A 144,179-nucleotide genomic window follows, 5' to 3' on the forward strand; every position below is an offset into this window, starting at 1 on the left:
TAGTGGATGCTGCCCTGAAAAATATTGCCACTCCTTTTCCAGGGATAGGGTAACATTGAGGGCGACCTATATGCTCAGCATCATATCCCCCTGATAGGATCTGATCAGTGCACTCTCAGGTGCAAGCTATCCGTGGTAGCCTCTGACCGGTGCCAACTGGTCATCCAGTCCCTCTGGGTGCAATGGCAACAAGGCCTCCAGGTGCAAGGGCACTGGATTAGAGGTCCTGAAAAATACTGATCCATGCTTGGGGGGACTGGCCGGCTTCCAAAGCTGCCAAAGCTCGAGCAATTGCAACCTTCTCCCGTTTCCTAACACGCAGCATCCTACAGAGCAGGAACAAGACAAGTATCAGACCTGCAAAAGTTATCATGCCGAACATGCCAACTCCAACCCACTTTTTAAAATAGGTGAACGTAGCCACTAACCAATCAGAAAACTGTCCCAATGTAACAACTTCTACTTCTGTCTGGTTAAGCATGTGTATCTTAAGCGTAAAATTAGCTTGAAGCTGTTCAAGTTCTCGGGACCAATTTCCACTTAATAAGGCTGATATAGCTTTGGAATCATTAAGGGTAGCAGGATAGGGGGTAATACACATATGAGTAGTTCTATCTACACCGCTCATAGTCATAACATCAAAAACTTTCACCTAGACACAGCATGCCAAGAATATCTCTGTTCCCACCCATTCCTAAGGAAGGAAAAGGCAAAACAGAGTAAGAGATAAGAGGTTGAAGGTCATCTCTGCTGCCTCCACATGAATCTTCCACACCAGGACACTCGGCATCCACTGGGTCATCTTTCTTCTTTATTTCTCTTGTCAGTCTTGCTGGCACCCAGATGTATGTCAGCATTCCTAGAAAAACATAAACAAAACTCTCCTCCCAAATTAATATTTAAGAGTATTAAAAACTCTCAGTGTAAAAATTCAGCACAATCAGTACTGGAAGTAGGCTGGTTTTGAACTTAGAGACCTGCATGTCTCTGTTCCAAAGAGCAAATCTTGTTTGCCTGTGCCATTAAAGCAGGCCTTAGAATTAGATGAAATTGCTTTCAAACAGAGCATGTCTGTCTGTTGCTGTTTTTCCAGCAATATTTTGTCCACATGTAAAGCAATTTCCTGCATTGTTTCCTTGCCTACGAGTGGCAGCCACTACTGCAGCAGCTAAGCCTGTATTAGTCAATGGTCCACCAATTTCTCTACAAGCTTTTAACCAAGCTTCTAAGCCTTTCCCTTTCCATGGAGTAATGGCTCTTCTGCATTCTTTGGTAGCTTGTTCATACACTAGCTGTTGAACTAGAGGCATGCCCTGCTCCACATCTCCAAAAATCTTTCCTGCAGCTTCAAGCATTCTCGCCACAAAGTCTGAGAATGGCTCATTAGGTCCTTGTATAATTTTTGTTAAATTTCCAGAGACCTCTCCTCTATTGGGCAAAGTCTTCCAAGCCTTTTGAAAGATCTCATTTATTTGTGCATACACTTGCAATGGGTAGGCCGTCTGATTAGCCGCCCATTGTCCCTGTCCTAATAACATATCGGCATTCCACGCAGGCTGCTGATTATTTATTTATTAAATAATTTATTTAATTTAAATTTATTTAATTTAAATTAAATTTATTTAATTAATTAATTTATTTATTTAATTTTAATTTAATTATAATTTAATTTAATTATAAAATTATAAAAATAATTTAATTTAATTATAATTTATAATTTATTTAATTATTTATTTTTTTATAAATAATTTTGGTTTAAATTTATTTAAATTTAATTTTTTTATTTATTTAAATTAAAGCGTTAACTCAAGCTTGCCCATGAGCCGCATCAGTAACTATTGATCTATAATCCAAATATTGTCCTGTGGAAAGGCAAGCTCTAGCGACTTCCCACCAATCTGAAGGAGTCATAGCCTGATTGGCTAACCTGCTTAAGAGTGTGAGTGTATAGCTGGCATTTGCTCCATATGTCTTTGATGCTTCTACCAAATCTTTGAGCTGCTTATAAGGAATATATCATAATATATCATAATATATCATAAGGGCTCATGATATCTGGTATTTGTTTGAGGATCTTGAAATACTGGAAAAGCAGCCGCAAGGCGGGACCAGGTTCTCCCACCAATAAAATGGCATTTATTCTGAGGAGGGCAATAAGGGGGTGGAGCCGGCTCAGAATACGGAGCCAAAGGCGCCATTAGCCCCGTTCCTAATTTGACTCGTTTGCCCCTTACTGGCGGATCATACCTCTCCTCTTCATAACTTGCAGCTGCCTCCTCCAAATCCTCCTCTTCTTGCTCAGTCCTCTGAGTCCGTTATCTCGAGGGAGGCAAATTCTTCCAGCACCGGATATAAGGGAGCTGGAGGCTTTCTCTTAATATTATCTTTTTTTGTTTCAAATTCTTCCAGCACCGGATATAAGGACGCTGGAGACTTTTTCTTAATATTATCTTTTTTTGTTTCTTTATGAGGGTTCTTTTCTTCCCTCTCCTTTTTTTCCTTTTGGCTAGCCTTTTTCCTTTCTCTTTTATTTTTGCGCATATTTTGATCCTCTCCTTTTGATTCTGCTTCTGATAAACTGTCCTGGTGCTCTGATAGTACCCTGCATCCTTGCTTAATTACTTCTATATTTTTCCCTTCCTTAAGGCACGAATGTACCAATCTCCACAAGGGGAGCGTTCCTCTGCCTAATTGATCATTTTCCTCAAGGTCTCTGCCTAGTTTCTCCCAACAGTTGAGGGTGAGATCGCCAGAGACGGCAAACCACGGTGCAGTCTTATCTATGTCCTTGACGATGGCCTGAATTGTACTCGTAGAAATCTTTAAACCCCTTTGTTTCAACAGACTCTGTATTGGACTGGTGAAATCACAGACTCCTGACTCAGTACTATGACTGTGGCCCATACTGCCCACTTATTTACGAGATTTTTGGCATCAGTCGAAAGCCGCTTTATCTACAGCGGACTTACTTTCGACTCCTTTATTTACGAGGCCTTGGCGTTAGTCGAAAGCCGCTTTATCTACAGCGGACTTACTCTCGATTTCTACACCCAACAAAGACACTCCTTTCCAGGTTCATCACACCGCAGCCAAAAACAACAAAAATAGACCACAAGGGTTAGCAGAATAACAAACAGAGCAAACCACAGCTACCTGAGAGGACTTACCGATGTCGTCCGCTTCGCGTGTAGAGTTCTGAATCCTCTTCGGCCCCTCACAGGTGTCTGCTAGATGCTCAGTCCCGCGTCCGGGTTTCTGGCACCAGCTATGGTCCCGGGTTTCGGCACCAGCTGTGGCGCGCCCCCTGACCAGCAGGGGAAGAAAGACCACCTACACGAGGATTCTTCTCTGATCACACTTTTAATGAAGCCTGCTTGGTTGAGGGAGAGCTGGAAGTGAGGGGCCCCGAGCTGGGAGGAGTGGCAGCTTATATGCAGGTTGAAAAGATGTTCCCCCCTAACAGGACACTAGTCAGGCTAGGATTGGTGCAAAGCTGTTGCTAGGCAAACTAAGGCAAGACTCGCGCCAAAAATAGAATTGTTTATCTTGTTTACCACGCTTCTCAGCGCCATCTTGTAATGGCGGATCTCAAACACGTGTGGATCCCCACATTGGGCCATCCATCTTCAGCCTACAGGCACATAGTATCCAACAGACTTTTCCATGAAGCAGGAATTTCAGACAGTTCTGCCTATGTTGGCAGTTTGTCAGTTACTTTATTCTGTATCCTGTAGAATGTCTAGCAGACTCTTTCATGAAGCAGGAACCCCGAAGTATCATCTCACCTTTGGGTAAGTTCAGCAGTCATTTCTCTGTGGGTCCTGCATATCCAGTTTATCAAGCAATCCAGGCAAGAGCAGTTTCTTGCACAAATGACCAGCAAACTTCATGAGGAGCCTCTTTGATGCCCAACATCCTCTTGAAGTAGATTGGTGCTGCCAGGAACAGATGTGTCTCACTGTCATGAAAAGTCTTAAGTTCTTAAAACATTTTAAATGCCATATTCTGAAGGTCTCTGAAATATTCAAAGAATACCTATCTAACTGAAATATATCTCTATCAAGTGCAGAAATATACATATAACAAAATTGGCCTTAAATTTGTATCAATAAACCAAAATCCATACCTAATGCAAAATCTCTATAGCTTATCCCCTTTAAATGTAAAGAAACATTTATAAACAATATTTGGGAATATGGGTATACTTCTCTAGGCTTCCTGCTGATTGGGGCACTGTTAATCAAGTCTTTCATGGTGTATCCTGTGTGCTAGGTTCATCTCAGACAGCAGTTGGGTGAAGTAATTTTTTGGAGGGTGTTCATAGTGACCTTTCAGGGGATCTTAGTGCATTAAATTATATTAGTCTGGAAACAATCCACAGGTTCTCATTTTCTGTGGAAACAAAGAAGAACCTCTTTTTAAAAACAACATATCCATAGACCCAAATTTGGAAGTCATGATACCTTTAGAACATAGATGCTGGTTTAGCTTAGCAGCCCATACAATGAAATGTCTCTCTGTACTTAGCTCCTTCACTGTCAAAAAATTCAAAGAAGACACAATAATATACATAATCCAGACTCTCTGTGTATCTTTACATGGCTTATTTATTTTTACTCTATTTTTAATATTTATAATCTATGATTGTCTGTACTCTGTCTCTTTAAAGACTTTATTTTTTATAAACCATTTACTTCTTTTTTTTAACTCTTTATACTCTTTTTCTTCTCTCTCCCAAGCCTTCATACATTTTTTTTTAAACACACTGTGTCTCATTTAGGGGTCTTTTTTATCTGAATTTGTCTTCATTGTGTATCTGTAATTATTTTCTCACCAGAAGTGCTTCTTAAAATGCTAAACCCTTCTTATGAACTTAAGCGGCACCATTGCTAGGGCAAATACGACACTGCTTGCTTGCTCTGCCCAGTCCAACATGGCAGAGCAAAGGTCTGTTTAGCATGAGCCATGCTCACAGCCCCATTTTCAGGCACACAGCAGGTCTATGCTGCCATTAAACAAATTGCAGCACTCTGTTCACAAACCCTATTTTATGCTCAGCCTCCTGAAAGAGCCTGAGGTCACACCGACAGCACAGCCCAGAAAGCTGGCATTTCAAAATGGCTCTCTCTTTTTAGGAAAACCTCTCTTAAAGGAGCCGCAGTATGCTGCCAGCAAGCAAAGTCCATTCAGGAAAATAATGTGGCCAAACTTTGTTTTTTTGGTGTCTAGAATTCCTTTGCAAGCTCTAGCGGTGTGGGACAGTTGTCTGTATTCTGTCAATTATGTTTTAAATAAATGCTGATTGACCAGTAGCCAGACAGGAAGTATAGGTGGGACAACCAGACAGGAAGTAGAGGCAGGTCAATGAGAACAGGAGAATTCTGGGAAGAGGGAAGCTCCCTCTGCGGTCCTGACCCAATCACAGAAAAAGCAGGATGTGACTGCCCCGCTGAAAAAGGTACTGAGCCATGTGGCTAACAAGGATAAGAATAATGGGCCAATATAAGTTATAAGAGTTAATAAGAAGCCTGAGTAATAGGCCAATCAGTTTATAACTAATGTAGGCCTCTGTATGATTTCTTTGGGACTTGATGACTGCGGGAACCGGGCAGGACAGAAAACCTGACAACAAGCTCTCTCAGGTTTTGAGTGGATTTTAGTTGGCCACTTTGGGTGCCAATTTGTTGCAGGAGGCTGCTTGTTGGTTCCCAGCTGCTCAGCTCTGAAATCATCACACAGAAACTGTATTATTTAAGTCAGTGCATGACCAATTAGCTCTAGCTTCTAATTGGCTAGCTCTTAAATCTTAATTTAATCCATTTCTATTAATCTCTGTATCGCCACGTGGCAGTGGCTTACCAGCAAAGTTTTCAGCATCTGTCTCTGGTGAGGCTACATGGCTTCTCTCTGATGCAGCCTTCTTCCTCCCAGCATTCAATTTAGTTTTCCCTGCCTACCTCTATTCCCCTGTGTAAGACCAAGACAGTTTCTTTATTAACCAATGGTATTCACAGCATACAGAGGGGACTCCCACATCTGATTTGACCCACCCCAGGTCAGAGGCAGCTTGCTGAGGATTTGAGGTGCACCTAAGCCGGAGAAGAGTAGGTAGGTGAGAACATGTGATTGATGTCTTATTCCGATGAAGACAAGGCATGAGGCGAGTGGAGCATGGGTCTGTGCTGAATGTATGCTAACTTGCCATATTCTTGCTTGGTTACACGTTTATGTTCTGTAAGAGAAGCCATGTTTGGACTGCCAGAAAGCAAGAGCTACAGAAAGCAAAGACAATGTCGGGACCACCTCCGGGGATCGGGAACACCTGGCACAGTAGTAGAGAAGCTGAGAGCAGTGGTGTGTGTTCCCCAGGAGGAATCAGGCCTGACCAGGATGGAATGCTTTACATAACAAAGACCAGGTTGCTAGGAACACCCAACTGCTAATATTATCCCTACTCTGTGAAGCTACCTGCGCAGACTCGGCCACCCCATAACCTTCCAACAGGTGAGCTTCAAACCTGGGACTTCTTGTAGGTCAGTCCTGTGGGCCTGGGAGGGTAGGGTGGAGCAGATGGCAGGACTCTGTGGCCTGTGCACGCAGAGCCTCACAAAGAATCCAGGAGTCAGAATGCTGCTGGTTGGCCTGGGTGACACATGGAGCAGAGCATGGTGAAGTTCCTAAAGACCATTCTGAAGAAAGCAAAACATTGCAAGCTCCCCTCGAAGAGTCTCCTCGCCTTTTACCTGCGCTGGGGCAGCATTTACATCCTTCCTGAGCTTCTTGTTGCTACTATAACAATTGCTGATTTATTTATTGTTACTACGGGTCTTGAACTCCTGATTCTCCTGCCTCCACCTGAACCTCCCTCACTTTATTGATAGCTGTCTCCTTCTCATGGTTTCTGTTTAGCCCCTTCCAGGTTCAAGTTAGCAACAGCCAGCCAAATCCTCTTGTTTATAGACTATTATGGGGAGCCCAGCAGAGAAGACCATTCAGTTAATAGCCAACTGAAGGTCTTGATTCCAGCTGGCTGGGACTATACTCAGGTATCTGGGACCCAAGTGTAGCTCTAGTGTTTAGAGAAAGGGGATTTTAAATATGAAAATCACATCCTGTTATTTTGCTTGGCAGCTGCAGGGGCAAGTTTTGCACAATCAAGCAGTTTAACAAAAAGCTAAGATAAGCAGTTTAGCTGAGGTCATTTCTGCACAGACAGGCAGTTTAGCAGAAGACAAGATAAATTAGATGGGACATCTTGACCTCAGGTTCCTAAAATAGAGTTGGGTAATTTTCCACAGGACTTTCCATCAAGAAGATAAAATTCTACCTAAAACCTAAACTGGCCTCAGCGGATGGAGGGCCCACTGCCTTGCCCTGTCCCCAGGCTTCCTCACACCTGCTTCTGCATCTCTGGATTGGAGCAAAACCACTCTTTTAGGACTCAAATATTGAGACTGAGTCACCTAGTTAATGCACGGAGATCAACACTTTGTAAGGTCCAAAATAAAATTATGCTTGGAAGGCCTTCTTCCATGTAAGGAACATAGGCACAAGTTCTAAGTGCACGGTCAATTTTGATGTACCACTTTGCTGATTATACATGATCATGTCTTAGAAAACTTAGCAAAATCAATTTGACTGGTGATGGTAGCTGGTGTCTTACTGGGGTAACCCTGAACTCACTATGTAGTTCAGGCTGGCCTCAACTCCAGCCTCAGCTCTTAGAATTCTTGGATTATAGGTGTCGAGCTACCCCATGCTACTCTGTCTTTGTTTTCTCTCCTTATTTTTCATGCCAAACTGTTTCAAGTTACAGCCATTAATCATTGTTGCTTTTCATACAAAATGAACTTAAGGAATGGTGACCAGCCTGTTCAAACAATACAATAGTATTGTGTAGAAAATATCAGAAATTTAATCACTTGCCTTCCACCGAGATTATTAGCATACTATATAGATATCTGAACTGGGTCAGGAAAACAGATAAAATATGCTTAGTTAGTGAAATTACCTGGTGCGAGTGAGAAGGAAACACAGAACACGCAACAAACCCACACAGGAGTTTATTAGAGAGGGCATGCACAGGCCTGGGGAGGTCAGTGTGCGGAGAAAGAGGAAGATGGCGCATCCATCTTTTAAAAGCTGCCTAGCGCATGCACACGGGGCTGACGCTGCTACGTCATATGCAGATGACAGGGCTCAGGCAGGCGCGCAAGGGCTTAGCTGAGTCATCCGTGGATGATGTAACCCACACCGCATGTGAGTGACTTGGGGCCCTTTAACACCCCCAGGGGCCATTAGGCACTTCTGCCTGAGGGCTTGTCTGCACCTGCAAGGCCCTAGAACCCAGACATATTAACCTTATTGTGACTGAAATAATCACAGTTAGTATCCAGTTGCCCATCGTTATTCTTGAGATTGGCACCAGGATGCCCAGCAGACACGCAGTCAGCAAGTGCTCAAATCGCTAATATAAAACGGGATAGTATTTATACATGCAATGTAGTCCCAACTTCTCCCACACTTAAAACCTTTCCTAAGCCATAATGTAACATAAGTGCCGTGGAGCAGTTGCTCTATTGAATTGCTCAGGGAGTAACAACAGGAAAAAGTCCGCGTTCAGTACATCCTTATGTCTTAGTTAGGTTTCTGTTGCTGTGTGATAAAGACGATGACCGAAAGCAGTTTGGGAAGGAAAGGATTGATTTCAGTTTGTAACGCTCGGGTCACACTCTATCGCTGTGGGAAGTGAGCGTGGGAACTCAAGGCAGAGACCTTGAAGTGGTGAAACGAAACAGAGGCCACGCAGGATCATTGCTCCCTGGCTTGCTCAGTTTTCTTTTACACCCCAGAATCCTTTTCCATCAATCATTAATCAAGAAAATGAATCTGGGCATGGCAGTACACATCCTTAATCCCAGCCCTTGGAAGAGACAGTCAGATCTGAGAGTTGGACAGTCTGGCATACACAGTGAGCTCCAGGACAGCCAAGGATATATAGTGAGGCCTGTCTTTAGGACAAAAAACAAAACACAAAAACTGGAAAAGACTATTTAAAAATTAAGAGCAGCTTTCACCTGCGCCTCCTGATCCCGCTTTCTCCGTTTTAGATATGTCTAGGAATCAGTTTGAACAGGAGAAGAAACCACTAGATTCTTTTTTCTGGGTAAATGAAATCACTGGAGAAGTCACGCTCCCTCCAGGGGAGGAGACCACACTTGCAGCCTCTGGAGAGAAGCACCGGGCGAAGTCGGGGTCTCCGCCTGGGGGCACGCCCCGCGCGCCAGTTGCTGCACACAGACCAGCCTCCCCAGCGACCCCCGAGGCTGACCCCAGGGCAGGAAACTTCTTTCTACCCGACTCTGCCGCGCCCTGCATCTTGTGCCCGCCAGGGGGCGCTCTGCCTGTGCAGCAGCACCTGGGAGCATCCCCTTCGCTGACTGTGATGCTTCCAGCCAGCCCTTCTCCGCCCTTGGCTCTACCCGGTAAGCTGAGGAATGCCCTGACTGGAAACAACCGGTTTTCCTTTTGAGCTAGCAGCGTCCCTCGGGCCTTTCCGTGGAGCAGCTGGCAGCAATCTGTGAAGATCCCATCAGACCCGCCCCAGAAGCACAGGTTTAACTGGAACCCGCAAAAACGCTTTCAGACCCAATACAAACTTTTCTGAGACTTTTACAGACTGCCTCCTATGACTCGCATTACTTCCTCTGCTGTCTTGACACTTTAAGCGTGAATACCGCAGTTTTGGTGTTGGAGTCATCTGTGGGGCTGAAGTAGGCCTTGAGTGGGACCCACTGACCGGTCACAACCAGGCCACACTCGCTTTTATGGGCAGCACTTGGAATGGAAAAGCCTGTTTTTGGGTTAGCACCTAACAAACTTCACGCCTGTGCCTATGGTGTCCCTACTGTCTTCCCGGCTCAAGCCTAGGGCAAGTACCCATGTCAGAGTTCCATGAAAAGCGGTCCAGAGTTTGTTCCAGGCTCCATGAGGGCCCAAGTGGGGCCAAAGGGTGTTGTTGTGTGGGTCCTGTACACTCAGGGGGGACAGCCTCAGTCAAGTGTGGTGTGACGTGGAAAGACCGTGAGTGGAGGACCCATGCAGAGCCGGACAGAGGTTAAGGCTGAATGCCCATCTGCTTCTGGAGAGCCACAGAGGGGCAGGACGGCAGGCATCCTTTCAGATCGAGGCAGTCACAGAGGGTTTTTGAGCGGGGAGAGTTCAGCGGTGGGGATGGGGTGCTGGTGGGTACTCAGGTTGGTATGGTTTGAATCTGGAACGCCCTCCACAGGCTTAGGTTTGAATGTTCTCTCATGGTGCTAAATAGGAGGGCACGGAATCTTTAGTAGGTGGGATCTAACTAGAGGCAGTAGCTCACTAGGGGCAGAACTCTGAAGGCAAAAGATCCATCCTGCTTCTGATTCTTTGCTTCCTGGTTTGTCCTGATGTCCCAGCCACCACGGACAGAAGCCCTGTGAAATCACAAGCCAATTATAAATCTGTCCCTCTTTATATTGTTTCTATCAGCTATCATGGTCACAGGCTGCAAAACTCGGGAATCTGAAGGGACAAGAAGTCTGAGCAGGCAGAGGGACCAGGGAGGGAAACGTGGAGATCCGGGGTCAGCAGCTAGCGTAGGGTGGCCAGCTGTCACCTCAGTCTCTTTCACCACACTCCCTGTGTAGACCAGACTGACTACCTGCTTCTGCCTCCCAAGTGCTGAGATTTCCAGCTTTTACAAATGTTCTAATTTAATGTGCATGGGTGTTGTGCGTGTGCACTCATGTAGCACACCTGCACTTCGTCTTACAAGGGCAAGAAGAGGGTGGTAGATCCTCCGGATCTCTGCAGCCTCAGCATGCTTCTCTTGAACAAGCCTTCCTGCACCTCTTGAGATGAAGATCCTGGACAAGGAAACGTGTTGTGAGTGAAAGACCCCAACCCTAGTCTCCAACTTAAGATGTTTTTATGATTAACTAGGCCAGGGCAAAACAGGATATCTGTGGGCAGCAGAAACAGTCATGAGACCGGTTGCACCTGCCAAAGAGGTAAAAACAGGCCATCTGTGGGCAGCAGAAGCAGGAAGAATACCCAGTCCCTTGTGTAATCTATTGAAACCCGAGGGGGCAGAAACTGGCTTAATCTAGACTTGTGGTTTTGTCCTGATGTTGACCCCATATGTTGATTTGAATTGACCAATGATGTTGCTGTTGCTATGCTTTCCCGTTATGTAACCCCGAGACCCTATAAATGCTTGCTGAGAGAATGCTCAGTGTGCTCAGTCTCTGGAGGTCTGAGTCACCCGTTGGCGCCTTCGTCAATAAAGAATCCTCTTGCTGATTGCATCCATTGGCGTGAGTTACTGAGTCTGGGGGAACCTACCACAAGAACCCTAGGAATTAGGGTCTTTCAGTGAGGACTGGAATCTGGCCTGGTTCTTGTTGCCTGCAGCTTACAGATAGATGCCTGCTGTCACTGTGTGCTGCTAGCAGCTGAGGGTTACAAAGCCTGCTGAGGTCCGGCCCTAGGAAAGCACAAGGATCCCAGCCAAATTACTGGCAGCAAGCCCAGCAACTCAACACAGTACCACTCATCCCCACTGGCCCAGGATGGCCTCCACTGACTGCAAATATAACCTTTATAAAGCCAGGAAAACATCTTCTGGGGAGGGTCAGATCTTCCTACTCTCTCTCCTGACTCATGAGGAGGTGGACAGGCAGCTGCAATAATGCCCAGCTAGGAAGAACGTTAGGTTCGCTAAGAGGGACCTGTTTTCTTGAGTCTTGATTGGATACAGCTGTGTTTTACAAGGTGCCAACACAAACGACAACGCTTCCCCAAAAGAAACAAGTAGTTTATGTAGAGACAAAAGGCCAAAAATATAAGAATTCCCACCCTTTAATAATTGAACTACAACCATTTGGAGCCCCTAGTGCCCATAATGGTTTACATAAAAGGCCAGACTCAAGAGAAACAACACTGTTACCGTGTTTGAGAGGTTCATTTGTCCCCACAATAGAAACACGTAACTCCCTCTTGATAGCTATGGACGATTCCTAGGGCTAGCAAGAGAGCTCTGCAGGGAAGGCACCTTGCCACCACGTCTGCACTTGAGTTGGATTCCTAGGGTACACATGGTAGGAGAACATCAGCTCTTAAAAGGTGTCCTCTGACTTGGACATACACACGGTGGTGTGCACACACGCGCACTTTCACACACACAAAGTAAAAGGGTGTTTTGCCTGGAGGTGTAGCTCAGTAGAACACTTACCCTAACAGGCACAAGGTCCCAAGCTCAATCTCCAGCACAACACCAAAAAGGGGTGGTGTTTGTACCACCAAACAAAGCTGGATGTCAGGTGGTACAGATGAGACCAGACCCTGCCAGGCTGTGGGCAAGCAGAGTCCTGCGAACATGGGTGTTGATTGTCAGTGTGGAGGGGAACCTAAGGAAGCTGATGGCCAGGCACGCCAGGGCTGCGTACTCCACACTGACCCAAACAGCATGGTGCTAGGAAGCACAGGCCATCCTCCCTCCTGCAGCGTGCCTCCAGGTCCCACTACAGACGACGCCCACCACCACCAGGCCTATACTACAAGAACCTCTGGCTCCAGTAGTGACCTGGCCCTGGCCCTTCATTTCATGTGCCCACTTCTCAAAGCTTTCCTCTCTCACTAACTCAGAGGCTTCTTAGGGTTTCCTTTCTGGAACAAAGGGAGAAAGAGGGACTTTGGCAGCCTTGGGGTTGAGGGCTTGCCACGGCTCTCCTTGTGGGGGCAAGTTCGGTTGTGATCAGAGCTCAGATCTCGTGGGGGGACCTGTTCTCTCTCTAGTGGGGGAGATGAAGTCCACAGGGTCACTCTTCCAACAGCTCCTTGTTATGAAAACAAGGGGAACAGCTATGTGGTTGACAAGGTATTGTTTATTATGTAACAATTAGTTCAAAAACAAATCCAATTCACACACACTACAGAAGATTCTGTGTTGGCTGATGTTAGAAGTGGCGCAGTTTTCCAATAAACTAGCGTATCTCTGAGGACTCCCCACCCGAGACAGGGCTTCTCTGTGTAGCTCTGGTTGCCCTGGAACTTACTTTGTAGACCAGGCTGGCCTTGAACTCACAGAGATCCACCTGCCTTGCCTTTGCTGGGATCAAAGGTGTGTGCCACCAAACCCAACCTGAGGATTCTTTCTTACGAGAGCATTTACAGCAGCATTTGTCAAACTGGCATGGGTCAAAAGCAATAATGGCACAGTCGATCCCTTACAAGCCAGTTCTTATCTTGAACATACATTTGAACTGTTTATAAAAATTCAAAACACGAAAAACTGATTTTAGTGTCTCCTTTGTTCTAACGCACCAGGGGAAGTTCCCTAGGACTTCCTCAGGGAAAAGTGTGGTGTGGAATGCAGGGTAGTCTTCTCTGAGTAGAGAATGGGCCTCCACAGCATGGGGGACACCAGAGACCACAGCAGGCAGCAGGCTTTACCTGGACCAGAGCTGAAGAGATGAAGACAGCTTTTTCTGGTACTTGGGATGGAACCCAGGGCCTGTGCCTACTAAGAACATGCTCTATCAATATTTTAATTGGTAGAAGGTGTCATGTATTTAAATTCTCTGTCACTGATGTTTTAATAAGCTAGTATCAGGCAATGTTAATGACATATATTCAATAGTTTTAAAAGAATCTTTCTCAAACAAAATGTGGTTATTTAATTTTTGCTACTTATCAATAATCTGTCTGAACATAACTGTCCATTACCGGCTACCAAGTGTTTGTGTCTATGGGATGTAACTATGAAGACACTTGTTGAACTGTGCTGCATGTAAAAATGAGTTCTAGTACCAAAGAGCTACACTGAACAAGACCAATTTGTGTGCGCGCACACACTCACTCCTATAAAAATATATGACTCTTACAGAACTCTCTGTTACATCTTTAAAATAAGTTTTTTCTTCTCAGCATCTCTTTGCCTAGCCATCAGCATCGCAAGACTAGGGGACAAACTGTTTGGAAACAGGTGTCTTAGCATAAAGTCACTACAAAGAAAACTCCTGCTTTAACGCAGCACTTGGAAACTCCGTCCTGATGTGAATACTAACATCAAACTGAATTTAAATAAACCCAACAGTTTCTCGTTTTTCCAGAAAATAAGACAGGTGTCTGTGTCACTTCATGGCTTCTCCTTTCTTCCAGTTCCACGGGATGCACAGGTCTCCATCCTGCATGACGGAGTAAAAATGTGACACGCAGAGGTGCATCCCGTGCAGATAAGGCAGCGACAGCTGCAGGAGTCTCCGACAGCAGTCCACCATCTGCCTGCTGGAAATGCTGGGCTCTTTGTAAAACTTCTCCAGAGAAAATTTCTTTGTTGAAGCCTGTATCAATTCATTTTCAATAACTTTTAACCTATTAAATGAAAAATTGTCATGAGCTATTACTAAAGATAAAATATAAATATGGATAACATACAAAGATGTTCTTAAATGTGGAGTGACTAACCAGTGCCACACACGGCAGTCATGTGAAAAGACATGCCAAGAGTACCATGTGCCCAGTACTGGCTGATTTATTTCTGCATAAAGCTCTACAAGTATTTCATCACTCTTTTTAGCATTAGTGAGGTAAAAACAATATACAATCTATTCCTATTTTTCAAGAATTTATTATTTTTACTGTATATGGTGTTTTGTCTGCACAATGTCTGTGTACCACCGGTATGCTTGGTGCCCTTGGAAACCAGAATAGGGTGTTGGTTCCTGGAACTGGAGTTACAAATGGTTGTAAGGCACCATGTGGGTGCTGGGAACTGAGCCTGGGTCCTCAGCTGAGTCATCTCTCCAGCCCCATGGAGCGTGGCTTAAAAGCGTTTGTACACCTCCCTAGCCTCTGCTGGTGGCGAAATGAAGAGAAAGCTGGGAGAATAAACCCTGACTTGGGTGCTGCCATCAGGCCGTGCCCTGTCCTGAGCTGCTTCTCCCTTCCTGCTCACTATCTGAACCTGTGGTCAATCTGTCTGTCCATTCCTTTGTATGAACCCACTCCTACAACGGACTCAATTCTATAGCTTCAAACCTGCGACGAGGAAACCACAGGCTGTCAAGTGATTCCAAGTTATAACAACACAGAAACAGGACTACTTATGAACGAGATACGCTTTAAAATTTAAATATAGTGGGCTGGAGAGATGATTCAGCAGTTACGGATGCTTGTGATTCTCAGAGAGATGCAGGATGTGGTGGCTCACAACTGCCCTTAACTTCATCTTCAGGGGGCCCAATGTCATTGTTGCTCCCTGCTGATGCCAACAGACACAACAGCTACACATGAATAAAATAACTAAGATTCAGACGATGCTTCCTGCCGTCTGTTTAGAAGTCAGTCCTCACACCTCCCGAGGTAAGGACAGGACTTACTCCTCTCTTCTTGTTATGTTCTCTCTTGCCTGCTGGGCTCGGCTTCTCATGAATGACTGGAGGCTTGCCGGATCTGAGAGGGCTGGGATGTTAAAATGCCCGAGTTCATGCAAGCTTGGCTCGTACCTGTCACTGGAACGAAGTGTGTATTAAGGGACACGTCACCACGTCCACACCAATGCTTTTCTTATCACGTGACTGAGAACAGTCATGAGGACGTCCACATTAAATCACAGCAACACTGACATGGCATGACCCTCCTCAAGGACAGTCTCTGAGCACTTGAGATTGCATTTAAGCACAAAGCGAACTGCAGGTAATGCACACACGCATACACACACACACACACACACACATTAGCTACTGACTTTACATCATGATCAAGTGGTTTACTTTGCTGATCAGTGGCAATGTTTTCAGAATCCACTCTTCGTCCCTCGGTTTGGTCTCCGACACATGCACAGCAGGGCTATGAATACAATTCTTTTCACAAACAGTGACTTTTTTGTTTTGTTTTTGAGGCAGGGTTGCATTGTTTAGCTAAGGCTGACCTTGAATTTACAGTGATCCTCCTGCTTCTGCTTTAAGTACTGGGATTAAAGGTGTGTACCACCTGCCTGGCCTCCATTTTGGAAATTATGTGTGTGAATGTGTATATATGTATACACCTCCCCGACACACATACATGTCTCTGTGTCTGTCTGTCTCTGCATGTGAATGCAGTGCCTGAGGAGGCCAAAGGCATTGGATCCGCTGGCTGTATGCTACCTCACATGGGCCCTGGGAACTGAACTTGAACCTTCTACCAAAGGAGTATCTGCTCTTAACTACTAAACCATTTCTCCAGCCACTCATTTCCACTATTATTATTATTTTATTAAATTTACAAGAACCATACAATGAAACAGAAAACAGCCCAATGGACTGTCGGGGAGTATTATTTTCAGGTGTGTGACTTTTGTTTATGCTGCATTTGTTTAACTCTGTGAAGCTGTGGTTCTTTGCCTGTCTGTGACACCTGATAGTCTAATAAAGAGCTGAACAGCCAATAGTGAGGCAGGAGAGAGGTTAGGTGGGGCTGGCAGGAGGAGAAATGGGGAAGAGAAGGAGGAACAAGAGGAGGCAAGGAGCCAGTCAGTCACAGAGTAAGAAGGAAAATAAGATATATAGAAGTAAGAGAAGGAAAAAGCACAGAGGAAGAAGGTAGATGGGATAATTTAAGAAAAGCTGGCTAGAAACAAGCCAAGCTAAGGCCGGGCGTTAATAAGTAAAATAAGCGTCTATGTGTGAGCCCCCAAAGCCAAAAGAGTAAAGCATCGCACGCAGAGCGTGTTCTGACTCGCGGGCGCGCTCCCTGCCCAGTTCCGGATGTTTACCTGCTGAGGATCATCTCCAAGCCGCTCAGGCTCTGCGGGTGGGCGGGTGCCCCACTTCTCAGTAGCCCACTGTGGAAGACGTCAAGGAGGCGGTGGTACTCCTCAAGGGTCAGTGCTGGCTGTAACTCTTCGATGTAAACTACCTGTATGCCTCCTAGAAGATTGCTTATCTGGTCTTCTAGGGCTGACATTTTCCTCTGAAGGTCAAAATAACTTGGCAAGCTTTCAAAAAGCTATAGTATTGGGAAAAAAAAGACATTTAATTTTATGGTGCTATTATTTTAGGAGTCCAATAAATGAGGAAGTTATAAAAATTATTTTTGTAGATGTAATAGTCAAGTAGAATACAATAAAAAGGATACTGTAATCCTGGAAATACTAATATTCAAAACAAACTATCAGTCTAGTGGTTTTAGATTGAACCGAGAAGAGATTTCAGAAGAAGAAAAAGCCCAAGTAAAAGTCAACCCTAGGTACTAACATTTAAAGACTCACATGGGACTCTTAAGCTAGGTTACAATGATCCAATGTACATTTGGGCATACCAACCCTTAAGTATTCCCTAAAAACTTTAAAAAATCTATTTATTTCACATACCAACCACAGTTTCTTCGCCCTCTTCTCCTCCCATCCCCTACCCCCTACTCTGTTCTACTCTGCCCCCCCCCCCCCTGCCTCCATCCATCTTCATTCAGAAGGGGTAAAGACCTCCCTTGGAAGTCAACAAAGTATGGCATACCAAGTTGAGGCAGGATCAAGCTCCCGGTGCCCCTTGCATCAAGCCTGGGCAAGGTATCCCGCCACAGGGAATAGCAGCTTCTAAAGAGCCAGTTCATGTGTCAGGGCCAGGGCCTGGTTCCACTGCTAGGGGCCCCGTAAGAAACCAAGATACTCAATTGTCACCCGGATGCAGAGGGCTGAGGTCGGTCTAGAGGCCATGAGCTCCCACTGCTTGGGTGCTGTCTCTGTGGGTTTCCCCTTCATAATCTTGACTCCCACTCCTTGCTCAAAACAAAACAAAACAAAACAAAACAAAAAAACAACCAAAAAACCCTCCTCCCTTTCCTCAGTTGGACTCTGGGAGCTTGGCCCAGTGCTCGGCTGTGGGTCTCTGCATCTGCTTCTATCGGTCACTGGATGAAGGCTCTATGATGACAACTAGGCCGTCACCAATCTGATTTCAGGTATTCCCTAAAAATTTACTTTCAGTCCCCGAATTTCAAGTTCAGTTGACAGACACAGAACACATTAGTGAGCACTCACTGTGTGTGTAAGTAGTGAGTGCACATGCAGGGTCTAAGGGTTTGTCTGTTTGCTAGAGCTCACCGTCGAGGGGCACAAAAATAAAGCAAGAGTCACCTCAAGTGTCACATGGGGTTGGCAGGTCAAAGCGAGGTTCAAACAATGGCTGCCAAGACTTCTGATTTGACAGAAAGTATAAAAAGGATTTAGAAACAGTAGATGAATGGAATGCTTTGGAGGGGGAAAAGGCCATGTCCAAAACCAACAGGAAGCTGTGTGTGGCTGGATCATGGCATATGTGTTGGTGAGTAGAAAGGGCTGGCACATGGCGTGGCGTGTGCTGGTGAGTGGGAGGGGCTGGTGCATGGCGTGTGCTGGTGAGTGGGAAGGACTGGCACATGGTACATGTGCTGGTGAGTGAGAGGGGCTGGGTTCAGAGAGGACTTTAAGGACTTTGGTTTTCTATAGAAATCTGGGATCTGCACAGTGTTAATATGACTAGAAGGCCTTAGTCAGGCTATGATGGCACATACCTTTAACCCTACCAGTTAGGAGTCAGAGGCAGGGGGTTCTCTGTGAGTTCAAGGCCAGTCTGGAATATAGAGCAAGTTCCAGGACAGGCAGGGCTACACAGAAAAAAAAAGAAAGAAAGAAAGAAAGAAAGAAAGAAAGAAAGAAAGAAAGAAAGAAAGAAGAAAGGGACTAGAAGGCAGCAGGTAGCCTATGATGAAGATAATAGCTAGTTTCTATAAACCATCCATCATCTACTCACTACATTTTGTAAAAAATAATTCTACTCCCTGACTCTCCTTGGGTTGTGTATGAAGTGTAAGCACATTCAGGAGCTTTGGGAACTGTGGGTTCATACAGTGTGTGCTGGGTTCTGTAAGTGTGAGACTATGACAATGCAGACACCATGCAGTGGGTTCATACGGTGAGACTATGACAGTGCAGGACATGCTACAGTGGGTTCATACGGTGTGCGCTGGGTTCTGTACATGTGACACTATGACAGCGCAGACACCATGCAGTGGGTTCATACGGTGTGAGCTGGGTTCTGTACATGTGAGACTATGACAGCTCAGGACACGCTACAGTGGGTTCATACGGTGTGCGCTGGGTTCTGTACATGTGACACTATGACAGAGCAGACACCATGCAGTGGGTTCATACGGTGTGAGCTGGGTTCTGTACATGTGAGACTATGACAGCTCAGGACACGCTACAGTGGGTTCATACGGTGTGCGCTGGGTTCTGTACATGTGACACTATGACAGCGCAGACACCATGCAGTGGGTTCATACGGTGTGAGCTGGGTTCTGTACATGTGAGACTATGACAGCTCAGGACACGCTACAGTGGGTTCATACGGCGTAAGCTGGGTTCTGTACATGTGAGACTATGACAGCTCAGGACACGCTACAGTGGGTTCATACGGTGTGTGCTGGGATCTGTACATGTGAGACTATGACAGCTCAGGACACGCTACAGTGGGTTCATACGGTGTGCGCTGGATTCTGTACATGTGAGACTATGACAGCACAGACACGCTACAGTGGGTTCATACGGTGAGACTATGACAGCGCAGACACGCTACAGTGGGTTCATACGGTGTGTGCTGGGTTCTGTACATGTGAGACTATGACAGTGCAGGACACGCTACAGTGGGTTCATACGGTGTGCGCTGGGTTCTGTACATGTGAGACTATGACAGTGCAGGACACGCTACAGTGGGTTCATACGGTGTGCGCTGGGTTCTGTACATGTGAGACTATGACAGCACAGACACGCTACAGTGGTTCATACGGTGAGACTATGACAGCGCAGACACGCTACAGTGGGTTCATACGGTGTGAGCTGGGTTCTGTACATGTGAGACTATGACAGCGCAGACACGCTACAGTTACACAGCAGCTGTTGATTCTCTATGGATTCTGGCATTCTTGTGTGTTTTGTTGTATATTGTTTTTTCATATGTGCAGACCATGTGAAATCACTACTCTGCACAAAACAGAGCTCTCCCCAGGATCTGCCACCTGCCCTTTTAGTGGTCAGATTGCTGATCCCCATATCTAGGCAGCCACAGCCCTGCTCTGCCTCCTTCCTGTTACCTTGTGTCTTCAAGAATGGTACAGACATGGGAGCTGTACAGACTAAAACCTTCAGATACTGACTTTCCTACCTAGGCTGCTGCACACATCAGAGGTTCCTGCCCATTTCTGAACAGGACTTGAACTGACATACATTAGGACTTCCTCCACTCCTGGCTATTATGAGTATTTGTGTATAGATTTCTACATGATGATAAGTTCTCACTTTCCACTATAAATGCCCAGGAAGGACTTGCTTCCTAGGAGCCTGCCAGAACGTTCAGCTCTCTAAGACGCTGTGTGCTCCTAGTGTGGATCCTTGTCAGGAGCGAGCCAGTTCTCCTCGTCCTCCTCCTCACGTGGCCATGCACTCTGTCCACTCAGCAGCTCTGCCCAGCGTGGGGCTGGAACCCAGCATCTTACGCAAGCACCCCAGTTTTATGCCCCGTCCCGGCTCAGAACTCTGTCATCTGGAGACTCTCTTCATGTCTGTGGCATGTTTTCTACTTGCTTTGGTATTTCTTTTTTAACTGCCGAGTGTTAAGAGTTCTTATATACTTTAGATACAAAATACCTATAAATATGTGGCTTCAAATAATAATAACAACAATAATTAGGGTTTTTTCACTGTGTAACCCTGGTTGTCCTGGAACTTACTCTAAAGACCAGGCTAGTTAGTGCTAGGATCAAAGGTATGCCAATGAGCCGGGCTAAAAATCTATTACATGTGTTTGCGTGTTTTGTCTACATGTGTATCTCTTTACCACGTTAGTGTCTGGTACCACAGGATCCCCTGGGACAGCAGCTACAGATGGCTGTGAATTGCCATTTGGGGGCTGGGACTCAAACTTGGATCCTCAAGAAGAGCAGTCAGTGCTCTTAAGCATCGAGCAATCTCTCCAGTCCCTCTACCAAGTAAGTATTCTGCTTGAATAAATCCTTCACTAAAGATGACATGAAGATGGAGAAGGCAAATAAAAGCATGAAAAGGTGATCACCATCATTTATTATTTACTGCAGACTAAACTTAAGGTGAGACATCACCACAGACCTACTAGAGTAACATAATCACAACTGAAAATATGATTATCTTTTGGCATGATCAAAGGATGTGATCCAGAAATTCTATCTGGGAATTTACCCATGAGGTGAAAAATGCACTTCCCATGTTTGTATCAACCAGGCACAGTGGTGCACACCTGTAATCCTAAGACACTGGTGGCTGAGGCAGGAGGATTACTACAAGTTTCAGTCTAGTTTGATTTATATCGTGAGTTCTAGTTCAGCCAGGGCTACATAATAAGACTCTTTCAAACAAACAAACAAACAAACAAACACCCCCAAATCCCCCAAAACCAAAAACCCAGACCAAACCAAATAGAAATGTTCACATCAGGAGCTGGAGGGACAGCTTAGTGGTTAAGAGCGCTTGCTCTTGTAAAAGAGCTGGGTTTGACTCCCAGCACTCACATGGTGGCTCACAACTAGCTGTAACCCCAGCTTCAGGGAGTCCTATGCCCTATTCTGACCTCCTCGGGAACTGGGCACACACATGGTTCATAGACATACATATATGCAGACAAAACACATATAAAATAAATAAATCTAAAGATAAAATTTAGCAATAAAACATGTTCACATCAGCTTTATTTGAGTTTAAAACTAACACGTGAGCCTGTGAGACAGATGGCCGAGCAAAGGCTCTGCTCAAGTGTGATGGTCTGAACTCAATCCCTGGACCCAGGTAGAAAAACAACTACCGTTCATCCTCGGGCTTCTGTGCACACACACGCAGACATACCCACAAGAAAAATAGGTGTAAAATAAAACTATCTTCACGCTGAGGTGCTATCTTCAGTTATGTGGTATTATGGTACTAGTTATGTGGTGTTATGGTGCTAGTTATGTGGTGTTATGGTGCTAGTTATGTGGTATTATGGTGCTAGTTATGTGGTATTATGGTACTAGTTATGTGGTATTATGGTACTAGTTATGTGGTGTTATGGTGCTAGTTATGTGGTATTATGGTACTAGTTATGTGGTACTATGGCACTAGTTATGTGGTACTATGGCACTAGTTATGTGGTTTTATGGTGCTAGTTATGTGGTATTATGGTACTAGTTATGTGGTGTTATTGGACTGAAATCTAGAGCTATGCTTTCCAGTGCTGCAGTTTGCTGACATAATACTGTTGACTGAAATGAAAGCGTGTGGCAAGTCAGAGAGGTCTGCTTGCTTTGGCTCATCCTTACTCTCGTCCAGTGATGGTGGACATCCATGGTTCCCAGCATCACGTGGCCCAGTGCGCTCATGCCCGAGCGGTCTGTGAACACGATGGTGCATCCTGACGAGAAAACAAACTGTGGTCATGACCCAGAGAACTTGTCCTCGTAACATGGTGCAAACAATCCTTGAAGCCCAACATATACACTCAGGATTAAATCTAGTATATCCTAGAAGCCTGTTTTATGTTTCTCCTTTATTCAAAGGAACAGATTTAGACATTTATTTTATTTTACTCTTTTTTTTGATAGGGTTTCTCTGTGTAACCCTGGCTGTCCTCAAACTTACAGAGATCTTCCTGCCCCCGCCTCCTGAGTGCTGGAATTAAAGGCACGTGCTACCACCATCCACAGATTTAAACATCTAACTCTGATAAAGTCCCTTAGTTTTGTGCTACAATTTATATATGTGTACTACAGATTTTCTGAAAGAGAGTGGACAGTCAGGCAGTGGTAGCACACCTTTATTCCCAGCACTTGGGAGATAGGGGCAGGAAGATCTCTCTGAGTTCGAGGCCAGCCTGGTCTTCAGAGTGAGTTCCAGAACAGCCAGGACTATGCAGAGAAACCCTGTTTTATAAAAACAACAAACAAACAGAGAGTAGACAATAGTTACCTTTTGCATTCTGAAGTGGTTCCAAATTCTGCTGCGCGAGGCGGCTGAGACTGTGCAGCTGGCTGCAGCGATGGGCAACACCCCAGCCCCTTTGCCACCTAGGCCAACAGACACAACCACATTAACAGCAGCACAGAGGGGATGGCAGGCTCTCACCCCAGCTGGCTCTCGACAAGGTCAACAGTCTCTTCTTGGAGCAGAGAGAATCATTTCAAATGATCTTATGTTTCTACGATGTTTATTGTCTCTCTCTCCCTCTCTCTTTCTCTTTGGTTTCTCAAGACAGGGTTTTGCTGTAGCTTTGAACCTGTCCAAGTACTAGCTTTTGTAGACCAGGCTGGCCTCAAACTCACAGAGATCTGCCTGTCTCTGTCTCCCAAATGCTGGGATTAAAGGTGTACACCACCACCACCCGGTTGTCTCTCTTAAATTAAAAAAAAATCATTTCTATTATTCTTATTGCTGTGTGTGCGCACATGTGTGTGTAGGGGGCTCATACCACAGCACTCGGGAGGCAGAGGCAGGCAGTTCTCTAAATTTGAAGCCAGAGCAAATTCTAGGATGGCTAGGGCTACATAGAGAAACCTTGTCTTGAAAGAAAAGAAAGAGTTGCATTGGTCATGGCATCTCTTCACAGCAATAAAACAGTGATGAAGTCACAGGGGTAAAAGAATTGTTACCATGTCAATGTATGCAAATATTTAAAAAAGCAAATATATTGTTTCTATTTTAAAATATGAGGATGGGACTTGAGGCTGGAACATATACGTTGAGCAAGCACCTGGGCTCATTCCTCAGCATCATACAGGTACACACACACACACACACACACACACACACGGTGAAAGAAGGGAACTGACTTTGCAGGTGTCCCCTGTTCTCCATACATGTGCCGTGGCCTCCAACTCACAGAAATCCGCCTGCTTCTGCCTCCCGAGTGCTGAGATTAAAGATGTGCACTACCACTGCCCGGCAAATATATATATATATATATATATATATTTGAGACAAGGTCTCATTAGTTTCAGGTTAGTCTGAAACTTGTTTTATAGACTGTCATCATCTGGTCATTCTGCCTCTACCTCCATAACGGTGTGATCGCAGGTGTGCACCACCATACCCAGCTTTTGTGGTGTCAGGGATGAAACCCAGGGCCCAGTGTGTACCAAGCAAGCACTTTATTAACTGAGCTAATTCATTCCTGCATATTTGATTGTGTGTACTAGTGTGGAGGTCTGAATGAGAATGCCCTTCATAGGCTCATATGTCTGAATTGTTGCTCACCACTTGGTGTAATTACTTGAGAAAGATTAAGAGGCATATCCTTGTTGGAGGAGGTGTGCCACTGGGGACAGGCTTAGAGGTTTAAAAAGCCCGGGCCATTCCTAGTGAGCCCCCTCTCTCTGCCTCATGGCTGTCTCAACACCTAAGCTCCCAGCCACTGCTCCGGCACCATGCCTGCCTTCTGCCATGCTCCCACGACGGTCATGTACTCACCCTCTGAAACTATAAGCAACTCCCAGTTAGATGTTTTCTTTTGTGAATTGCTTGGTCATGATGTCTTTTTACAGGACCAGGACAGTAAGACAGCCAGAATACTTTATTACCTGATATCTGAAAGTTGCAGAAGGTCAGACAGCTCCGTCTTCAGACGATCCAGCTCCTTCCTAAGAGGCAAACTGTTCTTCAGCTTTTTCACAGCACTCCGCCCATTGCTCCCTAACCAGGACCTAGACCAAAACCAGAGACAACTCTTTACCTTCCCCAAAGGACAGCACACAGGGGGTGGGGATGGGGGCCAGCGGCAGAGCACATGCTTAGAGCAAGCGAGGCTCTAGTTCCATTCCTAGGACTGCAAACAAAAATAAAACAAACTAACCAGAAGTCCTAAACACACATGTTAAAGCACTCTACTGTTAACCTGAATTTTCAGTCTGACCTTTACTTCTTTTTTTTAAAAAATAATTTGTTTAGCTTTATTTTATGTGCACTGGTATGAAGGTGTCAGATCCCCTGGAACTGGAGTTACAGACAGTTGTGAACTGCCATGTGGGTGTTGGGAATCAAACCTGGGTCCCCTGGAAGAGCAGCCATGCTCTTAACTGTCGAGCCTTCTCTCCAGCCTCCCAGATGTTTACTTCTAACGAGCCAACTTCAAGAGGCTGTCCACCCTTGCTGAGCCATGCTGAGATATGGCAGCTTCTTTTCAGTATTACAAAAATTAAATCAGACCAGAGCTGTCCCTAGGCTCAGAGATGAAACAATTAGGAAGAGTGTGAAGAGTCTTCTAAGCGTCTGCTTACTGGAGAACATTAATTAATTAATAATAATACTAGTGCTGGCTGCAGGAGCTTTTCACTCTGCACATAGCAGCTGAGGGCGGAACTGAGAACCATGCAGCTCACAGTGAGCACACGTGGGGCACGCACGGCTGTGAGAGACATACTGCGTGGATGTGTCCTGAGGAAGGAGATTAAAAACTGCCTTGTGGATTCCAGAATGGCAGAACCTTTCATTTTAATTAATCTTTAATTTTAATACTAGGTCGCAGTACCCTGTGTTCTCAAAGCCAACTCCTCTCTGCCTAATCCGTCTGCGGGCTAGACCTCACCACTCTAGTTCTTTAGTGACAGTGTTCCCAGAACATATCCAGGTGGGCCTCCATTCCCTTCCACCCAGCCCAGTGCCCAGCTAAAGACTTGTCTCAGTTTCATTGACTACATAATTAAATAGGCTCAGTATAAAATATGTTCTTATCGCTTAGAATATTTCCCTCAATAAGCTTATAAGGAAAAATAAATGTTAAAAAGCTGTGAAGACCAGAGCAGGGTGAGTCTCGGAAGGAGCATCCCAAGGGCACGGCCCTCCCGGACGATGTCTCCTGCCGTGCTGAGCAGTCAGACGAGGTATGCTTGGTACTGCTTGCATCTCCGGCTCTCCAAAGGAAGTCTAGAGAAATCAGAAATTTATGTAGAGTCTGTGGGTGGTGATGGGGTGGTGAAAAAGTAATTTATGTAGTGTGTGTGTGTGTGTGTGTGTGTGTGTGTGTGTGTGTATGTTTTCACAGAATGAGCCAAGGGAAACAATTCAGATGTGGGAGTGGGTAGGCCTCCGGCACACCTGTACAAAAGAAAGCTCCAGGAGGAGAGGAACAATTTAAAGAGTAAACAGGGCACTCATCCAGCTCCTCACGGGGATGCCCGAAAAACTGTGGGGTATGTCCACGATAAGACGGAATAAAAGCCATCCTAAAGAGAGCTCAAATGTGCCCGACAAAGCCTTTAGACAGAGATGCTTCAACCAACCATTTTAGAGTGAGCTAAAGCACTAAGATATATCAAGTTTAAAACCTGCAAAACAATGATCATTACGAATTTATCAAACAAATATTTATCCCATAACACAGCATGGTGTTGTAAAGATTTACCTAAAAGGAGAACAGAGTATCAGAAAGAAAAAGGTGACTCAGAAATCAACTTCAGCTGGAAGGTTCTAGGTACCGAGCAGCGTGGAGCTGAGCCTGAGACACGCCAAGGAAGAGTCTATTAAAGCAATGGCAGGTTCACCATCATCCAGGCAAACAGCTACTGACACCTGGACAGACTAATAGTGACTGATTTTCCCTGACTTTGATCCCTGAAACAGCAGTTTACAAAGCTGCTCTCCTCCTCAAGGTACAGAGTAAGCCAGAGTCTGGATGGAAAACAAAGCGCGTCCTGAGGAAGTAGAGAATCCACGGCAGTACGGGCCATACACGGGCATATTCTAAGGAAGGTATGCTTGCAAAGCCCAGCAGATGATTTTAGTCAGACTGCACTGCTTTACATGTCCATGTGACTCTCTGAATCTGCTAAGCTGACAGTTCAGCCCATCACACTGTATTTATTCCAACCAAGATTTACTTTGTTTTCCTAGTGCTCTTCCACTGAGCTGCACCTCCCACCTAAATATTTCATAGACACGCACATACATTTTATATTATATATACATATATGTATAATATGTATATGTATACACACAGACACACACACAGACACACACAGACACACAGACACACACACAGACACACACACACAGACACACACACACACACACATATATATATATATATATATATATATATATGGAGAGAGAGAGAGAGAGAGAGAGAGAGAGAGAGAGAGAGAGACTCATTATGTAGCCCTGGCTGGCCTCAGAACTCAAGTATGTAAACCCAGTTGGTCTTGAACTCACAGAGATCCTCCTGTCCCTTCCCTACTTCCCAAATGCTGAAATAAAAAGGAAAGCACTGCACACCCTACTCATATCTAATTATAATTTAAAAACATTCTTTTACAATCATCCATTTAAGATGATATTCTTTATAAAGCTATCTCCCATCTACTTATATCTATTATCTATCTATCTATCTATCTATCTATCTATCTATCTATCTATCTATCTATCTATCTATCTATCTAATCTATCCATCTGTGTGTCTGTCTGTCTGTCTGTTTATTCTGAGACAGAGATTCATTGCCTTCATCTCTTCACCTTCCCAACTGCCTTCCAAAGGCTGGGATTAGCTACATGTTACCACAACTGGTGTGCTTTTCTGTAAGTAATGCTTATTAAAGTCAATTACCTTTGAACCCTCCATATAGACTGGCAATGCCTAACATGCAAATAATTGATTTAAAAAACTTAAATCTTGGGGCTGGTGAGATGACTCAGAGGTTAAGAACTCTGAATGCTCTTCCAGGGGATAAGATTTAATTCCCAGCACTCACAGGGCAGCTCACAACTGTCTGTAACTCCAGTTCCAGGGGATCTAACACCTTTACACAAATGCACATAAAATAGTTAAGTAACTTATTAAAAAATAAAACAAAACAAAAAACTTAAATCTTTTGCGTGTAGCTGGTATTAAACAATAACAAAATGGAAGTATCTTTGCAACTTTAAGCAAGACACATAAAATATCTTTTCTCATGGTTTCTGTATTAAATATATTACTAAAATTTCTTTTCCTATAAAACCAGAACACATTTAAACATAAACTACATGAGGCTGTTGAAATAAAACCCTTGACTTACATTAGGGTTGTTTCCACTCTTGAGACGTGTTCGAGGTCTTCGTCAGGGTCCTTGAACCCAGTGAAGGAATAGTAGGACTTATGCCATTTGATGGGTCTGCCAGGCATTCCTGTAGCTTCCTGGAGAGGCTGGGAATGCACGTTAGTGTTCAAGCTTTGGACGTGTTCAACAGACAAACTGCAGGAGTTGAGAATATACAATACTGTGCTTAGCAGATCGCTGGTGTGCAAAGTAAATCTGACTGCTCGAAATCCTAGAGAATATAATTCCCCAAACAATTAATACAGATGATTACTTGTTTTACCTTAGAATCATTTTTCATGAAACAATTATAGAGTTAAAATCTTTAAAAACATTTTATTACCCATTAAAATGGGTATCACCCCCAGCAAATGGAAACCACTCCCTCTTCCAAGCTCCATAGCAGTATTCCTGTCTTCGTGATTCCTTTCTGGTTTGTCACCAGTGAGTACACTCACCCTAGCTGAGAAGGGATGGAGACAGTTTTCAGTGCTGCCCATGAACCTTGCTACTAAAGAGGGAAGTGCTTCCATGTCCATCACATAGTTTCCAGCAGAAAGAAGGGCACACGGGGGTCGCCGGCATTGGCAGTGCCCGCTAAGGGACGGCCCAAGCAACATCTACCTAGTGGTGGTCACAGAAGCTCATCTTTATAAAAATTTTTATTGATTTTGTGAGTGTGTGTGTGTGTGTGTATACTATATGTATTCCTGGAGCACAGTGAGGCCAGAAGAAGGTGTACGATCCCCTTGGAACTGGAGTTACAGACTGCTGTAATTTCCATGTGGATTCTTGGAATTGAACAGAGGTCCTCTGGAAGAGCAGCCAGTGCTCTTAATCACCAAACCATCTCTCCAGGCCCAACCCCCAATTTTTAAAAGTAGTTTGAAAATTACACAGGATGTTGGAAATATAGTTAAGTCAGTGGCAGAGTTCTTGCCTAGAACACACAAGTCCCTAGATTTGGTTCATAGCCCTGACAAAAAAATAAAATTCTATTAAGTATCATTATTATTTTAGGCAAGGTCTCACTTTGTAGCCCTGACTGGCCTCAAACTCATAGATATATGCTTGCCTCTGCCTCCTGAGTACTAGGACTAAAGGTGTGTGCTATCACTTTGGCTACAAATACTTTATAAGCACATGCTCATTGTAAAGTTTCATACACACACACATGACTAAAAGTCTATTAAAAGGAGGCATATAGTCTCATGCCTTTACTAGATATAATCACTGTCAACACACACACACACAACTAAAAGTCTATTAGGTGGCATATAGTCTCATGCGTTTACTAGATATAACCACTGTCAACAGCTGGCACGTATTAACAATGTAGCTAATGACACACACATGGATATTCACAATTGAAATAATTAAAGCTAAGCTGGGCATGGGGTACAGGAGAGGTAGAGGCAGATGGATTGGGGCCTTAAGGTTATTTACCCCATTGCTATTAATCTGTATATCACCACGAGGTCGTGGCCTACCAGCAAAGTCTCAGCACTTCTATCTCTGGCAGAGGGTCCATGGCGTCCCTCTGACTCTGCCTCCTTTCTCCCAGCATTCCATTTAGTTTTCCCCACCTACCTGAGTTCTGCCCTGTTACTCACAATGAAAGCTCTCTGCAGCGTATGATCAGCTTGCTTTTTTACTGTTATCTGAGTCATAGACTATTTTGTAAGGGAGATATTCTGATTTCTTTGGTGTATAAAATGCTTTACATATTACTACAATCTGTAATCCAGGCTGGTTTGGAACCCATAATTCTCCTCTCTCAGGTTCCCCATGCTGGGTTCCTGGCTATTTTGAATAAAACCCTGAGTCAGATAGAAAAACTGCCAAGAAAAAGAATCTGTGACTTCTGACCTCCACAATCAATCATGGGAGAATGAAAGACCCTATTAAATGCTAGTCCTTAGGCTGGCCTGGAAGTCATCTTTAACATGAAGAGAGGTTTCATTCATTCCTTTCTTTCTTTTATTTTATTCATTAAGGAGAGAGTTCAAATGCAGTCCCCACCACAAACCACGCAGTTGATTTCCCTGAATTTGAGCACACTCAGAATGCAATGGATGAACCTCACCCTGAGAAAACCATTTTCCTGATCATGGAATCTCCCGATTTTGAGATGGAGCCCTTCTTTCCATCTGTGGTTCTGAGGGACTATGAGGGTTTTCTACGCAATACTGCAACTCTCATTTTAATAATAAGAGACTCAGGAATCACAGGCAGAGTTTAAGTATTTTCTATGTCTCAGAGACCTTTTAAATCAGTGAATTTTAAACTATTTAAAAGTCTTTTAAAAATAAAGCTATTTCCTCAAGAATAACCAAAAGGACAGATATTTCAAGAAGGGACAGGGCAGGCTTTTAAATTTTTTTAAAAGGCAGAATCTTGTCATGTAGCCCAGGCAAACCTCCATCTGGTAGTAATTCTCCTGCCTGAGCTTCTTGAGAGCTAGGAATACTGACATGCCAACATATCCAGCTCTTCACAATTTTTTTAGTCTATTTTTGAGACAGGATCTTCTTCTGACCAGGATGGCTTCAAACGCAGTCTTCCTGCATTAGCATCCCAAGGACTGGGGTGTAACACAATTTCTAATTAGTCTTAGTAATAAAAACCTGGAGTCAGATATTAGGAGGTGAAAGCTGAAAGATCTGAGAAGCAGAGCAGCAGCCACCAGTTCTCTGCGAAATCCTCAGACTGAATGGGGTGTCATGTCTCTACAGTCCTCAGACTGGATGCCTTGCGCTCCTATCTCTTCCTAGCCACATCTCTTCCCGTCTCCACCTCCCTAGGATTAAACGCTTGTGACTCCTAATTACTGGGGTCAAAGGTGTGAGCCACCACCTCCTGGCTCTGTTTCTCTTGAGACTGGATCAATCTAGTGTAGCCCAGGGTGGCCTTGAACTCACAGAGATCTGCCTGCCTCTGCCTCCCGAGTGCTGGGAGTAAAGGTGTGCACCACCTCTGCCTGACCTCTAGGGCTAACTAGTGGTTTAGCGCTACACTCTGACCCTCAGGTAAGTGTTACTGTTACAGTACACACACAGTATCACCACACTGGGGTAACAGGTGTGCACCACCTCTGCCTGGCCTCTAGGGCTAACTAGTGGTTTAGCGCCACACTCTGACCCTCAGGTAAGTGTTACTGTTACAGTACACACACAGTATCACCACACTGGGGTAACAGGTGTGCACCACCTCTGCCTGGCCTCTAGGGCTAACTAGTGGTTTAGCGCCACACTCTGACCCTCAAGTAAGTGTTACTGTTACAGTACACACAGTATCACCACACTGGGGTAACAGGTGTGCACCACCTCTGCCTGGCCTCTAGGGCTAACTAGTGGTTTAGCGCTACACTCTGACCCTCAGGTAAGTGTTACTGTTACAGTACACACACAGTATCACCACACTGGGGTAACAGGTGTGCACCACCTCTGCCTGGCCTCTAGGGCTAACTAGTTACTTCACTCTGATGGGAAAGTAGGTGCTCAGAGAGAAGGCTGTGTAGAAACAGTATCAGGTGGAAGTTTACTCTGTCTCTGTGGTCTTTGAGAGTAGGGCAGATGTCACTAGGTCACAAACAGTTAAACATTCTACTACCTTCACAGGGACAGTAAGAGAAGAAACACTGTAGGTTTCAAAGTGTGAATGTAACAGACATGCCTCACACTCAGACCAACATGAGATTTGGGAAACCATAAATAGGAATACTTCGGGGCTTTTGTTGGTTGGTACAGGGCCTCACTCTAGAGTCTGGTTATACACCATCATGGCTGGTCTAGAGCTTACAACGTAAACCAGGCTGGCCTCAAACTCACAGAGATCTGCCTGCTTCTGCCTCCCAAGTACTGGGATTACAGGCATGAACCCTAACACTTGGCTGGAACACTTCAGGAAAATAAAATGTTTAAACATAAGTGGTTAGGAACAGAATCTAATTCTAGGAAACCAATTATATGATACTTTTCAACACTCAAGGCTTGAATCCAAAAGTATTCTGGCAATGTCAGACATAATGAACAGGTTTCACTTGAAACTGGCAAGGGACACACTAGAAATAAAATAACGTACCGGAAGTACTGACAGGCTCCTGGCCTTCCGAGGAGTTCTGGGCTGTTTTTTCTCTTATATAAAATGTAAGCTGAGTTGGTTTCAGAGACTTGAAGCCCGGTTTCTGCAGATTTTCTAAGTAGACACTTAATCTCTTAAGAGAATTTTCATTGATTTCCTAGAAAAAAAAACCATAAGGGCATTTACATGTGAGTAAAGAAAGAAGAAATTATTTGTGGTCTTTAAATGTATTGAAGATAGTAAGTAATGTACTGTTAAAAATGTGGAGGGAACCAGACATTATGGCACATGGCTTATGGCTTTAATTCCAGCACTTGGAGGCAGAAGCAGTCAGAGCTCTGTGAGTTCAAGGCTAGCCTACATAGTGGTCTACATAGTGAGTTTCAAGTTCCAGGCCAGCCTGAGCTACACAGTGAGACCTTGTCTTAAAACAAACAAACAAAAACCTGAGACATGGAGGCTAAGAGGTTTAGAGCATGGGTTGCTCTCACAGAGGACCTGTGTTCAGTTCCCAGCACCCAGCTGATAGCTCACAACTGCCTGTAATTACAGCTCCAGGGGATCCAATGCCTCCATGGGCACCTGCACTCACTCGCCCCAACATTGACACAGATGTACACACACACACACACACACCTTAAGGAAATGTTTGGTAAAAAAGCTCGCTCCACATTACACGGTGAGTGATTGATAACAGCTGAAGGTGAGACACAACACAGAACCATGGAAGAAGAATCAGGGTAAAAGGTGACTGGATTCCTTCTTCATTTAGAAGTAAAAGCAGCTTAGTTATGACTACTCTCCCAAAGCAATAAATTAATGATCATCTAATTGGATCTATTATCTCCAACAGTATCTCTATAGTAGACCACTGAGATACATTTTTTATAAAAAAAAAGTTAGAAAAACTAAGAAAAAAACCCATATCCACGTAGTAAGCAATGTCATAAAGGAAAATAACCAAATAGGAGAAAAATATAGGTTATTTTATAGTAAAAGCTTCAATGGGCTCTTCGACGTGTATGACGATGGCAACGTCTTAGCTACTGGAGGACTACCCAGTCTGCAGAAGGGAAGCAGGACAGAGAGGGACTTCAAGGACAATTGCTATATAAGAAAGAGGTACTGTTGGTAACAGAATGACGTGAACAATAACTGCCCCTTTTGTTATATTTACTCTCTGTGTGTGTGTGTGTGTGTGTGTGTGTGTGTGTGCAAAGTGTGCGTGTTACAGCACATGTATGAAGTCAGAGAACAACTTCCAGGAATCCATTCTTTTCTCCCACCACATGGACATAGGAATTGAACTCAAGTTGACTACCTTGGCAGTAAAGGCCTTTCCTGGCTGAGACATCTGGCTAGCCTTATTACTGTTATCTTTTTAAGTCTCTCAATTAAGCCTAGGATGACCTTGAAGTTGAATTTGAGGCCTCTCTGTCCAAGTCTCCAGAAGGCTGTGAAGCTGCACATTTCCAGGCCTGGATTTATAACTGGATTTATAACACCAATTTATAATTGGTGGTTTTTTTTTGTTTGTTTTCTGTTGTTGTTTTTGAGACAAGGTCTCGCCATGAAACCCTGGCTGGCTTCTAAATTTATTTGATCAGGCTGGCCTTGTCTGCCTGGCCCTGCAGGAATTAAAGGTGTGCATGCCTGGCAATAACTGCTTTTGACTATTTAAATCTCTTTCCCTGAACACAATACTTGAGAGTAGAAATCACTTTGCACATTTGTTTCTAGAACTTACTATATGACATGCTTGTTCAGGATAATCCGTAAGCAAGTTTGGGTACCTTCCTATGACTGAGCTAAATCTTGCTGCATGCAGGGTGCACTCCTAAAATACCAGCAGCTGGGTGAGTCTGGAGGCTCTGGTAGTGCAGCAGCTACTGGGATACACTTGACCCGGATCGGAGAAAGCCAGCCTTTTAAACCAAGCACCAAACTTTTGGAGGGAGGATACCTGCCTAACCAGCCAGGTCATCTACAGAGTGACAGATGTCACATCGAGATTACCCTCACATCTAATTCCAAATGTTGGGAGTTTGAGGCAATTGTTGGTTTTAGTCCAGTCTGGGATTCATAGCAAGTCTGAGGTCAACTTGAGTTACATCGTGAGGCATTCTCAAAAAAAACAAAAAAACCAAAGCAAAGCAAATGGACTAGAGCTTGGTGGTACAAGCCAAAACCCTCTTATTTGGGAAGTTAAGGCAGGTGAAGGAATGTCTTGAGTTTGAGCCTAGCCTGAGCCACATAGCGACACCCTGTCTCAAAACCAAACCCAAACTCTATCCAAAATAAAACTTCAATCTTCAAAGTTACTTTTGATGTTTTCATTTTTGTCAAAAGAAACAATGGAAGGGTAACCCAGGAGTGAACAAAAGCAAAGATCAATAGGAAGTGAACAGGAATGGGATAAAGGAAATAGGGACCAGACTGAGATTTTTAGTGAACTTTGCACTAGCTGTGATTTTTTTAGTATTTATTTATTATGTATACAATATTCTGTCTGTGTGTATGCTTGCAGGCTAGAAGAGAGCACCAGACCCCATTACAGATGGTTGTGAGCCACCATGTGGTGGCTGGGAATTGAACTCAGGACCTTTGGAAGAGCAGGCAATGCTCTTAACCTCTGAGCCATCTCTACAGCCCCCTAGCTATGATTTTTTAAAATCTATTAGTATCACATATTTTAAAATTGGAGTATTAAAAGGAAAAGAACCACACCAGTGGGTGCCAGTGTGAAATCCAGCATTTGGAGAAGGAAGTGACAAGCACTTGGAGCTGGCGTCTGTTCTCTGCAGAGGAAAAGCTCTTGGTGAGCCAGGGAAGAGTCTACGCTGAGTGAGTAATGGTCAGTTGGGTTAGAAGCCTTCATGGACCCTGCATTTCACTGATGACAGGAGACAAACAATAAACCTAATAAGTAAGATAGGGCACATGAGAAGGAACACAGAAATAGAGAAAATACTAATAGGTAAGGAGAGGGAACACTGGAAAGGAAGGCAGCCTGGGAGAGCTCACTGAAAGGCGAGGTGAGGCATCTCTGGGATATCTGCAAGGGCCGTCCAAGCTGAGAGAGCAGTGAGCACAAAGCCTTGGCAAAGAGTAGGTGCTCAGAGCACTGGAGGAGTGAGCGTCCCCAATAGACGGCTACGATTCACTAGCTCAGAAGGGCCTGTATACCAGCAAGGTTTACTAGAGGTTTGCTGGCAGTGGACAGGTCACATAGCTGAAGGGCAAGCGCTTGGCTGCTCCACAGTGCAGACTCACAGCCAGGTCTTCATTCCCAGGAGTGATGTGCAGCCACGTTCAAGGTGTGCCACCGAGCAGGGACATTCCCTTGAGCCTGGTGCCCAGGGTTATTATTTCAGGTTCAATCAGGGATCAATGTTAATGAAAACAAAGGGACCAATGAGAACGCTAATGCTCTTAGCTCTGTGATATTATCTAATGTTAAAAAATCTTGACAGTTCTGAGCTTTCCCCAGGGCTTTTGTCAGTTTGTACCTCCTGAGCACAAAGCAGGCAGCACCAGCTCGGCAGCACACAGCATGCTGGGAAATCCCCAGGCACTGACAATCTGCCTAGCGCATCCTCAGAGATGATCCTCAGGTAAGAAAGGCTTTTAACTCAAGCCTTCCGTTTTACTCCAGAAACTAGTACAGGAAACATGATTAGTAGACTCTTGAATTTATGAGGCAACTTTATTGTTTACAGAAATAATGACAGCTTTGAATAAACAATGGCTTCAGTTTCTAACATTATAAATATTTGTTAAATTTATTAATTTGAAACTTTATTATTTTTCAAGTAAGTACTGCTTCTGTGTCAAACATTACCATGACAGAATAATCCAAAACTTACAGAACTTTCTTTATTATACTGGCTCAAAGGTAAAGCAACTACACATATAGACAACGAGTTAAAAAAAAGTACTTAAGTGTTTACCCTTTCCCTGGGGTGTTGTCCAAAGAAATCGGGATGAACTGCAAAGTAGAAAGGCCTTAAGGCATTGACGGCTTCTGCTCCTGACAGAGCCCGAGAGGAGGGAAGCCAATGAGGGAGGATCTTCTTCAGGCAGAACCTGTCAGACACAGGTATTACTCTCTGGGACAAGCACACATCTACCACACACGTGACAGCCAACCTAAAAGCACTGAGTGGAGAAAAATCACAGCAACAACACAGGAACGGATTTGCTGTAGTTTGTCTGGTTTCTAAATGGAGGCTCTAGAGTGGAAACACATTCCAGTCAGACAACGTGACATTCTCTTTCTTAAATTGTGTCCAAAATTGTCTGGATTGTTCTTAAAGTACCTTTAATTTTCCTCAATGAATACTACAATAATACTACATTTCTGAGCTCAAAGGAGATGACTTATGACTCTCGGGAAGCAATTCCACAGTGTCTATTTGTTAATATTACAATTTATATTTTCCATCCTAATTATGCTAAAAAGAAGTTTCTAAGTATTGGGCACACTTTGCAACCTATCAGGTATGCTGAGTCCTTGGAAATGGTTTTGTACTGTTACAATGATAGAGATTCCAGAATCAATTGATTCTAGAGTCAGTACTTTCTCTGCTACCAGACTGAGGCTGACTTTTCTCAAACTACGATGCATGTCACTGTATTCCTTACACAAACACCTTTTGATGGCTTCCACAGTTCCTACAGGGTAAGAACCATTTCTGAGTCTTATATTTAAAAGCTTCAATAATTATTTCTTAATCAATCTTTCCAAGTTACTCTCAAATATTCCTTACAGAAACCACGTTGAGTGTGGTGGCAGAAGTCTAATTCCAGTGTGGCAGAAAGGGAGGATCAGGAATTCAAGACCAAGCCACGACTACATAATGAGTTTGAGTCAGCCAGGGCTACACGAGACTTTGTCTCACCACCCCTTCCATAGAACCCTCAGCTAAGCCCCATGTTCCTCCTTATTCTCCTTTTACCTGATTTCTAAGCCCCATACTTCTACTGTGCCACAAACTTCCCCATCCGAGTGTACTTATTTATATAGCTGCTGTATATCTACTATGCACCAGGAGGAGGAATTTGTGTTCTTATTATAGTCATTGTCTTTTAAACCCTAAAACACCAGGCTACATGCTCTGCAGTTGGGGAACACAAGGCTGTGCTGGGCGGTTTAATCTGCTCTTTCCTTTAGTCTTTCAGAAAGAACGACTGAGGATCTGCTGTCTCCTGCTCTGAATGGAGCCTTAGACAATTTGGCTGCACAGATGAATTTTATCTCTTTGTTGTTGTTGTTGTTCCTGCCTAAAACCATAAAATGAGACAGTTTCGGGATCTGAAAAACAAGCTGAAATGAGCTCAATACATAACAGAGCTTCCCCTAAACACAGAGTGGACCACAGGGCTTACCTCCTCAAAGGCTTCAGGTGGCAAAACATTTCTGAATATGCACGCCAACCTCCAAGCATCCATTAATTGCCTGACGGATGAACAAGCAAACAGAAGAGCTAAACAAGTGAAATTTGATATTCAATTTGAGATATTACCATTATGTTACTATCCTCAAAGTGAAATGCTTAAGTATTAACCTAATAAAAAATAAATAAACTCTATGTGAAGTGTCTTGTTATTTTTCTGTTGCTGTGATATAAAAATATCTTGATAAGAGCAACAGAAGGAGAAAGAGGGTTTTTTTTTTTTTGTTTTGCTCAGTTCCAGAAGGGGATGCGGTCCATTAGCAGGTAAGACACAGCACTGGGCAGGGAAGGCACGGTGGTGGCAGGAGGGATGAGAAAGAACAGGAAGTGAGGTGCGGTGGCTGGTGACGCCTCCTACCCAGAGAGCCCGCAACCTCCTCAGACAGTGCCACCAGGTACTGATGACTCTTTCATCCTCTGACTGAAAGCTCACACAACTGCTTCTACACTGGAATATATTATTCAGGGAAACCTGGACCCATCTTCCCAGGCCAGGGTCATTCATCTTTGACATATGATATGAACTTCCTATCATTACCTTTGCGAGGAGAAATAAGCTTCTTGTTATATATACCCTTAAATCTATATGAAAATCGTTTCTTAATAAACTCTAACCTGAGCCAGGCGGTGGTGGCGCACGCCTTTAATCCCAGCACTCGGGAGGCAGAGGCAGGTGGATCTCTGTGAGTTTGAGGCCAGCCTGGTCTACAAGAGCTAGTTCCAGGACAGGCTCCAAAGCTACAGAGAAACCTGTCTCAAAAAACAAAAACAAAAAATAAATAAAAATCAAAATATAAACTCTAGCCTGTCTTCATATTGTCTTACCCTGAAATTCTTTTTCTGCGGTGTAAATCAAGACCCCAGCTTCAGCTGAGTAAAATCTCTGGATGAACTCAGTCTGCACAGCCAGCAGTAAGGGACTGTCTCTTCCACTGCTGCAGGCTGTGCCATACTGGTGACACCAGCTTCAAAAGCCTAGCCCAGCTACGGCAGCCACAGGAGTTCTGTCTTCAGGCAGATTTCCACATTCCTGTCAATATCCCCCTTCCACTTGGAGAAAAACCTCGGGCATGAGACCCGGTGACTAAAGACACTCTCTGTCTACCAGCATGCAACCCAGCGAGTACAGATGCTCTCTGCCTACCAGCATTCTGATCCCTTAACTCACCAGTTCACCGATAAGCATTCACTCAGTGCTGTGTTAGGTCCCAGGAAAAACACTGAACAAGCATTAAGACAATTGCCGTTTTCACTAAACTTACAGTGCAGGAAGAGGGGGTGGAGAAGAGGGACACAGACACAAGAAGACAACCAGAGAACAAAGCAGCAAATGCAATGATTGAGACTCGCACAGAGTGATGGGAGATCTCCTGCAGTAGAGGGAGGACACCCTGGAATGCCTTGTCCCAAGGAAATGGTCTACTATGTGGATAGAAGGTAGCCAATTACACACCAGTATAAATGGGTTCTTGAATCTACTTGATAGTGATAATGCCTTCTGTTCATTCCTTCCTCTTCTTCCCTGAGGTCTGAAACACTCTCCGTAGCTCAGGCTGGCCTGGAACTGCTGTGCACACCCAGCTGCTTCTGGCCAGTATTTTTGACAAGTACTGAAGTTCTCAAATAAGAGATCTTCAAGATTGAGCTTCAGCCTCTTGACACTCTTTGTATTTGAAAGTAATTTAATTAAGTCTCACACCACTCTCACTTTAGTAAAGTATAGCTATTCTTTGTAACTACAGTGAGGTTTTAGAAGAAATCTGTTCTCTCAAGTAATGTTAAAACCATGCATTTCTTTCTTATCTTTTTTGTTTTTGTAGGCAAGATCTCACTATGTAGACTTGGCTGGCCTGGAGCTCACTATGTAGACCAGGCTACCATCCAGTTCATAGAGATCCATTTGCCTCTGCCTCTGGAGCGCTGGGATTAAAAGCATGCATCCTCTCACCCAGAGACCAGACATTATTTTTTCTGTCGCTTTTAGGCTCCCAACTTAGAGTAGGGTAAAAAGTAAACAAGAACAGCAAAATCGGGGAACAGTATTAGATAAATCATTGGATAACAAGATCTTTAGCTTCCTTTTTTATATCTCGTGCTGGAGATCTACACCATAATTGCATCTCGAAGGTCAAAGGCACAGGAGAAAACAAGACAGTTGCAAACCCTTCATTTCAAGAAGGATATAGGCACTGCTGGCCCAGCCTCACCTATATACAGGCGTTGGTGCTGTATATCCAGGGTCCAATTAAACCCCACTGAATGGAAGTCATCCAGCTGAGCGTCAGTCTCCAACCCTAAGATCTGGCACGAGAAAAGGAGTTACCGCGAGGCTCTTCCGACCTGCTGTTGCCCCTGAACCCATCTGCATCCTATAGGATTAGTGTAGGGCATGTCTTTTGGGCCTTCCCATAATGGAGGACTAATTTTTCACAGCGTACCCACGCTTGTGTTCCACTTTCCCTGAGCTTAAAATCCCTTCATCAACACTAAGCAAGGGGTATCAGGCATCTCCAGTTCCTTTTCCATCATCTGGGGATGAGAAATGCTTCAGTCAACCAACCAACCAACCAACCTTGAAACCTTAAAAACAGCAACTCTATGAGCTCTATATTAAGCTCTATATTAAGCCTCCAGTGGTCCCACACTGATCGATTCTGCCTGATCCCGTTCCCTTTGGCCATTTTCCTACACCCTTAACGTCCATTCCCACACATATTCTCGAATTAATTAGCAAAGTCACTAAGTTCTTTGGTGTAGTACACCCTTTCAGGGACTACACTTCCCACCACCCCTCTAGGAGTCTCCTCAGTTTGATAGCAGGTCTAGAGGTGAATTGGAGGGCCTGCCTCAAACTTGGCCTCCCACTGCCCCACCAGCCTCCAGGCTCTCCCAGCAGCCTAAACCCAGCTCCCACCTGGAGGCCTCGCCCACACCTCAGGCACTCACAGGTCGAGTTCTGGGTAAGGGTGGAGTTCCTGCTCAATTTGTGCTAAGCAAAGAGGTCTTGACAGGCCTCGCCCACTGCCTCAGGCCCGCACAGGCCTGGGTCACCCTGACCGGCGAGCAGGCCGCAGGACCCAAGCTCATTGGCTACGGCGGAGCGGCCTTCCCCCTAGAACGCCTGCGCAAGGCCGGGAAGCCGCTGTCCGGCCGGGGCTGCGGCCGTCTGTCGCTGGCCTTCCTCCCTCCCCGCTGCAAAGCCGCAGGAGTTTGTGTCCTTACCCCGCTACTTGCGGGCTTCGGGAGACACAGCCTGCGCTCAGGCGCCGACTGAGTCTGAGGGAGAAAGATGATTAGCGGGTAGGTAGGGACGAAGAGCAAAGGTGAAGGAGGAGCCAGGGCCAGGGGGCGGGGCGAATGCGCGCATGCGCAGCGCCCTGGCTGGCGCGGGGTGGGGGCGGCGCGGGGCGCTCTGCTCATGCTGATTCTCACTGAGCAGTCGTTGGAAGTATTGATTTGCTTCCCAGATGCAGCTGAGTCTGAAGTCTCCTGTTCCTCTCTGGCCTACATTTCCTACTTGACTTTGCCTCTAGCATTATCTGGATTTACTCAGTATCATTTGAGACACTGTCTCCCACTGTATCCCATACTGGTCTTGAACTTGCAGCTACCACTCCACGCTACTAGGCTATTTTTAAATGTAGTGTTCTCAGTTAGCATGGGCTTTCTACTTTATATCACGCCCTAACTTTGATATCCAGAACTGCAGAAGATGTAACAGTAACTGCTCCTTTCGCTAATGCTACCTCTTGGCTTGGTCAATAGGCAAGAAGCCTACGTTTTTCCAGTGCCAATCCCAGTCCCATCCCTTCTCTTGGATGAATCTTCGCTCTCCCGGCGGCAGCTTTGCACCCGCATTGCTGCAGCCCCAGTCTCTAGGAGCGTGGTTTGTAATTGCCTATGAGAACTCCCTCGCGACATTTACCTCGTGGCTTTGGCAATGTGCCTGCCACACTTCAATCAGGCTTAAGAGTGCTGGGACTTAATTTTCCTACACTAATGAGACCACAGACTTAAGGATACTGACTTTATCTATTTTGAGAACTCCTTTAATACCTTGTGCCCCCTGCTCACCACTTGTCCATTTATTACCCTACTTAGAGCTTTTTTTAATTCATAAAGACTTGAATTTGTGTTTACAGTATTAAGAATGAGAATTTCAAGCTGGGCAGTGGTGGCACATGCTTTTAATCCCAGCACTCGGAAGGCAGAGGCAGGCAGATCTCTGTGAGTTCAAGGCCAGCCTGGTCTACAGAACTAGTTCCAGTACAGGCTCCAAAGCTACAGAGAAACCCTGTCTCAAAAAACCAAAACAAACAAACAAAAACCAAAACAAACAAACAAAAAGAGTGAGGATTTCATTAAAGAGAACAGGTTACAGATACTGAAGATGACTTCCTAGTGCTTTGGAACAATCCTTGTTAGATATCTAACTTTTGGCATATTTAATATTTTCTTTAGCAATATCTAACTTAACACACGAGTCACACATTGTCAAAAATCCTACAGTTCTGCGTTGGTCAGGTTGCTCAGCAGATAAAGGTATTTGCTGTCAGACCCACAAGCCTGACCACCTCGGTTTGATCACCAGATAAAGGTGGAAGGAAAGAACAAATTTCCAAAAGCTGTCTTACAACTTCCACGTGGCTGTGGCAGGAGTGTGCCTCCCACTTTACACATGTGATAAAAAAGAAATATGGATACTAAAAGAAAATTGTTGAGGGTAATTTAAACATTTGATATAATGTTCTCTGAATTTTAATGTTTTAAGTCTGTGCTGGCTAATTTTATGTCAACTTGACACATGCTAGAATCATGAGAGGAAGGAGCCTCAGCTGAGGAAATACCTCCATGATATCCAGCTGTAAGGCATTAGTAAGTGATCAGTAGGGGAGGGCCCAGCCCATTGTGGGCTGCTGGTCCTAGGTCCTCTAAGAAAGCAGGCTGAGCAAGCCATGGGGAACAAGCCAGTAGCAGCACCCCTTCATAGCCTATGCATCAGCCCCTGCCTTCAGGTTCCGGCCATGTTTAGGTTCTGGCCCTGACTTCCATCAGGTATGAACTATGATGTGGAAGTGTAAGTCAAATAAACCTTTTATCTCCAAGTTGCTTTTGACCATGGTCTGTACCCTGTCACTTGTATTTTAAATAAACACTGATTGGCCAGTAGCCAGGCAATAAGTAGAGGCAGAGCAACAAGAATTCTGGAAAGAGGAAAGTTTAAGTCCACAGTCTGTGACCCAGCCTCAGAGGAAGCAAGATGTGACTGCCTCACTGAAAAAGGTACCAAGCCACATGGCTGAGACAAGAATTATGGGCTAATGTAAGTTATAAGAATTAGTAAATAAGAAGAGCTTGAGATACTGGGCCAATCAGTTTATAATAGATGTAGACCTCTGTGTGATTCTTTGGGACTGAATGACTGCAGGACCAGGCAGGACCGAAAACTCAGACAACAATGGGTGTTTTATTCTGGCAGTGGTAACCCCGACTATGGCAAAGTCATTTGTAGTATCTGGTGGCTCTTAGTACCCCCCCACCCCCAGTACCCTGCGGGTGGTCTTGTTAAGGGTTACACAGCATTCAGTGAAGGCTTCTCAACTCTTTGAATTACATTATTAAAAAGGAATTTACCATACTTAGGTCATTCTAAATTTAAGTAAAAAAGCAATTTTAAAAGTCACTTTTTATTGTTAATAAAACTATTGAAGCAAATAAAATTTTTTATTACTTGAAAACTATTTGATAACTTCTAGTGTCGATAAGATACAAATGCTGAATACAATGAGAGCTATTTTTATTGTCTTTTATTTTCAACAATGATTACTTGAACTTAAAAAAAACCCAACAACAACACGTTTGTTAACTAATGGTTAGTGAAAAGCCAAATGTTTCCAGCCCACTTCAAATTCTCTTTCAACCACTTCAGGGCAGAACGTTGCTCCAGACTGTAAACCTGCTCCTTGTAAATATTGACAGTCATGTGCTTAATGAAAAGCTTGGGATCTGATATGCGAGCAGCCATGATCAATCTTTCTACTGCAGCTTGGTAGTCGTCCTTGTTTTGAGGTTTGCTCTCTTCACTTCTGTAAAGTGAACACAAAAGCAGAAATTCTCAACAGAAGTAGTGTGGTTTCTGTAGGACAGTCATTTGTAGTTATTGGTTCCAAACTATCATGCTCTCTTTTAGCAGTGATGCTAAGCTTTTTGGACCATGGTTTACAGTAGGAGAGGTATTTTATATTAGGATCCAGTAGCACTGGGTACTTTGAGAAACACTGATCTAGAACACAGCTAGTTACCTCTCTATTTGTATTTACAAAGAACTGTAAATACTAAGCTGAATAAGTTAGTATTAAGTGCAATACATCTTAAATTATTAATAATCACAGTGGTTTTCTCTTGGCATTAGTTATTTCTAGTTTCAAACAAGTACTTAGCATGCAGTTAACATTTATTAAGCACGTGTGGTTTTCTTTGGCCCTGATCTGGGTACTTCATTAGATGTTAAAATTTTTTTCAAGCTCTGTCTGCCATCAATTATGATTATGTTTGCAGGCATGAAATTCTTAATTTATGCTAGCTTTTCTTCTGGATAAAGGAAATAGTTAACGTATTTAAAATATGTGATATTATGGTTTTCTTGTTTTTTTCTCTTTCCAAGAAAGGGTTTCTTTGTAGCTTTGGAGCCTGTCCTGGAACTAGCTCTTGTTGACCAGGTTGGCCTCGAACTCACAAAGATCTGCCTGCCTCTACCTCCTGAGTGCTGGGGTTCAATAACAGTGTGTGCCACCACCACCCAGCCTTTTTTTTGGGGGGGGGAGGTGTCTTGCTTTTTTGCTCTTGGTACCTTGGGAGTCAGTGAGCATCGAGTTCTAAGAATGGTTCTACCTAAATTAACACTGGCAAGAACAACTGGGTAACATAAATAAGGCTTGCCCTTCAAAAGTGCTCTCTGGGGACTCCTAAACTAAATGAGGTACTTTAGAGTTTGATAGATTGAAAAACTGAATAGGTGGCATATTCTCAATGTTTAAAAATGAGTAAGATTCAATAGAGGTTAGCACCCTAAGGCAGGGATCAGCACACCAGCAAGACAAAGTATATTGACCTTCATAAAAATCAAAGCTCTAGGTATGTCATTGGTCAGGAACTAGGACTACAACTACCCTCATATTCAACAATGAATACAGAGGCTGCATGTGTGGGAAATGGATGCAAGAAGAAATCAAATTCTTTTAAGAATCAAACTCAGACACCTCATGCCACATAGTGTGCATTGTCAAATAAAGGCAGCCCACAACCTGCTAAAAACAGAGCTATAAGAACAAAGGCTAGTTTCAATGGGGTTTTTAAAAAAGTGCAAGTAAAATGATTTCCTCTTGTTAAACAGGGGCTACACAACTGGGTGGTGGTGACTCACACCTTCAATCCCAACGCTTGGGAGGCAGAGGCAGGCAGATCTCTGAGAAGCCTGGTCTATAGAGTGAGGTCCAGAACATCCAGGGCTGTTATATAGAGAAATCCTGTCTACAAACAAACAAACAAACAAACAAACAAACAAATGGGGCCAAATGACTCCTATAACAAACGGAGAAAGCAGATTCATCGGTTGAGTATGAGATGTCAGGGAGCATCTGCCATGAGCCAACTGGATTGAGGGTTTGTTAGAGACGCTGACTATTTCCTGCTCTGAATCTCAAGCATTTTTTAGATAGTGAAGACAAAGACAGTTTCTCCTTCTTGAATAAATAAGAGATTCATAAAGTTTTTATATAAAAACCCTTTTTAACACAAGGAAGGTTGGTACTTAAAGAAGATCCATATCTTATGACATGTATTAAGGTCTGTTTACTGAGGTTAACTTGTTTGGCCTTTATTTCTTTATTATTTCTCATGCATCTACACTCTTATCACTGAAGTTCATCAACAACCTTTTAACTTGTGTGGTTTTTAGTTTCAAGTAGGTCTTGTTCTTTCTCAGTTTAAATGTTATCCACGTTCATAATATATGTGTATATACATGTAAACACACACAGAGTATAAACAAACACAAGGCACAGACACCGCATTAGAGAGCAGTGTGGAGCCACTATGGAGCACATCCATGTTCAGAGGCTGGAGCTCTAGTAACCCACCTTTTCAAAACGATCTGCAGCACCTGAGTGGAAGGTCCTGGGCTCTGAATACTGCTAGCATTAGACACCAGAAATATTTCAATAGCTAAAAGCATTTCAATCTCAGATAAATAAGAAGGAATCAGTAGAATTTTCCGGTTTAAGTTCCCTTCTAATGGTGGGTAGCAGCCCAGTGAAAGAGCACCTAAAAATTAAACAACAGGTCACACTTCACCAAACCTCAATGGGTAAGACTTAAAACTGTTTAAGCGTTCAGCTGGGAGCTACGTATAGGGCAGGGTAACTTTTGCATTTGCATGTTTATTACACCTTTTATGATAGTGAGCATCTTGGTACATTAGATACTACTCTTTATGAGAACTCTGAAATATGTCCTTTGTGTTTTACTGTGGCAAATGCCCATTTTTTCAAGTCATAATAATATATATGACATAATTTCAGAATAATCAATAAGTAGCAAGGTGTGGTGGTACATGCCTCTAATCTCAGCACTTAGGACGCTGAGGCTGTTACTGTTCCTACTCTGCCTGGCAAGTGTTGAGCACAGACACAAAGTACAGCTCCACCCTGTATATGGCCATCACAACCACCAACTCCACAGATCAGGAGAACAGATTTGACTTAACTTTAAACTGTTTGGCTGCTTATTAGAAATGATATTTAATACTCTGAGGACACTCAATTTGACACAGATAACATCATATACAGTTTATCAAAATCAAATTAAATCTGTATGTTGATTTTGTTTAAAATGTTTTTTATATTCAAGATAATGCTAATCTCTGAGAACTATATCTAAACACATATCTAAACTATATCATTCATGATGATGTTAATCTCTGAGAACTATATCTAAACACAATCTAAAGATGTTCCAGTAACATTTAAATATTTAAGTTTTATTTAATTACTGTTATGTTTATGTGTGTGTGCACACATGCATAAAACATGAGACCCCGTTAAAAATCAAAACCTAACCCCCCAAACAAAAAGTGCATTAAACACTTAAACTTATTACTTATAATTAAACCTAATTATTTTCCCATTTTGTTGGGAAGAAAAGTTACCACTTGTTAAGGTGATCATAGCTGGGAGTTTAAAAACACTTCTAGTTCAGGTTGGGTGGCTGGGATGTCTGACACCCAAACATTTCCATTTCAATTCACCTAAGATCTGTCAAACGGGGTCAAATTTTCTTTGTTTGCCCTCTACTGGAATGGACGACATGCTAGGAGAAAAGCATGGCACTTGTAAACAAAGGACAGAAAGTTTTCAAAACTCAGCACAGATCTATCAGACCACTACCTGTGAATATGTACCAACTATTATTTCTGCATTCTGAAAATATTATAGATGAGTTCTAGATTAAAAAATAGTCAAAATCAACATATTAATTCAAACATTTCAATGGAGCTTACTTTTGTAGTGGGTTCTGGCTTTGAGCCACAAACAACTTCTTCCCAAGGAAGTGATTAGTCTCCTGAGAAAGGAAAAGTCAATAGGGATGCTTTTGGAAACCATGAACTCTGCTACACAAGATGATATGCCAAGACTGTTACTTTCTATACAGGCATCTAGAAGTTTATTAAAAAGAAGGCTATACTGGGAAACCTCCACGGTATCTGAAATGGAAAAAAATGATACAATAAAATGAAAAAGGCTCAATGATATATAAAGACTGATATTAATATTCAACTTTCTTTCCCCCAACCCAAGCTTTCTTCCCATTACAGAAGTCAAACCCACTGCAGTAAATCATCTTTCATACTCTCCAAGTAAGAAACAAAAACCTTTTGACAAAAGTGAAGCTGTTACTTCCTCTCTAATGGAGAATGCAATAAGAAGCTTGACTAAGACGTCAGAAGTTACACCCGTTTCCCTGCATTTGATTCCCACATGAGGTTGAGTCTGCAATCTTGAAAAATTTCATGGTTCTGTTTGCACAGCTCAGACCTCAGGCTTTCATGACTCAAATACATTTTCTCCTAATGTTCACTCAGAAACCCTAAACCAAACACACACACACACACCAAAACCCTTCCATGGTGTCCCACTAGTGACTGCAGGGCACAGAAGTTGCCTTGGAGACGTCCAGCTCCATCACGCTTCTACTCTGTTGAGTCCACATCATTGTAGAATCTTTAAGTGGCCCAGGCCTTATCAGGAAATGAATTGCTTTCCCTTTAGTATCTCCCTACTAAACTTACATCACCCCTCACCCTGATCTATACATAAGAAGGAAACTCCTTTAGTTAGTCTCGTATGAATTTCAGGAATCTAGCTCACTGTTCACTGCTAAACCCATTCTGCTCATCATCAACACAACTGTATGTTAAGGGCATGCGGGGTGGCAAAGAACATGTCACTATCAGGAAGGCACATTCTAGCAATGCTAGCTACAAACAACATCTCTGAGTCAATGGAAAATGAGGTTGAGGGATATGGGGAGACCAGGGGAAGGTCCTAAATCATCTTCTGTTATAGTGGTATATTATTTGTGCTTTAATAAATAAAGCTTGCCTGAAGATCAGTGCAAAGCAGCCACACGAGTCAGCCATACAGACCAGGGAGTGGTGGAACACATCTTTAATCCCAGCAGCCACACTAGTTAGCCATAGAGGCCAGGCAGTGGTGGTGCACGCCTTCAATCCCAGCACTAGAGAGGAATATAATACTGGAGGAGAGAGGTCTCGGTCTCTATCTGAGGATTCACAGAGCTGGGATCTCCCCTTTGTTTGTCTGAACCGTGTAGAGGTAAGACCTCTCTAGTGGCTGGCTGCTTTGCTTTTCTGATCTTCATCCTGAGCCCCAATATCTGTCTCTGGGTTTTTATTATTTGTGCAACACTCTGCATCCTTTGTATCGTCCTCTGAACTTGTCAGTTTTACTGACTAAAGCTTCTGCTCATAGACTCCCTCTTCTTATCTTAAAGCTTGAATTTTAACCTTTAAGAGAACTCATTTATTCCAAGATTACTAAGATGTGTCCTTATCAGTCCTCTTCACTGTGAACAGAATTAGTCAGGATATGAGCATATTCAGGATATGTGGACCAGAGCTGCTGACAAACAACCCAGAGAAGCATCTTTAAAACCTACACTTAACTTACACAGAACATACTTTATAGAAAACGACTTCATTAAGAAATATTAGACTAGGCTCTCTGCGAGTTCCATGCTGGACATAAGCGGTGAGTCAATAGTGGCACTGTGGCCTCAGACCCTCCACTACTACTACCTAAAACCTCCATGTGGGAGAAAAGTCAGGGCCCCCCTTCTTTTTGGCATTCCTAGCCACCAGCAGAGAGCTGGCCTGTTAGCCCTCAATCCACCCTGCCCCAACCCACCTTTCTCTGTGAGCTCCCTGGAACCCTGCGAGACCAATACTTGGTGGTCATAAGAGAGACAGCCACAGCAAGGATTGGACCAAGAGGCCAAGACACTACTGGCCTCATTTGAAGGAAGAGATGGGAAGGCGCCAATGTAAGAATTCCTCCAACATCCTAACACCAGAACCCAGTGGATACAAAAAAGGAAGACTTGATCATTCTAACCCATAAGAAATAGAAGAAAACGACTTTAAATGTAACTTTATGAAAATGATGGAGACCTTTAAAGATGAAGTGAAAAACTCCCTCAAAGAAATGGAGGAGAAGACAAACAGAAAGCTGGAAGAAATTAACAAATCCCTCAAAGAAAACCAAGAAAACCAAGAAAAAGCAAGCAAACAGGTAAAGGAAACAGTTCAAAACTTGAAGATTAAAATAGAGGTAATAAAGAAAACACAAACTGAGGGAACTCTAGAAATGGAAAATCTGGATAAACGAACAGTAACTACAGAGACAAGTATAACCAACAGAATATAAGACATAGAAGAAAGAATCTCAGGTGCTGAAGAAACTATTGAGGAAATAGACTCATTGGTCAAAGAAAACACTAGCCAACAAATTCTTAACACGAAACATCCAGGAAATCTGGGACACCATGAAAAGACCAAACCTGAGACTAATAGAGGTAGAAGGAGGAGAAGAACTCCAGCTCAAAGGCACAGAAAATATATTTAACAAAATTATAGAAGAAAACTTTCCCAACCTAAAGAAGGATATCCTTATGAAGGTACAAGAAGCTTATAGAACACCAAATAGACTGGATAAAAAAAATCCCCTCGCCATATAATAATCAAAACACAAAACATACAGAATAAAAAATATTAAGAGCTGCAAAGGAAAAAGGTCAAGTAACATATAAAGGTAAACCGATCAGAATCACACCTGACTTCTCAAATGGAAACCATGAAAGCAGAAGGTCCTGGATAGATGTGCTGCAGACACTAAGAGACCATGGATGCAAGCCCAGACTACTATACCCAGCAAAGCTGTCATTTATCATTGAAGGAGAAAACAAGATATTCCATGACAAAAACAGATTTAAACACACGCACCCACAAACCCAGCCTTACAGAAAGTACTAGACAGAAAACCTCAACCCAAGGAAGCTAACTATACCCACAATAACAGACTTCTGATTAACACCCCCCCCCACTAACATAACCCAAAGAAAGGAAACACACAAACACTACTACCGAAAGATAACCAGAGCTAACAACCACGGGTCATTAATATCGCTTAATATCAATGGTCTCAATTTACCTATAAAAAGGCACAGGTTAAGAGAATGGATATGAAAACAGGATCCAGGATTCTGCTGTTTACAAAAAACACACCTCAACCTCAAAGACAGACACTACCTCAGAGTAAAAGGTTTTCTAATCAAATGGACCTAAGAAACAAGCAGGTGTGGCTATCCTAATGTCTAACAGAACTGACTTCAAACTAAAATCAACCAGAAGAGATGGTGAAAAACATTTTATACTCATAACAGGAACAATTCATCAAGATGAAGTCTCAATCCTGAATATCTATGCTACTAATACAAGAGCACCCACATATGTAAAAGAAACATTACTAAAACTTAAATCTCAATCAAACCCCCTACACTAATAGTAGGAGATTTCAACACTCCTCTTTTGACAATGGAAAACAGATAGAAATTTAACAGAAAAATAAGAGAACTAACAGATATCACTAATCAAATGGACTTAACAGAACATTTCACCCAAACATAAAAGAATATACCTACTTCCCAGCACCTCATGGAACCTTCTCAAAAATTGATTGCATTCTTGTTAACAAAGCAAACCCCACAGATACGAAAAAAATTGGAGTAATCCATTGTGTCTTCTCAGGCAAAATCCAATCCATGTCAATGGGTTATGAAACCAAACAAAAGGTTACTGAGAGATTATCTGAAAGGATTCATACTGTTGAAATTGACCATCGAAATCTGTTAAAAAGTTATGATAAGCTAGCGCATAGAACATCCCTCCAGGGAGGCCATCTACATGCCGTCCAAATAATATCTAAGGATGAGAAGATGTCATTAATCACATGTACAGAATGAGAACCATAAATTAATTGATTTGATGAAATCATTAGAAATATTTCCAGGTCAAGAGATTCAGGCTTTACAAAAGGCAGTGATAAAAGATTTGAATTGACTGAGGAACTGGTCAGAACTGATAAGCAAGGAGAGGAGTCACAGGCAAAAGACAATAGTAAGATTTAGCATCACCAGCACTTCTCAGAGTCAGAGATGACTGACCAAGAATGTTAGCTACTTATCCTGTCACTACTTCTGAAAAGTCAGCAAATACTTAATACCCAAATGTATACACAGACTGTAAATGGGAACCCATAGGTGTAAAAGGTCTACGAGAGACTAAACACGCAGTAGTGTCTTATGGCATGCAGTCACCATTTGTTAGGGAGATGGTAACAACATGGACTTCAGGCAATAAGTCTACTCCACATGATTGCCTTCCATTAGTCTCAGTGGTGCTAGAAGATGGGCCATAGTTACACTGGAAGTGTTATTGGAGAGAGGAGCCACAAATGCAAGCATAATCAGCAGAATGCAAGAGATAGAAGAGAGAATCTCAAGCGCTGAAGATACAATAGAAGAAATGAACTCATCAGTCAAAGAAAACATTAAATCTAACACAAGACATCCAGGAAATATGAGATACCATGAAAAAACCAAAATTAAGAATAATAGGTATAGAAGAAGAAGTTTAACTCAAAAGCACAGAAGCTTACAAAACACCAAACAGACTGGATCAAAAAAATGTCCCCTCGCCACATAATAATAAAAACACTAAATATACAGAGTAAAGAAAGAATATTAAGAGCTGCAAAGAAAAAGACCAAGTAACATATAAAGGTAGACCTATGAGAATTACACTCATTGGACTGTTCATTGGAGACAATGAAAGCCAGAAGGTTGTGGTCAGGTGTTATGCAGACAATAAGAGACCATGGATGTCAGCCCAGACTTCTATACCCAGCAAAGCTTTCAATCACCATAGAAAGACAAAACAAGATATTCCACGACAAAACCAGATTGAACCAATACCTAGCCACAAACCCAGACCTACACAAAATACTAAAAGGACAACTCCAACCCAAGGAAGTTGGCTACAACAACAAAACACAGACAATTGATGGTCTTATAGCAGCAAATCCCAAAGAAGGGGAAAACACACAAATTAACCTCACCAACAAAGAAAATTAAATTAACAGGAGATAGCAATCACTGGTCATTAATATCCCTTAATATAAATGGGCACAACTCACCTATAAAAAGGTACAGACTAACAGATTGGATACGAAAACAGAATCCATCTTCTTCTGCATACAAGAAACACATCTCAATCTCAAAGACAGACAGAGTCTCAGAGTAAAGGGTTGGGGAAAAATATACCAATCAAATGGACTTGAGAAACAAGCTGGTGTAGCTATCCTAATATCTAACAAAATAGACTTCAAACTAAAATCAATCAAAAGAGACAAAGAAGGACATTTTATATTAGTCACAGGAAAAATCCATCAAGAGGAAATCTCAATACTGAACATCTATGCCACAAATACAAGAGTACTATATGTGAAAGAAACACTTCTAATGCTTAAATCATACATTAAACCACACACACTTATAGTGGGAGACTTCAACACTCCACTCTCACCACTGGACAGGTCAGTCAGAAAAAAATGAACAGAGAAATAAGGGAACTAACAAATGTTATGAATCAAATTGACCTAACAGACATCTATAGAATATTCCATCCAAACAGAAAAGAATATGCCTTCTTCTCAGCACCTCATAGAACCTTCACAAAAATTGACCACATACTCAGTAACAAAACAAACCTCAACAAATACAAAAAGCTGGAATAACCCCATGTCCCTTATTAGATTACCATGGCTCAAAACTAGACTTCAACAGCAAAACTAATTCCAGAAAACCCACAAACACATCGAAATTAAACAATGCTCACCTAAATCATCAATGGATCAAGGAAGAAATAAAGGGAGAAACTAAAGACTTTCTAAAATTTAATTAAAATGACCACATAACATACTCAAATTTATGGGACACAACGAAAACAGTGTTAAGAGGAAAGTTCATAGCACTAAATGCCTACATAAAGAAGCCGGAAAAATCCACACTAATGAATTAACAGAACATTTGAAAACTTTGGAACAAAAAAAAGCAAACTCACCCAAGAGAACTAAATGGCAGGAAATAATCAAATTGAGAGCTGAAATTAACAGAATAGAAACAAAGAAACAATACAAAGAATCAATGAGACAAAGAGTTGATTCTTCGAGAAAATCAACAAAATAGACAAACCTTTATTAAAACTAAACAAAATGCAGAGATAAACTATCAAAATTAACAAAATCAGAAATGAAAAGGGGGACATAACAACAGACACAGAGAAAATACAGAGAAACATCAGGTCATATTTCAAAAACCTGTACTCCACAAAATTGGAAAACTTAAAGGAAATGAGCAACTTTCAGGATAAATAATACTTACAAAAATTAAATCAAGGCCAGATAAGCAAATTAAACAGACCTATAACTGCTGAAGAAATAGAAACAGTCATCAAAAGTTTCCCAACCAAAAAAAGCCCAGGACCAGAGTACTACACAGTAGAAACAAAAAACCAACATCTTGAATTTTGCAGGCAATTGGATGGAGCTAGAAAACATTATTTTAAGTGAGGTAACCCAGACTCAGAAAGATAACTATCACATGTACTCACTCATAAGTGGTTTTTAAACATAAAGGAAAGAAAATCAGCCCACAAATCACAATCCCAGAGAACCTAAACCACAATAAGGACCCTAAGAGAGACATACATAGGTCTAATCTACATGAGAAGTAGAAAAAGACAAGATCTCCTGAGTAAATTTGGAACATGGACCTTGGGAAGAGGGTTGAAGGGGAGGGGAGACACAGGGAGCAGAGCAGAAAAAAAATGTAGAGCTCAATAAAAATCAATTTAAAAAATTAACAACTATCCCCAAAGCGACAGAACTAACCTTATAAAGAGAGCTAACTGGATCCTTCCTCGCACTGTACGTGCCACACCAATAACTGGAGCCCATACATCTGTACTGATGCAAATATGTCAGGAAAGGCAGGTTACAGATCAGAAGATTAAAGTAAGGGGGAACAAAGCCTTTATGATTCTGTCCAAAAGTCAGAATTATCTGCTATTCTCATGGTACTAAGCGATTTTAAAGAACCTCTCAGCATAGTCACTGATTCACAATATGCAGAAAGAGTTGTTTTGCACATTGAAACCACTGAATTTATATCAGATGATACAGAATTGACTTCATTATTTATTCAGGTTCAAGATAAAATCAAGAATAGGTCCTGTTCCATATACACAACACAATCTGATCCCATATGTGCTTACCAGGTCCTCTAGCACAAGGTAATGCAGAAATTGATATTGACTGGAAATCTGCTGAAGGCCTCAGAATTTCACAAAAAACACTATGTCAATAGTAAAGGTTTAAAAAGGCCTTTTCTATTACATGGCAACAAATTAAGGAGATTATAAGGACATGTTCTACTTGTTCTTCATATAACCAAACAACACTGCCTGCAAGAAGTAACCCAAAGGGTACTCAAAGGAATGAAACCTGGTACATGGATGTGTTCCACTTTGTAGAAATTGGAAAATTAAAATATGTACACCAACCACACCACTGACACCTATTTAAGTTTTCAATGTGCAACTGCTTTGAGTTCAGAAAAGGAGATTCGGTAATCACACATTTTATAGAAGTTATGGCCAGTTGTGTAGAGTATACCTGTACAAATAAAACTAGACAATGGTCCAGCATATGTCTCTAAGAAAATGAAACATTTTTTTGCTTATTATAATACAAAGCATATCACAGGTATACCACACAATCCTACAGGTCAGGCAGTTAGAGAAAGATCAAACTGAACTATAAAGCATATGTTAAACAAACAGAAAGGAATAAAAAATACTCTCAGAAATAGACTGCATAATGCTTTGTTAACTTTTACTTTTCTTAATACTAATGATAAAGGAACAATGGAAGCAGAGAGACATTGGATAATAGAAACAAAAAACTTCTGAATTAAATTAACTGGTGTATTTCAAGGATGTGTTTACCGCAGATTGGAAACCAGGAGATGTGCTACGTTGGGAAAGGGGTTTTGCTCTTGTTTCCACAGGAGAAGAAAAGCTATGGATACCATCAAAATGAATAAAGATTCGGTTTGAAAAGGAGAAACCTCTGAATAAAGAGAAATGTCGGCTTATCCACAGAGGTGACAATTGTACAGGTTGTGAGGAAACCTCATAAGGATTGGGGCAGGGTTCTTTTCTTATCTTTGCAGGAAAATACCTATCTTCAAAAAGTCAAGAGACCTTGGACATCTAGTTGCCTAAAGAAGAAAAGATAACTATCCAGAAAGAATCACCAAGCAAAGAGAAATCTGACTTATGATACCAATACCCTCTGCAGGGTGAGATCTTTTTGTCTCTATGGTACCTTTCATTGAGTAATGTTTAAGTTTTCTACAAAGACAATAAATTTTCCTGTAGTAACCTTTGAAGTTTCCAGGAAGAAGATGGGGCCCCACAACAATGATTCCACCTGGCTGATCTGATATGATGTCATGATGCTGACAACACCACTTTAAGATTGGTTTTGGGTTACAAGTTGCTCAAGATGATTCCAACTTGGCTAGCTAGATGGTGCACCTTCTTACAACGTTCTGGCTAGAATTTCAAATAGGAACTTCAGAAAAACCCTACTGACTACTCAGAGACTATCTGTAATTATACCAGACGGTGATCTTGAAAGTTAACCATCATTTCATCATGTTAGTTTTTACAGGATCCCATTAACATCGCCCCCATGACAGCTGGAAGTAATCCTAGAAAACAATGTCCCCTCTCCCAACAAAGTTTGTTCTCAGGGCTAGGGACATTATTAGGGGTGGGTTGCAAGTAATATACTGTTGGGGGTAGAGACAAAGTAGGTTCAGAGATCTCTCTTGAAAAAAAGGGGAAAATGGATGGGATGGAATAATAGGTAGATTAGTGTGAGCTTACTTACACTAATTAGCTTACTCACACTAATAATAGTGAGGAATAGTGAGATTACTATGAGCTATTATTTATAGATAATTTATACTGGTACAGATTCTTGTATATTGATACAAATTCAAATTATATTTGTTATATTGAATATGCTTCTATTTCTGTTTACAATATTTGTACACCTATGCAAAGTTATTTCATCATATTGTATGCATGCATGCTTCTACCTCTGCTTAAGATAGTTTGTATAGTGATACAATTTTAGGATATATTTATCATAATGCACTATAAATTTCTACCTCTGATCAAGATACTTACACATGTTTACATTTTTTTACATGTTTACATTTTGAGGTCACTGTCCTCATTTGCTGCACATTTGTTTAAAGATTGTTTAATTTTAAAATATGAAGCCTTGGCGTTTAAGCTATATAGGTATTAAGAATTATAGGTCAATAGTCATCCATGTTTGTCACACTTATAGTTAGACTAATCAGGTTCTTTAGTGTATAGAGATTATATTCCACATAGATAGGTAATCTTCAAACACTTCAAAGAACTGTAGAATAAGGCATTTAAATAATTCAGGATTCTGTTGAAGTGAGACATAATTTCTCCTGTCAGTACCCATCTATTCCTGAGAGTATGTTGAGCACCAAAGACACTTCACTTGGAGCTTGTTTTCTTCTTGGCAAAAATGGTCTTTGAGCAAAGAACTGCCCCTGCCTCGACCACTGACAAAATGTCCAGTGTCCAGACTGGACAAACAGGATACAAGAAAAGAGACTGCCAAACCTTGCCAAAACAGGGTAAGACAGTTTTGTAAATTTTCCTGCCTCTGAAAATGGTCTGTCTGATACTCTAGACCTTAGCCAAAGTTGATTGCCTCAAGGTTGCCAATAAGACTTCGGGTGATTGCCCAGCTAGCCAGCTGTCTCTGTCATGTCTTCACCTTTTGGAAGTTGCTGTTCACTCAAGTACTATTTCCCTTCTCAGGTCTTTGACGGGGTTGAAGACTAGATAGTCATAGCTACTTTCCTCTCATGAGTTAGCCAAGCCATTTTTAATATAAGTCTTAGACTTCTTAGGATAGTATAACTATTGAAACATTTAACATATGTTTCTTGTTTGATGCTGTTTATGCTGGTTGTAATTCTAAATTTTATACAAATTTCTTTGCCTCTTCTTTTCCCTGGATAATATTTGATATTTGTTCTTCTTATATATAGTTTTGTATTAGGCTTAGAACTCTCTTATTTAGACAAAAGGGGGAGGTGCTATGGGAACTCCTTTAGTCAATAGTCCTTAAGACACTGGCCCATTTTGGGCATGGTCTTACGTACTTTAGATGCAGACAAAGTGTGTGCAGCCCTCTTGGTTGCTGGATTCTGTTCCAGCTTCCAGTGCACACAGAGGACTGAGGATTGCTACTCTTCTGTGAGTTTATCCCCAAATAAATAAACCTTTGTTATACTCCAGTTCAGGCTATTGTGGAACTATTTTGTAAGTCAACAGCTCCTTACTAGCTGCTAAGCACGAGACTGGCAAACAATGAAGGTTGTGCTAGAGAGATGGCTCAGCAGTTAAGAGGACTTCTGTTCCTATAGAGGACCTGGGTTCAGTTCCCAGCATCCATCATGCTGCTCACAAACTGACTGTGACCTAAGTTCTGGCAGATCCAATGTACTCTTCCAGCCTTTGTAGGCACCAGACACGTATGTAATACACACATATATATGTAGGTACTCACATATAAAATAAACATAAATAAATCTTTTTTTTGAGATAATAAAAGTAGATTTTAAAAAACATACCTTGAGAATTCTGAAAGCCTGGTAGATTCCGCAAAACCTCAAACGTTTGTCTGTAAAGATTCTTGCCCAGGATTTCATGTGCAATGGTACAGAGCAAGTTATGACGATTAAGCACATCCATTCTATCACAAGGCCAAACTGGTGTATTGATTATCCATTCCGATTCTCCCAAATAAAAACACAAACACACCATGAAAATAACCCTTCTCAGGATAATCACAATTGGGAAGTAAGTATCTTGGTTTGAAGGCACTTTTCACCTAGACCCGTGACCACAGGGACTGTGAAACCACAGTCATGATTTCCTACAGTGGCTGGACCTGCCTTCTGAAGCTGCACTAGCTGGGTTTAATTCGGTATGTTCTAGTTCAAATGATTAACATATCTGATTATACTTTTTAATCTATAGAATGGAACTGTAATAATTTCAGGACTCAGGGCTTCTAAGACAACTAGGTCACATCAATAACAAACCTTTGCCAACCAAGGCTGAGTTAAAGCCACTTTCTTCTATCACTTTATCCACAGTGACTTTTCCTATCCACATAGTCACTGAAGTTCAGACCAAGCTAACACCTCTAATTTGGTATCAACTTAAGGTAATTACACAGAAAATGTTTACAAAGAGAGTAACTGCTCATTATGCATTCATATATCAGAACTTACCCCTCAGTACCCAAATGGCACCATCTAGGCTCCCACTTTTGATAAAAATTTCAACCGCAACATTCACAATTTGACATCGTGGTGCTACTTTCTCAGGTCCCGTGAGTCCTTTTAAACTTGTAAAATGTATTTTTAGCTCATACAGTGTATCTAAGACCTTCCGTCCCTGGAATGAAAATTAACAACACTCAGTATCATTGACCTACAGTATCCGAGAGACAGGAAGGCAGTGCCAATACACAGAAGACAGTTACCAATTGAAGTATTATGCTAGACTGAAATATTATGCAATGAACATTTGCCTAAACTTTTCCTGTTTGGTCACAAAGGCAGAAAGAAGCATCTCCTCCCTGAACGAGCATGCACCTTCTCCTTCTATTATATGCACTAAGTGTCTTCCTTAGGATTGTGGACCTGGGAGCGTGACTCATGCATGTTAAGCCCAGCATTTGGAAGCTGAGGTAAGAAATATTTTAAGGATAGTTTGGGTTTTATAGCAAGACACCATTTCAACAAAAACAAAACAAAACAAAAATTTCATTGTTTGGACAGGGTTCCATTTGCTACTATGAAAAATTATTACATTTTACTCCTTCTACAGTTGACCTATCTGAAATCTAAGAGAGTGGGTGAAAATGAAGATAATTTTTTGTCACCAAATTTGGATGGAATGCTAGTAATGAGAAGCCAAAATTGTTAGCTGGAAATAGTTATTATTTCAGTAAATGAATTATATGACAGATTCTACATGAAGACTGTCTCTGATTTAGACATAAGAATCTGGGTGTGCACTATTATCTTAAACAAGGAGCCAGGAGCCAGTCTACTTTCTTTGTCAGTAGCTCAACAAGAAATACTCCCCCCCCCAAAGACAGGGTTTCTTTGTGTTAAGTTATAGCTGTCCTGAAACTCACTTTGTAGAAAAGACTGGCCTTGAACTCACAGAGATCCGCCTGCCTGCTGGGATTAAAGGTGTGCACCGCCATTCCCAGCTAATAAATACTTTTTTTTTTTTAAAGAAAAAGCTCATTTCATTTTAACTTATCTCTGTGTACAGGGATGCAGATGTCTGAGGAAGCCAAGAGAGGGTGTCAGGACCCCTGTAGCTGGAGTCACAGAAGTTGTGACCTACCCGATTTGGATGCTTAGGCACTGAACTTGGGTTTTCTGCAAGAGCTATTGTTCTTAACCACTGAACTATCTCTTCAGTGCCCTAACAGTAAATACTTTAGTCTTTGAAGGCTGCATTTGGTGGCTGAAATTCTTTTGGCTATTGTTTTCATTCATTGCTCTTTAAAATATAAAAACAAACAAACAAATGAACAAAAACAGCTGGAGAGATGGCTTAGCGGTTGAGAACACTGGCTGCTCTTACAGAAGACCTGTTCAGTTTCCAGCACCTACATGATGACTCATAACCACCTATAACTCCAGGTCTAAGGGTCTGGTGTCCTCTTTTAGACTCCATAGCACCAGGTGTGCACACGGCACACATACATACACTCAAGTGAAATACTTATACACATTTTTAAAACTGCACAATATAAGGTGCTGGAGGTATAACTCAAAGGCAAAGTGCTTGCTTTCCATGTGTGAAGCCCCAGTTTGTCCCCAGCTATCTCCATATAAAAGAAAAGGCTGGGAAGATGGCTTAATTGGTAAATGCTTGCCATGCAGCACAGGCCTTGAGCTTTGATTCCCAGCACCCATGTAAAAGTTGGTTAGGGTAGTACAAGTTTAGAACCTTAGTGCAATAATAAAGCAAACACAAGCAGAGGGAATTATAGAAAAAGAAATCATGAGAAAATGATCAGGAACTACAAACGCAACCATGAACAGCAGAATACAAGAGATGGAAGAGAGAATCTCAAGCGCTGAAGATGCAATAGAGGAAATAGACTCATCAGTTAAAGAAAACATTACATCTAACAAAAGCTTAACACAAAATATGCAGGAAATATGGGACACCATAAAAAGGTCAAATCTTAGTGTAATAGGTATAGAAGAAGAAGTTCAACTCAAAGGCACAGAAAATTTAATTAACAAAATCATAGAAGAAAACTTTCCCTACCTAAAGAAAGATATAACTATGAAGATACAAAAAGCTTACAGAACACTAAATAGACTGAATCAAAAAAAGTCCCCTCAACACATAATAATCAAAACACTAAACATATAGAGTAAAGAAAGAATATTAGGATCTACAAAGGAAAAAGACCAAGAAACATACAAAGGTAGACAGAATTGCACCTGACTTTTCATTGGAGACAATGAAAGCCAAGAGACGATGATGCAAGCCCAGACTACTATACCCAGCAAAGCTTTCAATCACCATAGAAGGACAAAACAAGATATTCCATGACAAAACCAGATTTAATAAATACCTAGCCACAAACCCAGACCTACACAAAATACTAAAAGGACAACTCCAACCCAAGAAAGTTGGCTACATCAACAAAAACACAGACAATTGATGGTCTCATAACAGCAAATCCCAAAGAAAGGAAAAATGCACAAATTAACCTCACCAACAAAGAAAACTAAATTAACAGGAGATAGCAATCACTGGTCATTAATATCCCTTAACATAAATGGACGTAACTCACCTATAAAAAGGCATAGGCTAACAGATTGGATACGAAAACAGAATCCATCTTTTTCTGCATACAAGAAACACATCTCAATCTCAAAGACAGACAGAGTCTCAGAGTAAAGGGTTGGGGAAAAATATACCAATCAAATGGACTTGAGAAACAAGCTGGTGTAGCTATCCTAATATCTAACAAAATAGACTTCAAACTAAAATCAATCAAAAGAGACAAAGAAGGACATTTTATATTAGTCACAGGAAAAATCCATCAAGAGGAAATCTCAATACTGAACATCTATGCCCCAAATACAAGGGTACTATATGTGAAAGAAACACTTCTAATGCTTAAATCATACATTAAACCACACACACTAATAGTGGGAGACTTCAACACTCCACTCTCACCACTGGACAGGTCAGTCAGAAAAAAATGAACAGAGAAATAAGGGAACTAACAAATGTTATGACTCAAATGGACCTAACAGACAGAAAAGAATATGCCTTCTTCTCAGCACCTCATGGAACCTTCTCAAAAATTGATCACATACTCAGTAACAAAACAAATCTCAACAGATAAAAAAAAGAAATAACCCCATGTATCTTATCAGATCACCATGGCTTAAAACTAGACTTCAACAGCAATACTAATTCCAGAAAGCCAACAAACACATCGAAATTAAACAATGCTCACCTGAATTATCAATGGGTCAAAGAAGAAATAAAGGGAGAAACCAAAGACTTCCTAAAATTCAATGAAAATGACCACATAGCATACCCAGATTTATGGGACACAATGAAAGCAGTGTTAAGAGGAAAGCTCATAGCACTAAATGCCTACATAAAGAAGCCGGAAAAATTCACACTAATGAATTAACAGAACATTTGAAAACTTTAGAACAAAAAGAAGCAAACTCACCCAAGAGAACTAGATGGCAGGAAATAATCAAATTGAGAGCTGAAATCAACAAAATAGAAACAAAACAGTACAAAGAATCAATTAGACAAAGAGTTGATTCTTTGAGAAAATCAACAAAATAGACAAACCTTTATCAAAACTAACCAAAATGAAGAGAGAGAATATCAAAATTAACAAAATCAGAAATGAAAAGGGGGACATAACAACAGACATGAAGAAAATACAGAGAATCATCAGGTTATATTTTGAAAACTTGTACTCCACAAAATTGAAAACTTATCTTTTTTTTTATGTCCAAAACCTTTTTCTAAAAATCGATTTTTATTGAGCTCTACATTTTTCTCTGCTCCCCTCCCTGCCTCTCCCCTCCTACCTTCAACCCTCTCCCAAGGTCCATGTTCCCAATTTACTCAGGAGATCTTGTCTTTTTCTACTTTCTACTTCCCATGTAGATTAGATCCATGTATGTCTCTCTTAGGGTCCTCATTGTTGTTGAGGTTCTCTGGGATTGTGGTTTGTGGGTTGGTTTTCTTTCCTTTATGTTTAAATACCACTGATAAGCAAGTACATGTGATAATTGTCTTTCTGTGTCTGGGTTACCTCACTCAAAATAATGTTTTCTAGCTCCATCCATTTTCCTGCAAAACTCAAGATGTTATTTTTTTTCTGCTGTGTAGTACTCTATTGTGTAAATGTACCACATTTTCCTTATCCATTCTTTGGTCAAGGGTCATGTAGGTTGTCCCCAGGTTCTGGCTATGACAAACAATGCTGCTATGAACATAGTTGAACACATGTCCTTGTGGCATGATTGAGCATCCTTTGGATATATACCCAAAAGTAGTATTACTGGATCTTGAGGAAGGTGGTTTCATAATTTTCTGAGAAATCGCCACACTGATATCTCAAGGGGCTGTACCAGCTTGCATTCCCACCAGCAATGCAGGAGTGTTCCCTTTACCCTACAACCTCTCCAGTGAAAGTTATTATCAGTGTTTTTGATCTTGGTCATTCTTACAGGTGTAAGATGGAATCTCAGAGTTGTTTTGATTTGCATTTCTCTGATGACTAAGGATGCTGAACATTTCCTTAAGTGTCTTTCAGTCATTTTAGATTCCTCTGTTGAGAGTTCTCTGTTTAGGTCTGTTCTCTATTTTTTTTATTGGATTATGTGTTCTTTTGATGACCAATTTCTTGAGTTCTTTGTATATTTTGGAGATCAGCCCTCTGTGTGATGTGGGATTAGTGAAGATCTTTTCCCATTCTGTCGGCTGTTGCTTTGTCTTATTGACCATGTCCTTTGCTTTACAGAAGCTTTTCAGTTTCAGGAGGTCCCATTTATTAATTGTTTCTCTCAGTGTCTGTGCTGTTGGGGTTATATTTAGGAAGTGGTTCCCTGTGCCAATGCGTTCAAGTGTATTTCCCACTTTCTCTTCTATAAGGTTCAGTGTGGCTGGTTTTATGTTGAAGTCTTTGATCCATTTGGACTTGAGTTCGGTCATGGTGATAGATATGGGTCATTTTCATTCATCCACATGTTGATATCCAGTGAGTCCAGCACCACTTGTTAAATATGCTTTCTTTTTTCCATTTGATATTTTTTGCTTCTTTGTCAAAAATCAGGTGTTCGAAGATGTGTAGATTGATATCCGGGTCTTCTATTCAGTTCCATTGGTCTTCTTGTCTGTTCTTATGCCAGTACCAGGCTGTTTTCAGTACTGTAGCTCTGTAGTAGAGTCTGAAGTCAGGGATTGTAATACCTCTAGAAGTTCTTTTATTGTACAGGATTGTTTTGGCTATCCTGGATTTTTTGTTTTCCATAAGAAGTTGAGTACTGTTCTCTCGATGTCTGTAAAGAATTTTGCTGGGATTTTGAGGGGCATTGCATTGAATCTGTCAAAATTGGAAAATTAAAGGAAACAGACAACTTTCTGGATAAATTATCACTTACCAAAATTAAATCAAGGCCCACGTTGGACGCCTTTGATAAGCAAATTAAACAGACCTATAACTGCTGAAAAAATGGAAACACTCATCAAAAGTCTCCCAACCAAAAAAAAGGCAAAGACCAGATGGTTTCATCTCAGAATTCTACAAGACTTTCAAAGAAGAGCTAATATCAATACTCCTCAAATTATTCCACACAATAGAAACAAAAGCAATGCCAAACTCTTTTTATGAGGCTACAATTGCCCTGATATCCAAACCACAGAAAGACATTACTAAGAAAGAGAATTACAGACCAATCTCACTCATGAACATTGATGCAAAAATACTAAATAAAATACTGGCAAATCGAATCCTAGAACACAGCAGAACCATCACCCACCATGGTCAAGTCAGTTTCATCTCAGAGATGCAAGGATGGTTCAACATACGAAAATCTGTCAACGTAATTCACCATATAAACAAACTGAAAAATAAAAACCACATGATCATCTCATGAGATGCTGAAAAAGTTTTGTTTTTTTTTGTTTTTTTTTTTTTTACAAAATACAACATCCCTTCATGATAAAGGTCTTGGAGAGAAGAACAAGGAACAGATCTAAACATATTAAAGGCAATATACAGCAAGCCAACAGCCAACATCAAACTAAATGGAAAGAAACTCCCAGAGATTCCACTGAAATCAGGAACAAGACAAGGTTGTCCACTCTCTCCATATCTATTCAATATAGTTCTTGAGGTCCTAGCTAGAGCACTAAGATGCCAAAAGGAGACCAAGGGGATACAAATAGGAAAAGGAGAAGTCAAACTCTCACCATTTGCTGATGATATGATACTTTACATAAGCAACCCCAAAAATTCTACCAAGGAACTTTTACAACACAAACTCTTTCAGTAATGTAGCAGGATACAAGATTAACTCAAAAGAAAAATCAATAGCACTCCTGTACACAGATGATAAATGGGCTGAGAAAGAAATCAGAGAAACACCACCCTTCACAATAGCTACAAATAGCATAAAATATCTCAGAGTAGCTCTAACCAAACAAGTGGAAGACTTGTATGACGAGAACTTTAAATCTTTGAAGAAAGAAATTGAAGAAGGCACCAGAGAGTGGAAAGATCTCCCATGCTCTTGGGTAGACAGAATTAACATAGTAAAAATGGCAATCTTACCAAAAGTAATCTACAGATTCAATGCAATGCCCATCAAAATCCCAGCAAAATTCTTCACAGACCTCGAAAAAATGGTACTCAACTTCATATGGGAAAGCAAAAAACCCAAGATAGCCAAAACAATCCTGTACAATAAAAGAACTTCTGGAAGCATCACAATCCCTGACTTCAAACTCTACTACAGAGCTATAGAACTGAAAACAGCCTAGTATTGTCATAAAAACTGACAGGAAGACCAAAGGAAACAAATTTAAGACTGAATATTAATCCACATACCTTCGAACACCTGGTTTTTGACGAAGAAGCAAAAAATATCAAATGGAAAAAAGAAAGCATATTCTGGCATAACTGGATATCAACATGTGTAAGAATGAAAATAGATCCATATCTATCACCATGCACAAAACTCAAGTCCAAATGGATCAAAGACCTGAACATAAAGTCAGCCACACTGAATCTTACAGAAGAGAAAGTGGGAAGTACACTTGAATGCATTGGCACAGGAGACCATTTCGCAAATATATCCCCAACAGCACGGATACTGAGAGAAACAATTAATAAATGGGTTCTCTTGAAACTGAAAAGCTTCTGTAAAGCAAAGGACACGGTCAACAAGACAAAACGACAGCTTACAGAATGGGAAAAGATCTTCCCTAACCCCACATCACACAGAGGGCTGATCTCCAAAATATACAAAGAACTCAAGAAATTGGTCATCAAAAGAACACATAATCCAATAAAAAAAAATGGAGCACAGACCTAAACAGAGAACTCTCAACAGAGGAATCTAAAATGGCTGAATGACACTTAAGGAAATGTTCAGCATCCTTAGTCATCAGAGAGATGCAAATCTTATACCTGTAAGAATGACCAAGATCAAAAACACTGATGACAACTTTCGCTGGAGAGGTTGTAGGATAAAGGGAACACTCCTGCATTGCTGGTGGGAATGCAAGCTGGTACAGCCCCTTTGAATGTCAGTGTGGTGATTTCTCAGAAAATTAGAAAACAACACCCTTCAAGACCCAGCAATTTGTGTATATATCCAAAGGATGCTCAAGCGTACAAGGACATGTGTTCAACTATGTTCATAGCAGCATTGTTTGTCATAGCCAGAACCTGGGGACAACCTACATGACCCTTGACCAAAGAATGGATAAGGAAAATGTGGTACATTTACACAATGGAGTACTACACAGTCGATTAAACAAATAACGACATCTTGAGTTTTGCAGGCAAGTTGATGGAGCTAGAAAACATTATTTTGAGTGAGGTAACCAAGACCCAAAAGACAATTTCATATGTACTCATTCATAAGTAGTTTTCAATCATAAAGTTAAGAAAACCAGCCCACAAATCACAATCCCAGAGAACCTCAACAACAATGAGGACCCTTAGAGAGACATACATAAATCTAATCTCCATTGGAAGTGGAAACAGACAAGATCTCCTGAGAAAATTGGGAGCATGGGGACCTTGGGAGAGGGTTGAAGGTGGGAGGGGAGAAGCAGGGAGGGGAGCAGAGAAAAATGTAGAGCTCAATAAAAATCAATAAAAAACATAGAAAAATTCACCAAGGCCTTTAAGGACCTAAGAAATAGTAACCAAATAAATCAGAATAGTCTAAAGTTTTAGCTAAATCTGCACATTGTCAAAGAGAGACTTTTGCTCCAGTGTGCAAGCACTCATTCATGCCTAAGCCTTCCACCAGACTCTGCAGCAGAGAGGGACCCATACTGCCACATAGTGAGCATTGAGCTGGAAATCTACAGACTTTCTGTTCAACCGGTCTGGGTGCAAAATTTCATTTTAGTCTATGAATGTCATATACATACAAGTGAACCTTACTTAATTGTTATTGTACAGACATTCAATTCTGAAATGACCAGAGTAACAAAAGCTAAGCTTTAACAGTTAACTTGACAGTGATCATACTTAATTGTTGCTTTTTGTTAATTCCATCCTCAGTTCTTCCCTTAACATTGGATTTTCATGGTCTCCATTTGTACTTCAATGAGTCTACAATTTATCACTTCAGGTAAATCTAAAGCGTGGAAATACAGCGTATTTCTGGTGAGATGCTCTGTGGGTAAAGGCTCTGCTCACAAGCCCGAGGACCTGAGTTCAATCCCTGGGATTACATGATGGAACGAGGAGAACCAATTCTGTAAGCTGTCCTCTGATTGCAAATACATGCCATATTATACATATATGTTCACATATATACACAAACACACACAGACATAAATAAATGAAATAAAACAGAACAGTATATTCTTGAGTCATCAGACCCTCTGCTTAATGGACTTAATAAGAAAGTTAGACACGGGTGGCACAGGACTTCTCAGAGTATTCAAGGGAGTGATTTGTAAGTCTTGATGATCATGAGCATCCTGGGTTCATCTTCAGAAAGGTGTTTTAAGATTGAGCATGTGGGCACATGCCTTTTCCCCAGCCCTCAGAAGGCAGAGGCAGGAGTTCAAGACTAGGGTGGTTTACATACCAAAATCCAGGACAGTCAGGACTACAGAGGTAGACTATGTCTCAATAAATGGATTAATGAACAAGCAAACAAACAAACAAACAAACAAACAAACAAATAGAAAAGAATTCTTTGAGCTCCCTCAAGATTATGAAGACAACTATGGAGTCATCAAAGTAAATTATGAATTAAAAACTTTTAAATAAATATATTCTAGCACAGCCTCTGATGTACTGTCTATAATTATATTTCTAAAAAGCAGTTGGTGTTCCATCACCCCCTTTCAGCATCTGGAAACAAATGTGGAACTAGAAATTCAGTAAGTAGTCTAGGTTCCATTCTGTTGTGCCTGAAGTGATTCTTAGAAAATTTCTGATGTGAAGGATACTTTTCCTAATCTTCAAACTAAGATTCTCTGCACTAAATAAAACCAACAAAATACCTTGGACCACAGCAGCAGTCTGTGATAGAAGTACACAGCACTTATTCCGATCCTTCCCAGCAAAGTCTTATCCACCTCACTGAACTGTGGATCTTTGCTAACTGAAACATAAAGCAGACATGGAAAGAAATGAGACAGTCACTTAAAATGACTCAGAATTACTGAAATCACTCCAAAGACCTAGTGTTGGCAAACTGTCCCACAAGCTAAATCTAGCCCTAAAGATAATAGAGGGATTTTGTTATTATTGTTTTGTCTTGTGAGACAGAGTCTCCCTACAGAGCCCTGACTGTCCTGAAACTCAATATGTAGACTAGGCTGGCATTAAAGTCAACAGAGATCCTCTTGCGTCTGCGTCCTGAGTGCTGAAATTAAAGGTGTGCGCCAACACATGCAGCCCAACCTGTATGGGTTGCACGAACAGCCTAGGATATGTATTTTGTCATCCTGATAGAGGCAACGGTAGCAGCACCAACAGCATTTCAAGTCACATGTGGTTGCTTACTTCTGTAACCCTAGCACTTGGGAGGCAGGGCACAGAGAGCGCAAATGTAAGGCCAGTTCAGGGCTGTAAAGTGAGGCGTCACCTCAAGAGAATGTATTTTTAAATGCCATACAATATTTTTTGATTTGTAGATACTAGAAACATCAGTGGTATCAAAAATTTGGGTGCTCTCATATCACTTTCAATAATTTTACTAACCTAAATAAAAATACATTAATGTTTTATGAAATCTTCAATACTAAAAACCAGTTCTTGCCCTTGTTATTATGATGTACATTAACAGGCAGAAAATCTACAAATTTCAGCCTGTCTGGGATGTGTAGCACTGGCTAAGCCTCTGCCTGAGGAAAGCATTACCCTCCAGTTAAGAATCATGCAGTCCTCTAAACAAAAGTGACATTTTACCTGTTTCAGCAAATTCACAAAAAGGAACACCTGGCCTTTCTTCTTCATAATCTCTTGTGAGCGTTTCAGCAATACAAGCACAGAATCGCTGGAAATCTGCAAATTCTTCACAGCCCATTTTTATGCTAATGTACAGGTTTCCCAATTTGGTCCAGTCACCTTTTTCTTTACAAGTCTATTGACATTATTAAAAATGGTAGGAAGGAAAGGAGGGAGAGTAAGAGGAAGAGGGAAAAAAAAGTAAAAATTGTATCATCTCTGCAAGCACATGCTCTCAGATAGGCACCGGGAGGCATACAGTATGCCTCAGTCTAGAAACTGAAAACGGACACTCAGGTTCTCTGCTCTCCCTGCAGCAGAGTCTGAACTGCAGGCAGCACTGAACATGCTGTAACCAGTCAATGGCTCAAATGCTCCAGGACTCAACAGGACAGAACTGCATCAGAACCACAGTCACCAAGGTGCACCAGCATCTCTGTAGCAACCCATTGCTTCCTTTACTGTTTCTAGAGCGAGCACATTTTTTACTATTATTTGGCCATTTAAGATTTGGGGCCCACAAAGGAAATTTCAGTAAACTCACTCTCCTATGTTCTGTTAAAACTAAGAAAAACTCTCTGTGGCAGTGCAAAGGTTGTTCCAAGGTTACAGCATGCTGACCAAGACTATGTCAACAATGAGAGGGCCATCTTTAAGGCCTCCTTTGTGACTCTATTTCATTTTTAATTCTATGTATATGTACACGACTCTGTACTGGTATGCACACATGTATGCTGGTGCCCTTGGAGGCCAGGAGAAGGGGTTGCATTCCATGGAGCTTAGGTTGCAGGTAGCAAGGAGCCGCCCGACAGAGACAGTGGTGATAGGTGTTCAGCTGAGCTGTTTCCCTAGCCTCCCTCTTTCTTATTTTAATGGTCAGGAGAGAGCACTGTGGTCCTAGCTCTCATCAGTTCAGACCACAGTCATGCACACTGCATTACAGCTACACGTCTGCCCAGCAGTAGATTACAGTCTACGCTTTAGATTGATATAAGCCAACTTTGAAATGAAAGTTACCATCAGAATTAATTCAAAATAGTTCACAACCCTATTTACTGTGTGTGTATGGGGAGGGCCTCGCAGGCAAATGATCTCCTGTCCAGCTGCATCTTCAGTCCACAGCCCTAGAAATTCAGATGTTTGCTTTTCAAAATAGTAATCTTTAAAAATATAACTACTAGACTTCTCTTGTAGCATTTTCTCTTAACAGTGATGTTTCTAAAGCGTTTCCTAATCATTCAAACATTTTGTTCCTGGTTTTAGAGCCCAGCAATGTCTTTGAAGATAAATGTCATACCTCCACTTCACTCAAGGCTGAGTCTAAGTCACACTTCCAGTTCTTTGTCAGCTGCCTCACTTGTAACCTGCAATGACAGAAGAGAGCTGATTATGCTTATTTCATCCCTAAGTGACCAACACTTCTGTTCTACAGCTTAAATATATGTAAGATCTGAGAAAACCCAATGCACAGAAGATACCGTAAAAATTATTTACAGGTGAATTCTTCAAAAAAGCCCAAAACAACCAAAAAACAGCCATTTGCTGGGTAGTGGTGGAATATGTCTTTAATCCCAGTGCTTAGGAAGCAGAGTAGGCAGATTTCAATAAGTTCAAAGCCAGCCTGGTCTAGAAAGCAAATTCCAGGACAGCCATGGCTATAGAGAGAAACCCTGTCTTGGAAAACCAAAAACCAAAAAACCCAAAAAACAACCAAGAAAACCCTACAAACACAAACAACAACAACAAAACCCATTTATTGATTTATTTTGTACGCTTATGCCTGTGGGTGTATTTTATATGTGGGCATGCCCATGCCACAGCACACACATAGTGGTCAGAAGACAACTTGCAGCAGTCAGTTTTCCCTTCTGCTGTGCGTTCTGGATATTGAACTTGGCGGCAAGTGCCTTTAGCTACTGGGCCAACCTGCTGGTCCCAGGTCCTGATGTGGCTTCAGCCCTCTAAGTAATATCAGCCTACTGGTAGTACAGATATGCATCACCATGTCCAGCTAGAATGAATTATTTTTTTCTATCTACAAATATCACAGCTTAGAAGTGAATTAAACCAATAAATGGATTTAAGGAGAATTGTCTTGGAGTCTCTCCTTCATAAAAATATTTTTTTACTTAATTTCTTTTGACATTTCATGGCTTCCAGTATACAAGCCGAGTATGTTCTGTAATTTATTTATTTATTTACCTAGCATTTAGTTTTTTGAGCTGTTGTCAACAGTGGTGTTTTAGATTTTGGTCCCTAAGCTCACTGTTGTGATGTAGGAGCATGGCTGATCTGTGGGCTGGTCTTTATTCATCAGAGCTGTTTTTGGTAGGTTCTTTGTTACACAGGTTTGTAGTTCATATCACTTACAAGTACAGGTTATTATTTTATTTCCAATCTGTACACCTTTTATTTTCACTTCTTATCACCCTGGCTAGAGGGTGTGGGAAAATGATCTTGATGGAACTGTGGGCAGAGTTGTGCCTTATTTTCAATCTTATTCAAGTATGTCTGTTGGTTTGTTACACCTCTCTTTACCAAGTTAAAGGATTTGTCCTTTACTCCTAATCTGTCGAGGGTTTTTACATTTAATCTCATGAAAGGTACTGGTTTAAATTTTTTATGTGTGTTTTTATGTTTTGCCTACATGCATGTGTACATGTGAGCATCTGACACTACTGGAGGCCAGAGAGGGAGTCAGATCCCTTAGAACTTGGTTACAGATGGCTGTGAGGCGCTGTGTGGGTGCTGGGAATTCACTTGGGCCCTTTGGAAGAACTGCTTCACATCAACAGTCGGTTTCTCTGTCTTTTGAAGACAGGGTCTCATGTAACCCAGGTTGACCTCAAACTTGCTATATAAACAATGCTATATTGGTTTGAATTTCTGATCCTCCTGCCTCTGATTTCCAAGTGCCAGGGTATAGGTATTGGGACACCACACCTGGCATCTCTTGATTTCTTGTAGCCACTGTGGTTTTTAATTTTCATTTTTTGAGACAGGGTCTCACTATGTAGCTTTGGCTGTCCTGAAACTCATTATACAAGTCAGACTGGCCTCACACTCATAGACATCCACCAGCCTCTGCTTCCTGAGTGATGTCACTAAAGGTATGTTCTATCATGATGGCCCACTTTGTTTTTTTGTATATGGATAATACCTGCCTCAAAAAATCTTGATAGACTGAGCACGGTGGCACACCCACCAGTTGGGAGATAGAGGTAGGAGGGTTATGAACTCAAGTCTAGTGCTGGCTCTACAGTGAGGTCACCTGGGCTCACACAAAAACATATAAACCACAAAAAGAAAAAAATACAGGTCAATAAATATTATTCTCTCCTTTTCTATTTTCTGGAATTATGTGTAAATTCCCTCAGCCTCCTCTTTTTAAAATGAGTATAATGAGTATACTTCTCAAGAAAGGCTATCTGGCCCCTGGGAGGCCTTTTTTAGAAGTTTTAAAATTGTGGACTACATTTTTCTTGTAATTTATATAACTATTTAGATCTAGAAATCAATTCATTTCATCTTCATTGCTGAGTTCATACACAGCCGATATTCACAGCAATCTTTGCAGTGGTGGGAGGATCCACATTTATTTCCTCATTTCTGATATTTACAATTTGTGTCTATGCCTTTTTCTTTTTAAGAAACAACTGTGAGGGGATGGGGTAACCTCAGGTATCATTCCTCAGGCTCTGTCCTACAGGGAGCAGAGGAAGCCTAGAACCTCAGACACACAGAGGAATGGCAAGGCCTTTTCCTCAGGTCAAGACTCAGAGAGAAATGGCAAAACCTTCATTCAGGTCCATGTGTGGATGTTGGTAGTATGTGCAGAAAATGTCCAGCACAGCTTTCTCCCCGTGGAAGTTTACACCTGAAGACTGCTCCTTATAGCGACCACTCCTACTGAGATTAGTTAAACCTGCCTCCTTGATCCAGCAGTACACCATACACTGTGCCTCCGTGTTAATCTGTATGTAAGAATCCACCTTCTGTTCCACTGTATACAAGAATCTATATAATAAATATGCTGAGCTTCTGGTGTGCTGTCATTTCCTTAGTAAAGAGCCCAGACCACCGATCTAACATATTTCTGTCTGTGTCTGTCTGTCTGTCTTTTTTTCATTTTCTTACCACCCCAGTCATGTTCAAATTCCTGAGGACAAGCAAGAGCTCAGCACCATCCACCTTATTTTTTGAGCTAACATCTCTCAGTAAACCTAGAACTCACTAAGTAAGAAAGGCTGGTTGTCTAGCTGACTCCAGACATTACCCCAGCACTAGGATTACAAGTATCTATGACCAGCTTTTATGTGGATGCTAGATATTGAACACAAGACTTCACACTCATATGGCAAGTATTTTACCATCTCTCCAACCCCAACAAAATTTGCTTTCCCTTTGTCAATATCGGTATACTGCAGTACTTCCTGTTTGCTAGAGATGGAACCAGGACCTGTACATGCCAGGGCAAGTGCTTTCCCAAGTTGGGACCCCAGTCCTATGGCAGGATACTCAGTCAGAGACTAAATAAACACTTGGGGTCTCATAAGCTGAGCAGGCATAGTGAATGAGGGAGAAAGGAGAGCACCAGGCTAATAGGGAGTGAGCCAGAGAGAAAAGGAAGGACATTTGCATGCACAGTGAAGTGTATTGAGTGCAATTAAGCAGGCAGTAAAGCATGAGCTAAGAGAGGCTCCTTTGCCTGTAGTGAACACTAAAATTAAACTAAGGAGCCAAGGAGAGGCAGGCTAAGGTCATCTGTGGACAGAGAGAGGAAGGGGCTTACGACAGGTGACAAACCCACTCTGAGATAGCAGTGTTGAAAAGTGCTCTGCCTTCACCTTTCTGGGTCCCCACCAAGACACAGACAAACCTGAGAAGTCTCCCATCTTACCTTGATTTGGCTTCTAGAACTGCAGCTATTTCTTGTGGGGATGCCTGTGTTTGGTATAACAGCTTGACAATATAGTTCAAGTGTTTTGAGTCAGGTACCATCCCAGCTTCAAGGAACTGCAGAAGAAAAAAACAGCAACTATATTCATAAAAAACGTGAAATAACTGAGAAGTCATATGCGAGAAATAACTCAGAGACAGAAGGAGCAAAACATGGGGCAGGAGAGTCAAAACTTATTAGCAAAGTTTGAAGCATAATTTCTTCAAGAGTTTGAGGACCACAGAAGAGTGCCTTAGGAACTGAAAACAACACGGGAATGCCATTTTTCCTTCCACTCCCCCAGACTACTGTGCTGAGTGACTTCTCTGGCACTGTCCCTCCCACTGTCCGTCTGGGACTGACGCCTCATCTCTGATGGTAAATTCGGAGACGTTTGTCCTGAGCTTCAACTTGGCCCTTGCCATGGACGAACTGGTCTTTATCTAATACAGTAACAACCGAGGTAACCTTGACTGTGCACGCATGGACATGTATTTAATTCTAACATGCCTCATTTCCTGTCCCTTTCATGTTCCTCAGCTTGAATGTAGAGTACTGATCCAAGAAGCCAATGTTTCTAGTGTGAGAATGACGGACGGGGATAAGCATCCTGCAGTTATTACACCCAGATGGTGGTGACTTCTGCTAATGGCCCTGTGACGAGACCATGAGTGTTCCCCCAGGACTGGGAGACTGATTCAGCGAAGGTGTATGAATAGTACTTCCTAAGAAGTCTACTGTGGTTATAGTCTCCTATTGAGAAATTACTTGAACATTGAGATGCTTATATTTTTTACTTTTTGTGTGTGTGGTATTTGTGGTGCATGTGTATGAAGTGTGTGTAGTTGTATGACCATGGCTGCGTGTGGTCAGCATACAACAATTTTTTTTTTTTTGGTTTTTCAAGACAGGGGTTCTCTGTGTAGATTTGGAGCCTGACCTGGAACTCTGTCTGTAGACCAGGCTGGCCTCGAACTCAGAGATCCTTCTGCCTCTGTCTCCCGAGTGCTGGGATTAAAGGTGTGCGCCACCACCGCTAGGTCTAGCAGATAACTTTTGACTGTAGAATCCATGTCCTACCTTGTTTGAGACAGGTATCTTCTGTTATCTATGTACACTCCAGCCTGCCTGCTCCCATTTCAACAGTGACAGGATTACAGATTCAGGACTGCATCCAGCTCTTGAAGAGCCACTCTGGGGATCTGAATTTGGGCCCTCATGCTTGCTGCCTACTGAGCCCGGTCCTCAGTCTCCTCAAAATGTTTTCAACATTTGAGACAATGTAGCCCTTATGTCCCTCATCTAGATTTGAAAGGAGTAATGAGAATTAAAAATTGGGGTGGTGTCCTGGTCATATTTATTGACTTGTTGTTTTGTCAACTTGACACAAGCTGGACTTCTGAGAAGAGGGAACTACAACTGAGAAGACCTCCAGAACACTGGTCTTCCAGGCAAGCTGGAGGGGCATTTTCTTTTTTTTTTTTCATTTTTTAAAAAAAAGTTTCTATATGCATTGGTGTTTTGCCAACAGGTATGACAGTCTACAGTGAGGCTGTCAGAAGCCCTGGAGCTGGAGTTACAGACAGGTGTGAGCTGTCATGCTGGGGCTGGGAACTGAACCCAGGTTCTCCAGAAGAACAGTCAGTGCTCTTAACCACTCAGCCATCCCTCCATCCCTGTGGCATTTTCTTATTTAGTGATTAATGTGGGCAGGCCCATCTCATTGTGGATGGCGCCACTCCTGGGCAGGTGGCCCTGAACTGAATAAGAAAGCAGGCCGAGCCAGTCAGCCAGCAACTCTTCCATGGCTTCTGCTCCAGTTCCCGATGTCCCCTCGTGAAGGCCTGTGGTTGGGATATGTAAGCTGAAAGACTTTCCTCCTAGGTGTCTTATCACAGCAGTAGAAACCCTAACTAAGATGGATGGATAACAAAACAGCAGGGAGAGTGGAGGAGCTCTATTTTGATGCCAGGTGCCATCTGGTCATTAAGAACTTAAAGCTGAAGTGAGACAGCATTTCCTTTGTAAAGGGAACAGTAAAACAATCAAAGGGGATCTCCTATCTCTGACTTGTAGGAAAACTGCCTTAAATTTGATGATGGAATCTGAGTTAGGTCCTAGAAACTCCTTTCGAAGACTTCTGATTAAACAAACTGGAAACCGTTCTGATGAAAAACTATGAATAACTACTTCCTGCCTGTTACAAACTCAAGTCTTTGAACTATTTCTGTCATTTTTATCCTCACAAGGAAAACAGTTCCTCCCTCAACCACTCAATTTTATGACAGAAAGCACCCGTGAGGATTTCCTGGTCTCTGTAACAATACCTGTTGGTCTCTGCATTTCCTTCCATGCTGGGATGTTTGATCATATGACAGAGCCAACAATAAATCAAACCTGTGAAAGAACAAATTTGCTACCTGGTAACTGGTTTCCTTAAAACCTACCCTTAAACTGGATGTGGTGGCTCACGTCTTTAGTCCCAGGACTTGGGAGGGAGGCAGTTCTCTGAGTTTGAGACCACCCTGGTCTACGCAGTGAGTTCAAGGCAGCCAGAGCTATACGATGAGACTCTATCTCAAAAAAGAAAAAAATATATCCTTAAAAAGTGCCCAAATACCAGTGTATGTATAAATTATTTTTAGAAAAACTATGCTAAGAGTCTATTTATGAATATAAAATAAAGTCTGAATTTTCTGTTTTCTCTGTGGTCTGTAGGTTAACTGGATGGGGTACTGCTAGAACCGGGAGCAGACATCTAAGGGAATAGGACACTGCCATCTCTGGATCCTGAAAAGTCTTCCCAAGTATGCTGATACTTCACTGAGCAACTTTTAGAAATAATGACTCCAAATTAACTGTGGAACCAACAACCTCTACAGAACACCCTCACGGTAACCAAATCATTGCCTTGTTAGTCTCTGGTTCCCTGCAGTGCTGCAGTTGAGACTCATGTTGCCCAGGCTCACGAGCCTCATACTCACTCCTGATTCCCCTGCCTCCACCATTAGAAGACTGGATTCTGGCATGTGCTACCACACCTGCTTTCATCTAGTGCTGGTTGGGGGGTATCAGGTATTTTGAAGCATTCACAAAAGTTAAACTTTGGGGTTGAAAAATAAATCTCAACTGGTAAAGTGCTTGCTACACAAACACGAGGACCTCAGTTTGGACTCCGGTGCCAAGAGTTGGGCACAGCAGCTACACCTGCAGTCCCAGTGAGGGAGGTCTGTTTGAGACAGGGCTCCTGCAGTCTTGATGTGTATGCAGCCTGGCCTAAACCAGTGAGCCCAGGTCCCGGTATGTGTGAGACCCTGTCTCACAAAATAAAGTGGAAAGTGATGCCGACCTCCAGCCTCCATGTATGCACAGTAATGCCGACCTCTGGCCCCACGTGAGCACACACAGTGATGCTGACCTCCAGCCCCCACGTATGCACAGACACACACACACACACACACACACACACAGACACCGACCTCCAGCCCCCAAGTGAGCACACACAGTGATGCTGACTTCCAGCCCCCACGTGTGCACAGACACACAGACACACAGACACACACACACACACACACACACACACACACAGTGATGCCGACCTCCAGCCCCCAAGTGAGCACACAGTGATGCTGACCTCCAGACCCCACGTGAGCACAAACAGTGATGCTGACCTCCAGCCCCCAAGTGAGCACAGACACACAGACACACACACACAGTGATGCCGACCTCCAGCCTCCACGTGAGCATACATAGTGATGCTGACCTCCAGCCCCCACGTGAGCACACAGTGATGCTGACCTCCAGCCCCCACGTGAACACACACACACACACACACACACACACACACACAGTGATGCCGACCTCCAGCCCCCACGTGAGCATACACAGTGATGCTGACCTCCAGCCCCCACATGTGTGCGCGCACACACACACTTTAAGTTTTTAATGTGTGTTTTTGGATAGCATTAAAAAACTCTTGTTCTGGGCTGGAGAGATGGCTCAGAGGTTAAGAACACTGACTGCTCTTTCAGAGGTCCTGAGTTTAAGTCCCAGCAACCACATGGTAACTCACAACCATCTATGAGATCTGGTGCCCTCTTCTGGCCTCCAGGTGTATATGCAGGCAGACCACTGTATATATAATAAATAAAATCCTTTTAAAAAAAATTCTTGTTCCTCATTTTGTTTAATGCCAAATTTAAAAACCAATTCCTAACTACTTTACTTTAGTTACAATTTTCTATTTATATACTAACTTGTTTTTGTTGTGACCTTAAATAGTTCTGAGAAAGAATTCTTTTAGCTATAATTAAGGAGTAGGGAAGAACATAATTTACAGTAAGAAAGCATCTGAATACTTAAGAGAATTTGTTTAAGGGGAACACTGACTGTAGAATGCTTCTGAACTATTTCAGGAGAAAAATACAACATTTATGAATTCTTTACCAAGTAGTATATGAAAAAAAGACAGATAAATCATTATGTGGAAACAGTCTCTTTTTGTTATTCCCCATCAGAGAATAAAAGAGATTAAAATCATACCTTGCAAAAAATCTCAATTATAGTAGGCACAGCATTCCTTAACTTCATAGCTGCCACAAATTCAAATATTTTTAGTAATATTTTCAGAGCAGGCTGAATAAAAGAAACAAACAAACAAGAATAGCACTTACTTTCATGTCTATCAATGCACCTTAAACTTCTCAAATTCATTTATATTGAAAAATGTGTTCTTTAGGGAGTATATGACAGGCAGAAATCTAAGTGCTAACTTGACACCCACAAGGAGGAGACCAACAGGGTGTTGCTTGTGTGTCTCAGGTCACTCACCAGCATTTTAGCCATGATGCTCAGCTTCACTACCTCAAAGACCTCTTTCAGTAGGTGATGCTCGAGCAAAGAAATCAGAAGGTCATTCAGCACTTGTAAACTGAAGTGGATCCCCGGAGGGAACTTCCTGTAGTACTCCAGAAATACGTGCGCTGAAAGTGGGGGAAAAAAAGTCATTGTGGCTCTTAAGACAGCTGAATGTAGATGGACTTCCTGTAAAGATATTGTATAAATTCATTCCTTGGAAGGGACCAGAAATGTCAGAAATAATTGATGAAAATGAAAGAAAAACGTTAAAATGGCAGCGACATCAGAAGGCAAGCATGCTCAGTCTGCAGTGTGAAGGCCACTGTGGTCCTGACCACCTGTCCTCAGGGCCTCGCTCCCCCAGGGCTGAGGCCTGCGCATGGCCTGGAGATACATGGTAACTTGGCAATGGTGAGGATTCTGAGACATATTATTTGTTCTTACAGCCTTAACTTCACCAGCATATTGACCTGGAATGTTTTTTATTTCAGTTTATCATTGTAGACTAAGAAATTATCAATTTCCTTTAATAAAGTAGTTTTGTCTATCCAATTCCTTAATCTATTTTCTGTGTAACAACACTTACCCATTTTCACCTTTTCCACAGAATTTTACTAAAATTAACTGAGATAATCTTATCCATTCCAAAATTTCCTAGTCTAAATATGCACATTTTAGCTAAAATTGCCTTAGCAAAAATCACTTTTAGTTTTGTGTTATTTCAACCACAAATATTCATTCACTGTCTGAATCACCCAACACTGCTTGGGAAAGACACCAGATAATGAAAAAGTTCAGTGAAACTGAAAAGTTAATGGTAAGCAGGGTTTCTCTCTGTAGCCCTGGCTGTCCTGGAACTGCCTCTGCCTCCTGAGTGCTGGGATTAAAGGTGTGTGTCCCCAAGGCCCATTCCGTTTCATTTTTAATTATGTGTACATGTACGTGTCAGTGTGGGTTTGTGCATATGAGAGAAGTGCTTGAGGAGACCAGAAGAGTGCACTGGATTGTCAGGAGCTGGAGTTACTGGCAGTTATCACCCATCCAGCATGAGTGCTGGGAACCAAACTCTGGTCCTCTGCAAGGGCAGTGTGTGCTCTTAACCACAGGACCCTGGCACTGTAACACACACAGACACACACACACACACACACACACACACACACACACACACAGACAGAGAGAGAGAGAGAGAGAGAGAGAGAGAGAGAGAGAGAGAGAGAGAGAGACACCCCAAACTAAATAGGTGCTTTTCTCGTGGTCACTGATGCTGACACGGTCTCACATATGGCGAGTTTCCCACGGTTTCCATCCAGGTATCTCTCTTTTCACAGGCCTGAGAATGGGCTCTAAAACTTGGAAACTCACTACATTTAATCCCATATATTTCTCCTTGGCTGTCACAACCCCTGCATCATGAGTGCATTCCCATATAGGGTGCTACTGCCTCTGACTCACTGACTGTTTCCAGAGGAATGAGACTGAAGCTGATAAAAGGGGAGTGTAATGCTCTGTTACTACCACACTGTGTGGCTTTAGTGGCTGTGTCAGGGAACAATATATAAACTTTGGCTCTTATCCTCTTAGGGTTCATAATCCAGCATGCTCAGTGCCAGCAGCAGTGAGGCACAGCACAGGCTGGCATGTTGATGGAGTGGCACAGACTTGATAGGATGCTGCCCTGGCAATGAGGGGAAATGTGGAAAAGGGATGATGAGGGAAGATTAGCTTTCATACTTAGTTCCAAAATAAATTTTAAGTTTATTTTTTAATTAAAAATTGTGTATGTCTGTGCATGATGCATATGTGGGGGGTGAGTGTGGAGGGCAGAGGACAACTTTGAGGACTTGGCTCTATCCTTCCACACTGAGGCAGGGTATAGGGATCAAACTCAGGCTGACAGGCTTAACACTCAGAGATACAACAGCACATGTGTGAAGAAACCACTCACAGGAATTTGTAATTATTATTCAGTTATTCCATACCTGCTCGCTGTAGCAAACACTTCTCATTGAGATTTATGTATTTCTTAAACACATCCGTGCAGATCTAAAAAAGTCATAAAATAGTAAATCACCTTTATATGTTTTACAAGAAAACAAAAAGTTATAAGCTTAGAGTTTAGAATAAAAATTGACGTTTATGTTAATTCACAGGCTTGAAATGTATACTAGGCTGGTCCTTTTGCCTCCACCTCCCAAGTTCTAGAATTTTAGGTATGCACCACCATAGCTGGCTGGATGGCCACCATGACTGTGATGACACCAAGAACTGGCAAGAGTGGAACACAACCAGAACGCCCTGGCACTGCTGAGTGTGACCTGGGACAGCCACTCCAGCACTTGTTCTGGATACATGCAGTTCTTAGGGTTGATAAGCACACGTTCACCAGGAGACGTGGAAAGAATGCCAAGAGTATCACTGCCGTGTTATCCAAACAGGTAAACAAGGCAAATATTCATCAACCTTAATGTTCACTGATGAAGTTAATCTTGATAAACCTGTACAACAGAATACTAACTATTATACAGTAAGGAGAAAGAAACACTACCAACTAGATGTCAAAAATACTAAGTCAGAGTGGGCAAGCCAGGCGCTATGGTATGCACTTTTAGTCAGGGTTACTTGAGAGATTGAGGCAGCAGGAATTTGAGATCAGCCTGAGAAACACAGCAAGACTCTGTATAGACTTACACACACAATTGACATACAGCATGAACCCAGACAGGGCTTCACCTTTTCGTCCCCCTGCTCAGGCACATGGACAAACTTGCACTGTGCTCGCTCACAGCCACGTAATGTGTTGAAGTGGAACCTGCAGTATCTGTGGGGTATCACCAACCCTAAGGGTTTCTGGAACACCTAGAAGATTAGAAAGAACCTTCCAAGTTAATCATAAAACAGTCGTGAGAATACATCTGAGTATTCCAATGCTTATTTACCTGTGACTTTTATTAATTTCTCACATAAAAGATTCTGACTGGTTTTTTTTCTTTTCTTTTTTTCCTTGAGACAGGGTTTTGTTATGTAGCCTTGGCTGACCTGGAACTCACAGAGATCCTCCTGCCTCTGCCTCCAGAGTGCCAGGATTAAAGTTATGTACCACTATGCCTGGCTTGCTTCACATTTTAAAGACTTGTTTTTAGGACAATTTTAGGTTCATAGAAAACTGACTAGGAATCACAGAAATATTCTGTGCATTCCCTGTCCACACATTCATCTTTAAAAGCGTACACAGGGCTCATCTCTTTACTGCTCTTGTCTCCTCTTTCACAGAAAGCTAGATATACCAAGAACACACTGCATTTCAGATACATTTATTAGAAACAAAACTCTCCTCAGTTCCTCTGATTAACAAGAGAAATGAAAAGCTGAACTTTATACACCAGACATCTCCCACAGCTGATGGTCCCTCCTTCTCCCAGCTTTCAGTTTCAAAGGCTCCTTTGTTCCACCTCAAACCTGTTACTGGTGAACATCTTCTAAGTCAGTACTCATTCCTACCTAATCCCCACCCAAAATCTGTGTTTCCAAGTATTTAAAAAGGGACTGGATCCTTCCTCTTATATTTCCCTAAGTATGGGTTATAATTTACAAGATTATTGTTTTTCAGGAGGGGGAACTTACCCCCATATTTTTTTCTCTTTTAAATATTTCACAAGTTTCAGGGTTCTGCAGCTGTAAGACAGGTCTTCCTGGAAATCTGAAATCTAGAAGTAAAAGAACATTACAAACAGGCACATGAACACTGACTTCTGAACAGTGGCACCACTCCTGACTGCTTTAGTTTCACTCTGGTATACTCTTTATTCTTTAAAAATTAAAAAAGAATAATTTTATTTATTTTTATGTGTCTGTGCAACATCTGCAATGTCTTCTGCCCTAGGAAGTCAAAAGAGAGGACTTGTGGTGGTTTTAATACATACTAGGAAATTGTTTGGGTCTTTGAAAGATTCATAGCCTGAGCTCCTAATCCTCAATGAAGCCAGGGGCTCTATTAGCATAGATACTCTCTTTATACACTCAGAGAAAGAGATACATGAACTCGGTAAGAGGGTGGCCTTTTGAGACATAAACAGGATCCTCAGAAACCCAACCTGCTAGGATTCCACAATCATTAGAAAGAAATCTCTATTTAGTCCCCCTAGTCTGCGGTTCTTTGTTAAATTACTCTATGCTGACCAGCACAGCAGACACTGTACTCTTTAACGGTGTTTTCTAAAACTTTAGTTTTGATATTTTTAATTGTGTGCAATGTATGTATCTGTATGTGGGTATCTATATGAGTGTGTTCCCTGCAGAGGCCAGAGATGCTGGATACTCTGGAGCTGGAGTTAGACAGTTGTGTGCTGCTCGTCATGGGTGCTGGGACCTGAACTACGGTCCTCTGAAAGAACAGTAAGTGATCTTAAATATGGAGCCATCTCTCTAGGCCTACTGGTGTCTTTTAAAACAAGAATTAGGACATTTAAAAACATTCTTTTCTAAAGACAACTTCTATATATAGTGTGTGCGTGCGCGTGCATGCGCGTGCACAAGTGTGTTTTCCTCTGCATGTTCAAGGTGGCCGGAGTTAACATCAGGTATCTTCTTTTATCAGTCTCTACTACATTTTTCTTTGTTGCTGATTGTTGAGCCACCATGTTACTACGTATCCCTTGCTGGCCTAGAACTCAGTCCGTAGACCAGGCTGACCGCAGACTCACAGAGCTCAGCCTGCCTCTCCATCTGGAGTGCTGGAACTACCATGCCCAGCTTCTACCTCTTTTTTGGTTTTTCTTTTAATTTTATGTATATGAATGTTTTGGCTGAAAGTCTATGTGTGTGCCATTTGTGTGCCTAATGTCCGAGAAAGTCAGAAGAAGGCTTCAGGTCCTCAGGAACTGGGGATACAGATGGTTGTGAACAACCATGTGGATGCTGAGAATGGAACCCAGGTCTTCTGCAAGAGCAACAGCAACAGTATCTTAATTGCTGAGCCATCTCTCCAGTCCTCCACTCCTGTTTCTGAGACAGGGTCTTTCAATGAACCTGAAGCTCATTGTTGCAGCAAGACTGAACAGCCAGTGAACCCCTGGGATCCACCCTGCTCCTCTCTTCCAGTACTGGGTTTATAGATGTGTACCATCATACCCAAGTTCTACATGGGTGCTAGGAATCTGAATTCAGGTCCTCATATTTTTTGTTTGTTTGTTTTGTTTTTTGAGCCAGGGTCTCTCTATTATCTAGTTCTGGCTATTTTGGAACTTGCTATGTAGACCAAGCTGGATCAGGCTAGACCAGGATCACAGAGATCCATCTGCCTCTGCCTCCCAAGTGCTGGAATTAAAAGCACATGCCACCATATCTGGCCAAAAGGTCCTTACATTTGTGAAGCAAGCATATACCCAATGAGTCATCTCCTTAACACAAATATTCTTTTTCAATTGTTTATATTTTACCTCTGTAGCATCTGGATATAATCTGGAGCAGGCTGAAGATATGCTGTCTATAACTTTACAGCAATTTATATTATGAAAGTTAGAAGGCTTTGAAATAAAACGCACAGCTGCTGTGGGCTGGCTGCAATGGCCTACAACACCAGGGTGGGATGAAGGGAATACTGGGAAGGTTCAGAAGGAGGAGATGTGTGTTGTACAAAGTAACTTAAGCTTCCAAACTCATTCTTCAAAAGAGCTCATTTTGTTTAGAGAATTAAGAGAATTGTGAATTATGAAAAATAACAAAATCCTAAACATATATAAGTATAATCAAGTATGAATATTTTAGGTTTTTTACATAGTACCACTGTCGTATAAATACAGATGCTTTTATTTCAGTAGCAATGACTTCTGTGAAATTCCCATATTATTTCGCGCCGACAAGCTCTTAATGAAAGAACAGGTATTACCATTCATCCAGGGTGCAGGCACTGCATCTTCCCGATGACTGCTTAGATTCAAAGGAAGCACTGATGAGCAGAAAGGTTTGGGGCCCATGACTGATAACTGACCTTCATTAACCACAACTTCTGCACCTTTAGAATCTTTGCTGTATGAACAAAAAAACTGGATCAGAATGTCAGCTTATTTATATAATATTAGAGCAATGAGAATCAAGAAAGCAGACTATAACAGACTATAACCTACTATTAGGCATGTGCCACGTACTAATCTATACACTATATATTATGATTTTACAATATTTTCAATGGGGTGCTCCTGTTCTCTCCGAATTTTATTTTACTTAATTTATGATGATGACGTTTTCCAGGAGGGGACAGATACACACAGTGTGTGTGTGGCAGGCAGAGGACAACTGTGAGACTGGGTCTTCTCTTCTACCTTCACGTGAACTCTGGACACTAAACTCAGGCTGTCAGGCTGTACAGCAGGCACTTTTACCTGCTGAGCCATCTTGCTAGCCCAAGGTCCTGTCTTCTTCATAGAAGACCAATACGTGTCAAATGGTTGAGGTCGGGACAGGAATAATGGATTATGGATTGAATATGAAATGATCTCCATGGGTCCATGATTTGAATGAATCTATAAAACCTTTAGGAGTCAGGGGCCAGTAGGAGAAATGAGTGGCTACGGTGCAGGCCCACCTGGCCTGCACTTTCATCTTCCTGATCCACTGGGATGTGACGAGTTCCTGCCGTCATCTAATTGCCATGAACTGTAACATGTTTTCTCTGCCATGAAACACCTCTCAGACCATGAGTCAAAGCAAATCCTTTTCTCTTGAGTTGCTTCTGACAGACATTTTGTCAGAGTAACAAATACAATGAATACAGGGTGGTATGGTTAAGATCAGAGCAATCCCAGTGCAGGAGAGAGTTGGCAGGAAGATCACGAGTTTGAGAACAGTGTGGGCTACAAGCAAGATCTTATCTCAAAAGCAAAAACAAAAATTCGATCCCCCCCAAAATATACACAAAAACCACTCTAGCAAACCCCAAAGCTGCAACCACCACCACCACAACAAAGCTTTTTGACATGGAACATCACTACCCTGTCCTTGAACTCCTACGTCAAGAAACTCCCATCTCAACTTCCCAAGAGTGGGAACTACGGGAATATACCACTGAGGACAGAATGCAGCCGTGCTTCATAGCACAAAACCCTTATTCAGCTTCTCAGTTAAGTAACCCAGGAAAGGCCATAATGCTAAAATACTAACAGAAAACCCCAAGAATAATTTCTAACTTTAAACTTCACCCTGTTCTGTAGATTAGGATGGCATCTGGCTATCCTGCTTCATACTGCGATGTGAACTATCCTCCTGTTAGTATATCCAGGCACTGGTCAGTCATTTATCCATGCTGGTACAGTCAACTGTCTTTGTATTGCACTGCTGGTATTCAAGGAACAGGAGCCCAGTAGTAACAGCCTAGCCCTGCACTACTCTGGGCACTGTGGTTTCACTTCATCTCCTCCTAGGGGCAGCCTGTCTTCTCGCGTCATCATGAGATGTGACAGAACAAGTCAGCATCAGAATTCACACAACATAGTGCTAAAATAATTACCTCTTACTGTGCTTAAGTTATAGGATGTATGTATAGGAGAAAGCACACCATGCCGTTTGGTACTATATGAAGTTCCAGACATCTACAGGGTCTTGGAACTATCTTCCATGGATAAAGAGGAGCTACTAAATTAGTTCTTCTGGATAAGTATGCAGCAAACTTATACATGTCTGAGATTCCCTGGACAGATCTATAAAAATATTACCAGGTTGATGATATAAACAACTTTAACTGCACTTTAGTATGTAATATTATGAAATAACAAATTTCATTAAAATTTTAGTCTGAAAGTTGCTTACATAGAAAAATAACACTGGGCAGTGGTGATGCACACCTTTAATTCCAGCACTTGGGAGGTAGAGGCAGGAGGATCTCTGTGAGTTCAAGGCCAGCCTGGTCTACTGCTGTGGGACAATTCTCTTTGATCCTGTTACTTGTATTATTTTTAATAAAATGCTGATTGGCCAGTAGTCAGGCAGGAAGTATAGGCAGGGCAACCAGGCAGGAAGTAGAGGTGGGGTAAAAAGAATTCTGGGAAGAGGGAAGTTTGAGTCTGTAGTCATGACCCAGTCACAGAGGAAGCAAGATGTGACTGCCTCGCCGAAAAAGGTACCAAGCCATGTGGCTAACACAGACAAGAATTATGGGCTAATATAAGTAATAAGAGTTAATAAGAACCCTGAGATACTGGGTCAATCAGTTTATAATTAATATAGACCTCTGTGTGATTTCTTTGGGACTTAATGGCTGCAGGATCGGGTGGGACAGAAAACCTCAGTCAACAGTCTACAAGAGCTAGTTCCAGGACAGGCTCCAAAACTACAGGGAAACCCTGTATTGAGTTGAGGAAACTCAATATCAATATTATATATATATATAATATATATTATATATATAACTTGAGGATGCCTAAAAGGTACAAATTAATTGACTTTTTCAGAGAAAGGAGCCAATATTCGGATGCTATCATCTTTTAACTTTAAAAACAGATTTTAACAAGCCTTTTCACTGGATTTAAGGGGGAATTGTGGCAGAACAGAAAAACCAGTAAAAAGCAGGGAATTATAGTTATAACAGCTGAAATTTAGTAGCATTAAGAGAATTTAAAAATTTTAAAAAGACAATCACTTTTCTCCTTGATTTGAGATATCACTGATACATGTAATCAACACTCTTCCCTAATAAAGCAGACAAAAGCAGCAGCAGAAAGAGAGCATGGATGATGACTGCTGGAGCCTCCCTACTGCTGACTGCAGTGACACCGCCTCAGTGTTGAAGATCTGCAAGGCCACTGTGGTGGTCTGGAAGAAAATGGCCCTATAGGCTCACAGGAAAGGCACTATTGGGAGGTGTGGCCTTGATGGAATAGATGTGGCCAGATTGTGGCAAGTGTGTCACTGGAGGTGGGCTCTGAGGTTTCAGAAGCTCAAACCAGGCCCAGTGGCACACTCGCTTTTCCTGCTGTCTGGCAATCCAGATGCAGAACTCTCAGCTCTGTCTCCAGCACCACATCTGCCTGTGCACTGCCATGCTTCCCACCACGATGATAATGGACTAAACCTCTGAACTGTAAATCAGCACAGTTAAATGTTTTCCTTTATTAAAAAGTACCATGGTTTTCTGGGTGGTGGTGGTGGCACATGCCTTTAATCTCAGCACTTGGGAGATAGGTGGATTTCTGTGAGTTCAAGGCCAGCCTGGCTTACAGAGTGAGTTTCAGGACAGCCAGGGCTACACAGTGAAATCCTGTCTAAAACCCCACCCCCCAACACACACAAAATGGTCACAGCGTCTCTTCACAGCAATTGCAACTTTAACTAAGACAGCCATAAAGCACGTTGGGCATCCACGGAATCTAACGCTCCTGCTCTGTCCTCTGTAATAGTAGTTGTCAGCCGTGGGCTTCCATCTGGTGAATTCTTATTGAACACAGACTGATGTTGGGTCCCAGCCCGAGTTCCTGGTTCAGTAGGTCTGGGTAGGACCCTACAACTGCATTTCTGACAAGTTCTCATATGCTACTGCTGGTCTGAAGAGCCACATATGCACATCTTAGCCTGAACATAAATGGATGTTTATGACTTGAGTGTGCCTTGTGACAGCAGCTAAATAAGGGTGGAATATAGTGGTATGTTATTTGTATTTTAATAAATAAATCTTGCCTGAAGACCAAAGGCAAAGCTAAAGCCATTAGAAAAGACTTACCTCTACCAAGGCTCGGCGACTACAAACTAAACAGCCTAAGCCTCTCCCTCCTTCCATTTTATATTTCCTCTAGTGTTGGGATTAAAGGCTGTGACTCCCTGGTACTGAGATTAAAGGTGTGAGCCACCACCACCTGGATTTATTTCTGCATTGATTTTGTGTATCTCAAAGTAGCCCTGAATTCACAGAGATCCATCTGCCTCTGTCTCCCAAATCCTAGGATTAAAGGTGCATGTCACCATTACCTGACCTCTAGTGTTGTGAAGAGACACCATGACCACAGCAACTCTTATAAAGAAACTTTTAATTGGGGTGGATCACTTACAGTTTCAGAAGTTCGGTCCATCATTATCATCATAATGTCATTATCATCATGACAGGGAACATGATGTCATGCAGGCAGATGTGCTGAAGCTGAGAGTATTACATGTTGCCAACAACAGGAAGTCAACTGACAGTCACACTGAGGGAAGCGTAAGCAAAAGAGACCTCAAAGCCCGCCCCCACAGTGACACACTTCCTCCAACAAGGCAACACCTCCTAACAGTGAGACTCCCTTTGGGGGCCATTTTCTTTCAAACCACTATAGTGACTTATAACAATCTGTAACTTCAGCTTTAAGGGAGCTGATGCCCTTTCCTGACTTTTGAGGACACCTGCGCACGCGCGCGCGCACACACACACACACACACATAATTAAAAATAAAATATTTTTAAAATAGTGGTAAATTCAATAGAAAGGGCTACATGACTTCATGAAAGTCATAATGGCTAAATCAACAAGTGTCTCATGTGAATTCAGTACCCAGTGCTAGGAGAATGCACCTGCCATCACGCACAAACCGCCCCATCTGTGCATCACCTAAACCACCTTCCTATAGTAATATATTATTTGTGTTTAAATAAATAAATCTTGCCTGAAGATCAGAGGCAAAACACAGACATGCATGCAAACTCACATATGTGCAGCTACACAGTGCAAACATACACACCTATGCAAAGAATAAGAGTAGCCCCACTTTACTACCAGTTTTAAAGTAACTTAAATTACCTTTACATCTGGCAACAACTGGCACACTAATTAGACCATATCCATTGCACAGCTTGTGGCATACTAGCCAATGATGCGCAACAGATTTAAAGTCGTATTACAGACCTGCAAACCTCCTGAGGACTCTCTCGTTCTTCTTTACCTGCTGCCTTGTCTGAAGTGCTGCGCTGTGAAGAGATCACAGTTGAGGAAGCAGACATGAGTATTCTGTGATACACTGAAACCATGAGGCCTGCCAGCCTTATTAGAGCTGTGGGGTAGAATTTAACTAGTAGATGCCTGAAGACAGCTTTATTTTAAATAATTTAAAACGCGCAACGCTCAACAATTACTTAAGATCGTTTTCTGCTGCTGGACGTGCTGGCACACACCCGGATTCCCCCAGTAGAGGCAGGAGGATGAGAAATTGTGCAAGGCCATGAGTTTGAGGTCAGCCCAGGCTAGATGAGACCTTGTCTCAAACAAACAACACCACAAAAATTGAATACATTATTGAGTAGAAAACTTGAGAGTGTGGCTCACTGTTAGATCACCCGTGCAGCAAACATGAGGCCCTCTGTTGAGAACCACAAAACAAAATAAAATATCCACAACACCAAGTGGAAAGACATGCCATGTCCCCAGAAGAAAATGTGGAAGATAAAAAGCTAATTCTCCAGGTGCTTCACTGAAAATCATTTTCAGCATGAGTCTGATGTATCTTAGAACACATGAAAAGGAATCAGAAGTGCTTTAAATTTGTAACATGTCTTAGTATGTTTTAGACAAAGTTTTTCTTACTGCTTCTCTTTTCCAAATGACTGACAGTATGCTAAGGAAGCATGCACTAAGTACCAGTGGAAAAAAGGAGTTTAATTCTGATAAGGCTGTAATTAAATGCACTGGTTCTTCTTCCAGAGGACCTGGATTTGATTCCCAGCATCTACATGGCAGCTCACAATCATCTGTATGTAACTCCAGTTCCAGCGAATCCAATATCCATTTCTACTCTCCAAAGGCACTGAAAACCCTAACCACAGATTTCAACTGCAGGGAAGTAAAGTGGAAGCTACTACACAGCCCAGCAAAGGGTAGCCCACTTATCCAGGAGACATCAAAACTTAGGTGCACATAAACCCTACACAGGGAGGTCTGTAGCCAATAACTATATTTGTAATATCCCAAACTGAAGCCACTCAGATGTCCATCAACAAATGAATAGTTCTCTAACTGTGGTACCCATACTGTGGAGTACTGCTGAGGGGTAAAATATCAATTTACTGATGTATGGAACAATCTGAATGAATAATCCTCAAGGTGATGACAAGTTACATGATTCCATTTACGTAACACTCTTTTATTTATATTTTTTGAGACATTATTTGGGTTTCATTGTATAGCCCTGTCTGTTCTAGAACTAGCTTTACAGACCAGGCTGGCTTTGAACTCAAAGAAACTGGCCTCAAACTCACAGAGATAGTAACATTCTTGAAATGGCAAAATTGTAGAAATGGAAACAGTGCTTGTTAAAGTTCGTAAGGGCTAGCTGCAGGAAAGAAGTAGGTATGACTACAAGGGGCGCAATATGAAGGGCAGCTTGATAAGATGGATGTTCTGTAGTTCACCTGCATTACTGTCAACAGACAGATAAAGGCCAGGTCTTCCCGAATAAGATACTAATGTCCCAAAGCTGCCACACTGTGCTACAGTTCCGCAGCATGCCACCAGGAGAAGCTAGGTAAAAGTACATTCTACGTACTCTTTTTAGCACTGCTCATGAATCCACAATTACTATTTTAAGTAGGATGCTGCTAAAGCAGATTTATGGTGAATTAACAATACTAAATACCTTAATCATTAGATGATGTTTCAAGCCAATGGCCTCACCAATGGTGGCACACACCTTAAATTCCAGCACTCAGAAGGCTGAGGTAGGCAAATCTCTGAGTTTGAGGCCAACCTGGTCTACAGTATGAGATCCAGAACAGCTAGGACTACACAGAGAAACCTTGTCTTGAAAAAAGAAACCAAAATAAATAAAATAAAAGTAACTAAAGGACTGGAGAGATGGTTCAGTAGTTAGGAGCATTTGTTGCTCTTGTAGAGGACCTGGGTTCAGTTCCCAGAACCCATGTGGCAGCTCCTAACGAGCTGTAACTCTGGGGCAGTGGCTCTTCCCTGAGAATCTCTCCCCCTTTTCACAATCATCTGTACTTCTCTTACTGTCATCTGGGGAACTAATGCCCTTTTCTAGCCTTCACAGGTGCCAAACGTGGACATATTACACATTACATACAAGCAGGATAAAATTAAATAAAAAGAAGTCTTTAAAAAACTGTAAAACAGCACATTAAATTCAAAAGTAAGCAGAAAAAAGTGAAAGACATAAATCAGAGTTAAGCAGGTAACAAAAAAGCAAAAGAGAATCAGTAAAATCAAAAGCAGGTTCTTTGAAAATTATGACAGTTAACAGTTCCCTAGCCTAGAGTTCAGTGATACAGAGGAGCTGGAGTCGACAGCCTGCAGCTGCCTCCTTTTGTAAATGAAACCATATGTGAACACAGCAGCCTACATTGTCTATGGCTTCCTCTGTGCTATGGTGGAGTTAAGTAGATGCTACAGTGATCCAATGGCCCACAAAGTCATATAGTACCATCTGGGTCCATAAAAGGAAAAAGTTCTCTGTTGGCAGAGTTGTGGAACTGTTGAGTGTGACCTCAGAAAAGATCACTGACACTTGACTTGGTCCCCTCATTTGTAAAAGGAAATTACAGTACAAATCTCATGTACAGTGAAGGGAAACTCAACAAGGGTGAGTTATCCACATACTACATATTTAAAGGACTGCCCCTTGTCCTGATTCTGGTAGATAACCTCTAAGCTCTTCGAATGTCTTCCCATGTAAGTGTCTGTTTATTTGGAATTCTGGGACCATGCCAGACAGTGTATGCCAATAGTACGATTTATTTTAGTGACCTTGGGTCATGCAATTGATATTAACTTGACCTTTGTTAGGGTTAAAGCCCAAAGGACTAAGCACAGTCCAGCCTTTGTGACTGATTCTAATAGAAACTCCAACACTCAGCTCAGGTAAGCATCTCTGGTTGGCAATATTCTTGTGCTATGCCACACACACACACACACACGTACGCATGCACACACACACGCATTAAAGAGAATGCTGGGGACTCTGCCTGAGAGCATCTTCCCTTTGTGATTTATTGTTTCACTGCCATCAATGTAACCATGGGTAACAGTTTTGCTGACCTCTGTGAGTTCTTATTGGCACGTCACTGACCCTAAGGGCATTCTTGGGGAACTCCAAGTGCCTCATAACATCCCATGGATAATCTAGGACAATCCCTGTGAGGTGTTGAAACACTGTTAACAGTGACCAGCTAGCATTTAATAATGGCACCATGTGTTGTCTGTCCAACTGTTAACCAAGCACTTCATGGACTTTTCCTTCTGTTTCTAGAGCACACCCAGTTCTCACTCATCCCCATTCATTCAGCAGTTATCAGCCTCTGCTCTCCCAGCATTACACAAAATGGACAAAAATTCTTGTCTTTTTGGGGTTTTATCCTAGCAGGAGGGGAAAGACAAACAAAGTGCACACATGTATTCAGGTGGGCGTACATGGTCTGTAAACATAAAACACTCTGAGACCTGAAATTCTGTTAGTGCCAAAACAATGCTCCAATATTCTGGGAGGATTTCAGAGTTTGGATTTCTTATTACACAAACATTCTAAGGCTGTACATGGTGGTATCATCTCAGAGACGAAGAAGACTGCCCAGTCTGAGAAGAGCTGGACTACAAAGTAAGACACTATTTCAAAACAAAGCCTACCCCAAATTAAAATACAGAAATTCTGAAATCTGATACTTCTGGATTTATGCACTTCAAATAGGGATACTCCACCTGTAGTATATGCTAGGTCAAGAGAACCACAAGAAGGTGGGGTATGGGAACAGGGGAACACTGCAATTTTGGGTTTTACCCAACAAAGGTTCCTCCTGAGAACAGCAGTAAGACAGAGCCTGAAGGAAACAGGAGCATTAGCCGTTTCATGTTCGAGAGGAAGAATACTCCAGGAAGACAAGATTGCATGGATGGGGTCTTGGAGCATGCCTCAAAAACAAGTCTGGAGAGTGGTCAGAGATAAATGCAGAAGGAACATCAGGGAGATCTGAGGTGATGAACGGAGGAGGGCTCTGGGACAGACAGAGCGAGCCATGTGGTCATCACAACAGGGCAGACATAGAGCGAGCCATGTGGTCATCACAACAAGGCAGACATAGAGCGAGTCATGTGGTCATGTGGTCATCACAACAGGGCAGACATAGAGAGAGCCGTCAGAAAGAATAACATCAGAAGCTTCTGGAGAGTCTAGGGCAGAAGAAATAATGACACAAGGAAGCCTATGCTGTTCTGAGAATTCCTTCTAAGAGGGCAAGGTTAGAAACAGGCTAGGAGGCGACTGTAATCATTTGTACAGTACGAACATGGACCTGTGCAGTGCTGACAGGGTGGTAAAGCAGACAGTCTCCAGATATCATGTGAAGACAGGACCAGCAGCACCTCCATGTAGTCTGTATATGGAGTGAGGATACAAGTCAAGAAAGCTAAAATTTTGAGACTGGGTAACTGAGAAAGATGGTGCTGTCATTAACACAGATGGAGGACAGGATGGGAGCTGGTTTGTGGTGTGGGGGCAGGGGAGGTATAACTGAGGAACTTTTGTTTTTAGCTGTGTTAAGTTTTAAATGCCTAAGTGGGCATCTTAGTGATGAGAGAAGTTTGCGTTAATAATAAAAATGTGAGGGAGTTAGCATGTGCATGTGGTGATATTTTGTTTGTGCTCTAACAAATAAAGCTTCCCTGGAGATCAGAGGGTAGAGCTAGCCACCAGGTAACCAGAGAGGCGATGGTGGCTCATACTTTTGATCCCAGCACTTGAGATCTCATGCCTTTGATCCCAGTACTCAGGAGGCACATGCCTTTAATCCCAGCACTAGGGAGGTAAAAACAGAAACATAAGGCTGGTGGAGACAGGATCTTGGCCATTCAGACTGAGGATCTATAGAGGCAGGAGCTTAGCCCCTTCCGTCTGGGGATCTGGCAGGGGTAAGAAGTCTCTCTAGTGGATGGCTCCTTTACTTCTCTGATATTTCAGCATTAACCCCAATATCTGACTCTGGGTTTTTATTATTAAGACCAATGAGAATTTGTGTTACATAAAGATTTATGGAATAAACTTGGATGGCACTATGCAAGAGAGCGAATCTAGGCAGAAAAATCACTCTAATGTGCAGAGGTCAGGGAGACTGAGAAAACAAAAACCAAAAATGGTGTAGGAGGTTCTTCTGTTTGTATGTTGCTTTCATTGGTTGAATAGAGAGACTGCCTTGGCCTTTTGATAGGGCAGCCCTTAAGTGGGCAGAGTAGACAGAACAGAATGCTGGGAAGAAGGGAAGTGTGGCAGACACCATGATTTTCCTGCCCAAGATGGACGCTGGTTAGACTCACACTGGTAAGCCACAGTCAAGTGGCGATACACATTAACAGAAATGGGTTAATTAAGATGTAAGAGTTAGCCAGTAAGAGGCTAGAGCTAATGGGCCAGTGTTTTAATTAATACAATTTCGGTATGGTTATTTCAGGGGTTACGCTAGCCAGGTGGTGGAACATGGCCCGCTCCCCCTCCTACTACACAAAAACACCCAAACTGAAAGGTGGCAGACAGAGACAGAATAAAGCAAACAAATACACTCATTCTGGAAACCATGTGGAAAAGGCTTCAAAGGAGGTGGGAGATGAGGATGAAGACACAGACAGACCCTTTGCAAGCTGGAGGTTATGAATACAGAATAAACAACCTGAGAAGCAGAACCACACATCGGAGGGGTGGTAACTATGAAAGGTTTTGTTCTATTTAAAGATGAGAAAAGAGTATGTTTATATTTTAGTGAAAAAGATTTAACAGTGGAGAAAGAGGAGCTACACCTGGAGAGTGCACCCACCATACTGGGAGGGAAGCTGGATCTTAGGAGGGTGTAGGCGGGTGGTCTGATGTACTGGTGGCAGCTGACAGTGTTCTTTCCCATTAACTTTGTTTCTTGGTGAAGAAAAAGGAAGCAATGTGGTTAGCTTTGCAGATGAGTGAAGAGCATTTCAAGGGTTAAGGAGAAAGAGTATAAAATAGTTGTTCAGGAATAAATTACATTGTGCAAAAGAGTTAGGGAATCACCAACATTATCGGCAGAACTTTTTTTTCAGTGCCGGGGAAAAGCATGGTGCCCTGCAAATCCTAGACTAACACTTTGTCACTGAGCTTCATTCCCTGTCTTAGATAGAATATTTAATTAAAGTCTAATATCAAAGATTTTTCCTAGCATATAAAAGCAGTAAATTTCAAGACCAGTTTATGCTTACCTACAATTCCTACGCCTTCTACATTTGTAGATACGTAACTGATGCTGACTTTCATGGCCCATAGGTACTATCATATTAAAAAGTTTCAGGGAACATCAGATAATATTCAATACTGAGGCAGGAGAATATATATCATTTTATTTAAAGGTCTTATGTAGTTTATGGCAACTTTAGGATATGAAGAAGCTCATATAATTATGCATCACATTCTACTTCTCTCAAGAATTTGTTTAGATTGTGCTTACACAGAGCACCAAGAGACCGGTCACCCGACCAGAATGAAGGGCACTCCTACTGAGTGAGAGTATTTGGTCTGTCTCTTCACAGCACTGCTGAGATGGCTTTCTGTGTTAGCCATCTATATACTTATGAACACGACACAGGCAAATACAAAAGATTCTCTGGTACCTTTGCATCCGAGTCGGAAGCTCTCGCTTGTTCACTGAGGACTCCCAGGTTTTCACTTACAACAGTTTCCTCAGTGGCTTCCAGGGAGATGGCTGCACCTTTAGGGTCATGCTGCGGCTCCTTTGCTGAAGAGAAACATCATCCAACCACACAAACTTTAAACAACCAAAGACTGTGCCATAAACCCCAGAATTCAGAAGCATTCAAGTTCTAACGTAACAAGCACCAAGGTAGAACTTCAGCAAATTATGTAGCTTCCTACTCATTACCAAAATAACTGCATTGTATGGGAGAAAATGAATGGACAATGTGATATTTAAGAATCTTTCTTATGTCCCAGACATTTAAAAGTATTTTTACTGACACGTGCCTTTAATCTTAGAACTTGGAGGCAGGAACAGGCAGAGTTTCAGGTCAGCCAGAACTACATAGTGGGACCCTGTCACACATAAACAAACTCTACCCTGACTGACCTTTATTTATTTTTGAGAAGGCTTTCTGTATGTAACCACGGCTGTCCTAGAACTTACGATAAAAACCAGGCTGGTCTCAAACTCACAAAAATCCACTTGCCTCTGTCTCCTGAGTGCTGAGATTAAAGGTGTGCACCACCACACCTAGCTATTTACATTTCATGTACACACTCATGGTCACTGCAGAAACCGAGGACAACTTACAAGGCCAGGTTTGGCAGCAAGTACCTTTACCTATGAAGCCATCTTACTGGCCCTAAAAATACTTCTAAAACTCAAAAGTCAAATAGAAGTTAACATCTACATTGTTGTGACTCAGGCATTTACAATTATGATTAGCTGTTAGTTTTTAATGACCAATTTAGGATCTGATAAAGTTAAAACATATATTTCAATTTCAAAGAAGTCTGGAAGACTCCAGAGGTCAACTACCTATCTTTTGTAGAGAATGCATAACACTGAATAATTAAATGGAAACTATCTCAAAATATGATCTGCCAACTCATCAGTTAAATGGAAGAAATCTGACAAACTCTGTGTCATTTGTTTGCGGATGTTAAGAAGTTCCATTTTAATGAAGTCACTGAGTAGGCCTGAATTGAGACATACAGATATTATAATACCAAACAGTCTTCAAGCATCAAATTTTACCTGATGATAAGGAGGGACAGATGTCCAGTTTCTGCAATCCAGGGTCCAGCAAGGCAATTTCTTTGCTACAAAGCAAACAAAACTCAAACGTTGTACCAGGTTTCAGCAGAACTACTCAATCATGAAAGCACAGTGTAACATTTTCTCCTGTGGGCTGAGGGGATCCGGAGAGGTGAGTAAGTGGTCACATGGCTGGACAGCCTGAAGTGCCACTCTCTGGGACACTCCCTGGGGACTGAATCCAGACCCCCTCCAATTCCCTAAGCTTTTCTGGCCATCCAGCTGGGTGTTCCCTGCTGCAGGCTTTCTTTACCCCATTCCACCCAGGCCCCCAAGCCCACCTTTTCATCTGCAAGGTCCTTGGATTCCCCCAACACAGCCTGTTCCAGTGCTGAAGGGACCTAAGAGAGGGCAGACCAAGAAAAACTCCCAAGTACTCAGTCAGCCACAGCAAAGACTGGACCAAGAAGCCAAGACTCTGCTGGCCTCATCTGAAGGAAGAGATGGGCAGGCGCCAATGCAAGAATTCCTCCAACATCCTGTAAAGCAACATGGTAACACCAGAATCCAGAGAACACGCAACAGGAAGACTTGAACATCCTAACCCAGAAGAAATAGAAGAAATAGACTTTAAACGTAACATTATGAAAATGATGGAGACCCTTAAACAGGAAGTGAAAAACTCCCTTAAAGAAATGGAAGAGAAGACAAACAAAAGTTAGAAGAAATTAAAAAAAATCCCTCAAAGATACCCAAGAAAAAGCAATCAAACAGGTAAAGGAAACAGTTCAAGGCTTGACGACCAAATGGAGGTAATAAAGAAAACATGAACAGAGGGATGGCTGGATATAGAAAATCTGGGTAAATGAACAGGAACTACAGAGACAAGTATAACCAACAGAATATAAGAGATAGAAGAAAGAATCTCAGGGGCTGAAGATACTATAGAGGAAATAGACTCATTGATCAAAGAAAACATTAAATCCAACAAATTCTTAACACAAAACATCCAGGAAATCTGGGACACCATGAAAAGACCAAACCTAAGAATAAAAGTGGTAGAAGAAGGAGAACTCCAGCTCAAAGGCACAGAAAATATATTCAACAAAATTATAGAAGAAAACTTTCCCAACCTAAAGAAGGATATCCCTATGAAGGTACAAGAAGCTTACAGAACACCAAACAGTCTAGATAAAAAAAATCCCCTTGCCATATAATAATCAAAACACAAAACATACAGAATAAAGAAATAATATTAAGAGCTGCAAAGGAAAAAGGTCAAGTAACATATAAAGGTAAACCTATCAGAATTACACCTGACTTCTCAAATGGAAACCATGAAAGCAGAAGGTCCTGGATAGATGTGCTGCAGAAACTAAGAGACCATGGATGCAAGCCCAGACTACTATACCCAGCAAAGCTTGCATTCACTATCGATGGAGAAAACAAGATATTCCATGATAAAAACAGATTTAAACAATACGCATCCTAAATCCAGCCTTACAGAAAGCACTAGAAGGAAAACCTCAACCCAAGGAAACCAACAACACCCACAATAACACAGACATCTGATAACCCTCCACCAACACAACTCAAAGAAGGGAAACACATAAACACTATCACCAAAAAATAATTGGAGTTAACAACCACTGGTTATTAATATCACTTAGTATCAATGAACTCAATTCACCTATAAAAAGGCACAGGTTAAGAGAATGGATACAAAAACAGGATCCAGCATTATGCTGTATACAAGAAATACACCTCAACCTCAAAGACAGACACTATCTCAGAGTAAAGGATTGGGAAAAGGTTTTCTAATCAAATGGACCTAAGAAACAAGCGGGTGTGACTACCCTAATATCTAACAAAATTGATTTAAAACTAAAATCAATCAGAAGAGATGAAAAAGGACACTTTATACTCATAATAGGAACAATTAATCAAGATGAAGTCTCAATCCTGAATATCTATACCCCTAATATAAAAGCACACACATATGTAAAAGAAACATTACTAGAACTCAAATCACACATCAAACCCCATACACTAATAGTAGGAGATTTCAACACTCCTCTCTCACCAATGGACAGGTCAAACAGGCAGAAACTTAACAGAGAAATAAGAGAATAGATGTAATGAATCAAATGGACTTAACAGACATCTATAGAACATTCCACCCAAACAGGAAAGAATATGCCTTCTTCTCAGCACCTCATGGAACCTTCTCGAAAATTGATCACATTCTCGGTAACAAAGCAAACATCTTGATACAAAAAAAAAATTGGAGTAATCCACTGTGTCTTATTGGATCACCATGGAGTAAAGTTAGAATTTAACAACAATACCACCCCCAGAAAGTCTACAAACTCATGGAAACTGAACAGTCAACTACTGAACCACCCCTGGATCAAGGAAGATGTAAAGTCTTCCTTGAATTCAATGAAAATGAAGACACAACATAACCAAGCCTATGGGACACTATGAAAGTAGTGCTAAGAGGAAAGTTTATAGCACTAAGTGCCCACATAAAGAAAACAGAGAAAGCTCACAACAGAGACTTGACAGCACACCTGAAAGCTCTAGAAAAAAAAAAGGAAGCAGACTCACCCAGGAGGAGTAGAAGACTGGAAATAATCAAACTGGGAGTAGAAGACTGGAAATAATCAAACTGAGGGCTGAAATCAACAAAATGGAAACACAGAAAACAATCCAAAGAATCAATGTAACAAAGAGCTGGTTCTTTGAGAAAAATCAACAAGATTGGCAAACCCCTATACAAACTAATCAAAAGGCAGAGAGAGAACACTCAAATTAACAAGATCAGAAATGAAAAGGGGGACATAACAACAGACACTGAGGAAATTCCTAGAATCATTAGGTCTTACTACAAAAGCCTGTACTCCACAAAATTGAAAAATGCAAAAGAAATGGATATACCAAAATTAAATCAAGACCAGGTGAACAATTTAAATAGACCTATAAGTTATGAGGAAATAGAAGCTGTCATCAAAAACCTCCCAATCAAAAAAAGCCCAGGGCCGGATGGCTTTAGTGCAGAATTCTACCATAACTCCCAAGAGCTAATACCTATATTCCTTAATGTGTTTCACATAATAGAAACAGAAGAGGCATTGCCAAACTCTTTTTATGAAGCTACAGTTACCCTGATATCAAAACCACACAAAGACTCAACCAAGAAAGAGAATTACAGACCAATCTCATTCATGAACATCGATGCAAAAATTCTCAATAAAATAGTGGCAAACTGAATCCAAGAACACATCAAAAAAAAATCATCCATTATGATCAATTAAGCTTCATCCCAGAGATGCAGGGCTGGTTCAACATACAAAGATCTATCAGTGTAATCATATTATAAATAAACTGAAAGAAAAAACCATATGATCATTTCATTAGATGTTGAAAAAGCATTTGACAAAATTCAACACTCCTTTATAATAAAGGTCTTGGAGAGATTAAGAATACAAGGGTCATATTTAAATATAATAAAAGCAATATATAGCAAGCCGACAGCTAACATCAAATTAAATGGAGAAAAACTCAAAGCGATTCCACTAAAATCAGGATCAAGACAAGGCTGTCTACTTTCTCCACATCTCTTCAACACAGTGCTTGAAGTTCTAGTAATAGCAATAAGACAACATAAGGAGATCAAGGGGATTTGAATTGGAAAGGAAGAAGTTAAACTTTTGTTATTTGCAGATGATATGATAGTGTACATAAGTGACCCCAAAAACTCTACCAGAGAACTCCTACAGCTGATAAATACCTTCAGTGATGTGGCAGGATACAAGATCAACTCAAAAAAATCAGCAGCCCTACTATACACAAAGGATAAAGAAGCAGAGAGGGAAATCAGAGAAACATCACCTTTTATAATAGCCACAAATAGCATAAAGTATCTTGGGGTAACACTAACGAAGGACATGAAAGACCTATTTGACAAGAACTTTAAGTCTTTGAAGAAAGAAATTGAAGAAGAAATTACCAGAAAATGGAAAGATCTCCCATGTTCTTGGATAGGAAGGATCAACAAAGTAAAAATGGCAATTCTACCAAAGCAATCTCTAGATTCAAGGCTATCCCGATCAAAATCGCAACAAAATTCTTCACAGACCTTGAGAGAACAATAATAAACTTTATATGGAAAAACAAAAACCCAGGATAGCCAAAACAATCCTATACAATAAAGGACCTTCCAGAGGCATTACCATCCCTGACATCAAACTCTACTACAGAGCTACAATAATGAAAACAGCTTGGTATTGGCATAAAAACAGAGATGTTGACCAATGGAATAGAATTGAAGACCCGGATATTAATCCACATACCTATGAACACCTGATTTTTGACAAAGAAGATAAAATTACACAATGGAAGAAAGAAAATATCTTTAACAAAAGATGTTGACATAACTGGATGTCATCCTGTAGAAGAATAAAAATAGATCCATATCTATCACCATGCACAAAACTCAAGTCCAAATGGATTAAAGACATCAATATAAATCTGACCACACTGAACCTGATAGAAAAGAAAGTGGGAAGTAACCTGTAATGCATGGGCACAGGAGACCACTTCCTGTGTATAACTCCAGTAGCACAGACAGTAAGAGCAACAATGAATAAATGAGACCTCCTGAAACTGAGAAGCTTCTGTAAAGCTTTTGTCTTAATGACAAAAAGGCAATCTACTGAATGGGAGAAGATCTTCACCAACCCCACAGCAGACAAAGGTCTGATCTCCAAAATATATAAAAAACTCAAGAAACTAGACATTAAAATTCTAAATAGCCCAATTAAAAAAAAATGGAGTACTGAACTGAACAGAGAACTCTCAACAGAAGAATTTCAAATCGCCAAAAGATACTTAAGGACATGTTGAACTTCCTTAGCTATCAGGGAAATGCAAATCAAAATAACTTTGAGATACCATCTTACACCTGTCAGAATGGCTAAAATCAAAAACACTAATGATAGCTTATGCTGGAGAGGATGTGGAGTAATGGGAACACTCATCCATTGCTGGTGAGAATACAAACTTGTGCAACCACTTTGGAAATCAGTGTGGCAGTTTCTCAGAAAATTGGGAGACAACCTACTTCAGGATCCAGCAATACCACTCTTGGGAATACACCCAAAAGATGCCCAATAATACTATAAAAACATTTGTTCAACTATGTTCATAGCAGCATTATTTGTAATAGCCAGAACCTGGAAACAACCTAGATGCCCCTCAACTGAAGAATGGATAAAGAAAGTGTGGCACATTTACACATTAGAGTACTACTCAGCAGTACAAAAGCAATGACATCTTGAATTTTGCATGCAAATAGATGGAAATAGAAAACACTATCCTGAGTGAGATAATCCAGACCCAAAAATATGAATATGGTATGTACTCACTCATTAGTGGATTCTGGCCATAAAGAAAGGACATTGAGCCTATAGTTCATGATCCTAGAAAAGCTAAGTAATAAGGTGAACCCAAAGAAAAACATACATAGATCCTCCTGGAACTTAGAAGCAGACAAGATCGCCAGGCAAAAGTTGGGAGCATGGGGGTGGTGGTGGGGTGGGGTGAAGTGGAGAGGGGAAGAGAGAGGGTTGGGGAGAGTTTGGGGAGTGAGATGGTTGAGATGGAGGAAGGACGGATAAAGGAGCAGGGAAGGAGATATCTTAATTGAGGGAGCCATTTTGGGGTTGGCAAGAGGCTTGGCCCTGGAGGGGTTTCCAGGAGTCCATGGGGAAGACCCCAGCTAGGACCCTGGGCAGCGAAGGAGAGGGTGCCTGAACTGGCCTTGTCCTGTATTCAGACTGATGACTATCTTGAATATCACCATAGAACCTTCGTCCGGCCAAGGATGGAGATAGAGACAGAGACCCACATTGGAGCACTGAACTGAGCTCCCAAGGTCCAGTTGAAGAGCAGAAGGAGGGAGAATATGAGCAAGGAAGTCAGGACCACGGGGGGTTGGTACACTCACTGAGACAGTGTGCCTGAGCTAATAGGAGCTCACCAAAGCCAGCAGGATTGGGACTGAATGAGCATGGGATAAACCTGGACTCTCCAACTGTGGCTGACAATTGGGGCAAACTGAGAAGCCAATGATAATGGCACTGGGATTTGTCTCTACTGCATGTATTGGCTTTTTGGGATCCTATTCTCTTCGGATGCACACCTTCCTAAGCCTGGATGGAGGAGGGAAGGCCTTGGACTTCCCACAGCGCAGGGTACTTTGCCTTCTCTCAGGACTGGAGGGGGAGAGGAAGGTGCGGGGGAGAGCGGAAGGGAAGTGGGAGGAGGGGAGGAAGTGGAAATTTTGATTGGAATTATTTATAAATTAATAAAAACATTAAAAAAATAAAACATGTGGCTTGCCCGTTTTTTAAAAAAAATTGCTCCTATGGTTGGTTAAGACAACAGGTTCTCCAGGACAGAGCAGTGGCTGGACTGGGGTTCAGAGACCAGCACATATGTCCAGGTTCTCGCTGGGCCACTGACTCACAAGGTGCTGCCATTGTTAGAAAGTGCTACCACCCAGCTGTGTTACTCAGGAAGGACCAGACAAAGGCACACAAAACTTTAAAAGGATTGTATCAATGCAAGAGAATATTTAGCTTCTACTCTCAAGCATGTGTATGTATATCTTGTTGCTAGTGTAAGAAACAAGACAGCTTGCCAAGTGCTTTAATCCCAGCACTCAGGAGGCAGAGGCAGGCGAATCTCTGAGTTTGAGGTCAGCTTGGCCTATAAAGTGAATTCCAGGACAGCCAGGGCTACACAGAGAAACCCTGTCTCAAAAAAAAACAAAACCAAAACCAAAACAAACAACCAATCAACCAAAAACCAAGGCAGCTTGAGTAGATTTTGAGGTTCTTGCTTTCTTTGCCTGTTTGCTACTGTGCCTAAGTGAAGTTTGTAATCTAAGGCTGAGACTCTGGACACTAGAGTTGGAGCACTCTGGGTTGCTGTTTCATTTATTGGATTTGTGGCAAAAGCTTAAACTTCTTTTCATTTAATCACACCAATAAATTAGAATAATACTCATAAGGTTACTATGAGGCTTAAATGGAATATTCTTATATCCAACAGGTTTCAGAAATCAAAACCACACATGGGAGATAGTCAAACATATATTCCATCTTTAAAATCCAGGCAAACTTAATACACGAGCACGCACACACACACACACACACACACACAGCACCATTTTCCCTCCAATACCACCAACTGCCTTAAAGTGATGGCAAACAACTCAGGCTGTCTTCGGGTGGCTGGAAGTCACTAAGGCTCTTTCAACTGTCAACAGCGGATCGATTTCTAGTTCAGAATATATTAAGGGGGTTCAGGAGTAGTAATTGGGCTCGTACCACAATAATCCAGAAGACAGTTGAGCTACTAAGAGTGAGAACAGAAATGAAGAGTCACAAGACAGTGAGAATACAGACTGAGAGAGATTGTATGATTCAACAGAGAACTACATGACATTTCCATAGTTTCTGCTTATCCATTCATTTGATGTGTGAAGTGAAAATTTTAGTTCTGCTCCGGTGGAGGAGGAAGAAAATCTGAAGGACATAAGGAGAAGGGGAGAGAGAGTTGAGGCTATTCTGAAGAACTGCAGAAATTCATCCTCTACCATAGTGCTACTCAAGTGGAATGATTCCCATATAGATTTTTTTTAAGACAATGTCTCACAATGTAGCCCTAAGTGGTCTTGGAATTTGCTATGTAGACCAGACTGATCTAGTAAGAGATCCATCTGCCTCTGTACTCCAGTACTGAGATTATAGGTGTGTGCCACCACTGCCCAGCTAAGAATTAAAATAAAATACAAAATATGAAACTGTATCCTTTGTAGTAAGAAAAACACCACAAACTTATACGCACTGGGTTGTAATGTTAAACATTACAGAAGGTAACTGGCAAAAAAATGTTTGAAGATGGCTGTTTTAGGATAATTACAAGCAAAGTCAAGTTTAAAGCTATTGTCCAATGAAAGTGGAGGGTGTGGTTAGGCATGGTGGCACACACCTTTAAAACTACTCAGGTCACAGAGGCAGGTGGCAGAAGTCTGAGGCCAGACTGGTCGGTAGGTGTTTTGCTTTGAGACAGGTCTCACTATGTATCCCTGGCCGGTCTCAGACTGATTATGGTGAGCATCATTTACCCCACGCGTTCACATTTTATCTCTAGATAGGACTGCCACCGATAAACCAGAGCAACTGTCCTTCAGAAAACAATGAGCATGAGCAGAGAAGTAACACAGTGTTGAAGTCACTGGGCTAGACCATCCCTAGCTTGGTGCCATACTGAGCAGTGCTAGGTCTTCTGATACAGTGAACTGTCACTAAAGTATAATACTGTTTACTGCAGCAAAGACAGCAAATAATGGTTTGTGTGATCATTATTTGTACTATCCCACCTACTAATTTGAAGAAAAATGATTAAAAATAAAATAAATATTCTATAGTAATTCATAGACTAATAGAATGAAAGCCACAGAGAGACCCAGCATGCCCCTCTTCTGGAATGCTATTTTGTTGGGGACATAGACTTCAGTGTGGATTACTGAAGTCTGAAGTTCAGGTTTCAGCTCTGACATTTAGAAGCCATGCTCATTGGAAAATTATTAGTTTTAGGTCAATTATTAAAAATAAGAACTTATTTCTCTCTTTCTTTTGAGACAGGGTCTTACTATGTGGCTCTGGTTATCTTGGCACTCACTATTAAGATCAGGCAGGCTTTGAACTCATAGAGATCCACCTGCTTCTGACTCCTGAGTGCTGGGATTAAAAACACATGACACCATGCCTGGCTCAAAAATAGGGAGAATTTCAAAGGTAGACCTGTTCCACTAAGCTATGCACTCATCACAGACAGATACTAAGCAGCAGTTTTTATAATTTCACGCAGCCCTGCAGCCAGAACAAAACAGGTATGAAGTAGGAAGGAGAAAAACAGGCAAAGGCACACAAAATACAACGAATGAGAAGAGAATGACCTTTATTTTTTTGTGAAAGTCTTTACCTCCTTCCCAACCTTCCCACTCCCGCCCTTTTCTGTCAAATCTGGTGGTGCAGGCAGATAGATCTCTATGAGTTGGAGGCCAGCCTGGAAAACAACAGTTCTAGAATAGCCAAGGCTACATAGTGACACCTTGCCTCAAAAACAACTAAAATAAAACCCAACCCAACTCCCCAACCACAACACGAATCTGGTGGCAGGGACCCTCTGCTCATAAAGACTGATCTCTTGGAGAATCAGATGGGATGATATGATTTGAACACCACATAAAGTGACACGCTTTGTTTTGATTTTGAAAATCACTTTTATGTCTGTGCACATGTCAGCCCTGTGTGTGCAGCTGTCTACAGAGCCCAGTAGGCAGTGGTACCCGTGAACTAGAGCTACAAGCAGTTGTGAACTGGTGTGTGTGGGTGCTGGGAACCAAACCTAAGCCATCTGGAAGATCTCTACGTGCAGACTTTTGTTTTCTAGGTGTGGCCCTAGACATCTCCCACGTTGTACTATGGCTCCTCATGGATTTAACTCCTGTGGTATTGGTCTGAACTGATCACCACGCAGTGACAGCATCAATTCTGTACTCTAGAGCTCACACTTTCATGTCTCAACGTCACACCATCTACTCACTAAACCTTGTTTCCCAGCATTCTTCAATTATCAGTTTGTCCTAGATTAGATTCACAGCTTCCATTTGCGCGCACACGCGCACACACACGCGCGCACACGCACACGCGCACACACACACACACACACACACACCATAATGTATACATCAAAGTAAGTTGTTCAGAAATAGCCTGCAATATTCTCATGTAAAAACTGAAAAACTATTATTTGGGGGTGGGTGTGCGCACACATGTGCACATGCACCTATGCATGCACATACATGCACCTATGCATGCACATGTCAAGCCAGGAGCAGGTGTCAGGTACTGTGGTCTCACCACTCTCTGCTTTATTCTTTTGAGAGAGCTCAATGGGCCTGAGTCTCGCTAGTCACTGTTTTTTGGCTAGGTTGGCTGGTTAGTAAATCCCAGAGATTCTCTTGTCTCCAACCACCTGTACTGTGGCTTCCTAGCTTTTTCCAGGTAGAGGCCAGGGATCCCAACTAGATCCTCATTCTTGTGCTGCAAGCAAGCTCTCTCACCCACCGAGCCATCTTCCCAGACTCTCAAGATCACAGCTTAAGTCCCCTCTTTCTTTCCCTCACTATATGAGGTACTGGGTTTCCAAAGATAAAACATGGGTATTTCCTACTCTCTAGAAGCCAGTGTTTGTGAAGCAGGATTAAGAGCTGTGAGCTACACTCTCATCAAATGGCGTCATAATTGAGGTAGCACAAGTGCTCTGCAAATATGCAGGGCTTCACCCCACAGGCAGACAGGGGTGATCTCCAAAGTATACAAAGAATCAAGAAACTAGTCATCAAAAGATCACATAATCCAATAAAATAAATAAATGGGGTACAGACCTAAACAGAGAATTCTCAACAGAGGAATCTAAAATGGCTGAAAGACACTTAAAGAAATGCTCAACATCCTTATTCATCAGAGAAATGCAAATCAAAACAACTCTGAGATTTCATCTTACACCTGTAAGAATGGCCAAGATCAAAAACACTGATGACAACTTATGCTGGAGAGGTTGTGGGGGAAAAGGGAACACTTCTGCATTGCTGGTGGGAATGCAAGCTGGTACAACCCCTTTAGATATCAGTATGATGATTTCTCAGAAAATTAGGAAACAACCTTCCTGAAGACCCAGCAATACCACTTTTGGGTATATATCCAAAGGATGCTCAATCATACCCACAAGGACATGTGCTCACCTATGTTCATAGCAGCATTGTTTGTCATAGCCAGAACTAGTAAACAACCTAAATGCCCCTCGACTGAAGAATCGATAAGGAAAATGTGGTCCATTTACACAATGGAGTACTACACAGTAGGAAAAAATAACGACATCTTGAAGTTTGTAGGAAAATGGATTGAGCTAGAAAACAACATTTTGAGTGAGGTAACCCAGATATAGAAAGACAATTATCACATGTACTCATTCATAGGTGGTTTTTAAACATAAAGCAAAGAAAACCAGCCTACAAATCACAATCCCAGAGAACCTAGACAACAATGAGGACCCTAAGAGAGACATACATAGATCTAATCTACATGGGAAGTAGAAAAAGACAAGATCTCCTGAGTAAACTGGGAGCATGGGGACCATGGGAGAGGGTTGAAGGGGAGGGGAGAGGCAGGGAAAGGAACAGAGAAAAATGTATAGCTCAATAAAAATCAATTAAAAAATATGCAGGGCTTCCTAGCTGCCTGCTCTGAGTGCCTGAGCAAAGCTGTCACAGCTTCCTACACAGTCAGGTTCATACCTACCTTTCCCTTTGTGTCAACAAACCCCTCTTCTCCTACCAAACCTAAAACAATCCAAAATTTAAGGATCAATAGTTTTACTTTTCCAGGATGACGTTCATCCTCTTCTAAATTCCTACTTTCCAGTTACTCAGTGTTTTGAGCTTTGTTTCAGCCACGTCTGGTCCCTTCATCCCCAGCAACACAGGAATTCCTCCAGATGTCAGTCTTGAATTCCCATCTTAGGGCACCATTCACTAATAATGTAGCATATAACAAGTGTCCTAGGAGAGACTAACCATCCTGTACTGTTACAAATATCCCCAAAACATTTCCAATTATTTTTAAGTGAGTTCAAATGTTTTACCAATTTTAACTATTATATATTTGCAAGTTCATCAATGCAGGCCTTGGAGAATTCTCATAAGCTTCTAATGCTTTGTATTTTAACATAGCCATTCTTCACTGTGGAGACTACCAAAAATAAGCACCTTATCACAATATAAACACCTTATCAAACACCCCAACAAGGTCTGAGAATACTAACTACCCCAATAACTAGATAGCTCAAGCTTGTACTTGTTTATCTGTAAGAGGCAGTTCAGAGTCTGACTCTCACAGCAGGAAAAAGAAGTACGTGGATTAGTAACTGAAAGGAAAAAGGGGCAGAGCTGAAAGCTGCAGTCATGGTTTAAGCATTGTTCAGTTCTAGATTCAACCTTCTGTGCAACCACTGGCAGATCCTCTGGCTATGGTGGCTTCTCTTTCTCTTTTAAGGTTTAGTTTAGCACTCCTATGTTCAGTGTAAAACAAAAATGAAATTATTAAACTACTGAAGAAAAATGCACTTATTTAAAACTGAAATTCTAGAAGCAGATATGAAAGGCAAAGAATTGATAAAGTATACCTAGTGCTCTTTATCTGAAGGCAAATCAAGTCCAAAGAAATCAGAAAAGTTACCTGAGAAAATCTTGAGGGCTGGGGTATGCCTAGTGATTGGATGCACAGGTTCCCCTAGCACCACACCCACAAATCAAATATACAAATAACATGTCCTGCACTTTAGTTCGCAATATTTATTTCTATCTCCCAGACATCAAAGATGCTTGCTCTTTTTTGTGCAAGATGTGCATGCACAAAGATGTGCATGGGTGTTCTGCCTACATGCATGTCTGTATACTATGTGCATGTCTGGCACAGAGGCTCAGAGAGGATGTTGGGTGCCCCGGAACTGGAGCTACAGAAGGCCATGAACTACTATGCGAGTGCTGTGACTCAAACCTGCGCCCTTTAGAGGAGCAGCTAATGCTCTTAACTGCTAAGCCATCTCTGCAATCTCAAGATGTTACTCTAAAATGTAGAATTTAATTTTCCCTTTTATTCTTCAAATGAAATAAAATCATGAAATAGCAGGTTTTCCAAAGGCCCCCAATAACTGCATCTTACTGAGCCCTGTTATGAGGACTGTCAAGTGCACTTGAAAGGGCTGTGTGAGCTGGGTAGTGGTGGCGCACGCTTGTAATCTCAGCACTTGGGAGACAGAGACAGGCGATATTTCATTTGTATTTTAATAAATAAAGCTTGCCTGAAGATCAGAGAGTAAAACAGCCCCATCGATCAGCCTTACAGACCAGACAGTAGTGACACACACTTTTAATCCCAGTAGCCATACTAGTCTGCCACAGAAACGGGGTGGTGGTGGTACACACCATTAATCCCATTCCTAGAGAGGAATATAAAATGGGAAGGAGACAACTCTCAGACAAAGTCTTACTCAGAGATTCCTGGAGGCAGGATCACCATTTCAGACTGAGGTTGAGGTAAAAGTCAATGACTGGCTGTTTTGCTTTTCTGACCTTCAGGTTGAACCCCAATTTCTGTTTCTGAATTTTTATTAATCGTGCTATAGAGCTCTGTGAATCGGAGGCCAGCCTGGTCTACAGAGTGAGATCCAGGACATCTAGGGCTACACAGAGAAACCCTGTCTCAAAATACAAAAAACAAAACACTTGTGTGGTAAAGGACTGATCACCAGGTGGACCTAATCACTGAGAAGTAACTGGGTGATGAGGGCTGAACTAACCAATGTTGCATACAAATATAAACCAGAGCTTAAAGAATTATAAAAATATAGTCAAATGTGATATTACATAACTTTTGTACCAACCAGAACAGGCCATGTTCCCGAGCACAAAGGTTACAGCCACAGTAAAACTGCTTCAGGTAAACTAGCCAACCTGGGCAATGATGGCTTAAAACAAGTATCCTAAAAGTCAGGTGTAAAACACTTTCCTCTGCAAACTAGTTTAGCCTTTAATTCCACTTCCAAGTCTTGTTTCAAATAAATTTCAAGACTTTTCTGTGCCCTGAAAAATGATTTTTAAAATATCTTAACAAGGAATCCACAGAAAATGGGCTAATTCATTAGTAAACTGGTTCAAACGAGCTTAGCTACATGTTTAATGAAGAACATGAAAATAAACTCAACTGATGAAGTCACTTAATAAATAATCTTCGATTTAAAAACTAATCTGCTTTGTATGTTTCAAGAAACATACATCCTTTACTTCAGCATAGCGACAGTTTTAGGTATCAGCAGTAATATTCCGTGTTTAATAAATATTTAAAAAGGAGCTTTGGACCCCAACAATCATTTGAACCAAAGGCATTCTTGAATATGCATACCTCAAATCACCTGCTTCTTTTTTCCCTGGAAGTTGCATGTGGTTAAAGTCTGCTGGTGGGTGCTCTTCAGATACACTGGGCTCCTGGCTTATCTTGGAGACATCTGAAGCAAATGAGAGCTCCCCTTCACTGGTGATTCCGAAGAGCTCCGGGTCATCTTGAATTACATCAATTAAGAGGACATCATCTTCATATGCCTTAAGAATATCTGGAAACCCCAATCTGAGTTCTGAAATGCTTTTAGTCATTTTCCTACCACTCACTTCAGAAGGAATTGGCACAAATGCTTCTTGTTCCTTAGAGCAGAATGAACTTTGCTCAATATACCCAAGATCACAAGAAAAAGTATTATTTTCAAGTTTAAGAGACATAGACTCCTTGTTAGAAATAATATTGCCAGGTTCAGAGACATGATTATATGCTTTATTATCATAACATTTCTTTGCAAAGCCTGGAGAAGTGCAGGAATTCTTATTGTAGAACGAGTGAGAAATAGCTTGCCCTGGAGTTACGCTCTTCGGTATATTCAAAGACTGAGGTCCTGAAGTTGCTGCGCAGATATTTTCCTTATTTCTGCTTTGTTTTGCTTCTACTCCAGACAAACTGTCGAGTAGCTCTAGGGGACTGTAAGCAACTCTCTCACATGACCTGGCATGTACTTCTTTTCTTTTTCCTGTCTTGTTCTTTAGTAAAGGGATTTTAAAATTAGTCAGCCGTCCTGTGTTTAATATTTTAACCAAATCTGGAGCCACAAGTGTTTGCTTAGTAATGCAAGCTTTTCGATGAATAGCTTTGTTTGCAATGTTATTTGTTTCCTGGCTCTCTTGGGATGCCATTGTCAAATTAAGTTTTGATAAATTCCCTCTCTTTTTCTTATTTCCTGTTAAGCTTTGAGTTACATTAGTTAACTGGGTGTCTTCAGCAGCATTAGAAACTACCTCTATCCCATTTCTGGGTTCCTCTATCTTTTTATCACTGGGTACAGCTTCCTTTACAACCATCAAAGTAGGTTCTACTGAAGACAAACAGTTTAAATCAGAATCATACATTTCTTTACTTGAGGACTCAATGGTTCTTTCTGTTAAGGGTTGCTGTAACAGCTTGGAGTCAGTTAAGCGACTTTGATTTGTTTGGTGTATGATAGACTCATGTTGCCTACCATTTTCCAGAGACCCTGGAAGTGAGAAATTGAAACCTGACAGGGGAGTCTTTTTCCAACACTGGGCTGTTATTCTAGCACAAGAATAAAAAGGCCAAGTCCTTTTACCGGTCATTGGTGTAACTCTGCGACAGCTCACCTTTGACTCGTCACTCTCATTTCTCAAATCTCCCCACGGGTATCTTTTCCCCATACGATGACTATCACTGGCTGATCTTGCCGAAGAGCTTATCACTGATTTAAAATATTCTTCTGGATCCATACTTTTGCATCCCAAGAACTCTGAAGTAATTTTTATATCCTCTTTCAAACGTGATTCAAGGGCTTTCTGAAACACAGCATTCACTTGATGTCTGGGACTTGTTTTCTCTACTGTTTCTGGGAGACATAAATGGTCCACTGGAGAGAGCGTATTATGGTTTATTTTTCTTAGAGCTTTTAGGAAACTCTTTTTAGGCTCAAAGGTCTCTGTTTCTTTCCCTTCCACACCCATTGGGTTTTCTTGTAACACCAACTCTGAATTGTTATACACATTAGAGAAATTAAGATCAATAATTTTTTCTTCTTTTTCAGACAATTTCATCTTTTTTCTGTGTTTTCTCCCAGCACTGCTCTCCTCTACCAAATATTTGTTTTTTTCACTTTGAAGACAAGAAATCAAGCCATTGTTTTTATTTTGGTATGAACGACTTTCTCCAAGCAGTAATTTACTGCCTGTTACATTTCCTTCCGTTTTTGACAGTTTATCAGTCTTCTCTGCGGGATGCCTAAGGTTTTCTCTCTTTAACTTCGAAGTGTTCTCTGCTATGTGCACCCATACACCTTGAGGTTCATGCTCAAAGTTGTTTTCATTATCAAAACCCTCAGAATGGAGGAAACAGTGATCAGGTGATTCGAAACTGCAACATTTTTCTACTCCAGGTGACAAGCTGTTACAAGAGTATTTCGGAGTATTCTTGTACAGTTCATCTTGGAATTCAACCTTAATATTTTGTATTGCCTCGTCCTTAGTTATTTTGAGAGACGGATTTTCTAAACTTTTACATTTCTTAATTCGAATCCTTCTTTTAATATCGTCTACCAAATCTTCCTTAGCCAAAGACTGTAACAAAGCCATAGTCTGAAATTCACTGCACTCCACTGTTTGTAATGACTCCGAACTGGTTAATGACGCCTTTCTTACCAGGTCAGTCCCTGGCTGTGGATCATCACTTGGGGCTTCAGTAACTTTTCCTTTCTCTTTGGCTGATCAAAAAAAAAAAAAAAAAAAAAAAAAGAAAAACATACCAGAAGACATTTTATACCGGGCAGAAAAAAAGCAACACCAGTTAACAGAAAATCTGTGAAGCCATCCATTTGTATTTCCCTGAAGAGCTGTTAAGAAGCACAAACTGATTTTAACATTAAAAATTAAAAAAAAATCAAACAGGTTTCATTGCATAGCCCAGGCTGACCCCAAATTTGAGATTCTCCTGCTTCAGCCTCCCATCTTCGGGATTATGGGTGTGCATCACTTCGGCCATCTTTAAGGTCTAATTAAGAACTACAACTAAACCTCTATAAATTCTAAAACGGCAGAAAAACCTTTATAACATCATTTTACCCTAGTTAAGTTAAACCACTGGTATTAATTCTTTCTACAGCCATTACAATGACGGGCTCCTAAATGAACGTATACTTTTATAGGAAAATCCTTCCCACCCTGCCTCTTATCCATCCCGCGCGCACTGGTTGGGACCACACAAACTCAACTAAAGGCTAGCCATAAACAAAGACGGAGGACAGCTGAGGTGTGGCCCCCAGTTCTCTTACTGTGTCTTCTGGGGTGAAAAGGGAGCTCCACCTCCTTTGTTGCTCCTCTGCAAGGAAGGCCCACCGGGTCCCCGGCCCCTCCGCTCACTGCCTTCCAGGCGGCGGATGTCTCACCCAACTTGTCACCTTCTGTCTCCTTTCTCCCGGGAGCCTGGGCCACCACTCTCCTCTTCTGCCTGTTCTCCTCCTCGCGCCCCCTGGCCTCAAGGCTGCAGCCTCCCACCTCGTCCGGCTCTGGCGTCAGCGGGAGGCTTCGCTTCCTCAGGCCTCGGGCGTCGCCTTCGCGCCCTGGGGCCGTGGTGGGGCCTGAGGGCGGCGTTGGTGGCCGCATTTGCCCACCGCCGCTCGTCCAGCCGCTCTCGGGAGCCTAGAAGGCCCCCAGGTCTGCGACCGCTGCTTCCACGGCGGGATACAGCCCACCGCCCGCCCAGGGCCTGGCCTGGCTGCGCACTGCACCGCACCGCACCGCACCGCACCGCACCGCCTACCGACTCGGCAGGAAGCGGAAGTGGAGCGGGCTGGGCTCGGCTGGAGGCAACCGGCTCGGTGCCTCGCGGTCCGCCTGGCCACATGCTCCGTCGAAGGGCCCTCGCTGCAGCTGGCGGTGACACGGCCTCATTGCACGGGCGGGTTTGTGGATGTCACCCCGGTGGTCCTCCCTCTCCTTCCTCCAGACCTGAACGTCCAGAGGTACCTGGGCGCCTTCTCCCAGCCACCCCGACCAACCTAACCGTAGGCTACCTAAATGACTTCTAACTACTCCCTCAGTCTCCTGGGAGGCCACTGCCGCTTTCTTCCTAACACCTTCACTTCCATACAGGTGGCCCAGGCCCCCCACCCCAGCTTCAGACATGCAAAATACCATTTATTTCCCAAAAAAATCGCTTCTCTTTTGTTGGTGGCGAGAAACTTCTAAATGCTTTCTTGGATCCCTTGCACATAAATTTGCCAAATCTAATCGATTCTATTTTCTGTGTTTGTTACTTCTCCTTCCCTCCCTTTGCCGTTACTGTCTCTCTGGCCCGCAGACTTTGACCTACAACGTCATACTTCTAAATTTTATTGATGTCTCCATCCCTGCACCAGTTCAGCCGAACCTGACCAGCTTGCCAGACCATGCCTCTCCGTTGAAGGAGAACGCTCGCACCCCCCCCCCCCCCACGCACCTTGACCCTTCATGAGCTTCCTTCGCTTAAAGATTAGAACAGAGTTTAAACTCCTTGTGTGCTTTTTGGATCCTGTCTGATGTGCCTGTCTGTGATTGTTTGGTCAGTTATTATCTTACTGCCCTGGTGTCTTTACTGTCCTTCAGTGGAAAACTACGCCAAACAGGCACACTTCCAATTGTTGCTGATTCATTGAGTTTTCTTGTTTTGCTGGGCCAGGCTGACCTGGAACTTACTATGCAGACCAGGCTGATGTGGAATGGACATACTAGCTCAGACTGACTTTGAACTTGGTAAGTGTTCTGCCTGACTCCCAGCTACTAGAACTACAGGCCTGAGCCACCACAAGGAATTAATGGGAACTTTCTTTCTTTTTCATTTTTCTTTTTTCTTTTTCTTTTCCTTCCTTCCTTACCTTCCTTCCTTCCTTCCTTCCTTTTTTGGACAGGGTTTCTTTGTGTAGCCTTGGCTGCCCTGGAACTGTAGATCAGACTGGTCTCAAACTCACAGACATCTGCCTGCCTCTGCCTCCCAAGTGCTAGTTTAAAGGTGTGTGCCACCATTTCCTGGCTTGTTTTCCTTTTTAAACAGCTATATAAGTGATAAGTGACAGACACTCAAAATAGTAGTCTATGCACATGTGCATTCTTTCTAATAGCTTATTCAATTTTCCATTGTATTGCAAAGAAATCAATTTCTACTTATACTTAAATTGTTCCTATAACCATTTCAATAATCCTGATCCATAAATGTGTTTGTTCTTTATTCTTAAGCTGTGAACTAGTAGTTATAAAATGTACTTGATGAGAGAAATAAACTCCTTAACACAATTTTCATGTCTCTATGTGAGACATGCCTTTTAAAATAAATTAACACCACACATGGCTTTCATTTATGCCACCTTGAGCTCCTCCTGGAATTCCCCAGATCACATGGACTCTGCCTGTGCCTATCTATACCCTTATTCTTAAAATTACTTCTTTGCTTGTGTGCCTGGAAAACTACAATGCATCTCCCAGAAAAGCTTTCTGTTGCTTTTTGTCTTTACATTTGGAGGGTTCAGAAGTCCCCTTCTGCATATTAACACACCATTTTTCTTTTTATTATTGTACGTGTGTGGATGTTTTGTCTGCATGTATGTCTCTGTACCAGGTGGTGGTCTGAATATGGGTGGCCCCCGACAGGCTCATATATTTGAATGTTTAGTTATCAGAAAGTGGTACTACTTGAAAAGAATCAGGAGGTGTGGTAGTGCTGTTACAGTAGATGTGGCCTTGTTGGAAGAAGTGTGTCACTGGGGATGGGTTTTGGGGGGTCTCAGAAACCTATGTCCAGAGTCTCTCTCTTTCTTCCAGGTGCCTACAGATCCAGATGTAGTCTCAGCTACTTCTCCAGAACCGTGTCTCCATGCCACCATGCTCCCTACCATGATGACAATGGACTAAATCTCTACCACTGTAAGTAAGCCCCAATTAGAGGTTTTACTTTATAAGAGTTGCTGTGGTCATGGTGTTCCTTCAAAGCAATAGAACACTGACGAAGACATGTGCATTCCTGGTACCCATGGAGGCCAGAATAATCTGTGACCCAACATACAGGTGGGAATTTTTTTTTTCAAGACAGGGTTTCACTGTCACTTTCTAGCCTGTCCTGGAACTTGCTGTTGTAGACCAGGCTGGCCTCGAACTCACAGAGATCCTCCTGCCTCTGCCTCCACCACCTGGCAACCTTAACAATGGTCTCATACAGGAAGCATTCAGTATCCGAACTCCTGGAATTGGGAGAAGTCTTTTGAATCAGTGAACGAGCCGGTCACAGTGTGGTTTGTGAGAGTGTGGGACATAGGAGTTAATAGGATCAGTCTGACTGCTGTGGAGGCAGAGAAACTGAGTAAGGTGTCTGTCCATTCCTCCTTAAGGCAAGGGCTGCATGAGCATAAGACAGTGTGAGAGACATGAGCCCCTGATGGATTGGTTTATCAGAGGAATTATTAGGAATAATTTTTAATCTCCTTCTGAGGTCCCCATAAATATCACGGGCTGGGGACAGGGGACAGGTGCTATCGAGGGAATTAGGAATTAGAAAAGCTGTGTTTGAATTCCAAACTGGGCCCGATAGAACTATGTTCACAGAGGAGTTAAAGAAAAGAGATTCATCAAGGACCTCAAGGCAGGGTTGGAGCTTTAGCAGCTTTGCTGGGTTCTTTTTTGAGGGGGTGAGATCTTTATAAAGCAGAAGATGCTGTGGCAGACCCAAGTGACTTAGACCAGAATTTTTAGAGTGTCTGTAAAGCGAGAGAAAATTGAAGCAGAGCAGAGGAAGAGGTCTGTTTGGATTACGTGAAGACTTGAGTCGAGCTAGAGATCTATGGGAAAAAATGATAGAAAGCCAGACTGTGCTTTCTGTCTAAGGAGCCTCTGGAGGGCTTCAGGCTGAGGAGTTCACAGAAGACTTCATGATAGAACAATGCAGGTGCAGATGATCAAGATTATCAGGGTGGGCAATTATTCCCCCAGACTAAGAAGATTACATTTTGCTCTAGGAAAAGATTACGCTGGGGCGGAGTTTGTTTGTCCAGCCAGGAACTCTCCCAATAACCAGGCGTGGTAAACGGGGAGCCACTGTGCCAACCTGGGGCCTCTCTGACCCAGGAAGCCAGCAATTGCAGCAGGGGTGAGCAGGACCACTTTCTCCCTTAGCCCTAGGAGGTAGAGTTGATCAGATTAATGAGTTAATCAGGGGTGAAGTGTCACCATGGAAGAGCTCCTCAGTATGAAAATGTAAAGGCTCAGAGAGGATGACTGGGATCACAGAGAACTAATGAAGTTACAGGCTCCCAGCCTTGCTTTCCTACGGACCTTGATTGGTGGAGGAAGTGAAGTGACTGACACACGCGGTTGGAACCTTTCCAGGCTGTATTTAGAAACCTTGCTTGTGTTCCACTCCGGTCTCTTCTTAGCTGTGAACATCCGGGATTACCTGACACTTGCTCACAACAGATTCACCGAGGTTATCTTTGCAATCTCACTATCTGTTATGAGATTGTAGTTCAGGACGTTACATTGCCTGCTCATCCTCTGTAAAAGGTTTTGTTAAATAGATAGCATAGTGCTAACCTCTGAATGTTTTGAAGATTGGAAAGCCATTGGAGAGGCAGGGGAGTGCTGGGGAGGTATAAGTTCACAAATAAGCAAGGGTAGAAACAGATGCTACCAAAAGCCGTAAAGTTGTTGACTGAGATTCCCACTACCAGGTGTCCGTTACCTTTCTAGGGGGTGCTGATAAAGGAGCCACGTGAACAGGGAGGAGGAATCCAGGTTCACTTTGGTTTATCCTGAGCTCATCATCTGGGGTGAGTAGATGTATGTGTTATGTCTCCCCAGGAGAAGTCTGTCACACAACATATATATAATTGAAAATTATTAAAATGTAATTAAAAACATAAAAATATTTAAAATTATATAAACATTTAAAAAGCTGAAGGAATACTAGTCCACTCAAGCATACAGTTCTGGAAGCCTTTGCCCTTCTCCCCAATTCCCTCTGCCTTGTTAAAAACCATTAGATTACATACCTAAAGCTAGCCGCTAAGGTCTTTCCCCTTAGTTGGCCATTTTCTCCTCCTGAGGCTGACTATCAAGTCCCAGCTATCAAAGTATGAAAGTCCAGGAATTAGAAGCTGCCTTTAATTCACCTAGTTAACATGCCCAATCAAAATGTACGACATCCTAGCCCTAGCCCGTTCTAACACAGACTTCCCTTTTGTTCTTAAAAATTACACCTGCAAGGTCATTCGCTGCTGTTTTTCCGCCCAAGTCAGAAAGCAACCAGTTCAACTTTAATAAAGGAGCTGTCCTGAAGACAGGTGTTTGGGTGTGGCTTGTGACTAGTCTGGGGTCCGGGAGGGAAACCCCCCACAGCCAGCCCCGTGCCGGGATCTCCTCCAAAATCTGTATGAAAACAAGGACGATGGTAAAGATTAATGGCTTTCTAGTTCTTTATGACGTTCTCTTGGGACCTGAACTTTTAAAAAAGACTTCTTTCTTTTATAAAAGAATTTTGTTGTACTTTTGATTATTGTCTGACCTTCACTTGTGACAGTGGCATGCACCTGCCCACACATGTGCACTTATACATATACATACAAGTAGATAAATAGTAATTTTTAAAAAAAGTCTTTAGGCCTCTCTAAACCTACGACTTGCTGCCTTTCTCTCTCTTTTTCTGTTGCTGCAATATGAAGATAGGTAGTTATTTACTCTATAAAGTCTTCCACAGACTGGATTTGAGTGATTGGGTTACTTTGAGGTAATTTGTCATTTTGAGGCAGGGTCTCACCATGTGGCCTTGGCTGGCCTGGAATTGACTTTGTAAACCTGAGTGGCCTCAAACTCACAGAGACCCGCCTGCCTCTGTCTCCCAAGTGCTGGAATTAAAGGCATGTGCCACCACCACCTAACTTGAGGTAATTTAATTCTGTGATCTGAACTTATAGAAACTTGAACTTTGTGTTCTTTTTTTCCCAAGATGTTATAGGTGGCAATGCATTTTTTTTGTTTTCTTTTGAAATATTATTTTAAGTGTTGGAAAATATTATTTTAAGGTGTGTGTGTTACTTTTGTTTATGCTACATTTGTTTAACTTGTGAAGAACCTGTGATTCTTTGCCTGTCTAAAACACCCAATGGTCTGATAAAGAGTTGAACGATCAATAGCAAGGCAGGAACAAGGATAAGTGGGGCTGGCAGGCAGAGAGGATTAACAGAAGGAGAAATGAGGAAGAGATGGAGTAATGAGAAAACAAGGGGAGGAGAACACCAGGGGCCAATCACCCAGCCACCCAGCCACCCAGCCAGACACAGAGTAAGAGTGAAAGTAAGAGTTACAGAAGTAAGAAAAGGAAAAAAACCCAGAGACAAAAAAAGTAGTTGGGATAATTTAAGTTAAGAAAAGTGGACAAGAAACAAGTGAAGTTAAGTCAGGCATTCATAAGTAAGAATAAGCTTCCATTTGTGATTTATTTGGAATCTGGGTGCTGTGGGATAATGCTCTTGTACCCTGTAAAAATTTGTCAGTCATATTAGTTTACTAAAATGCTGATTGGCCAGTAGTCAGGCAGGAAGTATAGGCGAGGGAGTGGGTGAGCAGGGGGTAGACACCAGACTAGAATAATTCTGGGAAGAGGAAAGGCTCAGTCTGCAATCAGCACCCAGACACAGAGGAAGCAAGGAAGCAAGGAAGAGATAGTTAATAATAAGCCTGAGCTATAGGCCAAACAGTTTATAATTAATAAAAGCAGAAACTTCCATCTACAGCTGGGTGGTGGGCCCTCTCAAAAAGTCGAAAGAGTAAAACATCACACACCACCCAAGGGGAGACACATGCCCCTAGCCTTCTCTCCTGTGATTTAATGGTGGTAATAATCAAAGCTATGTGTATTAATTAAGGTCATACTCAGAGCTATGTGTGTTAATTCAGGTCATACTCAGTTCTGTGGGTATTTATTTGTAGTCTCCATGTTACCCTTTCCTTAAAAAGTTAAAATAAAAGTAAACTGAGTACACAGAGAAAGCATGGTGGTCACGTGACATCTGCCTCTGTCCTATCAAAACTGTCAACATTCCCCACCTTGTTTCTCGTACTAGGAAGATGTGAACAAGCTATACTTAGAGTCATAAAAATGAGACTCAGATGTTTTGAGAAATACAGAAACATTCCACATATTGAAGCATGCAAGCATTATCTCCTGACAAGCCAAGCAGCACTTTCTCACTACAAGACACTGGAACACATGGGCGTAAGAAGCAGAACACAAGTAAGAAATTGTGGAAAAGAGACAAAGAAGGCGCAGAATTAGTTTCCGGTGCGCATCATTGGTGCTGATGTAAGTTTTTCACATCATTATCGCGCCAATTAGCCTAAGTTAACACCAGCATCCTGCTTCTAAACACGAACTGCAGTCTCTTTGGTTCTGCTTTGACCTTCCCAAACAACTGTCTCTCTAAAACCTCAGCCGCTCCAGGTGGAACGTGATACGCCTCTGAAGTTTGGTCTGATGGACTCATAAGGGGATAACATTGCAACCTGTTGCTTCAGAGAACTAAGTCTTTGTTGAGTTGGAGTTACCTGCACCTTAGTTTGCTTTGTATTGTTTTGATAAAGAACATGACTAAAAGCAACTTGGGAAGGAAAGGGTTTATTTGGCTTACAATTTACAGTTCATCATGAAGGGACATCAGGGCAGGAGCTCAAGGCAGGAACTGAAGCAAAAGCCATGGAGGAGCGCTGTTTACTTGTGTACTTCTCTTGGCTTGCACAGCCTGCTCCCTTATATCACCCAGGACCATCTACCCTGGGATGGCTCTGTTTCTCGTGAGCTGAGCCCTCCTACATCAATCCTTAATCAAGAAAATGCCCTACAAATTATCAATAGGTGATGTATGATTAATAAAGGCTCAGAGACAGATATTGGGGTTCAGCCTGAAGATCTAAAAAGCAAAGCATCCAGCCACTGGCTCTTACCTCAGCCTCAGTCCAAAAATGTTTTTCTGCCTCCAGGAATCTCAGAATGAGACTGTGTGAGAGCTCTCTCCTTCCATTTTATAATCCTCTCTAGGGCTGGGATTAAAGGTGTGCACCACTGGGATTAAAGACATGTACTGCCCGGTTTCTATGGCAACTAGTGTGGCTACTGGGATTAAAGGTGTGTGTCACCACTGCCTGGTCTGTAAGACTGACCAGTAGGGCTGTTTTACTCTCTGATCTAAGTAAGCTTTATTTATTAAAATACAAGTGAAATGCCGCTACAAATGGGTAATCCAATAGAGACATCTTTTCAACTGAGATTCTTCTTCCCTGGTGACTCTAGCTGGTGTCAAATTGACAAAAACTAGCCAAGATGCCTACCTAACGTATTAAGAAACCAGTGCATCCTGGAAATAAGGTGGTTTTTGTAGGCACTAAACATTTGTAAGATTTTTTTTCCATTACTACTTAAGTAACTGTCTTTCCGTATGCACAATATTTCCACATGGAGAATTTGCTAGGAGTACTCAAGCAGACCTCTTGAGCCAGTTGGCACACTGGAGCATCAAGTAGTACCTAATGCACTGTGAAAACCCAGAGACAGTAGCATCAGGTAGTACCTAGTGCACTGTGCAAACCCAGAGACAGTAGCATCAGGTAGTACCTAGTGCACTGTGCAAACCCAGAGACAGTAGCATCAGGCAGTACCTAATGCACTGTGAAAACCCAGAGACAGTAGCATCAAGTAGTACTTAGTGCACTGTGCAAACCCAGAAACAGTAGGTTCCTGTGGGTGAGAAGTACGGCGTCTAATTGCAGCCGACTTCCTCTAATGTGGAAGCTCCAATGCCAGGCTTTCCATCTTCTCCTTTACTGTAGATTGACTTGTATATTTTTGTTTGTTTGTTGGCTGAGGTGATCTTCACAGCTGGAGTAAGAAGGATCTCAGAGCTCACCACGTGCTTCTAGGAATCTGCTGGACGTAGTTCTTGAATCTTTGCGCTGTTATCTGAAGTATTTGCTTAGTTAGTACTCAGACAGGTTGGAACCATCAGAATCTTTCTCTTCCCTTCCGTGCATCCTTCTATCTGAGAACAGTGTTTCTCTAAAGTAATGTCATCAACACATACTTTTGCAAATGAGCAGTTTACTAAAGTTCTTAAAATGAGATGCTAACTGATTACTGTCAAACATACAATAGAATCCATTTTTTATTCATTGCTTTAAACAATTTTCCTTTAAGTGTGTGCAAATATGCATTCACATGTAAGCATGCAGGTGCTCCTACCTGAATATGGTTTGAAGACAGTCTTCAATGTGAGTCTTCATTTTCCACTAAGTTTGAGACAGGTTCTCTTTTGTTGTTGTTCTGTATAGGTTACTGAGATGACAAATATCGCGTGTGTGAGGCTTTTATGTGGGTCTAGGGATTTGAACTCAGGTCCTCATGCTTGCCCAGTGAGTACTTTTACCCACCGAGCCCCCTCCCCAGACTTACATTCATTGCTTATTTCTTTACCACAGAGACACTACAGTCAAGGTTCCTAGACACTTGTCTAGCAAGAAACAGGCTTAAAATCCTTAATTATTCGTTACCTTGATTCTTCTCTCTCTTTTGTTTTGTTTGTTTCTGAAATTCAGTCCCATTATGTAGCTCAGATGACTGCATCTTTCTAAGTCTAAACTGGCCTTGAACACACAGGCCCTCTTCAGCCTTACAAGTGTTGGGTCATAGATGTGGGTGGCCATACCTGACTTTATGCTCCCCCTCAACCTCTCAAGTGCTCAGTCAGAAATGCGAATGACCACACTTGACTTCTTCTTTTACAACTTAATTATTATAACGTTTAATAACTTCTAGAATCACAGTCTATACTGTTAAGTATCTTGGCTTTTCTTTCTAACATTATTGAGGAAGCAGCTGATGTTTTGGTTGGCTTTTTATTACATTTTACTACCTCAGTTGTTCCCAAATTGTAGTTTTTATTAATGAAGCCAGTTTTCTCCTTTCTAAGGTGTAGTGAAGATCATAAACCTAAGAGAAGTCTCTTCTTAAAAAGAACCTCATAAAATAAATAGTAGGAGGAACCCATGAAATATATATCCTCACAAAACTATGCACAGTTTCAATACAGAAACACAAGAAATATGCAAATTCAGGCAGTATGACTCCCAAAAGTGCATGACTCCTCCGTGAGATACTGAGATCCTATAAAGTTAATTTAATTCAGATAAATAGATGAATGAAATATAGAAGTCAATGCAAAACCTGAACAAGAAAGCAATATGGCTAAAATTCAACAGAAAAAATGAGACTAGGACTGAAAACTCAAAAAAAAAACAACATTTAAGTACACACGTGTGAACTCACACACAATCTTTGACTGTGGTTATGTTGGTCTACCAACTGGGGACCAAGCATTTAAACACATGAGTCTATGGGGGCCATTCTCTTCCAAACCACCACAGCATCTGATGGTTTTCCTTTGGTCTCTGCACACATACATGTACATACCACACCACAGCACACTATATACATAAACAAATAAATGCCTAACAAAAGAATGTGTGCTGGAATTTGTTTTCTACACACTGCTGGCTTCAGGAACGCTCAGTTCCCCCAGTGTGTGGAGACACATCTAAAGAGATGTGGAGCAGAATAGACATCTTGTATGCAGTCCCCTTCCTTGGATCCTCAGTTCTACCGTAAGAGGCTAGCCCTAGATTGCAGTGAGATACTAAGGGCCTCGTTTTTATTGATTGAATCACATGTAGCATCCTTTTGGAGATATCAAATTGTTTCTTCTGGACTCTCCCTGGGACCTCCCACTCCACAAATGTGCCCTCCTCTCTGCCGCAGGCTGTAGGAGCTGGGAACTCACAACACACTGGGGAGACTGCATGGAGGGGTAGGGTAGCTGGGAGTGTGGGCTGGCTAGGGGGATAGAACAATAAAGCCTGAGGGTTCTGCTTTCTTCTCCCCACAATGTTGCCTCGGGAAAGCCACTGCCTGCTATTTCCCCGGTGAGATGGAGAACTTTCATACCGTTAGAAGTCCAGGAACTCAGGGCTACAAATAAAGACAACCAGAGAGAACCCTGCTGGTGTGAGGTGCTGAGAGAAAAGCCTCCTGCCCTTCGTCTCTCCACCCATGGGAGCAGGAACAGTACATGATCCAGCATGATCAGGTGGTGGGAGATAGAAGGCAGTTGTGATAGACTCTGGCTCATGGGTTCGGAGATGAGGTGGCTGCTTTTCAGTCTTCCTAGGTCCTATTTCCCAGGCAGAGAGACTCAGACCCCAAGGACGAGATTGCAGGCCCAAGGACCCTTGGCGAGTACCTGTCCATGAGAACTGGAACGAGACAGCACAGATCCTCTGAGAGAGATAACAAACAGAAGCAAAGGGCTTGACACCAAGGCAGATGGGATTGACAGCCAAGGTTGTCCTCTGGTCTTCACATGCACATGTACACACGTGTCCCTCAATACACGTGCACCTGTGCATAATCGCACCCTGTTCTTACATCTGCACCCCATGTGCCCCCCCATAGGCCTGTGTAAACATATACGCATATATAGACAAAACTTGCTTTCTTGCCTTCTGCACTTACTGGGAATCTGGATTTTTCTGTTTTTGCTTTGGTGTAACCTTCATTTTGGAGAGAACCCAGAAGAGAGAGGTTGTCTTATTTCTAGAGTGCTGAGTGGGTCTTTTTGGTTTTTGTTTTGAGACTGGGTTTCTCTGTAGCTTTGGAACCTGACCTAGAACTAGATCTGTAGACCAGGCTGGCCTCGAACTCTTAAATTACTTTTATTTGAGCTTTGAGGTAGAGTCTGTCTACTGTGCAGCCCAGGCTGACCTTCTGCCTTAGCTTCCCTATTGCTGGTGTGACAAACTCCAGCACTGCCATCAGCTTTGAGATGGGGTGTAAGCTTCAGCTCTCCACAAGATGCAGACATAGCCTTGCGCAGGACACATTTTTATCTTTACAACCAGCGTGGAGACAGATGCTGTTGTCCTTCTCTGAGACGTGGAATGGTTGGATTCATTTAAAATGGGCACTCTGCTCTTCAGAGAGAGGACTTAGAATCCTCAAGCATCCCTCCTCTGCTGTGAGTTCTCCTTTGTAGCCACTAGATGGCAGTGTGCCAAAAGCTATTCCTTCCATGTCGCTGATTGTCCAGAAATGCGCCTCAGTTTTAGATCTTTCTAGGATGAAAAATTTTGTCCATGAGCTCTAGGCGTAAGCTGGGAACCTCCGCCCTCGTCCCCGCCCGAGCTGCTCTCGACATGCACACGCATTGCCCCAGCACAGTTCAAACCAAACGCTCCTTGCTTTGGTTAAATGGTGCTTCTCTCCATAGACCCTCCTTGCCTCTGCTGCCTGTGGCGATTTACAGCTGCAGAGCGTCCGCAGCCTGATGACTGGGCCTTGGCTAGTTTTGCGGCCTCCGTTGAGAGTTTCATACTAAAGTTCGCCGTGCCCACAGATTCCCCAGCATTGAAATCTGGAGAAACGCAACGGCGAAGTTCACAAGTGTGTGTTGGGTGTGTCGAGAAGGCAACAATCCAGCCATCTTCTCACCAGAGCCATCTCCTATGTCCTCTTACGGAGATCCTGCTTGGTGTGTGGACACCTACCAAAATGTAGCTAAACAATAATAGCAAAGTTTGTGTCACTGAGAGCTAGTCTTTTTGAAGCTCTACACGAACACAGTCCACGCTTAGCAGCAGTTTCGCCTTCTTGTTTCTGTTACCATGGCTAACCCTTAAATAGAAAATTCCAGAAATGAACAATTCACAATTTTAAATAGCTTTCATTGCAGCCTGTGGTAATTATCCTGTTTTATAACTAATAGTTATGGTTAATTTCTTACCATGCCTAATTTGGAAATTAAGCTGTATCATAGGTGCGTGGGTGTTGGGGGAAACCTGGAGTGTTCAGGACGTGGTACTATTGAGGCGTTCAGAGATCTGCTGGGCATCCTGAAGCCCCCACCCCCACCCCATTAATAATGCTGGCTATTATTCCACAACAAGACTAAAAGTAATCTCATTCAGTCACGAGTTTTTCTTTAATCAACGGCACAGCGTTAATGGCTGCTGCTGTATCAATAGGGTTGTAGATTTATTTTATGACACCCTTTCCGGTGGTTAGACACCAACACGAGGCTCTCTGAGAACCTCGTCTGAAATCACACGTAATTCACGTGCTAAGTGGCCGAGCTGGGAGTCTGCCTTTTGTCTTCCTCGCTGGAGTTTAAAGTGTAATGGGGTAATTTAGTGGTTGGGTCCTCTTCCCTCTGGAATGTGCCTGGTGAAATGCCCTTCAGTGTGAACCATTGCACCACACCTGTGTTCAGGGCTTGAGATTCTTTTTCAGACTAATGGCAAAGAGCTTTTGATGGGTAATATCTCAATTCTAACTAACCTGTTAAATTCCTGTAGAACCCAGATAATCAGACTCCTCTTTTTCCAACGAACTTTTCTTTGAAACACATAAACAACATTATTACAGCTTCTGTTTTGCACCTGCCAGAATACACCAGGCCATTTGGAAATGATGTAAATGTCAAAGCGTTTCATGGACTGTGTGCTCTCTGCCCTCCTCCCCTTCTTCCTCTGCTCTCCTCTGCAACCTTCTTCCCTTGCTGACTGAACCCAGGGCTTCATACATGCTAGGCCTGGCACTATTGAGCTCTACCCCAGCCCCTTTTGACTATATACACTTAACTTTTTTGTTGTTGTTGTTGTTTTGTTTTTTGAGACAGGATTTCTTTGTGTGGCCTTGACTGTCCTGGAACTAGCTCTGTAAACCAGGCTAGCCTCAAACTCAGGTTCATCTGCTTTTGCCTTCTAACTGCTGGGATTAATGGTGTGCATCACCACCACCTGGCTACACTTTTTATTTATTTATTTTAAAGAAAGATGTCATGGAGTTCAGGCTGGCCTTGTAGCTGAGGAAGACCTTGACCTCCTGAATGCTGGGATTCTATGTGTGCATCACCATTCCAGGTTTATGTGGTGCTAAGGGTGGAACCTGGGTTCTCACACATGCTAGGCCAGCACTCTGCCACCTGAACTCCGTCCTTGGCATCTGCTGGGGAACATTTTATTGGCGGTTTCTATGAATCAGACTGTACCACTGGACTTTCTGCTAAGCAAGGCCTAGTGTTTCTGACACTGTTCGTGTGTGATGACTGCACTCACCTCCACAGTGTCTACTCCCATCGTTCAGCCTGTGGTCTCCTTGTAGGCTCCAAACCCAGCATCACTTTGTAGCCTCGTGTCCCTCCCGACCCCACCCCTCAGCCCACTCCCATTCACCTCCAGCTGTTTCAAAGCAGTTGCTGCATTTCTTCGCTGTGATTCCTTAGTGGACCTTGAGTTGTGCTCCAGTTTAACCGATGGCCCCTCCACTGCAAATTCCGCTCTTTCACCCCCTTCGGTGCCTTCTTTTGGGGATGCATAGCCACGGGCACAGCTCATTGGTGGCGCTGAACCTCATGTGTGCTCCTTACTCTTCCTTTCGAAGATCACACTGGCATTATGGAAATACTGGCCTCATGAAACATTAATAAATTATCTACTTTCTGGAAGAGTTTGTTTAAAACTAATATTTGGAGGTTTTGTTGATAGAGTGTTAAAAGTCTGAAAAAACATGTTAACGAAACTATCTGGGCCTTTAATTTACTTGGAAGAAGCACCTTGGAAAGTTCCTTTAAGAGTTAGGTATTCTAAGCCCAACAGTGTGGCACATGCCTTTGATCCCAGCACTCAGGAGGCAGGGGCAGGCAAATCTCTGAGTTCAAGGCCAGCCTGGTCTAGAGAGCGAGTTCCAGGACAACCAGAACTTCACAGGAAAACCCTGTCTCAAGAAAAAAACAAAATCAACAAACAAACAAAATTGGGGTATTCTAATTCTAGGTTTATTTCCTCTTGTATAGCTTTAATAGGCTGTAGTTTTTATGAATTTGTTCATTTTACCTGTACTGCATGACTTTATGAATAAAGTTCCTCTAATGTTCTTTTATCAGTTTACAGCCTTTCATTCCTGAGACTGGTAGCCTGCATTATTATTATTATTATTATTATTGCTAGTTTTTAGAAATTACTTTTGTTAGTTTGTTTCTAGAATTCAGAAGGAATATGATTTTCTTTAGACCTTAATTTTTTTCATTTGTGTTTTCTATAGTTTTAGAGAGGTTTTATTTATTTTATTAGTATGAGTAATTTGCCTGCATATGTGTAGTGCGTCATGTATGTTCCTAGCGCCCACAGAGGCCAGAGGAAGGCATTAGGTCCCAGGAGCTGGAATTACAGATGGTTGTGAGCTGCTGTGTAGGTACAGGGAATTGAATCCTGGTTCTCTGTAAAAGCACCTCTCCAGCCCGCACCCCGCCTTTTCTCTACTCTTAAATTGTCCATTAATTTGATCTATTCCATTAACTTACTCTCTCATACTTACTTTGGAGTTACTTTGCTTTGTTTCTATCTAATAAACAATATCTTTTAGATAATTGGCTTAAGATCACCCCTGCTCCTATCCCCCCCTCCTCCCTCTTCCCCCTCTTCTCCTCAGTCTCCTTTCTTATGACTGTAGGAGTCACTTTATCAGGGTCAGGGTGCTAGGGAACCTCCTTCAGTCTTTGAGATGCTGGATTAGGCTGGACATGGCCTTGGTTACCAAAAAATGTGCATTCTCCATTCTGTCTCTCTCTCTCTCTTGACTGCTTGATTTGGTTCCTGTTACCCGCATGTGTAGATGACTGTGACCTGTGAATCTGTCCCCCAAATGAAGACCCCTCTATTATACTCAATTCTGATCTAGTGTGGGGCTGTTTTATTCACATTCCCGTACATCTGGCACCCAATGTGGCATGTTCATGAGACCCAGGAAAGGAGTGCTTGTCCTGGCTGGATGCTACTCCAGACGCAAAGCTGTCATCGTAAAGAAGATGGATGATTGTTGGTACCCAGGCTTTTCCCGGCTCTTCGAGGTGCTATGCAGGGCTGTATCTCCTACCAGTCTAGCTTCCTGTCTTCTCCTCTGCTCGCTCCACCAGCTAGGGGAATTAGCTTAGAGAGTTTTGTCCTCTTTTGATATGGTAATTCCACCTGCAAGCAAAGGTTCCTGCAGCGGTGTGCTGACACTGCCACCAGTTCGATACCCCCTGCTTGGCTGCTCTGCCACTCGGGGGGCCAAGCGGTCAACACTATGATCTCACTCCCAGGTGGGAGGGGGCTCTTGTCCTTTTGCCCCCAAGTATATAAACCTGACATGTGCTAAAAAAAGTCGACATTTACCCTTTGGGCAAATGATCCTGGTCTCTCTGTGTGTGTGTCTGTTTAACTCCTAGGATATTGATCCAGACTCGCAGTTTGATACGGGAAGCGCGCACCCATATCGGAGAGTAGGGTTTCGCTGATTTGGGCACCGCGCCCTGGTGGCTGGAATTGGCCACTGTAGGTGGAGACTGCTTGTTGGCTTCCGGGCCACCCAGACACAAAATAATCACACAGAAACTGTTTTAATTACAACACTGCTTGACTTATTAGCTTAAGCTTATTAACTGACTCTTACATCTTAAAATAACCCATTCCTATTTTTTTGTATTTTACCATGAGGCTCGTGGTTTACCAGTAAGGTTCCAGGACAGACGTCTTTCTCCTTCTGCAGCTGAGCGGTGTCTCCCTGACTCCACCTTTTTTCCTCCTCTCTCTGCTTGGAATTCCCACCTTACTGTATCCTGCCCTGCTGTAGGCCCAAAGCAGCTTCATTATTAACCAATGGTAACAAAACATATTTACAGCATACAGAGGGGACCACTATCCCCTAAAAGTGACAGCTATCATGGGAAAGAAAAAAGTTGCAAAGAGGTCAGAGATCAAGTCCTTTGTGAAGGTTTAAGAGTACAGTCGCCTCATGCCCACAGGTCCTCTGTGGACACCCCCTGAACAAAACTGTTGTCAACAAGGATGTCTTTAGGGACCCAGCCCTGAAATACAAGGCAAGGCAGGTGTTGTCTGAGGTTTCTGTCCTGCCCAGTTCCTGCAATCATTAAGTCCCAAAGAAATCACACAGAGGTCTACATTAGTTATAAACTGATTGACCTAGTAGCTCAGACTTCTTATTAACTCTTTCTTAGATCTTATTTTAGCCCATTATTCTTGTCTATGTTAGCCACGTGGCTTGGTACCTTATTTGGTGAGTCAGTCACATCTTGCTTATCTGTGGCTGGGTCAGGACTGCAAAATAGGACTTCCTTCTTCCCTGAATTCTCCTGTTCTCATTGACCCACCTCTACTTCCTATCTGGTTGTCCTGCCCATACTCCCTGCCTGGCTACTGGCCAATCGGTGTTTATTTAAAATATAATTGACAGCATACAGACCATTGTCCCACACCAGGCTGGAAAACAAGGTCAAGTTTGAGGAACAATGCAAGACAGGGAAGAACAAATGGTTTTTCCAGAAGCTTCACTTTTAAGTATATTTTTGTTTCCATCATTAAAAGTTTAAAAAAAAAACAAAAGAAAAAAGGGAAATTGGATGGATAATAGGTAGATTAGTGTGAGGTTAGACACACTAATAATAATAGTGAGTAGTATAAATATGAGCTATTATTTATAGACAATTTATATTGGTATAGGTTCTTATATATTGATACAAATGCAAATTATATTTGTTATATTGAATATGCTTCTATTTCTGTTTACAATACTTGTGCATCTATGCAAAGTTATTTTGTCATACTGGATGCATGCATGTTTCTACCTCTGTTTAAGATATTTTGTATATTGATACAATTTTAGGATATATTTATCATATTGTACTATACATGTCTACCTCTGATTAAGATACTTATACATTGTTTACATTTGTAGGTTCTCATTTGCTGCATAGTTGTTTAAAGTTTGTTTAATATCCTGATGTGAAGTCCTAGTCTTTAAGTTATTCAGGTATTAAGTATTATAGGTCAATAGTCGTCCATGTTTGTTATACTTATAGTTAGACTATAGTTAGGTTATTTAGATACATAGAGATTCTATTCTGCATAGATAGGTAATCTTCAACCACTTCAAAGAACTGTAGAATATGGCATTTAAATAACTTAGGGTTCTGTTCATGTGAGACACGACTGTTCCTGCCAGCACTGATCTATTCCAGAGAAAATGCTGAGCACCGAAGACACTTCACTTGGAGTTTGTTTTCTTCCTGGCAAAACTGACCTTTGGGCAAGGAACTACCCCTGCCTCGACCACTGACAAAATGCCCTGTGTCCAGACTGAACAAACAGGATAAGAAAAAAGACTGCCAAATCTTGCCAAGACAGAGTAAGACAGTTTTGAAAATTTTCCTGACTCTGAAAATGGTCTGTCAGTTACTCTAGGCCTTAGCCAAAGTTGGTTGCTCCAACATTGCAAATGAGACATTGGGTGATTGGCCAGGTAGCCAGTTGTCTCTGTCATTTGTTGCACCTTTTGGAAGTTGCTTTATTGCACTTCCTGTTTACTTGAGTAATATTATTTCCCTTCTCAGGTCTTCAATGGGATTGAAGACTAGATAGTTGTAGTTATTTTCCTCTCATGACTTAACCAAGCCATTTCTAATCCAAGGCTTAGCTTCCTTAGGATAAAATAATTATTGAAACATTTAGCATATGTTTCTTGCTTAATATTGTTTATGCTGGTTGTAATTTAAATTTTTATACTTGATATCTGTTCTTATTGTATATAGTTTTGTATTGGGTTTGGAACTCTCTTATTTAGACTAAAGGGGAGGTGTTGGAAAACCTCCTTTAGCCGATGGCCTTTGAGATGCTGGACCAGGTTGGGCATGGCCTTGGGTACCAAAAATGTGTGTGTTCACTTTTACTCTCTCTCTCTCTCCCTTTTGGCTGCTGGATTCAGTTCTTATACCCCACTTGTGCAGAGGACTGTGATCTGTGAGTCTGCACACCTAATTAAAGAACCATTTATTATACTCAATTCTGAGCTGGTGTGGGACTGCTTTATTCACATTCCCCTACGTCAGGGTAGTTGTCTAGCATATGAGAGGTCTTGGGTTTTGTCCCTAGTACCTCAAAATCAGTGAGTGTATCAGGAAGTTAACAGAAACAAGTTGAGAGCTGGGGAGATGGTCCAGCGGTTAAGAGGACTTGAGTTCAGTTCCAGCATCCATGTTGGGTAGCTTACAACTGACTAACTCCAGCTCCAGGAGATCTAATGCCCTCTTTTAGACTCTACAGGTATCTGTGCGCATGTACACATATCCAAACCCATTCATACACAAATGCATACACATAATTTAAAAATTCATTAGGTAACTTGTGGAGAAAAACTTAGGTTAATGAGAAAAACCTGAATGAACTTTGAACTCTTTACTTGATTCGCTATTTATCTCAGCGCTGGTCAGTGATGGGTGCTGTGACCGAAGCCTGAGTAGGTTCACCCAGCTTGTTTACTGCTGCTTTGCCTGCTGGCAGCGGGGAGAAGGACTTGGATGTGCTCATAAGTAGAGTAAGTGGGTCTGCCTGCTGGTGAAGGCCTAACCACTCAAAGGGCAGCTTCAGGTGACCATTGAAATGAATATATCACTGTGGCTTTGCCTGACCAGAGTCGCGGGTGGAGGCAGGTACTAGCATCTCAGTGACCAAGGGCCTGCATAGCGCCATGACTTAGTCGCACACTGGTGCGTGGTGTATGCGTGTGGGTGCAGGTGTGTGTGTGTGTGTGTGTGTGTGTGTGTGTGTGTGTGTGTGTGTACCAGCATGTGGGGGTCCAGAATGGTTCCCGGTCTCTCTTCCCCCTGATTCACTGAGGCAGAGAGTCCTGAATTGTATAAAAGGGAAGAAACTGATGTGGGCATAAGCAAGTGAGCATGCTTGCATGCATTTCTCTCTGTTATGGTTGTGATGTGATCAGCTATTTGGAGTTCCTGTCTTGACTTCCCCACAAATGACGGACTGAAACCTGGAATTGCACCCCTCGGGAAACCCCTTTGTCATCTTAGTTGCTTTTTGTCAGGTATCTTTTCACAATAACAGATATGAAACCAGAACACACACACTCAGCCGTCAATGGGGCCACTGCCCGTGGTTTAGGGAAGTTATGCAGGCCACCGAGGAAGCCGTCACCCACAGGATGCCTCCTGTGACAGCGGACAGGGTAAGCAAAGACCCGTGTGTCCCAGGAGGAAGCCCATGGGGGCTAAGTGATTAGCGGAGTGATGTGAGCTAAGTGATTAGCGGCCACTGCAAATCAGCACCATCACTTTCCAAATGGCAAGGGGCAGATGCGATGGCTCTCAGCACTAAAAAACAGCAAATGTTCCCCTTCTGTGCTTTTTTTTTTTTTTTTAAGAGTGGGAGGAAAAGTAGTGACTTGCAAAGATTTGTTGCTCTTGGAAAATTGGTCTTTACCTTAAATCACCCAACTTGGTTCTCAACTCCGTTCTCCTGCAGCTCAGAGGCCTGGGGCACACTTGGCTTCTCTTCTGTGGGTAGCAAACCTCCCCTATTGATCATTAGTTCTGTGTGCCCCTTGCTCTGTTACAAGCAGAGGTGTCCAGTGCAGGGCATGGTTCCGCACTTAAGTCTGACTGTCTATCAAATGCCTCTCTCCTGCACAAACTCTTGGTTGGTGGCCTTGCTAAGTAGGAAAAAGGCCAAGCTTCGGCATTTCTCAGCTGCCAGTCACCTTGTTCCATTTGCTAAGCTCAGCATTGATGTCATCTATTGATGTGGGGGCAAGCTGTGTTTAAAATTACACAAAATCTTTGCAGCTTAAAACGCCAAGCACTCTCAGAGTTTCAAAGAGTACGTGTTTGCTATGGACATTCAATGCCTGAAAAGAAGCAAGTTCGAGGAGGAAGGGTTTGCTTGGTTCAAAGTTTAGCAGGAATGCAGTCCATGGTGTGGGAAGTGATGGTCACAATCCTTCTGCAGCCAGGGAGCAGAGAGCCGACAGGAAGTGGGACTTCAAGGCTTGTCTCCCACTGACTCTTTTCTTCCAGTAGGGTTAGATCTCTTAAAGGGTCACAACCTCTCAACAAACTGGCCAAGCCAGGTACTCTGATCTGGAACTCAGGGTCATGTACTATGGACAAATCCCAGGATGTAATGCTTTTTAGCTCATGAGCTCAAGCCGCAGTGTTTTGGTGACTTACTGTTACTGTGCTAGAATCCTAGGTCCACGGGCGACTTACGGAAGAAAGAGTTTACCGAGACTTATGGTTCCAGAGGGAGAGTTCATAATGGCAGGGGCAGCATGGCAGCTGGTGGCCAAAGCAAGAATCTCACGATCATATTTCTTCACACAGGAAGCTGGGAGGGTGAACTGGAACAGGGCAAGGCTGCAAACTCTCAATGCTTGCCCTCAGTGGCATACTTCCTCCAGCAAGGCTGCGGATCCCAATGCTTAGGAAGTACACAACCTCCCACACAGCACCACCAGCTGGGAAACAAATGCTCAGATACGCGTGCCTCTGGGGCACATTGCCGTTCACCGTCAGTCATCAGTCGATAAGTGCGTACTCAAAGTCGTTTATGTCAGGGGCCAAAGAGGGGCGTAGTGGATGGAGATATTTATCTATGCAAAGCTCTGTTTACTTTCCAATATAGATCTGATTAAGGAAGCGAGTGTAAAAGTACTGTGGCAATGCATGTATGTGCCTCTGTGTGTGTGTGTGTGTGTGTGTGTGTGTGTGAGAGAGAGAGAGAGAGAGAGAGAGAGAGAGAGAGACAGAAACAGAGACATACACACAGAGAGAATAGGAGTTGAGCCCAAAAGCCCAGAAAAGCACCTACAATAACTGTAATTGTGCAGGGAAAGGAAGTCTCTGATTCCGAACTTGTTGAGGGCTGGTGTTTGTATGGGCTCTGTCTGAATGAAGCCCTCAACCTTTCTGTACTGCACATCTGAACAGGGCTCCTGAACCCACTCACCCGTGAGAATACTTCTTAAGTAAATACACTACCTTTTGTTTCTAGTGCTTTCTGTCATCCTGTGTGTGTGCATGTGTGTGTGTGTGTCGTATATGCTTGTGTTTGTATAGCTGTATGCATGTGTGTGCATACGTGTGCCTGTGTGTATCAAGGCCAAAGATAACATTAAGTATCTTCTCCTATTCTCTCCGCTTTATTTTATATTTTTTAAAGGTTTGTTTATCTTTATCTTATATGTATGAGTGTTTTGCCTGCATGTGTGTCTTTTCCTCACATGTATGCTGGAGTCTGTGGAGGCCAGAAGAGGGCATCAGATTCTCTGGAACTGGAGTCACAGACAGTTGTGAGCTGCCATGCAGGTGCTGGGAACTGAAACTGGGTCCTCTGCAAGAGCCTAGTAAGTTTTCTTAGCCCCTGAGCCGTCTCTCCAGCCCCTTTACTTGTTTTTGTTTTCTGTGTTTGTTGTTGCTGTTGTTGTTTTAGGACAGGCTCTCACTATGCAGTTCGTTGGCCTAGAACTTGCTGTAAGACCAGTCTGGCCTGGATCATCTGCCTCCCAAGCAGGGAGTAAATGTGCGCCCTATGCCAAGCTCCACCTAAATTTTTTGGGACAGAGATTTTTGGTGAACCTGGAGCTCATCACCCAGGAGCTTCCTGCTGGTCCCCTGTCTCCACCTCTCTAGACATGGGTACAGCTATGTGCTGGCATCACAGGGCTTTTACATGGGGGTCAGGGATTAAAACTCAGGCCCTGTTGATTGGGTTACAAGCATTTTGTCCCAGAGACATCTTCTCAGACTCCCATTAGCAGACCCTTGGTACCCACAGGGCAGAATGGAGACAAATTTTGTCTCAGAAGTTATCCGGTGCTACGGAGACGTTAGGTCTTTAGGAGTTATTGGCCCCTAACCCTCAGTGGCAGTAGTAGAGGGGCCCTGAATTTCCTCCCTCCCAGCCTGTCCTGTGGCTTCTGGCTTCTGTCCAGGTGAGGCCCCTTTGCCTAGGTTGACTTCGGAGGTGGTTCTGTAAACCCAGCCCGAGAGTGGCTCTGACGAGGATGGAAGCAAAGCTGGTTTGCAGAGCCGCAGCTGCTCATTCGGCTCTGGGACGCCCGCACCACACATGCCTAGCGTGACAAGCCCTTCCTCCCAGCCACCCAGCAAGCAGCCACTTATTCCCAATTGCTCCCCACAGCATGGGCCAATTAGAGAGGAAGCCAGCAGGACTGGGGTCACTGGCACATCTTTTGAGGACAGGAGCCCCCTGGGCTGCCTAGTCAAAGGCATTCTCCCTTCATTCACATGCTGTGCAGGAATGCACACTGTGGGCTGCCCCAGAAACCAGCGCCCCACATGGCAGAGCCACCGAGTAAATGTTCCTGGTCCTGAAAACTTCCAAAGTGAGACTGAGAGTTCTGGGCCACCTCTGCTCAGCCACATCAGGAATGGCCTCTCACTGTTGACTTCCCCTTGGGGAGAAGATTTTCACAAAAGCTAGTGCTTTTGTTTCAAGGTACGAGGAGTTCTCAGTTTTCCCCTTCTAAATAACGGCTGCGTTTGTCTTTAAACATTAATTTCCAAGTTCATTTTGTTGGATATCACACTTCCCCGGTTGCCTTATTTTCCGTATTCCCTGTGAATCCTGTCACCACAGCCTGGCCTGCTGTTCAACCCACTCAGAGGCAGCCGTTCTGCACCCCACCCCCACCCCCAATAAATCTCTGGTGTGAGGTTTATCAGGTGGTGTGATTTTTGTGGTATTCCTTGCAAAACCCTTTCAGTTTTCTCTTGTTATTTCATCACCTTTAGTTTCCTTCCCTGTACGTTCTCAGGACACTGTTTTGGTCTTACCCGTGTTTACCAGACCTTCCTATCCAGCTGAGCTGTTTAGAACAAGCAAACAGTTAGGTCTGGGCCACTTTCCAGGCCATTTAAGTCAGAATCTCCCGGGACTGGGCCCTGGCCTGGGAAGAGAAACTTCCCTGATGATTCTAATGTGCTGGGAGGAGAGAGCTGGACATCCGCCCTCTTAGGTTAGCTCATGCACGTGGATCTCACGGAAGCCTCGACCCCAGAGATGAGCTCTGGGTGTCAGCTATTTTCCGCTTATACAGATGGTCTGTGCTCATTGACTAAGGCTCAGATTATATAGAGCCAGAGAAATCGGTAACCATACAGAATAGAAGTTTAACTCTTTGGCATATATTTTAATGTACATTTTTATTTTGTATGTACATATATAAAGAATATCTTTCTTTTTAAAAATTTTAATTTTTATTCTATGTGTATGAGTGTTTGCCTACATATATGTATGTACACCACATGGGTTCAAGAGCCTGAGGAGACCAAAAGAGGACAATGAATCCCCAGGAACCTGAGCTACAGATGGTTGTAAACCATCATGTAGGTTCTGGGAGCTGAACCCAGGTCCTCTGGGAGAACAGCAAGTGCTCTTACCTGTTGAGCCTTTTTGTTTATTTAAATTTTTAAAATACACGTACTGATCGTGTGAGGGGGTGAGGGAGAGAATGTATGTGGGTGTGTATGTGCTATGATGAACATGTGGTCCAAGGGATAAATGGTGGAAGTCAATTCTCTCCTTTTGCCGTGTAGGACCCAGGAATCAGTGTCAAGTCATCAGACTTGGAGGAAAATCCCTTCATTTGCTGAGCCATCTCACTGATCTGAAGGCATCAGACTCCTTACAACTTAGCATTTCTTCTAATACCATGGATCCTTTTCCATGTAAGTACACACCGAATGCCGTCATCTTTTAAAAAAATTTTTTATTTATTGAGCTCTACATTTTTCTCTGCTCCCCTCCCTTCCTCTCCTCTCCCCCTTTAACCCTCCCCCCAAGGTCCCCATGCTCCCAATTTACTCAGGAGATCTTGTCTTTTTCTACTTTCCATGTAGATTAGATCTATGTATGTCTCTCTTAGGGTTCTCATTGTTGTCTAGGTTTTCTGGGATTGTGATTTGTGGGCTGGCTTTCTTTGCTTTATGTTTAAAAACCACTTATGAGTGAGTACATATGGTGTGGGAAGTTCTTCTGTCTATGTGTTGCTTGTATTGGTTAATAAATAAACTGCTTTGAGCCTATGACAGGGAAGAACAGAACTAGGCGGGGAAAGCTAGGCTGTATGTTGGGAGAAAGAAGGGCGGAGTTAGAGAGATGCCATGAAGCCTCCAGAGACAGATGCTGGGAACTTTAGCCAGTCAGCTACTGTCATGTGGAAATACACTGATTAATAGAAATGGGTTAAATTATTATGTAAGAGCTGTAATGATTGTTCTATCTCTTTAAAAGACAAGCTACACCCACTCCCTCCCCCATCTGCTGAGGCAGGCTGATCTTCAGCTTCCAGCCTGAGCTCTCTCTCTTTTTCGTCTTCCTCTCGGAGAGGCAGCTTCTGCCTCTCTCCCCACTTCTCTCCTTCCCTGCTTTTGTCTCTCTCTTTTCTCTTTCTCTCTCTCCCCCTTCTCCCCTTTCCCTTCCCCTCCATCACTGTAGGGCGCCAAGGCGCCACAACCCTGCCGTCATTTTCTGCCTCTCAAGCAGCTTTGGCCCTGCCCCGCCCCACTCCGAGGCTCTTGGCTAGCTTTCCCGAATGGCGCGATCCAGCCGCCAATCGCCAATCGTGAGCTGACTCGTAGAATCAGGAGCGGCCAGAGCCATTCAGACTCGGACACGTCTCAGGCTTTCTTCTGCACGGCTTATAAGCCATGCGCGCCAGGGGCCGGGGTCCTTCGCCATCAACCTCAAGTTGTACGCTCCCAATAAAAGTACGTTCTGAGAAGAATCCTGTTGTGGTCGTTTCTTCTGCTGGCGGACGCGGCTTGCCACACATCACCCCCTGAATAAATATTTAACCTCACTCTGCATGTTGTGCCTATCCATGTCTCTGTTTCTTGCCCACCTGCCATGTGTCTCCCTGCCTGGGACCAACCACTGCAAGGGGACCCGCAGCCATCTCTGCCTGGGACTGACTGCTCTCAGGGCCCACTGCCTACCACCACATGGCCCACTACCACTGCTTGGTGACCTACAGCATTTCTGTAGGTCCTACTGCCCTACTGCCACCAGGGATCCTGCAGCACTTTTAATTTTTCCATTACAAGAGCTAGCCAATAAGAAGCTAGACCTAATGGGCCAAGCAGTGATTTAATTAATTCAGTATCTGTGTGATTATTTGGGGGCTAATCAGTCAGGAACTAACTAGCGGCCTCCCTCCTACATACATATGATATTTGTCTTTCTGGGTCTGGGTTACTTCATTCAATATGATGTTTTCTAGCTCCATCCATTTGCCTGCAAATTTCAAGATGTTGTTATGTAAAACTCTAGGATAACTCTGAAGCCATTTCTGACAACTCTGAGGCCATTTCTGAGGCCTCTCAGCAGCAGTGCCCCCCCTCCTCTGGGAACCAAGGACCTAACAACTTCACATGCATGTACTAGAATGTTGGGGATTTTCCATCTCCCTGTGTCCTTGTGCATATTCTCCAGATAGAACTCAGTTATTGGAATTGGGGCAAGATAACCCTTAGATGTTGACTCAGTTCCTCAGCCTTGGTCAGGGGATATTGACTCAGTTCCTCATATACGATTAGGATGAACCCCCTCCCGACTCCCCCCTTGTTTCTGTGGCTTTTTGCTTTAAAAGTAGCCTGGACCAGCTATTTGGGGTCTTTTGGCTTCCCAAATGCTGAAAGACCCTGTCACGACAAAATTAATTAAATCCTCATGCTTTTACATCAATTGTGGTGTGAGAGTGGTCTCTTGGGGTGACTCCTCTTCAGTGATTGTACTCTAGGGTCCAACAGTTATTTTTTCTGCTGTGTAGTACTCCATTGTGTAAATGTATCATATTTTCATTATCGATTCTTCAGCCGAGGGGCATTTAGGTTGTTTCCAGGTTCTGGCTATGACAAACAATGCTGCTATGAACATAGTTGAGCACATGTCCTTATGACATGATTGAACATCCTTTGGCTATACTCCCCAAAGTGGTATTGCTGAGTCTTGAGGTTGTTTCCTAATTTTCTGAGAAATTGCCACACTGACATCCAAAGGGGTTGTACCAGCTTGCACTCCCACCAGCAATGCAGGAGTGTTCCCCTTTCCCCACAACCTCTCCAGCATAAGTTGTCGTCAGTGTTTTTGATCTTGGCCATTCTTACAGGTGTAAGATGAAATCTCAGAGTTGTTTTGATTTGCATTTCTCTGATGACTAAGGATGTTGAACATTTCCTTAAGTGTCTTTCAGCCATTTTATATTCCTCTGTTGAGAGTTCTCTGTTTAGGTCTGTACTCCATTTTTTTTTATTGGATTATTTGTTCTTTTGATGACCAATGTCTTGAGTTCTTTGTATATTTTGGAGATCAGCCCTCTGTCTGATGTGGGGTTGGTGAAGACCTTTTCCCATTCTGTACACTGTCATTTTGTCTTGTTGACCATGTCCTGTGTCCAAAACCAACAACAAAATGAATTATTTTGCCCCTCTGACTGCTGAAGCTGAATTTTCTACCAAATCTCCTCTTTTATGTTTACTTTTTTCTTCAAGTTAGAAACCCCTATTTTGCCTTTAATCCAAGAATAAATATTATCCCAATCCATATACAAGATTAGTTGGTTCAAGCTCCACATCGCCCTAAGTCTATCTACATCTTTCCATCACCTGATCAAATCTCTTTCACTTTTGACTCTGATACTTCTGGGGTTTTGCTTTGTTTTGTTTTACATTTCACCCAGAAGGGTTGCCCTCAGGCATAAGTCAGCTGAAGGCACTTCCACAGTGCCTGTAAACCTTGTAGACTTTCTCCATTCTACTCTCTGCATTGGTGATACACATCCCATCAAGGAGAGAGTCCTTCAATTCAGAAGTCTTGTGTTTTTGTTCCAAGGATTCCTTCTTGGGGAGATATGAGCAGTGTCTACCCATCCTCCTCATGAGATCGATCCCAAAAACAAATCAAAGTGTGATTCCACCAAAATCCACTCTGAGGAACAAATGAGTTTATTACTCACAAAGCAGTGGGGGCGGATTGCTGATAGGAGCATGGGTGAATCCAAAGCATCTGTGCCTTACCCAGTGATGGCTTCCCCGTGGCTGCATAGATGGAGCCCCCACCCTCCATCAACCTTCCTCAGCTTTTATACTGCAGTACATCTGCAGACCCAGAGCCAGAGTGCAATCAGGGAAGAATTACATGGCTGGGGGAAGTGGCTGCAAACTCAGGAGAGGGTCTAATGACCCTCTCTACCCCTCCTTTTCTGGTGAAAGGTCAACAGTCTTCAGGCTCATGTTGAAGGCCTCTTGAAAGCAGGCACAGCTGATCTGATGAAATGGTGGCTGTTTTGTTCAATCTACAACAATCCTATCATGAAACAGTGGCCTGTTAGTTGGTTAGCTTGCAGGTAGGGTAAAATCTGAGTGAGGTCCCAATAAAAGGGTACATTCTATTAAATAAGCTTGCTACTGGGTACAGCCTATTGTGTTTCACGAGTATGAACTTGACAGGTTGTTTATAGAACAAGCAGGTCTTACCATACTCCCCCTTTATACTTATTTAGGGTATATGTATATAGGCTCACACGTGTGGGCTCATTGTGTAGCTTAGATGACAACACCACAGGAGTGAGTTCTGGAGACTGGACTCAGGATATTAGGCTTAGTGGCTTGTACCTTTATCTACTGAGCCATGTCATTGGCTCCAGGGTCTTTTAATACCATAAACTGTTATCTGTGTGGTGGCAGCGGCACACTCCTTTTAGTCCCAGCGCTTGGGAGGCAGAGGCTGGCAGATCTCTGAATTCAAGTTCAGCCTGATCTACAGAGTGAGTTTCAGGACAGTCAGGACTACATAGAGAAACCCTGTCAAAAGAAACAACTAACTAACTAGCTAGCTAGTTAACTAACTAATTAACTAACTAATTTTGTTCTTAGTCACAGTGTTTAATGAATACCTAGTGAAAAGTGGGAAACCTGGGAACATAACTGAAGTATGTATAAAAAGTTAAGTGGGAATTCCTCAAATTAGCTTCGAGATGCTCTCTCTGGATCTGAAAGTTACAGTTACTGTTAGGAATATTTCCTAACGCGTGCTCCCTGCTGATGCAAAATTCCCAATCAAGCCAAATCAAAACAAACCAAATTAAAAGATATCCAGGTTTAATGAGAGTTCTGTGCTCTTGGGTGGTCCCGAAAGGGAACCGGGAAGCCGCATGAACAAGACCGCCAGGAGGAAGAAAAGGAGACCACGTGTTCCTCTTGTGGGAGCTCATTTAAATACCCTGGGTAGTGGTCCTGACCCCCTCCCTAGTGGGGGGTGGTCAGGACCTGACCTGCTGGGATTTGGAGTCCACAGTGCTAACTCTCAGGGTCAGGGGGCTAGGATAGATGCAAGGGGCTAGGGCCTAAACTCCCAACTTAACAGTTACCTGATTATGATCTTCACAAGAGTCAACGTATCATCGTGGAGCATCCAGTGCTAGAAAAATATGGTGCAAACTGTTGGGAACAATCTCAAGACAAGCTTCTCTGCCGACGCAAATAGTTCTAATTATACCAAATTAGACTGAATGAAAAATGCCCACGTTTAGCAAATGCAGTGCTCCCAGGTGGGCCAGAGCATGGTGGGTGGGGGGAACACCAGCAAAACCCGAAGACCACCTGTTCTTTTT

At 42.4% G+C, this 144,179-nt stretch overlaps 2 protein-coding genes and 1 long non-coding RNA gene across 9 annotated transcripts; 1 reads left to right on the top strand and 2 right to left on the bottom strand.

Annotated features, from left to right (window-relative positions):
- Window positions 1–12,905: 12,905 nt before the first annotated feature.
- Tcaim (T cell activation inhibitor, mitochondrial) lies at window positions 12,906–41,012 on the bottom strand. 6 transcript variants are annotated; one of them, XM_048423240.3, is made up of 12 exons: window positions 40,884–41,012; window positions 39,869–39,962; window positions 37,594–37,663; window positions 36,156–36,291; window positions 32,206–32,362; window positions 28,102–28,354; window positions 24,634–24,756; window positions 23,027–23,124; window positions 22,381–22,472; window positions 16,796–17,028; window positions 15,420–15,551; window positions 12,906–14,412 (listed from the first exon to the last, which is right to left on the bottom strand). In XM_048423240.3, exons 3-12 carry the CDS (start codon window positions 37,650–37,652, stop codon window positions 14,172–14,174), a joined length of 1,524 nt encoding a protein of 507 aa, XP_048279197.1. In that variant the 5' UTR covers window positions 37,653–37,663; window positions 39,869–39,962; window positions 40,884–41,012; the 3' UTR covers window positions 12,906–14,171. The 6 variants fall into 6 exon arrangements, with proteins under 6 accessions (XP_048279197.1, XP_048279198.1, XP_048279199.1 ...); XM_048423241.3 differs by lacking the exon at window positions 40,884–41,012 and adding an exon at window positions 40,608–40,767; XM_048423242.3 differs by lacking the exon at window positions 40,884–41,012 and adding an exon at window positions 40,576–40,767.
- A 2,441-nt stretch (window positions 41,013–43,453) lies between these two features.
- Window positions 43,454–115,183, bottom strand: Topaz1 (testis and ovary specific TOPAZ 1). Of its 2 annotated transcripts, XM_048424105.3 has the most exons (20): window positions 114,853–115,183; window positions 111,882–114,285; window positions 97,783–97,847; window positions 96,659–96,783; window positions 89,939–90,000; window positions 84,961–85,100; window positions 82,698–82,780; window positions 81,807–81,932; window positions 81,056–81,119; window positions 79,047–79,198; window positions 78,759–78,851; window positions 74,178–74,293; window positions 70,575–70,641; window positions 69,239–69,413; window positions 68,329–68,429; window positions 58,776–58,941; window positions 58,110–58,274; window positions 47,218–47,421; window positions 45,800–45,983; window positions 43,454–43,747 (listed from the first exon to the last, which is right to left on the bottom strand). In XM_048424105.3, exons 1-20 carry the CDS (start codon window positions 115,181–115,183, stop codon window positions 43,528–43,530), a joined length of 5,043 nt encoding a protein of 1,680 aa, XP_048280062.2. In that variant the 3' UTR covers window positions 43,454–43,527. The 2 variants fall into 2 exon arrangements, with proteins under 2 accessions (XP_048280062.2, XP_048280064.2); XM_048424107.3 differs by lacking the exons at window positions 68,329–68,429; window positions 69,239–69,413.
- A 252-nt stretch (window positions 115,184–115,435) lies between these two features.
- Window positions 115,436–119,371, top strand: LOC125393719 (uncharacterized). Its single transcript, XR_015001523.2, has 4 exons — window positions 115,436–115,542; window positions 116,238–116,311; window positions 117,374–117,475; window positions 119,291–119,371. It is a non-coding gene; the product is annotated as an uncharacterized LOC125393719 (long non-coding RNA).
- Window positions 119,372–144,179: the final 24,808 nt, after the last annotated feature.

This window comes from Myodes glareolus, chromosome 4 (assembly GCF_982192425.1).
Source record: "Myodes glareolus chromosome 4, mMyoGla1.1, whole genome shotgun sequence".
Lineage (NCBI taxonomy): Eukaryota > Metazoa > Chordata > Mammalia > Rodentia > Cricetidae > Myodes > Myodes glareolus.

Bases quoted from the DNA above. Each gene is read 5' to 3' on its own strand.
- Tcaim (XM_048423240.3), bottom strand. From the start codon at position 37,652: ATGCTTGGAGGTTGGCGTGCATATTCAGAAATGTTTTGCCACCTGAAG. The intron at 28,355-32,205 runs GTACGTTATTTT...TATATTCTCTAG, and splicing joins GGAGCCTGTCAGTACTTCCG to GATTTCGAGCAGTCAGATTT. The intron at 15,552-16,795 runs GTAAACATCCGG...ACTTCGTTCCAG, and splicing joins TTGGAGATGATCCTCAGCAG to TGACAGGTACGAGCCAAGCT.
- Topaz1 (XM_048424105.3), bottom strand. From the start codon at position 115,183: ATGCGGCCACCAACGCCGCCCTCAGGCCCCACCACGGCCCCAGGGCGC. The intron at 114,286-114,852 runs GTAAGAGAACTG...TTTTTTGATCAG, and splicing joins TTTTCACCCCAGAAGACACA to CCAAAGAGAAAGGAAAAGTT. The intron at 58,942-68,328 runs GTATTTTGTTGG...TTTTCATTCCAG, and splicing joins GACTGCTGCTGTGGTCCAAG to GGACGGAAGGTCTTAGATAC.